Source organism: Esox lucius, chromosome 4 (genome assembly GCF_011004845.1).
Source record: "Esox lucius isolate fEsoLuc1 chromosome 4, fEsoLuc1.pri, whole genome shotgun sequence".
Taxonomy (NCBI): domain Eukaryota; kingdom Metazoa; phylum Chordata; class Actinopteri; order Esociformes; family Esocidae; genus Esox; species Esox lucius.
Genome location: NC_047572.1, coordinates 12,246,087 through 12,390,265, shown reverse-complemented (window position 1 = coordinate 12,390,265; position 144,179 = coordinate 12,246,087). Strand labels below are relative to the sequence as shown.

Here is a 144,179-nt window from a genome sequence, read left to right as displayed (position 1 = left end):
CAACGTACTCTCCACACATTTCAGGTCATATCATTTCTCCCTTGGCGGCTGCTGAAGATATGTTTTCCAGCCGAACAGATGGTGAGACAAACCAAGACCTATAAACAGCATTTAGAGAGACAGAGCCTGGCTGGGATGTCAGAAAAGATATCTGGCAAGTGAGTTCAGTAATAGTCAGAGCTCATTTCAGAAGGCTGTGAGGAGTCCAAACCTGACTCAACTGTCCCAGAGTGCTGTTCCGCATGTAGAGGACAATGCAAAAACTGTTCAGGTCATATCCTATCTCCCTTGGCGGCTGCTGAAGATAAGTTTCCCAGCCGAACAGATGGTGAGACAAACCAAGACCTATAAACAGCATTTAGAGAGACAGAGGCTGGCTGGGATGTTGGAAAAGATGTCTGGGAGCAATGAGTTCAGTGATGGTAAGAGCTCAGTTAAGAAGGCTTTGTGGAGTCCAAACCTGACTCAACTCTCCCAGAATGCTGTTCTGCATGTAGAGGACAATGCAAAAGCCGGTCAGGTGTACTATCTTCCCTGGCAGCAGCTGAAGGAATGTTTTCTTGCAGAGAAGGTGAGCCAGCCCAAGTCATCTAAAGCGGTTTCCAGGATCTGGGCTTCCAATGATCCCAGGTCAATCCCACAGAAGAAGCAGGGTAAAAGAAAGAGTCCCACAGGGGAGCTGGATGAGGCATCTGGAGTCAGTAAATGCAAAAGAGCCATGGAGAAAAACATCTCTGATGTGACCCTGCTCAAGACTGATCCATCCACTGGAAATACGACAAATACAAACAACAGGTTAAGATTATTACAACTGTACTATATTATGGCACTTGTATGATTTGTATATGTTAGTTAATGATTACATTTTATATGGAGTAATGTAATATGAAATTACTATATTGTGTGAAACATTTAGTCTTCTATTAATTTTATTTCTACAATTTACAAGTATTTTTTCTCATGATAGGCAGCTTTTTGTGAGTTCAAATGGTGATGGCGACTTTTTTGCATGGAAACACATTTTGCATGGAAATTATTTTGACAGAGTTGTAGCACCTTGTTCTCTGGAGTTTAAGAACAACAGAATTAGCGTTTGGGGCCGCTCTCTGCAATGTCAACCTCAGATGACTTCACCAGCTAAACACCTCAGTGCCCCTTTAGCTAAGTACCTAGCCTCCACCATCACACAGAGGGCCATTGACATCCAGCAGATGGGCGCTGCAGCTGACCTTATGAACTTCCTAAACACGCCTGATGAGAAGCTGTCATTGCAGCTCTGGGACTTAGGGGAGGATGCAGGAGACCAGCGCTACAAAGCCCACTGGCAGTTCTTCACCCAGCATGGCCATATTCTGATGGACAGCACATGGCTCCAGAACGATGAGAAGTGGTGATGAGACAGCCTCAAATCTCCCAAATGCTTCCTCTGTAGACTCTAATCCAGAAAGGAGGAGACACTGCTGATATTCCCTGACATTAATTAGCATTATCATCACTCATGTTTGGGGTCAAGTCCATTTAATTTCTAGAAATTCTGGAAGTTAACTGAAATTTAAATTTACTGAAAAAATAATCTCAAAGGAGGCCATGGAGATCATCAGTTTTAAATTAAGTTCAGTTGAATTGACTGAATTGGAAAGGAATTGATCCCACACATAGAACATGTACACACACACACACACACACACACACACACACACACACACACACACACTAAATGAGGACCCTTTAGAATTGCAGCATTCAAAATACACTTATCACTATTTACTGTCTATCTTGTGTCTTTATTTACCATTTTATATCCTGCTTTAACTACAAAAATCTGAGAATTCTCAAAACATGTCCTGGCTAAATTGCCAGTCTGGCCCTGACAGCAGTGTGGCCACATTATCATGAACTGGTATGATTATGTTTTCTATTGCATATCTACAGCCCTATACACCAACCCCCAGCATCAAATTTTTTAAACTAATGCTTGCAATTTTTATTGTGCTTTTTTTCACTTCTAGCACAGACTTTGATTTGAGGGCAACTGTGTTGAGTAAGGTATATCCACAGTACTGCCCCTGAGCTGTTTTTGTCCAACCTAGCGATCTGAACAGTACAGCTAATGTTGTAATGTTAAGATAACAGAACCTTTGGTGCACAAGACATTTTCCCATAAGGATTTTCTGCAGGCTTGTTTACATTGTGTTTTGGGCTTTTTCTTGTCTCTGTCAGCAATTCTTTGGATTCATACTATATAAAATGTATTGCTTGTGTGCAGTAAATAGTGTGTGCTAAAATTGTTCTTCAAATCAGCTTGTAGTTCTAATTCAGTGTTGCAAGATGCTTTGTCAACAATTCAACCCAAATTATGACATATGGTTGAGTATGTTATTGTGGCCCAATCTCTTTATTCTCAAGTTTCAAGGTTTATTTGTCAAATGCACCGACCATCACAGTGTCATCCTGCACAATAATTCTTGTGACATGGCATTTATAAGTACCTAGTGAGAGTAAAGAAAAATATATAAGCAAAAATATAGCCAGACAAAAAAAAAGCAACAATATACTATTAACTCCAGAAATAATTGGACGCTGACACACGTTTTATTTTGGCTATTTATGTTCCTTAAACCAGGTACTGGTAGCTTTGGCACTGTGTGCAGGTGCCAAGTCCTGTTGGAAAATGAAATCTGCATCTCCATAAAGTTGGTCAGCATGAAGTGCTCTAAAACTTCCTGGTAGACGGCTGCGTTGACCTTGGATCTCAGAAAACACAGTGGACCAACACAAGCAGATGACATGGCACCACAAACCAACACTGACTGTGGAAACTTTACACTGGACTTCAAGCAATGTGGATTCTGTGCCCCTCCTCTCTTCCTCCAGACTCTGAGACCTTGATTTCCAGAGGAACTGCAAAATGTACTGACGCTGTGTCTTGTTCAAGAGTAGCTTGACACAAGGAATGCAACAGCTGAAATCCATGTCTTGCATATGTCTGTGCGTGGTGGTTCTTGAAGCACTGACTCCAGCTGCAGTCCACTCTTTGTGAATCTCCCCCACATTTTTGAATGGGTTTTGTTTCATAATCCTCTCCAGGGTGCGGTTATCCCTATTGCTTGTACACTTTTTTCTACCACATCTTTTCCTTCCCTTCGCCTCTCTATTAATGAGCTTGGACACAGCTCTGTGAACAACCAGCCTCTTTAGCTATGACCTTTTTTGTTTTGCCCTCCTTGTGCAAGGTGTCAATGGTCGTCTTTTGGACAGCTGGCAAGTTTTCAGTCTTCCCCATGATTGTGTAGCCTACAGAACTAGACTGAGAGACTATTTAAAGGCCTTTGCAGGTGTTTTGGGTTAATTAGCTGATTAGAGTGTGGCACAAGGTGTCTTCAATATTGGAATATTTCAAATTTTCTGAGATACTGAATTTGGGTTTTTCATTAGTTTTCAGTTATAATCATCATTATGGAAAGGAATAAACACTTGAAATATATCAGTCTGTGTGGAATGAATGTATACATTATACAAGTTTCACTTTTTGAATGGAATTACTGAAATAAATCAACTTTTTGATAATATTCAAATTTTATGACCAGCACCTGTATAGGCGTGCTGACTTAATGTACACTCCTGCAGTTTGAACTGTTTCATTGTATTATGCGAATGGATAAAGCAATACAACCAGCCAGTGAATGTACATATGCAACATGTTACATGCAAACATTTCCTTGAGAAAACAGAACAACCATGTTGAAATCAAAAGCAGAGTGGAAGTGTTTATGGTTTTGAGTATGATACTTGACAAAACAAGTTCTTGTTGCTTACAAGTAATACACAGTGCTATCAAAAGTCAACCAATGCTTGGCACTAGGCGATATAAAAGAGGGAAGTATCCGGAGGCTCAACCACTGGAGGAACAGATATTTTTGACATAATCCACCATGCTAATTGGCCTTAAAAGCATTTAAGTCTTCAACCGCCACCAAATGAAAGAAAATGAACAGATACAGGAGGACTTGTCCATTAAGAAACACTGTTTATTGTTTTCTATTGCAAAGCCGTTTCAAATGATGTTGGACTAATGAACATGACCATGAACTGTACACTCATAGGATTGAATGGGCTGTGGAACAGAATCCAAACTGGGAATGAAAGTGGAACCGGACCGTTACTATAAGGGCATGGGAACCGGTTAACAGGTTATATGATGCTCTGTGATTTTTTTCATCCTATCCCACAAAAAATGTGGACCTTTTCAATGTACCACGTACTAACCATGTAACTTGATTTGAAAGTCAAATGAAATGTGAGTACTTATCACATAAGCCCACACAATTTGCACCGAATCTTGAGAAACTACCGGTTTGTGAAATCAAGCCTTGAATCTGTATTCCTCTTCTCAGGACCCCCACCGTGTCATGTGATTTAACAACATTTAACCTCTAGTGCCATCTTGTGCCCATACTGTCAAGTTGCAGAGGTTTACCATTATTGTGACATAATTCACTAACCAGGACACACAAGTGCAAGGTGGTTTTAAAATGAAATACAGCACAACAAAATAATGATATTTCAAATGACAGGTACTGACGAGAATTGCCCACATGCAGTACAAGCCAACAGGCGGTGAAATTCCCATTACAAGAAATGACTAAAATTATACATGTCAAAAACTGAACATTAAAAGAAACCCTTAGATTGCTACTTTTATAGCAGTGCAGTAAGCAGCCATGCATTATGATTCAACTTAAGCGATTAAACCTTAACGTCCGCCATACTTTTTAGATTGAAGGGCAAAGGACACTTTAAGGCAACCCAGCACTTTTTCCTTAGCTCTCAAGACTCCCTGTACCCTGTAGTTTCCATTGGTCAGGAAGCTAGGCAGGTTCAGGTCCGGGATGGAGACGTTAGTCTTTGACACTTTGTACTCCCCCTTGGAGAAGAAAGAACACAGAGGTTAAACCAATAAAAGTTCTTGTGTGCCACTTCCAGTGGAACCACATCCTGTGGTGTATTAATTTAGTTCCAGACCTTCCCAGGAGGGAAGAAAACCCCCATCCAACCTGTCCTGCATCCTGGCTCTACTTCTGCTGTTGTGGTCTGGTGAACGTGATCCTAAGCTTCCCTCACCTTGTGGCTGTTCCTGCTGAACAGCTGAGCCAGTCCCAAACATCATGCTCCCCTCGTTCTCCTTATAGCCTTCGGTAAGACCGATGTGGTTCATGTTCATAGTTCTAAATTACTTTTCCCTCTGACCCCATATTTGACCACTGACAACTACCCGACTGAAGATTTGTCTTACCCTAAAGCCCTACCACAGCCATTGCATTGCCTCGCTTTCAGCATTGTGCCAATGCCATGTTCTACCTGCTACTACGACACAAGCCAGGTTTCTTCCTGCTTATTTCCTGAACCTCTGTGATTCGTGAATCTTGGATGCTGCCTTTGGACTTGCAACTGTTCTTTCTTTCAAAGGAGCCATTCCTTAATGGCTGATGGCTGATTATGATTCCTGACGCTCAATTTCTCTAGTATATCTTCTAGGTTTGTCATTAGCTGTTAACTCTGCATGTGGATGCAGGAAACTGGTCGAAGGAACATTTCCTGAGGCAACCAGGGTCACCGTACTTCCTGAGCTGATATGGTTCAGTTAATTGGACCATGTGGTCCACAAACATAGGTTCAGCCTGCCCCACTACCACTACTATCTACATGTCGGCCGGAAGGTTCTCACTGAAACTCCCTCTGAGAAACTCCACTCATGAAACAACCCAGCTCCGCTCCACTCCAATCTCTAGGACTGAGCCTGAACCCAGGAAGTGTATCTCAGCTTTTAGGTGGCCATAATCATTGACCAAAATAAGCAGTCTGGGCACTTCCTGTCCCACCCCCTCAAATGTGGGCCACTGTGACCTCAACCACCATCCTCACAAACTGAAGGAGTCCGTTCATGAGCGTTCCTACTCCCTTATTCTGGTTAGGAACGGCATCATTTTGAGCTCTCATCGGGCTAGGACAGTGACCGTACATTACAGTTGATCTGTCTCCATACAGCGTAGACACGAGGCAGAACAAAGCAGTCACTTTTGATGATTCTCTGTGATTGAATAAAAAATGATTCTACAGCAGCTGGCTAATTGAATTTACATTGCAGCTAGTATGGGACGCTACAAGCTGTTGAGCTTCTATTCTGTAATGAATTGGTTGACTGAGGAATGAATGTAATGTTTACGTTATTGCAATTGTTTGATTAATAAACAAGCACTTTCACAATAAGTCAAAGCCTGTAGTTAATGAAGCATGTGTCAAGTCAGATTGTTTTCAAATGGTATCCAACTTAAGGAAAGGTAGAGCAACAGAGGGACCACATGGACCAAAAAAACAAATGCTTTCATTTTCTATGGCAAAATCATTTCAAATAATTGTGCCCTATTGAGCAAACCCATGAACACGAGACTCACAGCTTTGAAGGGGCAGTGACATATTTGGCCATTGAAGAGCTTCGGGCAGCCCTCTTCTGGTGGCATCAGCTGGTTCAACAGAGTACACACGTCTGTGTAGGTGCAGATATCACATGGGATCTTGATCCAGGTCCCAAAGGTTTTCTTCTCCACGGATATAATTGCCTAGAAAGACAAAACATTTAAACCAGATATAGAAGATTAGACTTGGGGTCCTTTGGTTAACACACATTAACCAATGTGATAAGGTTGGTCAGAATTATATCAAACTGGGAGATTCATGTTCAAGTTTAATGGATTACATCATACCTGCTCTAATTATTAGATTACTGCCTTAACTATTCTTTTTTGGTTTTGTACTGAAAAAAGTTATAACTGCAGTGTTGGAATGCAAGCTACGCCACATTTATTGACTTAACTATTGACATACATTTCTACCTTCCGATCATTCTCCCTGTTTGATCACTAGCTTAGTATAGTCAGAGCACTTAGCCTAGTTTTCTTCATTGAGTCTGTGACTGTGGCCTCATATTGAAAAAAAGAAATCCTGATTTTTATTTTCTTTAACCTCATTATTTTTTTATTGTGGTCAACATTTTATTTTGAGAATAAAATTGAAATTCTATTTTGATAATAAAAACGTTTTTTTTTTACCCTTTTTTGCATGCGCAGTTGTTGTCACGCTCAATTGAAATGACCTTTGTGCAACTTGTTTCGCCACGGTGCATTCAAGACACTAAAGTAGGATGCCTGTGCTTGATGCACGGTGGTACTTACAGCGAGGGGGCTGGCCAGGTCAACCGTTGTGGAAACAGATGCACTGCCAGTTAGGTTCCCTGGGATGGTGATGGGGTCCGGGGACACAGTCAGAGAACTCACAACTATTGGGCTGTTTCTTTCACAGTTGTCCCATGAAAACGCAGACATCTGTGGATATGAAGGAAAGGCTTGTTAGCCACTTGATGTAACCGAACAAAATATGGTTGTAAAACACATGAAACAGAGTGCTAATGTAATCGAATTTTACTTACCTTTACAGAATATCTTGTGTGTGTTTTTTCTGAATTCATTGCACAGTTTACTGGCATTAACATTGCAATGCACAGTGTTATCACAACAAGAACATACTTCATTGTGCTAAAAGAGGTTAATTCAAGATTAGCACTTTCAAATGAAATTAGTACTAGATATAATTACAAGATCCAAAAACGTTTTCAGAAAGTGCACTACAGAGTCGTCCAATTTATCCAGTCTCACTTCTGTTTTTATCCAATTAAAACAGATACAGCTCAGTGACTGAGACAGCCCACTTGAAGATACGCCTACAGAGGGTGTTCTACTGTACGGACTGATTTTACTGCCAACAGAAATTAAATGTATTAAAATCAATATATTTTTTTGATCTACAGTACCTTGCAAAACTATTGAGACCTCTGATACATTTTCTCATATTACGAATGTTACATTGAAATTTCATTCTGTTTTATTTCTAGAACACACATAAGCTCAAAATGTCAAAATTGTAATTATGGTGAAGTGACACAGTCACCTTAATATGGGCCTCTATCCATGAACCATTGAAGTAGCTGTAATTCTTTCCTTGATTGAAAAAATTTCTAAGTGCACACATTTTCATACTTTTGCAAGACAACATACTATTGATTATATTAGTATTATTCTATAATTCAATATCATTTTTAAACACTATTGATATATACAGGTGTTGGTCATGAAATTAGAATATCATCAAAAAGTTTATTTATTTCAGTAATTCCAATCAAAAAGTGAAACTTGTATAATGTATACATTCATTCCACACAGACTGATATATTTCAAGTGTTAATTTCTTTTAATTTTGATGATTATAACTGACAACTAATGAAAACCCCAAATTTAGTATCTCAGAAAATTAGAATATTGGTTCAATACTGAAGACACCTGGTGCCACACTCTAATCAGCTAATTAACCCAAAACACCTGCAAAGGCCTTTAAATGGTCTCTCAGTCTTGTTCTGTAGGCAACACAATCATGGGGAAGACTGCTGACTTGACAACTGTCCAAAAGACGTCATTGCTAAAGAGCTCTGTGTCCAAGCACATTAATAGAGAGGCGAAGGGAAGGAAAAGATGTGGTAGGAAAAAGTCTACAAGCAATAGGGATAACCGCACCCTGGAGAGGATTGTGAAACAAAACCCATTCAAAAATGTGGGGGAGATTCAAAAAGAATGGACTGCAGCTGGAGTCAGTGCTTCAAGAACCACCACGCACAGACGTATGTAAGACATGGGTTTCAGCTGTCGCATTCCTTGTGTCAAGCCACTCTTGAACAAGACACAGCGTCAGAAGCGTCTCGCCTGGGCTAAAGACAAAAAGGACTGGACTGCTGCTGATTTATGTTCTCTGATGAAAGTACATTTTGCATTTCCTTTGGAAATCAAGGTCCCAGAGTCTGGAGCAAGAGAGGAGGGGCACATAATCCACGTTGCTTGAAGTCCAGTGTAAAGTTTCCACAGTCAGTGATGGTTTGGGGTGCCATGTCATCTGCTTGTGTTGGTCCACTGTGTTTTCTGAGATCCAAGGTCAACGCAGCCGTCTACCAGGAAGTCTTAGAGTACTTCATGCTGACCAACTTTATGGAGATGCAGATTTCCTTTTCCAACAGGACTTGGCACCTGCACACAGTGCCAAAGCTACCAGTACCTGGTTTAAGGAACATGGTATCCCTGTTCTTAATTGGCTAGCAAACTTGCCTGACGATAACCCTATAGAAAATCTATGGTATTGTGAAGAGTAAGATGCGATACGCCAGACCCAACAATGCAGAAGAGCTGAAGGCCACTATCAGAGCAACCTGGGTTCTCATAACACCTGAGCAGTGCCACAGACTCCATGCCACGCCGCATTGCTGCAGTAATTCAGGCAAAAGAGCCCCAACTAAGTATTGAGTACTGTACATGCTCAAACTTTTCATGTTCATACTTTTCAGTTGGCCAACATTTCTAAAATGTCTAATCATCACAATTACAATAAATAAACATTTGAAATATATCAGTCTGTGTGTAATGAATGAATATAATATACACGTTTCATTTTTTGAATGGAATTACTGAAATAAATCAACTTTTTGATTCTATTCTAATTTTATGACCAGCACCTGTACATTCATTTTCTTGGATTAGCTCAAAAGTTAAATTAAAGTTTTAGGAATAGGGTAAGTCCTTAGATTAAAAATGTTTATCCTTTTATTAAGCAAAACCTCAGTAACCTCTTGTGGAGGAGCATTCCATGATGAAATGGCTCTACAACTTCACTGTAGAAACCTCAATGTGGTTAGTCTGGTGAGGAAAGTTTTTTCTATGCAGACATGATACATTTTACAGAATTTCCAACGTACAAGTGTTGCTCAAATTGACCACTTCACTTTTAATCTGACACCTGTTATTGATGGTGGGACTCTTAGCACTGTGTTTGAAGTTGAGGAGAAATCATGCTGGTCTGTGTTGAATAACAGCTTTTCTAGGTCTTTCTTTGCTCTATCTGACCATTTTACCGGAGTGTAACACTGGAAGACGATTCTGAACCATTAGTGCATTTGTCTTGGTGTAAAAAACACAGAATAACGTTTATATGTGATTTCATTTAGGTTTATTTTCAATTTGGTTCATTTTCATATGTGGTTCATTTTATTGGAATTATTTATGAATTAAATAATTTCATTTCTGGTTTACAAATTAAATGGAAGTAAATGACAGTGGCCATAATGAGAACTAAACCACAGTAAGTTCCTTTCCATCCATCCCCCACTTCTATTTTTCCTTTTAATTTTGCAGGATTTATGTATATATAATTGGAGGCTTGGTGTGTCTGGGTTTGTGACATACTGTACATGTACCCAAGGGGTCATGCTTTTAGGATTCCCCCCACTTTGGTAAGTAAAGAGCAGAGCATGATTTCCGAGTTGGTCTGTTCCTTATATTGTGGACACAGAGATTTCATAATTTTTCCTGCTAAGGTATCTTTAACGCAAAGAAGCAATAACTTCTGCACTTTCTGAACACCACTCACACATTGACAATATATTGTTAATTATTTCCTGTCATGTTGGACAGGAAATAATTAACAATGATTTTCCTTATCAACTCATTGCATATCCTATATAATTCTGGTATGTGGCAAGCTGTTTAGTTTGTCTGATTGTCTCCTTCCATCAACTTGTTGTTTGCACCCACCGCCCAAAGCAGAGTGCGTAAACTGATCCCGCTCAAGACAAAACCTCCTTCCAAATACTGTATGCTAGCTGCAACTCTGTGACCAAGCAATGGAACTCGCCACAGAAGTAATTTATTTTCGCTTGTACAGGTTACAGTAGTTGTTAAGGTGCTGGAGGAGAGTGGAAACATGGAACAGTCACAGGTTAGTGGTTAGGGCCCTGGAGGAGAGGGAAAACAGGGAACAGACACAGGTTAGTGGTTAGGGCCCTGGAGGTGAGGGAAAACAGGGAACAGACACAGGTTAGTGGTTAGGGCCCTGGAGGAGAGGGAAAACAGGGAACAGACACAGGTTAGTGGTTAGGGCCCTGGAGGAGAGGGAAAACAGGGAACAGACACAGGTTAGTGGTTAGGGCCCTGGAGGAGAGGGAAAACAGGGAACAGACACAGGTTAGTGGTTAGGGCCCTGGAGGAGAGGGAAAACAGGGAACAGACACAGGTTAGTGGTTAGGGCCCTGGAGGAGAGGGAAAACAGGGAACAGACACAGGTTAGTGGTTAGGGCCCTGGAGGAGAGGGAAAACAGGGAACAGACACAGGTTAGTGGTTAGGGCCCTGGAGGAGAGGGAAAACAGGGAACAGACACAGGTTAGTGGTTAGGGCCCTGGAGGAGAGGGAAAACAGGGAACAGACACAGGTTAGTGGTTAGGGCCCTGGAGGAGAGGGAAAACAGGGAACAGACACAGGTTAGTGGTTAGGGCCCTGGAGGAGAGGGAAAACAGGGAACAGACACAGGTTAGTGGTTAGGGCCCTGGAGGAGAGGGAAAACAGGGAACAGACACAGGTTAGTGGTTAGGGCCCTGGAGGAGAGGGAAAACAGGGAACAGACACAGGTTAGTGTTTAGGGCCCTGGAGGAGAGGGAAAACAGGGAACAGACACAGGTTAGTGGTTAGGGCCCTGGAGGGCATTTATTAATTTATAAACTTACACAGATGAAAGACCTTTCACTAACCAGGACACAGTTACTGTTGGCCTCCTCCTGTGAACCTGTGAAGTAGCTGTCACTTTTTCTGCATAAAAACCTCAATGTTGACAGATCGTTGATCAGTCTGTGAATCTAAAGTAAAAAATGATGATCAAAATACAAAGATTAGAAATAAAGTACTACAAATGCATGTATTAGACATAAGGTCCAAAATAAAAGTACAACCCAGTTTCCAAAAAAGTTTGGACACTGGAAAATGTAAAGAAAAATAGAATGCAATGATGTGCAAATTGTTTAAACCCGTTATTCCATAGATAATAGTGCAAAGACAACTTATCAAATGCAGAAACAGAAATCTTATTGGGTCTTGAAAATATATGCCCACTTTGATGCAAACAAAACATTTAAAAAAAGCTGGGACTGGAAAAGTTGTGTAATGCTAAAAAAAAAAACCTGGTGGAACATCTCACAATTAATTAGGTTAATTGGCAACAGGTCAGTAATATGATTGGATATAAAAAGAGAATCCCAGAGAGGATCAATCAATCAAATGTATTTATAAAGCCCTTTTTACATCAGCAGTTGTCACAAAGTGCTTTTACAAAACACCTGGGCTTAAACCCCAAGGAGCAAACAACAGTAGTGTTGAATATCAGTGGCTAGGAAAAACTCCTTAAGAATCCCAAAATTTAGGATGAAACCTAGAGAGGACCCAGGCTGGGTGAACATATTAAGAGTACAATTGTAACACTTAAGTCCAGAGTCTATTTAAACTTAGTCCAGGTCGGAAGCATGACCAGATGGACAAGGACAGCAACAACACGGTGGGGGGGAGGGTCAGCATAGTGGCAGCTGAAATTGTCAGGTATAGTCTTGATCTGCAACACAACCAGGAGGCCTTTAGACAAGGACAACAACATGTCTTTCAAGACAAGTACTCAGGTGTGGGCCAAGACCTCATGTCCACCTAAGTTGAAACCGGCAGAAGACAGGGAACATTTTTGAAAACGCAACCACCCCAAAATGAGGGCCGAGTATTGCCAGTAGAGTACAGCCCAATTGAACAAGGGTGCAACAGAGAGACAACAACAAGCCAGTGACTCCGCCCCCAAATGGCATTGGAGGGAGGGCATCCCAGTGGCGATGAGAGCCAACCTGGCAAGACAGCAAGGGTAGACAGTATCAAGCCTTTCTGGTCACCTTCACGCCCCTGGGCCAGACTACACTTAATCATAGACCATGCAATAGAGATGAGTCTTTAGTAGACACTTGAAAGTTTGCACTGAGTTTGCATTTCTAACCTTAATTGGCAAATCCTTCCACAGTAGTGGAGCTCAAAGGAGAGGTCAGGGTCAAGGGTAACGCTGAGGTTTCTTACAGTTTTTTGGGTAACGACCATGCAGCCATCGAGGTTCACAGTGAGATCTGCCAACAAAGCTCTTTGATTCTTGGGTCCTAAAATGAGCATTTCGGGTTTTTTTAGTTTAAAAGCAAGAAGTTCTCTGTGATCCACTTCCTAATATCTGAAATGCCTGCTTCCAAATTAGCTAATTTTGAAATACAGTGGGGAGAACAAGTATTTGATACACTGCCGATTTTGCAGGTTTTCCCACTTACAAAGCATGTAGAAGTCTGTCATTTTTATCATAGGTACTCTTCCACTGTGAGTGACAGATTAAAAAAAAAATTATCCAGAAAATCACATTGTATGATTTGTAAGTAATTACTTTGCATTTTATTGCATGACATGAGTATTTGATACATCAGAATAGCAGAACCTAATATTTGGTACAGAAACCTTTGTTTGCAATTACAGAGATCATATGTTTCCTGTAGTTCTTGACCAGGTTTGCACACACTGCAGCAGGGATTTTGGCACACTCCTCCATACAGACCTTCTCCAGATCCTTCAGGTTTTGGGGCTGTCGCTGGGCAATATGGACTTTCAGCTCCCTCCAAAGATTTTCTATTGGGTTCAGGTCTGGAGACTGGCTAGGCCACTCCAGGACCTTGAAATGCTTCTTATGGAGCCACTCCTTAGTTGCCCTGGCTGTGTGTTTGGGGTCGTTGTCATGCTGGAAGACCCAGCCACGACCCATCTTCAATGCTCTTACTGAGGGAAGGAGGTTGTTGGCCAAGATCCCGCGATACATGGCCCCATCCATCCTCCCCTCAATATGGTGCAGTCGTCCTGTCCCCCCCTTTGAAGAAAAGCATCCCCAAAGAAAGATGTTTCCACCTCCATGCTTCACAATTGGGATGGTGTTCTTGGGGTTGTACTCATCCTTCTTCTTCCTCCAAACACGGCGAGTGGAGTTTAGACCAAAAAGCTCTATTTTTGTCTCATCAGACCACATGACCTTCTGCCATTCCTCCTCTGGATCATCCAGATGGTCATTGGCAAACTTCAGACAGGCCTCCTCTCCTTGAACTGCCACCTTAACGTGGTGGAGGGGTTTGAGTACCCGAGTGACCCTAGGAGCTATGTTGTCTGGGGCTATATGCCCCTGGTAGGGTCTCCCAAGGCAAACAGGTCTTAGGCGACGGGTCAGACTAAGAGCGGTTCAAACCCCCCTTAATGATGAAAAAAATATTGAGTACCGTGACGTCGCCCGGTATGGCGCAGCCGGGGCCCCACCCTGGAGCCAGGCCCGGGGTTGGGGCTCGTATGCGAGCGCCTGGTGGCCGGGCCTTCCCCCATGGGGCCCGGCCGGGCTCAGCCCGAACGGGCGACGTGGGGCCGCCCTCCCGTGGGCTCACCACCCACAGGAGGGACCATAAGGGGCCGGTGCGAAGAGGATCGGGCGGCAGTCGAAGGCAGGGGCCTAGACAACCCGATCTCTGGACACGGAAACTAGCTCTAGGGACGTGGAATGTCACCTCGCTGGCGGGGAAGGAGCCTGAGATCGTGCGTGAGGTTGAGAGGTTCCGATTAGAGGTAGTCGGGATCACCTCTACGCACGGCTTGGGCTCTGGAACCACACTCCTTGAGAGAGGATGGACTCTTCACCACTCTGGAGTTGCCCATGGTGAGAGGCGGCGGGCTGGTGTGGGTTTGCTTATAGCTCCCCAGCTCTGCCGCCATGTGTTGGAGTTTACCCCGGTGAACGAGAGGGTCGTTTCCCTGCGCCTACGGGTCGGGGATAGGTCTCTCACTGTTGTTTGTGCCTACGGGCCGAACGGCAGTGCAGAGTACCCGACCTTCTTGGAGTCTCTGGGAGGGGTGCTGGAAAGTGCTCCGACTGGGGACTCTATTGTTCTACTGGGGGACTTCAACGCCCACGTGGGCAACGACAGTGACACCTGGAGGGGCGTGATTGGGAGGAACGGCCCCCCTGATCTGAACCCGAGTGGTGTTCAGTTATTGGACTTCTGTGCTAGTCACAGTTTGTCCATAACGAACACCATGTTCAAGCATAAGGGTGTCCATCAGTGCACGTGGCACCAGGACACCCTAGGCCGCAGGTCGATGATCGACTTTGTTGTCGTCTCATCTGACCTGCGGCCGTATGTCTTGGACACTCGGGTGAAGAGAGGGGCGGAGCTGTCAACTGATCACCACCTGGTGGTGAGTTGGATCCGATGGTGGGGGAGAAAGCTGGACAGACTCGGCAGGCCCAAGCGTACTGTAAGGGTCTGCTGGGAACGTCTGGCCGAGTCTCCTGTCAGAGAGATCTTTAACTCCCACCTCCGGCAGAGCTTCGACTGGATCCCGAGGGAGGTTGGAGATATTGAGTCCGAGTGGACCATGTTCTCCACCGCCATTGTCGAAGCGGCCGCTCGGAGCTGTGGCCGTAAGGTCTCCGGTGCCTGTCGAGGCGGCAATCCCCGAACCCGGTGGTGGACACCGGAAGTAAGGGATGCCGTCAAGCTGAAGAAGGAGTCCTATCAGGCCTGGTTGGCTTGTGGGACTCCTGACGCAGCTGACGGGTACCGACAGGCCAAGCGGGCTGCAGCCCGGGTGGTTGTGGAGGCAAAAACTCGGGCCTGGGAGGAGTTCGGTGAGGCCATGGAGAAGGACTATCGGCTGGCCTCGAAGAGATTCTGGCAAACCATCCGGCGCCTCAGGAGAGGGAAACAGTGCCCTACCAACGCTGTTTACAGTAGAGGTGGGCAGCTGTTGACCTCAACTGAGGATGTCGTCGGGCGGTGGAAGGAATACTTCGAGGATCTCCTCAATCCCGCCGTCACGTCTTCCATTGAGGAAGCAGAGGATGAGGGCTCAGATGTGGACTCGTCCATCACCCGGGCTGAAGTCACCGAGGTGGTTAAGAAACTCCTCGGTGGCAAGGCACCGGGGGTGGATGAGATCCGCCCTGAGTACCTCAAGTCTCTGGATGTTGTGGGGCTGTCTTGGCTGACACGCCTGTGCAACATCGCGTGGCAGTCGGGGACAGTGCCTCTGGGATGGCAGACCGGGGTGGTGGTCCCTCTTTATAAGAAGGGGGACCGGAGGGTGTGTTCCAACTATAGGGGGATCACACTTCTCAGCCTCCCCGGGAAAGTCTATGCCAGGGTTCTGGAGAGGAGAATACGGCCGATAGTAGAACCTCGGATTCAGGAGGAACAGTGTGGTTTTCGTCCAGGCCGCGGAACACTGGACCAGCTCTATACCCTCTACAGGGTGATGGAGGGTTCATGGGAGTTTGCCCAACCAGTCCACATGTGTTTTGTGGATTTGGAGAAGGCATTCGACTGTGTCCCTCGTGGCATCCTGTGGAGGGTGCTTCGGGAATATGGGGTCCTGGGTCCTTTGCTAAGGGCTGTCAGGTCCCTGTACGACCGAAGCAGGAGCTTGGTCCGCATTGCCGGCAGTAAGTCAGACTTGTTCCCTGTGCATGTTGGACTCCGGCAGGGCTGCCCTTTGTCACCGGTTCTGTTCGTAATTTTTATGGACAGAATTTCTAGGCGCAGCCAGGGGCCGGAGGGTGTCAGGTTTGGGGACCACACGATTTCGTCTCTGCTCTTTGCGGATGATGTTGTCGTGTTGGCCCCTTCAAGCCAGGACCTCCAGCATGCACTTGGACGGTTTGCAGCCGAGTGTGAAGTGGTGGGGATGAAAATCAGTACCTCCAAATCCGAGGCCATGGTCATCAGTCGGAAAAGGGTGGCTTGCCCACTTCAGGTTGGTGGAGAGTGCCTGCCTCAAGTGGAGGAGTTTAAGTATCTAGGGGTCCTGTTCACGAGTGAGGGAAGGATGGAACGGGAGATTGACAGACGGATCGGTGCAGCTTCTGCAGTAATGCGGTCGATGTATCGGTCTGTCGTGGTGAAGAAAGAGCTGAGCCGTAAGGCGAAGCTCTCGATTTACCGGTCAATCTACGTTCCTACTCTCACCTATGGTCATGAGCTTTGGGTCATGACCGAAAGGACAAGATCCCGGATACAGGCGGCCGAAATGAGCTTTCTCCGCAGGGTGGCTGGGCGATCCCTTAGAGATAGGGTGAGAAGCTCGGTCACCCGGGAGGAGCTCAGAGTAGAGCCGCTGCTCCTCCACATCGAGAGGGGTCAGCTGAGGTGGCTTGGGCATCTGTTTCGGATGCCTCCGGAACGCCTTCCTGGGAAGGTGTTCCGGTCCCGTCCCACCGGGAAGAGACCCCGGGGAAGACCTAGGACACGCTGGAGGGACTATGTCTCCCGGCTGGCCTGGGAACGCCTCGGTGTCCCCCCGGAAGAGCTGGAGGAAGTGTCTGGGGAGAGGGAAGTCTGGGCATCCCTGCTTAGACTGCTGCCCCCGCGACCCGGCCCCGGATTAAGCGGAAGATGATGCTATGCTATGCTATGCATGCAGACAGGCCTGGACAAGCTCTGGCTTGAGCAGGGGGACCTTGCGTGCGCTGAAGGATTTTAATCCATGACGGCATAGTTTGTTACTTATGGTTTTCTTTGAGACTGTGGTCCCAGCTCTCTTCAGGTCATTGACAATGCAGGTCCTGCCGTGTAGTTCTGGGCTGATACCTCACCTTCTTCATGATCATTGATGCCCCACGAGGTGAGATCTTGCATGGAGCCCCAGACCGAGGGAGATTGACCATCATCTTGAACTTCTTCCATTTTCTAATAATTGCGCCACCAGTTGTTGCCTTCTCACCAAGCTGCTTGTCTATTGGCCTGTAGCCTATCCCAGCCTTGTGCATGTCTACAATTTTATCCCTGATATCTTTACACAGCTCTCTGGTCTTGGCCATTGTAGAGAGGTTGGAGTCTGTTTGATTGAGTGTGTGGACAGGTATCTTTTATACAGGTAACGAGTTCAAACAGGTGCAGTTATACAGGTAATGAGTGGAGAACAGGAAGGCATCTTAAAGAAATACTAACAGGTCTGTGAGTGACAGAATTCTTACTGGTTGTCAATACTTATGTCATGCAATATAATGCAAATTAATTATTTAAAAATCATACAATGTGATTTTCTGGATTTTTTGATTTTGTCTCTCACAGTTGAAGTGTACCTGTGATAAAAATGACAGACCTCTACATGCTTTGTAAGTAGGAAAACATGCAAAATCGGCAGTGTATCAAATACTTGTTCTCCCCACTGTATACATTAATCTTCTTGGGGTAGATCTAAAGTTAAATTGAAACGTTGGGAATATGATAGGAATATGATAGGAAATCATTTTATTAAGCAAAACCTGCTTTCTGCCTCAGTAACCTCTTGTGGAGGAGAATTCCATGATGAAATGGCTCTACAACAGTGGTTCCCAACCAGGGGTACTAGGACCCCTGGGGGTACTTGGCCTCTCCACAGGGGGTACTTGAAAACACTCATGACACCATAGACTTACTAGTGAAATTAACATGAGGGGGTACTTCAGGGGTACTGAAAGCAGTGCAAAAATATTTTGGGGGTACAGTAACTGAAAAAGTTTGGGAGACACTGCTCTACAACTTAAAGTTCATTGGTACAGTGAAGAAACCTCAATGTGGTTAGTCTGGGGAGGAAAGTTTTTCTGAAGTCTATGCAGACATGATACATTTTACAGAATTTCCAACGTACAAGTGTTGCTCAAATTGACCACTTCACTTTTAATCTGACACTCATCAACCCTGAAAGACTGTTATTGATGGTGGGACTCTTAGCATTGTGTTTGAAGTTGAGGAGAAATCAGCCTCCTCTGTTTTGAGTAACAGCTTTTCTAGGTCTTTCTTTGCTCTATCTAACCATGTTAACAAAGAGTAATCAGCAAAGTCAGACAAGCCTGAACCACTACACTGCGTGCACAAATCGTATACCTCAAGATTTTCTTTATTGTTGAACACACACAATGCTCTCCGTCAATCCAAAATATAATTGAACCTCAAACCTGAATGTTTAGCAAAGGAAAAGTGAGTCAAGGGAATACATAAGAGTGCAGAATTATTAGACAACAATTGGTGCGCAGAATTATTAGGCAGTTAATTAAAAAGAAAAAATTCTCCCAACTCACGTGTTTATTCTAAATTTTTAAAGTAAGTGTAACAAATAAGTAACACAAAATGACAATTAAAATGTTTGTTCTTTCAAAAATATTCAGCAACCAATATAACCACCCTTATTTTCAATAACAGCCATGAGTCTTCCATCCAATGAGTCTATCAGTTTCTTTATCTGTTCATGATCAACTTTTGCTGAAGCAGCAGTGTGTGGACGGGTATCTTTTATACAGGTAACGAGTTCAAACAGGTGCAGTTAATCCATCCCTCACAGTTGAAGTGTACCTATGATAAAAATTCCACACCTCTACATGCTTTGTAAGTAGGAAAACCTGCAAAATCGGCAGTGTATGAAATACTTGTTCTCCCCACTGTAGTTGTCCTGGTGTTTAAAATACAGAACAACGTTTTATGTGATTTCATTTATCAATGCTTTATCTGTCATTAACATTAAACTTTAGCTACTGTTAATTTGACTATTTCATTTCCTTCTATGCTTATTAGTCTTCATGAGTTTACATATGAAGTATAAGTGATAAATATCAGGTGTACCAATACATTTAGTTTCTGTAACAATAAACCCTGTAGCCAACAAGGATCGATTGAATTTACTCATCCATTATCCACTATCATAATAATAGTGTAATGAGTCAATTGTAGGCAAATCCATTTTATAATTTGATACTATAAATATACTGTAATGCGTCGATAAACAAGGAACTGCGACAGGGTCTGGAGGGTTACTTTATTTAAATAAACTGAAATGGTAGAGAAAGAGATGAGGGGAAAATCAAAGGACAAACAGCTTAACATTTGAGGGATTAAGAGACAATGGTGTTAACCTTGGATCTTTTGTTTTTACTTACCATTATTTTAGTGTGACCAAATTGTTTTGGCTAGAACCAGGGGCCTCATGTGTCTTGCGTATGTTTCTAACTAAATTCTGGCGTATGTGGAAATCCTACGATTACGTGCGCACAAAATGATTGGGATTTATCAAATTGGTGACTCATCACATACGCATGCTTCGGTTGATAACTCAGACCAATACTATACTTCTGTGTACAGGAACGAGCTTACGGTCTCCGCCCAAACAACGCCTACAATTACCAATATAAGGTATCCAAATTAGCCCTATTGACTATAATTTCACTCGATACACAAAGAAAGTTGGAGACCGGTCAGAAAACTACAAGTACAAGAAACAAATACAAGAAAATACATTTCCCATGTGTACTTCAAATAATGCCCTACCAACGCTGTTTACAGTAGAGGTGGGCAGCTGTTGACCTCAACTGGGGATGTCGTCGGGCGGTGGAAGGAGTACTTCGAGGTTCTCCTCAATCCCGCCGTCACGTCTTCCATTGAGGAAGCAGAGGATGAGGGCTCAGAGGTGGACTGGTCCATCACCCGGGCTGAAGTCACAGAGGTAGTCAAGAAACTCCTCGGTGGCAAGGCACCAGGGGTGGATGAGATCCGCCCTGAGTACCTCAAGTCTCTGGATGTTGTGGGGCTGTCTTGGTTGACACGCCTGTGCAACATCGCGTGGCGGTCGAGGACAGTGCCTCTGGGATGGCAGACCGGGGTGGTGGTCCCTCTTTTTAAGAAGGAGGACCGGAGGGTGTGTTCCAACTATAGGGGGATCACACTTCTCAGCCTCCCCGGGAAAGTCTATGCCAGGGTACTGGAGAGGAGAATACAGGGGATAGTAGAACCTCGGATTCAGGAGGAACAGTGTGATTTTCGTCCGGGCCGTGGAACACTGGACCAGCTCTATACCCTCTATGGGGTGCTGTAGGGTTCATGGGAGTTTGCCCAACCAGTCCACATGTGTTTTGTGGATTTGGAGAAGGCATTCGACTGTGTCCCTTGTGGCATCCTGTGGAGGGTGCTTCGGGAATATGGGGTCCTGGGTCCTTTGCTAAGGGCTGTCAGGTCCCTGTACGACCGAAGCAGGAGCTTGGTCCGCATTGCCGGCAGTAAGTCAGACTTGTTCCCAGTGCATGTTGGACTCCGGCAGGGCTGCCCATTGTCGCCGGTTCTGTTCGTAATTTTTATGGACAGAATTTCTAGGCGCAGCCAGGGGCCGGAGGGTGTCAGGTGTGGGGACCACACAATTTCGTCTCTGCTCTATGCGGATGATGTTGTCGTGTTGGCCCCTTCAAACCAGGACCATCAGGATGCACTGGGACGGTTTGCAGCCGAGTGTGAAACGGTGGGGATGACAATCAGTACCTCCAAATCCGAGGCCATGGTCCTCAATTTGAAAAAGGTGGCTTGCCCACTTCAGGTTGGTGGAGAGTGCCTGCCTCAAGTGGAGGAGTTTAAGTATCTAGGGGTCTTGTTCACGAGTGAGGGAAGGATGGAACAGGAGATTGACAGACGGATCGGTGTCCTGGCATAGACTTTCCCGGGGAGGCTGAGAAGTGTGATCCCCCTATAGTTGGAACACACCCTCCGGTCCCCCTTCTTAAAAAGAGGGACTACCACCCCAGTCTGCCATCCCAGAGGCACTGTCCCCGACTGCCACGCGATGTTGCACAGGCGTGTCAGCCAAGACAGCCCCACAACATCCAGAGACTTGAGGTACTCAGGGCGGATCTCATCCACCCCCGGTGCCTTGCCACCGAGGAGTTTCTTAACCACCTCTGTGACTTCAGCCCGGGTGATGGACGAGTCCACCTCTGAGCCCTCCTCCTCTGCTTCCTCAATGGAAGACGTGACGGCGGGATTGAGGAGATCCTCGAAGTACTCCTTCCACCGCCCGACGACATCCCCAGTTGAGGTCAACAGCTGCCCACCTCTACTGTAAACAGCGTTGGTAGGGCGCTGTTTCCCTCTCCTGAGGCGCCGGATGGTTTGCCAGAATCTCTTCGAGGCCAGCCGATAGTCCTTTTCCATGGCCTCACCGAACTCCTCCCAGGCCCGAGTTTTTGCCTCCACAACCACCCGGGCTGCAGTCCGCTTGGCCTGTCGGTACCCGTCAGCTGCCTCAGGAGTCCCACAAGCCAACCAGGCCTGATAGGACTCCTTCTTCAGCTTGACGGCATCCCTTACTTCCGGTGTCCACCACCGGGTTCGGGGATTGCCGCCTCGACAGGCACCGGAGACCTTACGGCCACAGCTCCGAGCGGCCGCTTCGACAATGGCGGTGGAGAACATGGTCCACTCGGACTCAATATCTCCAGCCTCCCTCGGGATCCAGTCGAAGCTCTTCCGGAGGTGGGAGTTAAAGATCTCTCTGACAGGAGACTCGGCCAGACGTTCCCAGCAGACCCTTACAGTACGCTTGGGCCTGCCGAGTCTGTCCAGCTTCCTCCCCCGCCATCGGATCCAACTCACAACCAGGTGGTGATCAGTTGACAGCTCCGCCCCTCTCTTCACCCGAGTGTCCAAGACATACGGCCGCAGGTCAGATGAAACGACAACAAAGTCGATCATCGACCTGCGGCCTAGGGTGTCCTGGTGCCACGTGCACTGATGGACACCCTTATGCTTGAACATGGTGTTAGTTATGGACAAACTGTGACTAGCACAGAAGTCCAAGAACTGAACACCGCTCGGGTTCAGAACAGGGGGGCCGTTCCTCCCAATCACGCCCCTCCAGGTGTCACTGTCGTTGCCCACGTGGGCGTTGAAGTCCCCCAGTAGAACGATAGAGTCCACAGTCGGAGCACTTTCCAGCACCCCTCCCAGAGACTCCAAGAAGGTCGGGTACTCTGCACTGCCGTTCGGCCCGTAGGCACAAACAACAGTGAGAGACCTATCCCCGACCCGTAGGCGCAGGGAAACGACCCTCTCGTTCACCGGGGTAAACTCCAACACATGGCGGCAGAGCTGGGGAGCTATAAGCAAACCCACACCAGCCCGCCGCCTCTCACCATGGGCAACTCCAGAGTGGTGAAGAGTCCATCCTCTCTCAAGGAGTGTGGTTCCGGAGCCCAAGCCGTGCGTAGAGGTGATCCCGACTACCTCTAGTCGGAACCTCTCAACCTCACGCACGATCTCAGGCTCCTTCCCCGCCAGCGAGGTGACGTTCCACGTCCCTAGAGCTAGTTTCCGTGTCCAGGGATCGGGTTGTCTAGGCCCCCGCCTTCGACTGCTGCCCGATCCTCTCTGCACCGGCCCCTTATGGTCCCTCCTGTGGGTGGTGAGCCCACGGGAGGGCGGCCCCATGTTGATCGTTCGGGCTGGGCCCGGCCGGGCCCCATGGGGAAAGGCCCGGACACCAGGCGCTCGCGGACGAGCCCCAACCCCGGGCCTGGCTCCAGGGTGGGGCCCCGGCTGCGCCATGCCGGGCGACGTCACAGGGCACAAAATATTTTTCATCATTAAGGGTTTTTTGAACCGCTCTTAGTCTGACCCGTCGCCTAGGACCTGTTTGCCTTGGGAGACCCTACCAGGGGCATATAGCCCCAGACAACATAGCTCCTAGGGTCACTCGGGTACTCAAACCCCTCCACCACGTTAAGGTGGCAGTTCAAGGAGGGGACACAAAGAACCTCTTGGTGATTTAAAGATGCTGACATTTACAACCAACACAAAGAACATCTTGGTTGTAAATGTCAGCATCTTTAAATCAGTTCATATTGTAGCCTAGTAGTGTATGGAAAACATGCAATGCCGAATGTGTTTCTTTACGCACATGCGGCTATTTCGTCTTGTTTTCAAACTGTTTGGATATGCCCATTGAAAGCCCAACATTTTACAACCTATTAGTCCTAACAGTTTTTGGATCACCTACAGGCTGTAGGGTTTTGACCCTGTAGGCTATTCATATTTCTATTGATAAGATTTTTCCCATGTGTTTCAGCTGACATTCCTCTACCAGCTTTTTCAAAATAGCATGGTATTCCTCCAATCCAACCGCCAGGCTGTGCACACCCATGGGTTGAAATTTGCGTAGATACGCACACTTTCCCATCAAGTTCAACATTGATAAACGCCAACATTTGTGTCAGACCTGGCGTATTCAGGGTTTACGCACATATTTGTGTGTACGCACAATTGATACATGAGACCCCAAGTCTTAATGTGTGCCAGAGGAATTTGCTCATCAAAGGACGTATGCAGCATCAGCCCCTGGTCACTGGAAGCCCCCACTTTCTTGACGGCTGTTAGACCCCCAAACGCAACAACATCCCAGAAACCTGATAAACAAACGCAATGCAAATCTGCAACTTTTAATGTAAGAATCCCATTAACGTAATACGTTTTCCAGAAAATGTAATAGCAGTTGACTACCACAATTGTAATACGTCATACCTATTCTGTTGTTCCTTTTGTAATAAATCACTAATATAATCAAAATCTGTAGCTTATACAAGTTGCTAACTCTCAATGTCTTTAACACCCTATCATATTTTCTTCCCACATGTTCTTGTCTCAGGGAACAGACACTTGTTGGTGGTTAGGGCTCTGGCAGTGATAGCACAGGGAACAGACACAGGTATGTGGTTAGGGCTCTGGCAGTGATAGCACAGGGAACAGACACAGGTATGTGGTTAGGGCCCTGGAAGTGATAGCACAGGGCCTGGAGGTAAGGGAACACAGAGAACAAACACAGGTTAGAGGTTAGGGCCCTGGAGGTGAGAGAACACAGAGAGCAAACACAGGTTGGAGTTTAGAGCTCTGGCAGTGATAGCACAGAGAACCAACAAAGGTATGTGGTTAGGGCCCTGGAGGGCATTTAGGGCCCTGGACGGCATTTCTGAAAAACACAAAGAAAAATGAAATCAAAACTCCAAGTGAAACCGCTGGGGAACGCGAGGCAGCAACATCCTGATCTTCCAACCTTCCAGTTCTGGAGGTTCTTTTTCTCTTTTCTTTTTTATTACATTCTTTACACAGTCAGCAAATGAGGTGTGATTGACTTCAGGTGGGATTGGCCTCTTCAGGGAGTGGTAGGTGAGTTGCCTTCAAGAGCCTCTTGTTTTCGAAGTGCTGGGCCAAACCTCACAGGACGTTGTTCCGACGCTGATATGAGATGGTGCACATTTGTGTGACAACCTGTCATGTTTTTTCTGCTGCCTAAGAGAGTTACGAAGAGCAATTGTGACCAGGTACGATAATCACATGAAAGATTTTGCATGTTGGTAAATAAAAAAATGTTTGCTCTTAATATTATACAACTCATAGACTCGTAAGCAATGTAGACTCATAAGCAGACTCAAATAATACAATGGAGTTAATTGAGAATATGGACATTTTAACTCTATTTAACTCAGCCTATTTTAACAAATACTGATTGTATGTGTCCCATGTGTCCATTTCCAAGAAATACAAGGTGTGATTGAAATTGGATGTGTTGGTTGAATATTATGACTGTCTACAAAACTGTCCAAAATGGTGGGGTATTTTTTTTTCTGTAAAATTAATTTTGTGGTGGAAATGCCTTAATGTACAAAATGGAGAGATATTCTTGTTGTAAAAATAAGTAATTTGTTTAGTTGTTAAAATAACTGTATAGGTGTTTCAGGCTTTGGTTTTGTCCTGTGATGGCTACTGTCCAGTATATGGTCAAGTGGAGCAAAGAAAGACCTAGCAAGGCTACAAGTGGAACAGTGGGTCAACAATTCTTCATTGTTGCAATGCGTGGGTCAGTTATAGAGCCAAATCATTCTGGGATTGCTCTACCACCAGAGGTTACTCTGGCAGTTTAGCTTTAAATAAAAGGATTTAAAAAACATATTGTGTCTAAGATCTAAAGCTCTTCCCATTGCTCTAATTTAACTGTACCCTATGTACATTTATAAAGGAATAGTGTGCAAATAATATCACATTTATTTTATTATATCTTCTAATACTGTTCTGTCTTCTTTGCATGGAGCCCAGCTTCCTAGCTTGATTGTGTCCATAGACACCGCAACGAATAGCTACGGTGGGACAATACAAGGCAGCCACATTCATTCACACATCCACCAAACCCAGAGGGTGCTGGCCCATTGTATCACCCTCGCTGGGACCCTTGAGCTAATTTGTGAGCAGAATTGGAACGCTCCTCTCACAATGACGCTGTGACTGCAACTGCGAGCAAGTGACGTTTCCGCCGCGTCCTTTTGAGGCCCATCAAATATCACTTTTGAGGCCCATCAAATATCACTTTTGAATGTGTCTTTTTCTTCTTATTCTGTCTATGCACCGTAGTGGCTTTATAATCCTGCTGCAGCATTCATTGCTGCCGGCATGTCAAAGGAACGACTAAAATATACAAGTTTCGCTTCTTTGAAAAAGAAAGGAACTAAGACTTGAGAGTTAACTGGAAGTTCAAAAAACGATATATAATTTGCAAACTGCACTGGCCATGCCAGTTGATTTTTGGTTTGTAGAGGCGGGGAAGAGAGGCCATGAGCAGAGGACGAGGGGGCTTTGAGTAGAGAAATGATGTTTATTTGATATAAATCTTGTTATTTTAATGTATGCCCAGGTCAGGAGGCCTCTGATGTGAGGCTTGAGGCAGTTGGCTCTCCATCATGGGAAGTCCACCACTGATTAAACGAAGCAGACTTTATTTATCTGGCAGATAGATATCCTGACTATTTTCATATTTTGAAACCTCACTTGTGAAGGACATCACTGTGGCCTGATATTCTAGACCTTGATAATGTTCTCCTGATCTGGTATATTGTTGTGGACTTAACATCTAACAGTAATAATATTTGAACTGTGAATTGTGATTTTGAGAGCAAAAACCTGAAAGCATTTAAACCAATGGAAAAAAATTAAATAAAGGTAAATAACACATTGAATTTGTTTTTTATATTTTCTACTGTTTGCATGACATTGTATTACATTGCAAAAACAACACAAAAGGTAGGAGATCAGATGGGAAAATTTTAGGCCTAGTGTTGGCATACAGTATTGTTCACTTCAATATACATTTGATAGATTTTGGGCAGTCAACCACCTCTCTGATTCACATTTCCACTGTAGTGCTACAGTATGTGCCGGTATAGTAATTAGCCTTCCCCACCACAAGATGGAGATGTTGTCTTTATTTCCCTTTTCCTCACACTGGGCAGCATGAACTACTCCTGGTTATATCCGTACTGGAGCTGGGCGGAGGATCTTGAAGGTATAGGAACTATTGCTTCAGCCAGGCACAGAGGATATGCCTAATTGGTGCCTTATTTTCATGTGAACTAAATGCACTGAAAAAGCCAGGCCCCAATAAAAATTGTATTTGTATTGTAGAGTTTTGTATACCTGAGGTACATCAAGCTCTTTCTTTTGCTATTAACTGGAATAAAATTCAGTTGAATGCATTTTAAGACATACATGGGCTGCAACAAAAGCATAGGCTTTCCAATTTCTAGATTGAGGACAGAAGATGGGCAAGCACTCAGATATGGCTTGGAATGTAACGTGTCTGTAGAGTGTGCAGCCCACTCATTCTTCTCATAAATCATATTTTAGGGCACTGCTTTCTGAGGGTCACATCCACTAAAGGCAATTGCGCTTGTCTCCGAATTTGCCCCTTCCCACCTTCAGGCGATACTTAAACCCTAACTCCCATTCTCAGGCAATTTGTTCTGCTACCTCTGGTCTCTTGGCAGAACCGGCTTCCTCTTTAATCTGGGACAGCTGTCCCATTTTCATATAGACTCCACTTTTTAAAAGAGCGTCTAAAATACCACCCCGACACCCCCGACCCCACCCTCACCTCCTGTCACAGTTGCCTGGACTGTGTTCGTCCTCTCATCCAGCTGCACTGAGATGAATGTGAGTCTCTCTGTGTAAGAGCATCTGCCAAATGACTAAATTGTACAAGGAAATATGTAAATATTTAAGTTTATCGCCAGCAATGCTTTGAACTCAGTAATCCACTTGAGCGGATGTAATCCTATGAGGGAGATGTACAGCCAAGAGTTTTGTTGAACACCATGTACTACAGCTTCATATTGCCGTATGCTGGTCCCACAGCCCACTGTTGAGCTCAAATTCCAACAAACAACAGCATGTGTCCGAAATCACTCCCTACTCCCTGTTTAGTGTGCTACTTTTAACCAGTACACGGGGGCCCTTGTTACAAGCAGTGCACTGGAAAGTAGATTTGATATGTGACTAAAACTACATTAAACTATTCCAGACTGCGCCTGGTATCTTGCTGGGGGGACACATAACACAAGTTGCATCTTGCACCTACAGTTCAACTGTCTCAGCTGGGCTTTTTATCACTTGGTGTCTCTACTCACTGTCTATGTCGCTGCATCTCAGACATTAGGAAATCACTGTCTGAGGAGGCGTGAACATATTTCTCCATTATCTCTAGAAGGCGTGTGAACTGTGAGCTACGGGACTCCACCGTGTGTTGTGATACTTTACATCCCAAATGGAACCCTATTCACTAAGTAGTGCACACCTGGAACAAAACCAGTGCACCAGGCTGCCATTTTGGATTCTACACAATCTGTGTTGAGGCTTTTCTCTGCCTTTCACGTCTCCTTGTCTGTGGTGTATTGAGACTTTCTGCAAGACCTCACAGGTCTTTATGACTGTGTTATTCCCAGCCAGTCAGCCCCTAGTAAATACACACTTTCCTACCGGTCTGTGGACCACTGCTGTTCATTATTTTCATGTTGTGTTATGAACAGGTTTTAGTTCTATACTGTATCAAGACGACCCAATGAAATGGGACTCTTCTTAGCTAGTCTGTCACAATATTAGTATTGAGAAAATGTGAACATTTGTTAACTGCAGTGTCAGCATAAAGAAGAAGGCTATATGCAAAGTGGGGGACAGTAACTCTTAATTCCTTAGAATAGGCAGATTGTTTATGTTTGATACGTTTCCAATGTGGATTCTATTTCCATCCGTTTCATGTATAGTGAACCATGGGAGAAGAGAAAACAAGCCTAGTGACCCCATACGCCACTCCTATGACACATCTTTGACCATGCATACGATACCAGATTTCATATAATACCCTAACAAAAATTCAATGCGTGCGTATGTGTGTGTGACTGTGTGTATCACCGGTGAGATTTGTGGAATACTGACGTTCTGAAATCTGTGTGGACCATCAGCTAACCTCCAATAAGCCCACTCCATTTCTGTTCTGAAGATCTCCCTTTTGTCCTGTTCATCGTAGTATTTTCCCTTCTTCGTATTCCTGCGTGCTTGAAACAAACGAGTGGCATTCAGGTGCTCAGAGAATTTTTTAGTTGATGGGTTCATGGTCATTCACCATTTCACTTAGACCTCCATCAATCTTATGTAAAGGCCCTTTACACTTAAATGTACTGTTAAGAGTTTACAAAAAAGGTGTGTGTGTGAGAGTTTATGTGTGTAGGCGAGGGCCCTAATAACATTACATTTTCTTTCGGTTAACCAAAAGATAAGCCCATTTCTACTCATAGAATCTTGAAATGCTATGCAATAAAATTCAACAAATAAATAAACTGAAACGCACGCAGGCAAATAGGTATAATGGCCAACAGTGTGACTACATCCTAAATCATCTGAAACAAGAGGAAGCACATCCCTCAGCATTCCTAGTGCGCCCTGATGCCCTCTTTAGATCCCGGAATACATGGAGCTGACTCCTAGGAGCTCATGCAAGACAACTGAGACATGCAAGCACACAAACATAAATATAGGCACACACAATCATTTTTCAAACTTCTGAATTCCTTAATGATTATCTGCATGATATACAGACTGAGGTCAGTCCGCCACACTCTATCCTACTCTTAATGATACAGATTATATAGTGGCATAGTAAATCCAACGACCTGACATAGCAAAGGGGAGGGACAGGGTGGAAGAGGATTAGCCAAACCCATGACAAGTGTTGGATGTTAATTTGATCACTATGTTGCTGTCCAATTATGGGCCCAAAATTGCCTATCAAGTGACATTATGAACTAGACTAAATTAGTGTTTATTATTAGTATTATTTTTCCACAGCAATACTGTTATATTATGATCTTTATTCTGCGGGACGAAATTAAGTTACTCCAATCATAGCATTTTCCTTTAAACACTGTATACTTGAGTTTTTATTATGTATTATTTTAAATTTAAACATAGTACTACAAAAGCACAGCAAACTCTCTCGGGGGTTGAGGTGATGAGGCAGGGTCTTAATCACGAATTAGATATAATGGGGTGAAATACATTTTTTATAATAATAAAAAAGTCATAATAGAAGACTCACAATGGTCATAATAAATGTTGTAATTTTCCTTTCACTAAAAGGATAGTTTAACAAATAGATATCTTTTATTGTTTTTAAGTCATGAATGAATTGTCATAAAATGTATTAACCTATACTTAGTGAAGTGACACAGGATGTAACAAAACATTCATTACTTTATAGTACTACCATAAATCAAAGTAATAATTGAGTCCCTCAAAATTTGCTTTAATCAAAGAATCCTCCATTTGCAGCAATTAAATACTTGCAGACCTTTGGCATTCTAGTTCTCAATTTGTTGAGGTGATCTGAAGAGATTTAACCCTATGCTTCCAGAAGGATGGAATGGTTTGATGGGCAGTTCTTACATAACATATGGTCAAGCTGCTCTCACAACAGCTCATTAGGGTTGAGATTCAGTGACTGTGCTGGCCACTCCATTATAGACAGAATACCAGCTGACTACTTCTTCCCTATAAAGTTATTGCATAGTTTGGAGCTGTGCTCTGGATGATTGTCTTGTTGTAAGAGGAAATTGGCTCCAATCAAACTCTGTCCACAAGGTATGGCTTGCCATTGCAAAATGGTGTGATAGCCTTTCATCTTCAAGATCCCTTTTTCCCTGTACAAATCTCCCATTTTACGACTACCAAAGCACCCCCAGACCATCACTCTTGACAGATAGCGCCAAGCACTTCTCCAGCATATTTTCAATTGGTCTGCATCTCACAAATGTTCTTCTTTGTGATCTGAACACCTTACATTTTGATTCAATTGTCCATAACACTTTTTTCCAATATTCCTCTGTCCAGTTGTTCTGTTACCCATCTTAATCTTTTCTTTTCATTGGCCAATCTGAGATAAGGCTTTTTCTTTGCAACTCACTGTGGACGTTGAAGACTGTTGACGTTGAAGACTGGTGTTTTGTGAGTACTAATTAATGAAGGTGCCAGTTGAGGACATGTGAGGCATCTGTTTCTCAAATGAGACACTCTAATGAATTGGTCCTCTTGCTCAGTTGTGCACCAGAGTCTCCCAATCCTCAATCTATTCGGGTTAAAGAGCAGGTTTACACTGCGTTGTATGAGATTTTCATTTTCTTGGCTATTTCTCACATGGAATTTCTCAAAACAGGAATAGACTGATTCGTTTCAGAAGAAAGTTATTTGTTTCTGGCCATTTTGAGCCTGTAATCGAACACACAATTGCTAATGTTTAAAGTTTAATTGCTTCTTTAATAAGCACAACTGTTTCCAGCTGTGCTTACATAGTTGCAAAAGGGTTTTCTAATGTTCAGTTAGCCTTTTAAAATGATATACTTGGATTAGCAAACAATTGCTTCTCTTTCGAAAACAAGGAAATGTCTATTTGACCGCAAACCTTTAAATGGTAGTGTATAGTGTTCGACAACATTATGATAGGTTATGATGTGTAATATCATCTGTTAATTGTTATACTATGGTTATAATTGTTATGCCATGGTTATAACAATGGTTATAATTGTTATGCAATGGTTAAGAAGATGCTATGCTTCATATAAAGTGTTACTCTTACCATTAACTTTCTGAGAGATAAGCCCAAAAAAGCAATTTTTCCAAAGTGTTACAGTCTAATCTGTCAATGCTTCATATGAATCAACATTTTCAGTTGTGTTGTTTTACAAATCGTTTTTTGTACGTTTGTTCAAAATCAGTAAATTTCTAAAGAGCTGTCAGACAGGCTGCTATGCTATATAAACACAGGTATGTCATGCTCAACGATGTGTTGAAAGCAGTTAGTGTTATTCTAAATATTCAAATGACTTGCTGGGCTTATGGTTCTATACATAACAATGTACATATGTAACATTTAGAGTAACAGAAGGTAAAAATCATAATCATTCCTAGGATCTTATGTAACCTCACGTGTCCCTTGCTCCTTCTTTCCCTCGCCACTCCCTTCTCAACCTCCGATTCAACCTGAAGCCTACAGTCACGTTAGGAAATAAAGAGAGAACAACCTGCTGGGACAAGGCAATACTGTACAGTATACAAGATGGATGGTAAAATCTCCAGCTTAGAGGATAAATAGTTGCTATGTGGCACACGCAGTCATGTCGAACTCAGTGATGTGTTGAAAGCTGTAATTGCATTCGGCTGTTTCAAATTACTTGCTGGATTTCTTCAGTTCCAAACATAATAACATTTTCGTATAAACCCCTACTGATTGTGGTAAAATAGAGACACTAATAGAAGATACAAATAACATTATATTGCACCCTCCCCATCACATCTCCTACATTACCCCTAGTGACCTCATGAAACCTGACCTCCGATGTAACTGCAGCAACCTGCCAACACAACGAGAGCGTGTGGTGATATTGCACTGTAAGCATGATAGATGGTAAGATTTACATTTACGTAATTAAGCCGGTGCTTTTATGCAAAGCCACTTATAGTAGTGAGGTCACATACCACAACCCCGGCATTGCAAGCACCACGCTCTACCCGCTGAGCTACGCAAGACCCAGCTTGGGAGATGGCGTGGTTAAAAGGTTACCTGACCTGCAAAATGCAGAGCCTCTCTTTTTTGGTGGGGGACGCTGTGTAATGATGCCTTGTTTTTGTCCTCAGTTGGAGAACTTGGGCTTTACATCTGCACCATCCATCTGACAATTCCACTCCTTAGATTTAGCGGCCATGTCGATTTCTTTTTTTTAACCTTTAGTGTGATACCTCCCTGGTCCCCTATCTGTGCGGTCCACACCTATAACACAAGCCTCCCAAACTCCTTTTTTCCCCACATCACAAGCCGGCACCCCTGTAATCCCATTGTAATGTTTCAGTGCATAACAGCAGCAATGTTGGGGAACAATTTAAAAGAAAATGTGTGTGTGTGTGCGCTTTTCTGAGCATCCGTGTCTGTCTGTGTTCACTCCTAGGTGTTTGTGTGTAGTTCATGACCACTGAGAGTCTCCAGAGAATGCAGCCTTTCTTTCTTTCAACAATACAGTTTCTGTATTTATTCTTTTTTATCTGTTTCCCCCAAATACCTTTCTCTGTTTTATCAGTAATGGTAACATCTCTCATCCAGACACAGGCTCCTTTCTTCCAAAACATAACAAATACACATAATCTTTTTAGAGCTGTTTGCCAAGTCCCATTTTGCCCATCTGAATTCACTCAAACTCAATATGATAGTGGTTTGAACTCAGTGTGGTTTGATATAATTTCATGTTTATTGACAATAATAGTTCATTGTTTTAGAGAATTACAGTTCAGTTTCAAATTTGCTATGGATTGTTGAAAAACATAAAAAATGTTCGGGTTGTCTTTTTCACACAACATCATGTTCTCGTGCCAATATTTGTAACTCATTAAATATAAAATCGCAGTTGACTAATTTCTTAATTGTTCTTTCTCACCCAACCTGTTTTAAAGACCCCAAACAGTTGCTGAACAGAACAAGACCTGCATTCCACACAACTATACATTCCAAACGTTATACCAATGTTAACCTGCAAAACCAGTAGGGCAGTGTTTAGTAGGCCAGTTTTTAACTGAATAACAGAACATGCATACAATGTAGAACTGGGATGGATCTCCAACATCAAGACATCCAGCGGTTTTGCTTTACAACTGTTATTGATATACAAATATGTGAGAAAGTGAGAAAAGAAGAGAGGGGGAAGATGGAGAGAGAGAGTTGGAGAGAGAGGCAGAGAGAGACTGAGTGAGACTGAAAGAGAAAAAGAGTGTAAGAGAAATATTCTATTTAGTTCTATTTATTCTATGAGTAAGAAAGAGAGTGAGAGTATTACATCTACAGTAAGATCTAGATTCTAAAAGAAGGTGCTCAGTGGGTCTGCTGGGATTTTGATTATGCTTCCTGGCCCTGCTGAGCTGGGTTGACATCCCGGTTCCAACCTGCCCCTCTCCTCCATCACTCCCCCCTGCCCTCTCCATCTGGTCCTACCCCTCCTCCAACCTTATTCATTCCTCTTCCCAGCCTAAACTCCCTCCACTGGGCCCCTCCCCAAGCCTCGCACTGGCCAATCACCATCTGGCCAGGCCAAGAAACAGGTTGGGACAGGTGAATTAGGTTACAATGTTCTGGTGGTGGACGAGAAACATACACATTTAGAAATACTAGAAAGGAAATTCCTGTGGATAGATCCAATATTAGTTACGGAATGGGCACATGCATTCTAGAGATTTAATCTTTATACAGCCACCCCTGCTCTGGTCTGTATAGATTTGGTAATGAGTGCTGACGCACAGCCTTCCCAGCGTCCCCCGGAACTGTCCCACCGCCGGGGAACGGAAGCCTGACTGGCCGTGAGGTACTGCTGTTCCTCTAGGTTTGTTGAGTGAGTCACTAATACAGCATCCTGTCTCTCTGCTAGTGTTGAGTCGCTCTGACATGCTTTATTCCCTTCCATGCGCGGTTGAGATACATATGGGATGTCTTTATGGGGCGCCAGCGTGTTTCTCTCGCCGTAATTGCTCTTAAATTCGTAGAGCTAGAATCCCATCCTGTGTAACCATATATGTTCCTGTGTGAAAATGTATGAATGTGGGTCCAATGCATTTCCTCACAGTATGGAGCTTAGGTTGGGGTTGCTATACGCGTAGCTGTGCTTACATAATACCTAGTCCAAGTGCTAGAAGTATGTCTGGAAGGGCGAGTAAACAGACATGATGATGGGTTGAAAGAGTGGAGGATGAACTGTAGCTTAAATACTTGTAGATCCAGGGTTCATACTAAATGAGAACCCAGAGAGCCTGGATTATAGCGGAGCGTCTGTAATTATACCTTATCAAATATGAATGAGTACATTCATTCGGGGGGAAAGAAATATGAACAAAGTTTCATTCAAACAATGTTAAGATTTAAACAAGCCGACTTAAATGTGTTAACTTAGTTTATGTCCCAAATGGCACCCTGTGTTCAGCATATCACCCTGGTCTGTAGTAGTGCTCTGTGACGGGTGCTATTTGGGACTCAGACTCAGAGATTGTCTCCAGATATTTTGACAGTTCAGTGGGTTTGTTCAGACCTGTTCGTTATGCCTGGAGAAATAACAACACTTTCTCTCAACATGCCGCACACGTACAGTAACAGGAGAAGAGTCATGAAATTATTTGACTCACTGAATTCCTGGATTTAATTCATGTTAACAAATTAGACATGAAAGCATGTTTGATGCTATCTAGAACTGATCATTTCGATGACTTTGTTAGGTAATGTAAGCATTGTGAGCATTGTGCATTAATTCAAAGCTTGTTTGAGATGATAGTCACACCTACATTACAGAGCCAGTTTGAATCCTAGGTGTGTGGCCCCTTACTGGACTGCATTTGCAAATCACTAAACTGTCATTAGGAAACAAATGTGTGTGTCTCAAAGTGTGTGGGAGGAAAAAAACTTTCATTTTGGGAAAACAATAACCAACAGTTATAAAATAGCCTGTCAACAAAGTATGATTTTTCTTCAGTCTTTATCTTCTAACCATTCATTAGTAATAGCAAGAAAGCACCAGCCCACACTTCCTGTGCTGTTGCCTTATATTGCTTAATATGCCTGATTTCACCATCAGCAAATGTTTTGAGAAACAAATCAATCAACTCCTCATTAACCTCTCATCATGTTGACCTTCACGAGATCATGTTGGGTGCATATAATTCCTGTACCGCAAAAAGGGAGCTATATGGATTTGAACGAAAAAATAATATGTGCAACATCTTTCAGCGCTGTTTTGTTCCTTTTCTTGTAAATGTTGTTATAAAATACTGTCTCCATTGTTTTCGTAGTGTGTCCTTTCATTTTATTACAGACCAATACAAAAGCGACTAATGTTTTAATTTTCTCAGGAAATACATATTTCTTTACATCTGTCCTCTGGTCAATTCATTTCCAGTCAGTTTGAAAGATGCGTAAACATTTTTTTAAAATCTTTTGATCTTTCTAAAATATATTTCCTAATCCATGGGGACCTGTACAAAAACAACTATGGATTCCATGCTGTTAATCACAATGCATAAGAGGATCTTCTAAATGACACTAATGCTGGGTTAAAAAACCCTGTGACCCGTCTTGCCCTCTCATGGCCGAACACTATATTCTACTGCAAAAAAGACAAACGTATAAAGACAACAGTCAAACTTTGACTGGCAATGTGAATGACCCTCTCCACTTTTAGTTGAGAAGCTAATAATGGTGTATTCTGAATTTTCCTTTAGCCTCTGGTAAAGGCAGTAATGTTCTCCCAGTGTTGTCGTTCCACCAAGTAAATGCTACAGGTGACTGGAGATGCTGGTCAGTGGTTCCAGGCATTGGACACCATTAGTGTCTCTTATCTAACCATCCTACAGAGGCAAGCCTGGAGAACAGGCCCCCATCCTGATGTGTTGAGAGCACGTGTCTTGGAACATCCTGACCTTGACAGCCCAGCAGACTGACGAAAAAACCACTATCTACAAGGGAGCTTTTGGATTAGATTCAAATTTATTGTCATTGAACAGTACAAGCAGAGTGCAACGAAATGCAGTTAGCATCTAACCAAAAGCGCAAACAGAAGAACATTTCCAAGTATTAAGTGTAATGTATGTTACAACTGGGATGTATAGATATGCAATGAACGCAAATGCAAGCACAAAATGACAATTCTAAATGTGCAGTGAAGGGCAACAGATGTGCAGGGACAGCAGCAATGAGGTTCCCAAGGTAGACGTGTACATGGAGTCCTTATCAGACTTTGAGAGGTACTTGGCATTCACACAGGGTTCACAAGGGGCACTCCAGCATTCAACTGGATCCTTATCAGTTAGGCGGGTGGGTTGCATTTCAATCAAATAAGCCACAAATCAGCGTAGCTACTTTAACGTTAGATCATGACACCTTATTACGCGTGTTTTTTGTTGTTGTCGGACAACAGTAATCAACTACTGTATCAGTGAATTAATCCAAATTGCTTAAAATACATTTAAGAATATACAATGTACATATTTACGGTTATTATACATTTAGATTTTCCTCACTCTGAACATTCTTGAAAATGTTACTGCAGTTTGAAGCCCCTGTCCTATTTATGACCCATGAATCAATTTACTGGGAATGGACAAAAGGCTAAGAAGGGACAATAAGAGAACTTACAGACAAGCCCATTAAAACAAGGTTAAAGGCCCAGTACAAGGGGGGTGTCTCTACACAATTAGGGCCATTCATACAGGATGTAAATATCTTCCCAAACCCACATGATCAGACTGAGCATTTCAATTCTAAATTAATTACTCAATTAAATAAGCACAAGAGGCATTAGTGGTTTAAAAATAAAAGGGGCACACTGTGGTTTAAATTAGTTTTATCATGAGAGGCTGGTATGGAAGAGTAATCTGTCATTTACATGACAAAAGTGTTTGGTCAATAGATAGAGACACCTCACGGCCAAGTACTTGCCTGCCTGTCTGTCTACGTAGGGGAAAGTGGTCAGATGACCTGACCCAGGTTAGCTGGCTGATAACCTCTTTACCTCTTTCTTAACCTCTCACAAAAACATTCCTTACCTGAGGACACTTCTGACTGCTCGGGAAGATTATATTTTCCTGAGTGGTCAGTCGTATTTTCATGCTTAAATCCTCATGATGACTTGTCTACAGTTGTCAGAATCGTGCTCTCACATTAATAGAAGCTGAACACAAAAACGCTATACACACCGAAAATATTCTTTCTGTTTATGCACAGCATATTATAGATGCTTTGGCTTAGCTAGTCATTGAAATTCAGAGGGATTGAAAATGTTTCTCTTTCCTTCAGAGGGGTTAATACTTACAGATAAATTGTTACAGATAATGGCTGTTTGGGTCCGTGGTTCAGATCTTATAGAGCCAAAAGATTTGAATAAACAATTGTTTCTTTAATCTTTTGTGTGGAAATATTCTTTACTTTGGTCTTCCGAAATGGACAGGATGTAGGATTCCTGTGAGGTGATCACCCAATCGTTTAAATAACCAGTCTAACTGACATCACTTATGTTTGACACGTTGGACTGACAGGGGATTATGAGTGGGACATTCCACTGAAAGGGCACGGATGGAGCCTCCCACCCACACTTACTCCAGATGAACTGCACTGAAACAAACGCCCAAATTTGCCTCATCAATTAACTTTTCAGATCATGCAGAAGTAGATTGCTAACCGGTTGAAGTGCCCTGGAGTAAGGAATTTCTGGGTGCGTTTTAAGTCGGTCACCATTTTATTCCCAATTGTCTTTAAGCTGGGAAGAAGGGTTATCTTTTTTGAACCACTTTATGGGATTATATGAATTCCTTTCCAATTTATTTTATTCTCCAATTCCCTGTCGTGCAGCTAAAATAATGTTTTCTCATGTTTATTATATTGCAGATGTAGTGGCTACATCAACTACAATACATCATAATCAGTAGAACTGAAGTAACACTGTTTGGTTTAATTTTTATTCAGATGGAACTGTTTGTACATAAATAACACCACGAGGCCTGGGAGAATTCAAATTTTGCCAAAATCTGGCCCAAAAATTTAGAAATCACGACTGGAATAAAACCAAATCCTGCCTCTCTTTGCTTTAGTTGAATGCGATCATTAATTCAGAACACGCGTTTTAACGCTACTTAAATGAACAACATTGCAAAACCCACACGTATGCTCTAACGCCAAGTGCCAGTGCACTGTTTTTTTTTAACCTCATCCTGAAAGTGTTCTTCTGACAGGTGCCCATGCTGCTGCTGGCTCAGAGCCTACCTTCTGTTGTCTTTTTATCTGAGCCATAACCAACAGACTCCCTTTCTTCCCCCTGAAGTCCATGTGTTCACTGGGCTCCGGTAAATGTCAGGCCTTGGCACACTCCTTGTACAGGAGGCCTGATTACATGCACCGCCCCGGGGGAGGCCGCCCAGAGGAACGGAGCGACAAGGATTCTCTGATGACCACACCAGCTCTCGCAATAAGACATTGATTTTTTACAGCAAACCTCCACATTGTTTTACCACAAAGCTGGTTGCTGTTTGTTCCACTTTTTCGGGGCATGGTTTCAAAAGGGAGGTAGAGTGTAGTTAATTGTAAATGTGTTACTTATTTTACAAGGTGCGTTGACTGGGGATACATTCTCAATGCCCACAGCAAAGTTACAAGACCGAACCGAATCATATACAATCTATATGGTACCCCTAGTAGCACTAAATCCATAGGGAAGACAAAGGACATACTGCACCACCCCAACAGCTTCCTGATCCGTTGATAGGCCTCCCCTGGCAGTATCAGAGAATTAAATATCTCTTCTACCTCACTCAACGCCCACGGCTAATTGCTGAGAGTTGTATTCAGTATGTGCACAGAGCCACTGTTTACATAACAATTAGACCAGTGCTGTTGACTTGAGGGTGTAAGCAGCTTCGCTATAAAACCACAATAGATGAATTACCGTTTGGCTTTCTAGCAGACTCTGTAATATGGCCTCACCACGTCCCGGGCAGTTTATTAAACTGATGTTCACAATTCATAATGGTGATGTACACTTTTTTTGTGGAGTTTCATTCAGCTTCACCTTAACTTCAACATTAAGACATGGACAAAACCACAAGACTATACATGTCTGAGCAGGATTATTGCACAACAGTCAAGACAAGACTAGTAAAGAATTTTTTTAAGTTCATGTATTAATATGGTACCTGTTTTGACACATTCTACTGTAAATTGAAAGGCTCAATTCCATTAACCAAGAAAATCTGATGGTCTGCTAAAATGTAATCCTCCTATATGAATTTGATCAGCACTAAAAATAAATATATTATGAAGTCAGTGATTTCTTTTCTGTCATTGGTCTATTAACCAATCAGATCAGCTCTGAAAAAGGATCTGAAAAGACCTAATGTGAAAAGACCTAATCTGACTTGTCAAAAGACCACATTTTGGGAAGATCAGATATAAAGTCAGACTTTCCAAACAGGTCAAAAAGTATGGTTTCAACAGAGCACTGAGCTTTTCTCTGGCCCCAGCCCAGCAGGCAAACATGAAGAAAAACCATCCACAATCTGTGCTCAGGCACCCGTGTGTGTATGTGTGTGTGTGTGTGTAGGAGGAGGGACAGTGAGAGAAGTGGGAGGGGACCACAGAGTAAGGTGTCTCTTAGCAGTCTAATGTAAGTCTCCTGAGTGAAATGGAGTGGGCTGAGTAAAGTTAGCTGGCAAGCTATTGACAGAAACAGTGATAAAACTTTACTTCCTGGTCAGATCTGTTTTTTGGGATTCCCATGAGGAATTATGGAAGAAGAACAGTACTTGTCACTCTTGTTCTGCTGGATCTGTAAAAATCCCTAAGGCATAGGGACGAAAAGAAGTAGGACAATTCAAGGAATAGTTAACTCAGAGGACCTCAGGTAAGTTTCTCTAGTTTTATGTCATGAACGGCTTCACTGCTGCTGGATTAACTCATCTGCAACTTCAGTTATTGAATTAAACACTTCCAGGCATTAAGTCTTAAATACGTGTTTACAACACGTCTAATGGCACATAATGCATTTTACAAGCGTTTTCTAAGTCTAGGCAACTGTAAAGGCTTGTTCATAAAACTGTTACCCAGTTAGTCACTGTAAACACATTATGTGCAAATTTTTCTCATGATCTGCGATATTGATTAACCACAGCATGTAGATCTGCCTGAGCATAGAGCTGACCCCTGTTTAGTATGACCAGGACAATTGTCAACTAGAAGTAGCATCATCTGACCCCAATTCACCAACAATGACATGTGTAGAGTCAAGTAGTTACCTGGCAGTGTGTACGCGTGTGTGTTTTTGTGTAGATAAGTCAGTGGTCGTCCGTTTTTAGGGTGGGGTGTGTATTGTAAACTCACTACGTTAGAATGAATGACCTGGCCTTAACTGAAGGACCCCTCCCAGTAATTTTGTTAATTGGTCTGCCTGTGGCACTGGGTGTGTGTGTGTGTGTGTGTCTTGGGGGGGGGTGGGGTCCAGGTGGAGGGGGTAGCAACTGGTCAAGGCAGGGTCTTCTCATTGCTCTGGGCAGTGGTGAGCCACAGAAGCCTATGACATTGTGGGCCTAACTCAACACAGTGGTTGGTGTTAAGCATTTTATACAGCTGAGCCAACATGCAGGATGTTGATACGTATTATAATGTGAGCCATGCACACTCTGCTCTGAAAAGCCTAACCCTAATTAACAACACTTTACATATCTAATATGGCATTTTTGCCAGAATGTAGTAGAAATCTAGTCCTGTTTGGCCACAATACAAGGCAGTCCTGTTTGGCCGTTTACAACGCACGCACACACACTGGAATATTCATAGATATGTGCACACTCAGTTTCATTTATCGCCTATATAACTGTTGGTGGGAAGACATGCTGAATCATTGCTAGATTCAAACCGCAAATCTGCTAACCCTGGAGCTCTTTCTGAGAGTACAGGCGAAGATGATTGTAGAAGGCCTGATGATGACTATGATTGGGTTGATTCATATCAACTACCATGGACCACAAAGAGGACAATACAGAACCCTCAAGGATAGGTATACACATAATTTAAAGTACATTTTACACCAGTATTTTACATTGGGAAAAACTTAAGGGCTCATCCAGTAGAGCTAACACATAAATTATTCGATCATGTTATGAACTTGCCATTTAGTAGGCCATCAGTCATTTTAGGCAATATAAAAATTTACATCGCCAGCGAGATAAATTAAAAAACCAAAATGTTCAACGCTGTCAACTTTGCCCCATATATATCAGTAGAGGTGCGAGTGAGATTAAATGAGGGTGATGTTGAAATGCGATCTGATCCGAGCAGCATGGTTGAGCTGAGCATGTACCTGCAGGTCGTGACGACGGGGGTTTGAATGAGAAGAAAGACGACAGGCAGGCAGCCACCATACACACACACACACACACACACACATGCACAAATGAGAAGAACAGACAGGAACACCCAGAAACATGAATAGGAGGGACCATCCAACAGTTAACAGCAAACATCAGTGACTGCCCGAGGTTCTTACCCACCACGGCAATGCTGGCCAGCTGTTTCTGAGACTAAATATGTTCTATTCAACCTTGATTTTTACGGGCCCGGGTCAGACAAAATTCCTTTTGTAGGTGGCAGTTTTGGATTGTTTACCATGTTTATATAAAGGACATAGTTGAGCTAAAATGATCTAAAGACTAAATTGATATAGTGTAAATGAAAAGAGTACATGACAACTCATAATTCTTGTCTAACTTCAAACAAACCTCAACTATTTAGTAGGAATGTGTCATTACCACAACCTAGTTGAGATAAAACAAATTACCAGGCTGTCCGCCATCCCAATGTTGAATACTCAGGCACAAGTCTTAATCTAAGTCTGAGCTCAGGAGTTATATATACATATTTTAATTAATTAAATCATAATTTATAATAATTAGTAACGCCTTGTGTTCCTTCATCAGCATGTTGGTAAAATGTAGCATACTTAGAAATAGAAATAAGTACTTCCTAAAACTCTGTTCACACTATGAAGTTAAATGTCAGGAAGAATTCGTTTCTGCAGTAACAGAGTATTAACAGGTATCTTGTATTATTTCAAAGAGCATCTTAAGTGATTCTTACTCCAAATCTCTGGGTGATCTACTATAAACTTCAGAAATTGGAAAATATACAGTATATCTGTAACAGAGCTGGTGTGGCATGTAGATTAATCTAAAGTGCCAAGAATTGGTCAAATCTACATAAAGGGAAACTGGGGTATTTATGGTTGTCGAGGGCAGTACTGAACTTGGCCAATAACCCAGTTTCCTAGGCAATTTTAAGTTAATGATATGAATGTTTATATTTGATTTTGCATTGAGAGCTTGTTGCAATATTTTGAATAATTATTTTAATATTAATATGTGTTGACATTTTTGTTATGCATTGTGGGGAAAAATAAACACATTTTCCATCCTTTGAATCTAAGACATAAAAAATAAAGTGAAATGCATTAACATTTAGAAAAACTCTGAACTACATAATGAACAGACAGCAGCACACCTCCCAGATGAACAGTGGCAGTATTTACATTTAGAGGAAAGTTAACCCACCTCCAAATCCTGTTTAATACCTGTCATCACCCAACAAATCCTTTTTTATTAACATGTGTTGGAAAAGGCTTTAAAATAAGGATTTGATTATAAGATATGGCGCTCAAAAATAGAATTATTATTATTATTTTGGGTAAAGGCACCATCTGTCTAATGCTGTTCTTTGCCTGAGTCTTGTCTTAAAACAATGTATTGCCTGGCTTTGGTCAAGGCATGTCAGAACAGGAGACAAATACGCACCATACCACAGCCATTCACTCTAGTGTTGGGTCATTGCTTGTTTAACAATCATATTGTATTGCTAAGACAGGAGCAGGTACCAGGGAAATGACAACTGTGTTCATAATCTGGTCCAGAATCTACATTTTGTAGGGGCCTGAGTTTGAGTTTAGATGTGTGGTGGTATACAATGCATTCGTTTTTGTTAAGACATATATTCTTTCATATGAAAAATAATAAGCTGTATCTCTCTGGTTCCCCTTGTCACTCTCCTCCTTTTCTCTCTGTCCATCTTACTCTTTTCTTCTACCTGTCTCCACCCCACAGCTGAGGATCCTTGCAATGACAGTGAAGATGGTTACAACAGACCCAAGTACGTTACTCGTTGTAGTGACGGTCTTACTAAACGTTGTACCTAGCCAGGCGCAGAGCTTGGTAAAGGCATTCGGGATGGACAGCTCTAACATTAGGTTCACCTCTCATCTCTACAACGCCACCATTAACGAGAACTCAGCCCCCCGGACTGCCGTGGACAGTACCATTAAGATGGGTATCGTACTAACCAAACCCATCTGGGACATCAAGTATAGACTTGTCTCTGGAGACGATGACGGCCTATTCAAAGTAGAAGAAGTCAAAGTTGGGGATTTCTGCTTCTTGCGAATTAAAACACGCAGCAGTAACTCTGCATCGCTAAACAGGGAAGTCAGAGATAGCTACACTCTAACGATTGAAGCCACTGAAAGCACACATGACTTACAAGCCAGGACCAAGGTACTGATCCAGGTGCTGGATACCAATGACCTGAAACCACTCTTCTACCCAGCCTCGTACAGCGCGGTCATCAGGGAAGATGCTCCTTTGAAGTCGAGTGTGGTAACGGTCAGCGCAACGGACGCGGATATTGGCAGTAACGCAGAGTTCTATTACTCTTTCACGAGTAGATCCTATCCATTTGCTATCAATCCTTTTACAGGCACCATCAGCCTCATCAAGAGACTTAATCACAGCCGAGCAGACATGTACGAGCTCACCGTGTTAGCCGAGGACAGGACCAAGAAGATATCAGGGGTACAAAAGTTTGGTAACGTTGCTAGGGTTAAAGTAACCGTGGAAAAGCGATCTTGGACTGTACCAATTATCAAGCCTGTCCCGGTTATCCACACTCAGAAGAATGAAGACGAGAAAATAACTATCAATGTCCGAGTGGAGCCGGGTGTAAAGCCAGTTGATTCCGTTAGTATTGTTGCCGGGGATCTACAGAGGTGTTTTGAGATTATCCCCTCCAGTTTGCGAGGCCATGGTTTCCAAGTGGCTTCCACCAAACAGATTAACTGGTTCCAGAGTCCTTCAGGATTTAATCTTTCCCTCCAGGCCAAAGACAAGAGCAGTCCTCCTCAACTTTCTACAATAACAGAAATTCAAATACCTCCCTATAAATATAGCGAGTTCACATTTCTGGAAGACACCTATATTGCCACACTAAGTGAGTTTTCCCCACCAAAAACACATGTTGTTAGGGTATCAGTTACCTCAACACCTTTGAATGTTACATTCCATATAAAAAGTAATTCTGATAGTTCCAAATTTAAGATAAACCCCAAAACGGGCGTCATTATGAACACAGACAACTTTGACTTTGAGAAGAAGTCACGTTATCAATTTGATGTGATTGCAAATAACGGCAAAGCCAAAACACATATCATCATTGAGATAACTGATGAAAATGACAATGCCCCCATATTCACCGAATCCTCATACCAGGCAAACCTACCCGAGAATGTACCAGTTGGTACCAGTGTTTTATCAGTCTCCGCAATAGATGAGGATACGGGTCAAAACGGATTTGTGACCTACGCCATAGCAAACACAAACCCATCTCCATTTTCCATTGATCCAGTCAGTGGGGTGATCTCCACGTCTGAAGATCTGGACTATGAACTCATGAAGAGGTGGTATCATCTCAGGATCTGGGCCTCTGACAGTGGTAGTCCATTCAACCATGTTTCTGAGTGTGCCGTGACGATCACCATGAGCAACGTCAACGATAACACCCCTCTGTTTGAGCAGGTGGGATGCAACGCCACCGTACCTGTTGATTTACCAGTTGGGAAGCAAATTGCAGCGTTGTCTGCTGTTGACCCAGATGAACTACAACAGCTGAGATACGTGATAGACTCAGGCAATAACCAGCGACTGTTCGACATCGACACCGTATCTGGAATTATAAGACTTACCAAACAGATTCCCGCGGCCTTCACCGAGAACCAACTGCCTTCATACAAACTCTATATTACAGCAACAGATGGCGAACGTAACTCTGACCCTTCCATTGTTACGGTAACGGTTGTCAGCCAGGGCAGTGAAGCCACCTTCAACTGTGAGGAGACGGGTGTTTTCAAACAGCTCACAGACAAACTGATAGAATCCATAAAGCCAGTTTTGACGATCCAGGATGAAGAATCCTTTTCAGACATTCACATCATCAACCGCCATTCGCCTAAGTTCAACTCTGGCATCCCTAGTTCTATTGATATCCGAGAGGATTTTCCTTTGAATGCGACCATCCTTCACTTCAAGGCTACGGATAATGACACTGGATTCAACAGCAGGCTTTTGTACCAAATCTCCAGCGGAAATGAAGATGGGTGTTTCTCCATTGGTATTTGGTCCGGGGAGTTGCAGCTTGTGTGTCCTTTAGACCGAGAAATCAGAGAGTTCTACATCTTGAACATAACTGTCTATGACTTAGGAGTCCCACAAACCTCAGCATGGAAATTTCTCGCAGTGAATGTATTGGACGTCAATGACAACCGACCAGTATTCGATCAACTCAGGTATATTACGCACATCCCAGAAAACACAGAAGTAGACACAAAGATATTCCAGGTGCACGCAACGGATTTAGACTCTGAGGACAATGGAAACATTGTATATTCTTTTCTTACGCTAACCAGTCTGTTCAAGATAGATGAACTCACCGGAGAGGTGAGGCTAGCTGGACGGTTAGACAGAGAAGCTTTCCCCAGACACGACCTAAAGATAGAGGCTCGAGATCAATCCAAATCAGACCCATCTCTGTTCTCCATGTCTGATCTGGTTGTGGTGTTAGAGGACATCAACGACAACCCTCCCAAGTTTGTACCCAAGATGTACAGCATCAAAGTTCCTGAAGACTTGCCATTAGGAACAGTCTTATTGTGGGTTGAGAGCCATGACTTAGACCTGGGCAGTGGTGGACAGATCACCTACAATCTGAAAAACAGTGCAAGCGGGGCCTTTTCTCTCGACGCATCAACAGGTTCACTAACCCTTGAGAAGGAACTGGACTTTGAGAAGAGGCAGTCGTATAACCTCACAGTCCGAGCGGTGGACCACGGTCTTCCTCGTTCTCTCTCCTCCTCTTGCTTTATCGAGGTTGAGGTCCTTGACGTCAATGAGAACCTGAACAGGCCAGTGTTCCCCAGGTTTGTCTATGAGGCCAGTGTACTGGAAGATGCACCCGTGGGGACCTCAGTGTTGACTCTGACAGCAGCTGACAAGGACCTGGGGAGAGATGGAGTTGTCAGGTATCACATTCATGATGGCACCGGTCTGGGAGTCTTCACTATTGACGAGGAAACAGGTAGCTATATACTCTGTTGTCTGTTGTCCATACAGTCTGCATGTGATAGTATAAAAAAAAAATCCTTTATTTTATAATATTTTCAGTAGCATGAATTTTTTGTTGTTATAGTCCATTAAAATGTATATGTGTTGAATGGAAAATGGATATGAAATACCAAAACTACCTGAGTCTGCTATGTTCCTACATACTGTATGTGGTTATGAGGTTAATCCATCACCTCACAGTGTATAACATTTCATTAGCATGCACTGGAAAATAAGTACACTCTCATGAGACACATGACATTATAAAGGATCCTGTCCTTCTGTTTTGTAGGAGTCATTTGAATACAGACACATGACATTATATAGGATCCTGTCCTTCTGTTTTGTAGGAGTCATTTGAATACAGACACATGACATTATAAAGGATCCTGTCCTTCTGTTTTGTAGGAGTCATTTGAATACAGACACATGACATTATAAAGGATCCTGTCCTTCTGTTTTGTAGGAGTCATATGCACTGCTGAGACACTGGACCGTGAGGCAGTATCCCACTACTGGCTGTCGGTCTACGCCAAAGATCTGGGTACCATCCCCCTAGTGACCTGGGCAGACGTGTACCTGGAAGTCATGGACATCAATGATAACGCGCCACAGCTTTCCAAGCCTGTATATATCGGCTCTGTCATGGAAAACATGCCTAAAGACAAGTCTGTGCTGCAGGTCAGTGCTACTGATGTGGACACATCCTCTGAGGGAAAACTCACGTACCAGCTTCTGGATTCACAACGGACTTATTTCGCCATCAACCCCAAGACAGGTAATTGAAACCTCTCAGCATGAAACATTAGGTTGAAACCTGAATGGCATCCTGTTGTCTATGTAGCGCGCTACTTTGAGGGATCCGCTTAAAGGTAGTGTAGTATGTGGGGAATATGGTTGACATTAGGGACAGGCATGTGATTTATATAGTTTTAAGAATGCCCATTTTATTCCTGTATCATTAGTGACACCTTGGACTGATGATTAATGACTGGGCTTTATGACTGGCAAATCCGACAACCGATATTTCATTTTGTGCAACTTATGTTAAGTGTTTGGCACTTTTTTGATGATGTGTGTCAAACATAGATTTCAATAGTTGTTGTACAGTAAAACAGTATGTGGTTTCTCTACAGATCGATTAGAAAATGGTAGAGTAAGAAAAGTGTCACAGGCTGCAACGTGCACATGCATCATACAGGGTGTGTAACGACACGTGAGGCCGGGACAAGGTCAAACTCGACTTAGCTCTAACCATGAACGTACTCAACGCGATTAATTCCTGGGAGTCGTGTCTATACTCTGTGGGAAGAAAGTGTTACACAAAAAAATCCTCAGTCAAAAACTTGAAATTCAGTCATCACTGACAGTTTTGTTCTGCGGTTGAATGCCTGTCGCACAGACTGGGACTTTGAAGACAAGGCAGAATTGAACGGAATTAGCGGTGTGTCGCAAGCCCCAACATGTCTCTTTGTCCTTGACTTGTACTGTAATCTCCACAGCTCTCCCAAGCATCCACACCCCAGGCCAACACCAGAGGATTAAAGCACAAAATAAGCTCCATTAACTATTATACAATAGATGTGAGGTTGTATAGAAATACCCAGTGTAATCAAGTAAAGTTAGCTTCATGAAAGGGCCCTTTGTCTAGCTTATAATACCCTATTCTATTTTATGCTTTATATTTGTGTTTATCTAATTTTATTTAATGTTATAACAAATGTGAAATAGTACATTAGTACATCTCACTTCATCTAGTTACTGCGCTTCTGCACCAGAATTGCCTTGGGTTTTAGGCTGTGCATTTGAATAGCATTTGGAGAAAACTGCTAAAGTACTTTCTAAAACATTCTCGCTTGACTGATAGACAGTATCAAGGGCCATGCTTTACTGCAATCTGAAGCGTATACTGTAGTTGGATAAGGTGCTAGCAAAATATGGTTGATTTGTCTCTGTCTGAGGATATGAGCATTCTGAGGATGTGAGCCGTACTCCTCATGTCTGAGCAGGAAAGACATGACTCACTGGTACAGAGAAGTCTGACTAAGCCTCCAATTAAATCGAGTGTTGTAGTAAGCTAAGAACATACTGTACAGTGTCTGCAGAGAGGTCCCAGCAAGAAAGATCAGTTAAGACCCAATAATCCATTTGGATGTAGTCAAGCAGTATACTGTAGCAAAGTCTTACCATCTGGAATATGAAGATGACTAGAAAACTACAACAAGACAAAAGAGGTCAAGGGACTACTTTTAAAAGAGAGACCTAACTGCGATCAAGGAGCTTCTTTCCCACATATCAGCTAATGATAAAAACAGCAGCTCACTGTCTAATGTGTCTCACCTGCCTAAATAACGTCTGCCGTAAAGACCCAGCAGGGTTTGTTTTGAGTGCCATAAAAGTGAAATGAACCCCAAAAAAGCCAGTTGACCCCCCCCCCATCACAAACACAGACACACACACACCTGTTTTTAATGTTCCCTAAGCCCATTATCCAAAACCAACCCTAACCTTAACCCAACCCAAAACGCAACCACAATAACTGAAATTGTTTGCCTAAACACAAACTAGCCATAACCACAACATTAACATCTTTCTAAACCTAATCCTGGAAAACCCACTGGAAAAAGGCTTGACAAAGCTTTTTCCTAATGGTGATTTGTTAGATAAAGCTTTTGGGAAGTGATTTGTTATGACTGTCTATATTTGCGGGAACTTCTGGTTTTGTTACACCTGGTTCACATACATGCATGGTAATCAGTCACTTAGGGAAATTAATTTCTCATCCTGCATTCAGGATTTACGCAGATAACCCTATTATACTACCTGGGTGGGTACTAGTATACCAATGGGCATTTTTATTAATGAATGCATTTAAGATACCCCATCAGTAAATTCATTACCCATTAATTTAGACAAGTTACATTATGAAACAGCTTGTTCTGACAGACTAAATTTTACATAGTAAACTTAACTCTGGGAAACTCACAGTACGATACGTTACATTTGAGAAGGTTACATGAGACAGAAAGGTTACTAACTGTAAAAACAAGTCAGTGGTTGATCGTGGTGGATGAGTGGGTGTAGAACAAAAATTTCTAGATTTTAATCTATCTCAACGGACAGATTAGATTTATTTTCTTGGTGCTAGGAATCTTCTTTCAGAACTCTCCCCTATGTTTTTTATGGAGTTTATTTGGACATTTCCAAATGACTAACTGATGTTCTCAACCAACCGTAGAAATAGTCCGGATTAGCAGCCTTTGAATCACTATTCGACCCGTATCCACTAGGCACTTGCTTGGAGTGCCCTCCATGGTCACGTGTTGCAGGGGGGAAAAATACTTCCTCAAAGTGACTAATGGTTTAAAAAATGCATCCACACACTAGGGACTTAAACGATCCAATTCACGGTCAACTTTTAATTAATGAAACATGCATGACATTCCAATTCACAAATCATTAAACAGAAAAAAAATGGATCAACAATTGAACATTTAATTGAAGTCATATTTGGTTTTTTATGTGTGTTGTCTCAAAAACGTTTGGCAAGCCTATCCATTCTTTTCTGTGAAATTGCGCTGTGCCTTGAGGGATTCCACTGTGCTTGTTTGAAGGGGCCACTGGAAGGTGTATATTGCCCCTACCCCTTTAACAATGTTCGCACCCTTAGCTTAGGGACACTGGTACAAATGGTGGAAGTGTGCCTGAACAGGAAAATGGGGGTCGAGAGTGGAGCGGAGGACAAAGGGTTTCATTTGGGATTTATTGCTTGAGTTTATCAGCCAGATACATTAAAATATAAAAAGTGGTCAAATATTATATTTCAAAATATATTTTCAAATGTGTAAACATTTAATTATTTGGCAAATTATTTATGTTTCCAATGTATCTTAAAATGCATGCAGGAAATATATGTTTCGGGGTTCAGCAGCAGTGGAAATTCATAATGCAAATTCCTGTGAGATATGCTATAGAAAGGTGAATCTTGGCAGCTTTGTCAATGGCAGTGGTCTACATCATTCCATGCATCATTGAAAATTAAATATATTAATTAAATACAACAAAAATCAAGTACATTAGGGGTTAGAGAAGACGCTAATTATAGGGAAGTGACTAATATCGCTCAATGTTGCCTCAGTACTGACGACACCTGGAAATGCTGCATACAGCTTTAATTTGAAGTAGTTGTTTTTTCTTGTGAGTGAATGTTCTATACTTTGCTTGTGTGCCCAAGTTGTGAACATCTCGAGTAGACCACATACAAGCATTGGCCCAAGGGCTTCTGCTTTCACGAGTAAGTTGGTTATGAGGATAATTAAAAAGGCGTATAAAATAAAAGTGGTAGAAATTTGGTGGCAGTTGGCCGTTAAACGTATACGTTTAGAAGGCATCAGTCCTGTTTAATCTGTAGGCCAAATACCCTGATATAAACTCAGGGTGTAAATCCTAGAGGCCTCACCCGTATTTCAACACAAACCGCAGAAAAATACCAAACCAGTAATGGAAACCTGTTTCGTCAGGTTTTCTGATCTCATAGACTCTTCAATTTGGCATTAGAATTTGCCGTCAAAAAGGAACATATGCATGCGTAGCTAAGTACCTCAATTCTGATTAAGTACCTCATTCTCTTTCAAAACAACGTTCTGATCTAAAGCATGGGAACTGTAAAAGATAATGCCATACTTTTATCTGTGGATAGATTGTATTGCCTCCTTCCTGCAATGCACAATATACTAGTAGTGTCCACAGAACACCTCAAAGGTTGATTTTATTACTGTCAAAATATTGAGTGCAGTGATGTTCTTAGTTGTTTCTTCAGTGAAGACTAAACTGTAAAGACAGAAAAAACACACTTAGAAAAATGACAGAAGAGTAATGGCTGCCTGAGGCCACCAATGACAGGTGTGCTACTGCTGTCAGTGTGGGAGACTGCCCAGTTCCTTCTTCGTCATTCCCTCCCCATTTCCCCCTGCCCTGACTTATTGTTTTAGTCATTATTTCTCCTTTTCTTTCATTCTTCCTCCGCTCTTTCTCCACTCTCTTTAACACCTTTTTGTCTGTTTTGTTGTTCTCTCCTTCCCCCTTCCTTGTTTTCTCTCCCCTTTGTTTTCTTAGGTGTCATTAGTACTCTGACCTCCCTCGACCGGGAACAGAAGTCTGAGCACAGTGTCGAGGTGAGAGACTGAGACTCCTGCTTGTGATCAAACAACACGAGCGTTCTCGATTACTGTCAAAAGGCCTGTAATGAGAGCTTGTATCAAATAGTATACGATGATTATTGTGTTTAGCTAGTCTCGATGAATCATTTTATCTGCTCTCAGGTGATTGTGTCAGACAACGGCATTCCTGCACTGCGCTCAACATCCACAGTGATCATCCAAGTGCTGGATGAGAACGACAACAGGCCCCTGTTCAGCCACAAGCTCTTCCAGGTCGGCTTTTCCAGACTCACCGGGGTCTCGGTGTCGAGTTCAAAACGTCACATCACTATGAAAACAGTTTCCGAACAACTGCTCAATTTCAATAAAAGGGTTATTAAAAAAATAAAATTGACCGATTTCCTCAAATGTCCGATTCCAGGTCAAACTACCCGAGCAGCATGGTGTTGAAGGCGTCGAGCCCAAGGTGACAGTGTACCGGATGATTGCCCGGGATGACGATGAAGGACCCAATGCTGAGCTCACTTACAGCCTCCAGGACAACCAGAAGGAACAGTTTGACATCCATCCGGCCACCGGGGTAGTGACCGCCCGGGGGGACTTCACAGCCGGCAACTACAGCATCTTGACGGTAGGTTGTCCTGACGTTCAGACCAAAACACAACTTCCTAATAACAGGTTCCACACGGCGACCGCATTTGTCACCCAAACGCACCCCTTTAGGAGACCTGCTATCTCGAATTAATGTAACGTAACCATCCTCCGTGGCAGCCATTCACATGCAGGGGATGCGTGCAGACTTGAAGTTGCGTGTGAAAGCAGTGGATGCCCACGACACAGCCCTGTCATGTTCTTACATGTATTAGATGATTTGCACAGCGACCCACATGCGCTCGTGTGCTCTCTCATTGCCCGGCAGATCAAAGCCGAGGACCACGGGAGCCCGGCGTGGTCGTCGACAGTCCGCCTGGACGTTCAGTGGATCCGCAGGCCGGGGCTCAGCTCGGAGACGCTGACTTTCGAGGAGCCTCACTTCACCGTGGCCGTCATGGAGACCGACCCTGTCGCTCACATGGTGGGGATCATCCTGATGGAGACGCAGAGGCTGCTGTGGTACGACATCACAGGTGAGGGGGAAGACAGGAGGTATGATGTCACCGTGTCTCTGTGAAGTCATGTCGACCCCTTACGATGTGGACAATGTTCAGTAGTTTCACTTGGAAGACTTGCTAAATGCCTTTTTTTATGCAGAAAATTCCTTTGTATGGTATGCATTGATATTAGATATTTACTGTGTTGACACGGTATGGCTTAAAGTTACCGAAAACTCGCTGTTTCTTTAAACGGACCAAATGGTTTGAGTCAAAACGTAGGTGACCTATGAAACATTTTACATTTCGGTATGTACTTAAAGGCAAAAGCAAACAGAACCGAAAAAAAGATTGCCAATGGACTGTAAATGAAAGGAGATTAATATTGTTTGAAAATTATGAGAATCTACTGTATTTTGGAGTCCATTCCTGTGAAGCCTGATGTTGCTAGATTGAACGATCGTCACTCTGCAGTCAAACGGAGCAGGGCAGAGCAGGCCTGGTCTTGGTGTGACAGATTATATCTCAGCTAGAGGTATGGTACTGGCCCCTGTAAAGGCAGAATGGAGACTTATTTCCTCAGATGAAGGGCCAGGTACCAAAGGAACTCTTTCCTTTGCAATCTGCCTGACCATTTGCCATGCTTCACAGGTTTAAGACCTGCGGTTTGTTAATGTTTAGTTTTATGTAGTTCAAGGACCACACCCTTTTAGACATGGTAGTGTGACCTTTTTCCCAACGCCCTTGGAAAACAAAATAAGTCAATATAACCAAACTTCGACGCAGCTTACTGTTGCCGTATTGGAATCATTGTAAACTTTCAATAATACTTTACAAAAGTTCAGACAGTTGAGAAAAGTATTTCTGGAAGGAGAGCAGATCTGTACAGGGAGCTGGGAGCTCATGCCGAACTCACACTTATACATTTCAGATTTGAATTTGAACTAGGCCACATTGTCCTCACTGTTTCCCTCCCAGCCTTATTCAGCCTGTACATTTATAAATAGCTCTGCTGTAGACAGCAGTACACCAGGCAGTTGTAAGTAAAACCTCACCCCAAACGAACAGGTAACACCTGGAACTAATGACAATTGGGACATCTGGCACATAATGTAAGCGTGTTTGTGGTCCACATTTGTGTACACATTTGCTGTAAAGCAATACATTTTTCTGTCCATATTTCTGTCTCACTATCTATCTACAACCAGTTAGCCAGTTGGACATTTTAAAGTGTCTTTCTTCCAGCTAACCCCTGAAGGAAACAAGACTAGGCCAGCATGAACTTAACCATGGCAATTTAGATTATGCCAGGAGAAGCACTCAAAATGTCTCAATGCATTTCCAACATTGAAAGATATTTTGCCTTAATTTTATATGTTCTAACAATGCCAGCTGCTTTAAAAGTTATATATTGGCTAGCAATTATATACACCTGAAACAGAATCTTCAAATAATCAATTTCCTTTTATGTCACTTTTCAAACCATTCAAACGTTGTTGTAAACCCCCAACTTAGTGTTAAGATATTTGTTCAATAATGCTCCACAGATTATTTAAGAAGTTATGCTTTAAACTGTTTTATTCTTATCTAGTCCCATTGGAGATATTAAGAGAAAGCTTGTTAAAAATCAAGTCTTATGAGCCTTCAGAATATGGATAGACTTCTCAATAAACACCATCTGGCTGAACAAGTATGATATTTACCCCTGCTGTTCCCGGCGTCTGTTCAAAGTGTGTCGCTGCCAAATGTTTCCCCTTAAAATAATTGTGTTGCACTTATTCTGGTACACTTGGTCATGGGACGGGGGCCCTTTGTCAGGACCTTGTTTTCTATAATTAACAGAAAGACGGATGAGCACGCCAGGAAGACCGTGGTTTGTTTGCCCCACACTGGCAGACTGTTTGAGTTGTTCTCTCAGTGAGGTGATGGCATAGTGTGCACAAGGGGTAATTCTAATTGTTAAGGGGGAAATATGTGTGACCATTCTTAAGGAGGGGATGTATTCATAAGAGCTATTCTGTCATGCCTCCATGCAGGCTTATGGGCAACAACTAAACGAAACAGGGTACAATTGGGTATTCACCTCTCTCAGTTGATTTGTGGGTCTTCTTTTCAGTCCATCAGTTGGGAATGGGCAAGGTCTATTTCCAGTTGATTCCCCATCCAAGTCATTATGGATCTGGAGCACAACATCGTCATGAGGATACTCTCTCCTCTCCTGTGGATCTAAACTCTGTGTAGTGAATGATACTTCAAAAGCAAAACATCCTTTTCCACTGAGGCAGTGTGACAAAACATTCGAATTTCAAATTGATAAACATCCAACTTTCAGACTTGGGCGATTGATTTACTTTGTATTTACCCGCTAGCTATTCCGTTGCTCTTTCTCAGGGGGCGATGAGGATCAAGACTTTGACATTGAGAGGAACACAGGCAGCATTCTGATAGCCAGGCCTCTGGACGCTGGGAAGAAGTCCAACTACAATCTAACCGTTCAGGTTACAGATGGCCATCAGCTTGTAACCACGCAGGTCAGACATATACTGTATACTACACATATACCATAGCATATCTGACATTTTATAGTGAAAAATGTGTCACTAAAATGTTTTACAGTACATTAAATTGCTTGAACACAGTAATAGGAGCAGCCTTGTCTAAAGTCTTATCGAAGAATTATAAGTCCCTGTCTGATGAATTCTGTCTGACTGTTTTTCCTGCTGGTCTCTCTGCCTCCAGGCATATATTCGAGTGCTGGACATGAACGAATACAGGCCCATATTCAAGGAGCCCATTTATACGGTTCGAGTACCAGAAGACACCTACCCGGGAAAGGAAATCCTCCACATCTTTGCCGAGGACAGAGACAGCAACAGCAAGCTCATCTTCTCCCTTCACAGCAGTGTCCATCCAGACAGCCTGAAGAGCTTCCATCTGGACCCGAAGAGCGGCAAGCTGGTCATGACACAGCAACTGGACTATGAGAAGCTCCCAGAGCATACCCTCATCATCATGGTAATGATAGGTGTTGGTGTTCATCAACTCGTACCACAGTGTTCAGAACATACAGTTTCAAGTTGTAATGTACATGGTGCATACCCTGACAACAAAAACCAAACTAAATATCATAGTAAAGCATAACATGGAACATGGAACAAATGGCGCCTCAAATGTTATTGAGCAGTGATGTTTGTATCAAGCAATCCCTTCTAAGTAGATACATCTAAATCCAAATATAAATTAAGCTGATTCAAATGAGATTGTATTTTTCGTCAATGTTATATCAAAAACAGTCAATGTTATATCAGTGTTTGGCTTTGAAATAATGATGAGACACCCAAGTGGCTAGGACTCACCGACGTTTCTTCCCTGACAGGTTCGAGATCAGGAAATCCCTGTGAAAAGGAATTTAGTGAAGGCAGTGATTTATGTGCAGGACTGCAACGATCACTCTCCTGTCTTCATGGCTGACCGCTATGAGGGCGCTATCACCAATCTGGCTACAGCCGGAACGGAGGCATTGTGTGTCAAGGCTCTAGATAAGGATGTGGGAAGCAACGCTCAAATAATCTATTCTTTACACTCAGGTACTACGCAGATTAGAGATTATGGCATTAGATGACGTTGACTTTGAACTGTGAAGATTTCTGTATATGAGGAGTATGACCTATTTTTAAGCTAAAAAAGGGGTTTAAAAGGCTGCAGTATTTGATTCTAAGATATGAAAAGGTTTCTTAGAGCTGACTTACATGAATCTGTGCACAGCAGCATGTGTTATGTAATGACTATTGTGTCCGCTTACAGGGAATGTCGAAAACATCTTTGATATTGACAGCGAGTTGGGCTGTATCATCGTCGCCAAGCCTCTGGACAACCTACTCAAGGGCCAGATTCACCTGACAGTGGAGGCCACAGACCAGGGTTTTCCCCAGCGCAGTGACCTCTGTTCTGTTACCATCAACATCCAGTTCTCAGACAGAACCCCACCCAGGTTATTATGCATTTCAAATGTGTAGTGCATTCTTGAATTATTCTGAAATGTTATAGTTCTTAAAGGGTATAAAATAATTCCACCGCAATTATTAATCTGAAATGTTTTCCTGAATGTTAATGAAACAAAATGATTCTGTCTTTTTTCCACAGGTTCATCTCTGGTGAATACTTTACAGAAGTCAGTGAAGCCAGCCCTCCAGGTACTCCCATTGTCACAGTCATCGCAACCAGTTCCTCTGCGGTCCATTACAGTATTAAAGATGGAGATCCCAATGGAACATTCCACGTCAATGCAGACTCCGGAGTACTCTCTGTGCAAAAGACGCTCAATTTTGAGGAGTGTTACTCATACAAAGTTAAGGTGCAAGCAAGCACATCGGCAGGAGCCTCGTCTGATACAGTTGTTTACGTTTATGTCATCGATGAGAACGATAACCCTCCAGTGTTCCTCCAGCAGGAATTCCACGGCCAGATTAGCGAATCTGCCCCCATAAACAGCATGGTGATGGGGGAGAGCAACACACCTCTGGTGATACGAGCCTCGGACGCAGACAGGGACTCTAACTCTCTCCTGGTCTTTCAAATCCTCGAACCGGAAGCCTTAAAAGTGTTCAAGATAGATCCAAGCATGGGTACACTGTCTGTTATATCTGAGGTGGACTTTGAATCCACACCTGAGTTTCGTTTCACCGTTCATGTACGGGACTCAGGGGAACCGTCTCTCTACGCCGGGGCGCCGGCTACAGTTGTCATAAGTGTTCTGGATTTCAATGACTGTCCGCCCAAATTCATTAAACCGTTGTACAAGTCATCCATCATCTTCCCACCTGTCAGGGATATGGAGGTTACACAGGTCATTGCGCACGATGCCGATTCAACGGTATTATATAGAATCACGGAGGGTAACCTTCAAAATTCATTTGCAATTCATCCTTCTACTGGACATATCTCTGTCAACAATGTCTCCGAGTTTAAATCCTTTTACCACCTCCTGGTTGAAGCCTCTGACGGTCTTTACAAAGATTTTGCCACAGTTCAGATAAACGTCACCCACGTAACAGGAGACGGACATCTTGAATTTGAGCAGAGGTTCTATGCGGCCACTGTTGTAGAAAACTCAACCGCTATTAAAACGCTAGCGGTGCTGAGAGCTAAAGGTAGCTACTTGAATGAGCCTCTGATTTACACTGTACTGAACCCGATGGGCAGGTTTTCGATAGTTGAAACATCCGGGGTGCTTTTAACCACAGGCCTACCCTTCGACAGAGAGGAGAAGGATCTGTATGAGGTTACTGTGGAGGTGAAAGATATGAGGAGTCCCCCTCGTTGGGCCAGAACTCAGGTCAACATTTACATAGACGACATCAATGACAATCCACCCAGGTTTCAGAACCTACCACATTCCATGATGATCTCTGAAGACACAGACCCGGGAGATGTAATCTTTCAAGTGATGGCTGCCGACGATGATCTTGGAGAAAATGAGTCCATTATGTACCTGTTGGAAGAGGATTTTGATTTGTTCAGGATAGATCCATATGTTGGAGACGTTTCCCTTCAGCGACCTATTGATTTTGAAGCTAGAAATAAATATGTGCTCACTGTCCTGGCCACAGATGAGGGCTTGCCCAGTTGGACAACCTCAGCAGAGCTTTCTATCACTGTGAGAAATCGAACAAATCCTATTTTTCAGACCTTGCTTTACCCACTTAAAGTCCCTGAAAATATTTCTCCCTTCACCACTATATTACATGTACAGGCAAGAAATCCTGAAGGATACCATCTTATCTACAATCTGGAAGAGGATAACTCCTCAAATAACTTTCACATAGACTTCAAAACAGGAGTGTTAAGGGTCACAGATTTACTGGACTACGAAAGCCAGAAAATGCACTTACTGACTCTCAGAGCCACCGACTCTGTGACTGGGTCCTTTTCAGAGGCTGCGGTTGAAATAGAAGTGGAGGATGTAAATGATAACGCTCCTGTCTTCTCCAAGCTGACTTACACAGTGGATATCCCTGAAGGACTTCCAGTAGCCACATCAGTATTACAGTTATCTGCCACTGATAGAGACTCAGGTAGAAATAAAGACATAACCTTCCAAATATTGGAAACAGGTAAAAATGAAACAAATTACTTTGCCATAGATCCGAAGAGTGGGCTTATAGTTACGACACAGGTGTTGGACTATGAGAATACAAAGCACTTCCAGCTAAAGATTAAAGCCATAGATAATGGCAGTAACCCGTTGAGCAGTGAAACTTATGTCATTATCAATGTGACAGACGTAAACGATAACCCTCCAAATTTAAGCAGGTCACTCTATCAGGCCACTCTCGACGAAATGGCCAAATGTGGGCACATTGTGATAAAAATCCAGGCTACAGACCCTGACACCAGAGATCTGAACAATCTGCAGTACAAGATCCTCTCTGGGAATGAGGGCAGATATTTCGCCATCAACGAATCCTCAGGAATTATCTCCTTCTCTAATGTTTGTAAAAGGAATTTGGATCCCTTCTACAATCTCACTGTGGCTGTTTCAGATGGAGTTTTTCAAAACTCAGCCCCTCTAAATATCGATATGATGAACACTAATAAACACAGCCCGTATTTCAACCAAAACATCTACGAGGCCGAACTAGCTGAGAACGCTTTAGCTGGAACCCGAGTAATTCGCCTGGCTGCCATTGATCCTGATGAGGGACCTTATGGGAGTGTCGACTACACTATCATAAACAAACTGGCGGATGACAAATTCTCCATAGACAATAACGGACAGATTGTAACATCTCAACCTTTGGACAGAGAAAACCCATCCCAAAGAGTGATCGCCATCAAAGTGATGGCTAAAGACGGTGGAGGGAAAGTCGCCTTCTGTACCGTGAAGATTATTCTAACAGATGAGAATGATAATGCCCCTCAGTTCAAAGCATCAGAGTACCACGTTTCAATCCAGTCCACTGTGAACAAAGGCTCTCCGGTGATACAGATAATGGCATACGATGCAGATGAGGGGAAAAACGCTGATGTTACCTATACCGTGGATGAAGCAGAGGAGGTGACAGAAGACATCATCGAGATAAACCCTTTTACAGGTATTGTGTCTGTCAAAGAAAACCTAATCGGTCAAGAGAACAAGATCTTCAACTTTAAAGTCAAGGCCAGAGATGGCGGATTACCGTTCTACAACTCCACGGTTCCAGTGCAGGTGAAGGTAGTCCCACCTGAGGTACCCCTGCCGAAATTCTCTGAGCCGCTCTACACTTTCTCTGCTGCCGAGGACATCCCCATGGGAACAGAGATTGGAACGATCAAGGCTGACTCGGACATGCCCATCATCTACAGCCTGGTTAACGGCAACACAGTGGAGAGTAATAAAGACAGAGTGTTTGCTCTGGACCAAGAAAGTGGGACTCTACTAGTCCAGAAGAGCATGGACCACGAAAAGACCAAGTGGTATCAGATAGACGTTATGGCTCAAAGCAACCACAATGGGACAGACATAGCCTCGTTGGTGTCTATCAGCGTCCAGGTCCAGGATGTAAATGACAATGCGCCAGTGTTTGAAGCCAACCCATACAAGGCTTTCTTGGCAGAAAACATGCCACCAGGAACCACTGTCATGCAGGTAGGTTTTTGAAATGTTTCTTTGATCAATCTAGATTTTATTGTTGTGTGGTATTTTTGCCATGCTCATGATGTGATAATGAAATTCCAGTTTGGACAATACATTTGTGTTTTTATTCATAATTGTCACCCAGGTGACTGCCAATGACCCAGACCAGGACAACAATGGATGGGTGACCTACACCTTAGAATCGGAGTCCAATGATGTCAGCGAGACCTTCGACATCGACAGTGAGAGCGGATGGATAACCACTCTAAGGGAAACGGACTGTGAAATGACGCAGCACTACAGCTTTACAGTGGTGGCTACCGACCACGGGGGGGAGGTCAAGCTCTCATCATCCGTTCTGGTGGAGGTCACGGTGACGGATGAGAACGACAATCCTCCTCGGTTCCTGGAAGACCTGTACCATGGGTCTGTCATGGAGAATTCCAGGCCTGGGGAGTTAATTGTTGCCCTGGCGATGGAAGACATGGATGTGACAAAGGAGAACAGGCAGCTCATGTGTTACATCACAGGTTAGGCCGATTGTTTTATTGATTATAAATAGAGGGATTGCACTTCTCAGTTATTTTAAGAATAATTTTAACAATATTAGGCTAAGAATAACAAAATGGTTCCCCAAACAGTTTGAACTATTTCATTTACGTGTCCATAAGTGCATCATGGCATCACAACCAGAGGTGTTGCTAGGATCACAATAGATTCGGGACTCAGCCCCGATCGTATCGCTTACAATCCCAATTGTTGGCTAAATTTGAAATGTTTCTCATTAGATGGGGACCCATTGGGAGAATTTTCCATTGTACAAGAGGGAGAAGAGTGGGGGCTAATTCTTAAAGAGTCTCTAGACCGTGAAACCAAAGACAAGTACTCCCTGAAGATAACAGCCACAGATGGGCGATTCGAGGCCACAGCCAATGTAGAAATCCATGTCCTAGACCTCAATGATAACAGTCCTCTATGTGAACAGGTAAGTCCATCAAGCATGACTATTTAGACTTCACAAGTCTCCCAGACAATGACTTACTCTGCATGTTATATGCGATATCCTACATACGGTGACAGAGTTGACACTTTGAAGGCTACCTACATAAGGATTCCATAACACACTCATAATACATTCATTTCCCATCCATTCAGCTTTACATTTACATTTATTAAAAAGCCATTAATGGGACATCCATTTATAGTAACCTGCTCTACATGAATGCTTATCTTATAAACAGAAAGGTAAATTAGCTTAAGAAGCTAGCTAAATAATGTGAATTGTTTCTTTCCAGTTGCTGTACACTGAGGTTGTCATGGAGAACTCTCCATCTAGCCACTTCATACTAAAGGTTTCTGCGTCGGACCCAGATATTGGCACCAACGGACAAGTGTCATACACTCTCCACGGACCCAACGCAGACAAGTTCCACCTGGATCAAAAGACAGGTAAGTCCGTAACTTTAATCCATGATATGTTTGGGCTAAGAACGATGTGATCTACATTCTTAGAAAACTCTTTAACTCATGTTGTGCAAAATAGCCACCACTATGATTCAGTATTTTTTCTATCTTAGGCGCTTTGGCTTCTAATCAGTCATACTTCCTGTTTGTCATAGCACTAGCCTATCCTCAATCTCCCTGCATAAGGCAAATCAGCTTAGGATCTCAAGAATGTGTCCTATCATATTACCGAAAAATGCTAGGGAAAAGACGCTAAGATTTGGTCATGCTGGTATTACAGGGAATGACTATGGAAAATGTAAACATTTTGTGGTTGATTCGTGTTTCTCAATTATCATTTTTTTACATTTAATAAATACACTACCATTCAAAACTTTGGGGTCACTCATAAATGTCAAAAATGTTTGTCCATTAAAATAACGTCAGATTGATCAGAAATACAGTGTAGACATGTAAAGTTGGAAATTACTATTGTAGCTGGAAACGGCTGATATTTAATGGAATATCTACATAGGCTCATTATCAGCAGCCATCAGTGCTGTGTTCTAATGGCACGTTGTGTTTGATAATAAGTGAATTATTTTTAAAGGCTATATCATTGCAAAAATATTTTGCAATTATGTACGCAGTTGAAAACTGACCTTCTTTAGACTAGTTACTACAACTAGGGTATCTAGAGCATCAGCAAATGTGGGTTCAATTACAGGCTCGAAATGGCCAGAAACAAAAGACTTTCTTCTGAAAATCACCTGCAAGGCTGTAACTGCTGCAAATGGAGGATTCTTTGACAAAAGAAAAGTTAAAAATCATTATTTTTAACCTTGTCAGTGACTATATTTCCTATTCATTTTTCTACATTTCCTATTCAAATTAATTTCATGTATGTTTTCATGGAAAAAAAGGACATTCCTTAATGACCCCAAACTTTTGAATGGTTGTGTATATAAATGCTACATATGTGTTTATACACTCTGTTTATAATGCATGTGACCCTCAATGCTTTAATGCCATTGAGTTTCCAGATAACTTTTAATTGTGTCCATCTGTGTTAGTCTAATTCCCTTGTATTCTTTGGGACAGGCGAGTTGTTCACACTAGCCCAGTTAGACCGGGAGAAGGTGACAGAGTATGATCTAGTGGCCAAAGCCACGGATGGTGGTGGTCGCTCCTGCCAGGCGGACATCTTACTCATGATCCAGGATACAAATGACAACCCTCCCAAGTTCTCCAACGACCACTATGAAGTCACAGTTTTTGACAATACCACCATCAGGACACCCATTGCTGTTGTCTATGCCAAAGACCCGGACACTGGTAAGAACTCCAGATAATTTAAATGACTAGAACAGGGTTTCCCATTTCTGAGGACATTTCTTTAGAAATGGTCTTTATTATAATTGGAATCAGAGGGTACATTGCCATTCTGAAAGATGACCTGAAGGGGCTTTTGATGTAGATATGTTATTTCCATGGGTGAATCTAAATCTCCTCTTTACTTGGAAGAGGCTCTTTTCAAATATACTGTACTTCCTCCAGGTTTAATATAAAAAATACATTCCATTGTGGGACACAACAGAACACTGCATGTTAAGACAACTCTTAATTTCTGACTTCTCATATTATAAACTCAACTTACTGTAGGTGTGTTCGTGGAACAGAAAAGGTTGATTAAGGAAAGGCCTGTCCAAACCTATTTGTGTCCATTTTATTCTAATAAGCTAAATTACTCTGAGACAGAACAAATGTGTGGTAATGTTGTGGGGGCGTGATGTATTTTTTTTTTTTTTGAGGGCCAATTGGGGAGAGAGGAAAACACACACCGATACTGCGATTCAGAGAGAGACAGAGAAAGAAAGAAGGAGAGACAAAAGAGAGAGAAAAAAGAGAGAGAAAGGGGAATGAGGGTAAAAAAAGAGAAAAATGGAAAGAGAGAGGTACTACTTTAGGTAGGGAGTTTAAATGAGAGGGTTAGGATTAATTAAAATGGCAAAAAAACATCACCTGACGTGACTTACATATGCAAATTGTTGTTATCGTCATTTGTACATTAGTGGTATCGCTTCCAGATGTGACCACCTGTTTTCACTTTCACCTTATTCCACATTTACCTCATAAACCAAATATACTGAATTTGTGATTTCATCTATCTGTCTGAATGTAATTTCAATGTACAATTGCAGTCTTGCAAACCTTTTAGAGACCGATTTGTTAAGGCTATTATCTTCTAGCTATTCAGTTGTTACTAGTTAGTCATTCAAAAACAAAAACAAACAAACAAGAAGTGCTGAACTATCCACACTGATATTTCCTCTTCTTTGCTCTGGCTGATAGGAACTTTGAGTTGAAGTGCCTTAGAGATTATAGCAGGATATTGTCTCTCTCTGCAGAGGACAGACAGCCATTTTGGTTCATACTGTCTCCCCTCACCCTGTAGGTATAAACTCTGAGGTGAAGTACTCTCTCCTTGATGACGACAGCAGACACTTCTTATTGGATGAGTACTCTGGTATACTCCGCTTGGATCGGTCGTTGACTGAAAACACTCGGTCAACCTTTGAACTCAAGGTCAAAGCCACTGACCGGGGGCTTCCTCGACAGCTGTCCTCTACCGCCACAGTTACTGTTCATGTGGTGGACCTTAGCGACTACCAGCCAGTTTTCCTAAGTCAGGAATACTATGCCCAGATCCCAGAATCCACCCTAGTAGGATCAGAGGTCATTAGTGTCTCAGCCCTTACCAGAGATGGAACAGAGACGGAACCAATCATCTACTCCATCATCTCCGGCAACGAGGGTGGACGGTTCTACCTGCATCCCACAACTGGTAAGGTTATGTTTCATTTTGTTTTCTTATTGTGTGGCTCCAAGTATTTTTCTTAAACTAGCAGTGTTCAAATGTATAGGATTTGTTCACTTGGGTGAATAAATATATTGTATTTGAAGCACTACCATTTCAACATACAGCCTGACAAAATATTGCAAAATCAGCAAGAAACGCATGGCTGCATGTAGAGAAACTCAAGTTGCTATAAAGCTAACAAGCAGAGGTCAGGACAGTGCCTCCAACATGTTCTAACACTGACTGCAGTAATGGTATATACATTTAGTTTTTGGTAGGTTTGCTTTTTGGCGACACTCAGCCATCAGAGAGAGATTCATTCTTTTTAATTTTATTTAGCAGACTGCTAAAGCACTTTAGGTCCTGTTAAACAACAAACAGCCACTCTGGGTGGGTATATTTATATATATATATTTATTAGGGTTTCAGTTTTCCTGCTGTGATGTGACAATGAAAATGAGTCAGGGAAGGTGTGCTTGTGAGTCAGAAGGGTGTGGGTTTGACTCAAACACATGCCAGCTTGGGTAGCTGGGGTATGCATGTGCCGGGTGAAGCACACCAGTGGATGTTCTCCAGAACTTCTGTTGGTGCTCCTCATTAGAGACCCACCCTGCTTTCATCTGCAGTTGCAGGGAAGTCGAGTTTCATGCAGGTCGGACTAAGTGAAGACAATTTAAAAAGGCAATGTAATATATTTTCTGTGCCATTCCAAAATGTAATCAAACCAACACACAGTTCATTTCTTTTTTACTTTAGCCCAGATCCTTTAAAGGCTAAAGGCTTCAGATGTACTTTTTCCTTTAAGCAGTTACATCAGTATTAACTAATATTACATCAATATTAACTAGTATTATTTCACGCATTGTGTTTTTGAGCGTCAATTTGTATTACTTGGATTATTTACTTCATACATATTGTTCATTCATCTTTATCAAAGGCAGCAACAGAACTGCATTTGAATACAACCACAATGTAATCAAGTGTGCCATGTTGCTGGGAACACTGTCATTACATCTCCAGTAGATGTCACAGTTTTGTTATCCTCCAACCAATGTGTGGCTTGACAGAGCGACTTAGTTTCTGCATGTATACACTGTGAGTGTTTGAATTGTATCCCATAGTGGCCCATGTTAAGTACCAGGTTGCAAAATAATCTTATGAGCATTCATTAAATAAGACACCATTCCACAGCAATACTGAGTACCTTGACTGATTATAGGACAAGCCTTTGTTGATAGTAAGGCAAGGGTTTGCGCTACGAGATGTCATTAAGTAGCTCAACAAAGCCTGTGGTCACACAAATTGATAAAAACACGGAGAGTTTCACCAATGTGATCCTATGGCACTTGTTGAAACCTGGTGGTGTTTGGGAAGGAATGCAGATGGTGGTTTATGATTGGTTGGTATGTTGCCATCTTGTTTCAGGGTAACGAAGTGTGTTAAGCAGACTGGCAGGCAGCCCAGAAATTCTGGGGGCAGACAAAGAGACAGAGAAGCAGAGAGAGAAAGCCATGAAGGGAGAAAAAGAGAAAACTAATAAAATGACACTAAATCCCTACATGGCACAACTCTCTAATAGTTGTTTTCTAGTCTAATTCATTTCAGTCAGAAACTGACTATAGTACAAAAATACAAAGGAATCCTTCAATTCAGGCCCTGACTTTTGTAAACTAAGCTACAGAAAGTGTTTACATTTCGTAAGTAAACTAGAGACGGTGTACAATATCTCTACAGTCACGATCCATACCCTGCATTATTGAAAATATCTTGCAGCGACATAGATCATTTATCCATCCAATTTTATTGGAAGACGTGACTGTGTTTTCAATAGTCTCCTTCACAAAGTCACCTAAACTTAAACAATTGCGCTTATTTCTGCCCTTAGATGAAAGCTTTCCTTAAAACATAATAAAAAGTAAAACTCCAACCTGCTCAAGACCTGTCATTAATGTTTTACCATATCTAGGGACTCTATTCACCCTCGGCTAAAAATCTACTTTTGTTAATTTGGAACTAGGTTTGTGTGCGTTAAGTTATTCTGTTTTCTTCAGCTCATGGTTTGTAATTCATTTGGTTTGTATTGATACTCACAAGTGTACATTTAACAGGTCAGTCCAGCAACACCTCCTTAATGAAAAATAAACACAACAGAATTAACAATTTAAAAAAACACAGTTGATGCATACACTCTAACCCACATCTGTCACCTCAGGGTTAATGTGTGAGTTACTGTGTGAAAGACAAGTTAACACAGTTCAGATCCATTCACAGGTTTAATTGTAATTCCATATTTTTCAGGTGTAATGGCTGTAAATGGGTCCTTAGATTTTGAGATGTGCCATGAATACTATCTGTCCGTGGAGGGGACAAGAGGCAAGTCGTCTCTAAGCGACATCACCATGGTGATTATCAACATCACGGATGTCAACGACAATCCACCTGTGTTTGCGCAGGGAGACTACAGGGTTGACATCCCAGAGGACTTGGCCCCTGGCAGCTCAGTGATGCAGGTAGCTATGACTGCCAACTATCACCGTAGAAATCAGTAATGGAATACAACATACCAATCATTCGGTTCAATGAAAGCAAATGTCCACGAGAAGACAAATAAAGTTGTTTTTAATTTGAATTCTTCCACGTTCTTCAATCCATAGCTAACAAATGCTACAGTGAGAGGGCTGGCACTGCTATAAAACAGAGAGAGGCATCCAGCTGCTGAATAAAAATAATAGAAACAATTACATCACAAAAATGATGACACAAGAGCTTGCTAGTTACGTTTTTTTGGGGAATAACATCATTGGATATCCATTAGATTCGTTTCAGGAGCAGTCTCAGTTAGCTTGAGGAAGGATAAGGGGAGATGTGTCCGTTCTGTAATCGCAATTACTTACAGGATATTATGCGATTTATCACAATTCATTATTTTAATTGTCTGGCAGCATGTTTTTATTGGTTTCACTCACACTCTTGACCTATGGGTAGGCTAGTGGTCAGAAGCATTGGGCCAGTAAACTAAAGGTTGCTGGTTCTAAGCCAACAGGGTAAAAAAATCTTGTTGTTCTGTTGCTGAGCAAGACAGCCAACCCTAATTGCTCCCAGGTTGTTGCTATAAGTACAAATATGTTCTTTGCATACATGGATTTAATTGTGTATACATCTATATTTTTGTCTGCTCCCCCATGTCCTTGTCCAAGGTCACAGCAAATGACCGGGATGGACCACTGAACAACGTCATCCACTACTCAATCTCCAGTGGAGACCTGCTAGGCCAGTTCAGCATTGACCCTCACAGTGGGGAGATCATAATCAGGGCTGGACTGGACAGAGAGGAGGTCAGGTTTTTTCTGTTTGCATTTCATAAGTGCCCTTTCTTTCCTGTGTCAAGTTAATCTAGGGTTTACTGTGACAGTCACCATTAACATTAAGGAATTTAGCTTACGTTCATATCCAAAGAGACGTACAGTACTTAGGACATACATTTTCACTCTGGCCCTCCGTGTGAATCGTACCTACAACACGGGTGTCACAGTGTTCTGACCAAGTGAGCCATACAGGAACCTGTGTATGTAGGTTTTGCTAAAGGAATTCCATTGGTTATGTTGATGTTAGTCACATGCTGTTTTTGTTATTCACAGGTTTATCTTTTTGTTCTATATGTAAAGAACATTGACAACTAACTTGGCTCTCCTCATTACAGAAAACTCACTATTCTCTGACGGTCCGAGCAGCTGATGGAGGAGACCCTCCCCTGACCACTGCGGTCCAAGTCACCTTGACCGTGTCCGACGTCAATGACAACGCGCCTGTCTTCTCCGAGGTCAACCGCGACCTTGCCCTTCAGGTAGAAGTGCTCCATTCCAGTCTGTCTCCTTCTACACAATCTAAACAAGAACCCTGCTGACCTCTGCTGACCCAGACCCACCAGGCAGGACTGGGATTGTTCAGGGCTGAAAAACCAGCCAGGCATTTTACAGGGCTAAATTAGATCTCTTAACCCAGATCATCAGACCTGTGCAACCCAAATTGCACCGGGGTCCCAGTATGTATGTGTGATATGCGTGTGTGGTATGTGTGGTGTGTGTGGTATGTGTGCGTGTTTAACCCCATAGCCATTTGCCGGATTCATCTCAGGTGTAATTACAGGCCCGAGGCTACTGACTTGGAAAATGTTTCTACACAACATTTACCGACACAACCTGGGTCTTTTCTGGTGTCTTCCAGACTGGGTTGAAATACTATTCGGAATGATTTCAAACAGTGTCTCAACTTGACTCAATGACCCCGGTGTAAGGGACCAAAATAGTTCCTACCCGGCACACCCCACCAATCAGGCTCTACCAGCAGACTAAAGCAAAGGTCAATGTGTCTGAAAGGTTTTGAGTAGCAACTGAACCCAGGTTGCCCTCAACCAGAGTTATCCGGCTGCTTAGCGATGGGAGATTGTGGTAACTAACAATTAGCCTAATCTCTACCAGCGGTCTTCTGTTTTGATTGCCTTTTCCAGTGGTGTCAGCTGCAATGGAACAATCTGCTTGTTGTATCACGTTGCTGCACATTGGCGTAGACACAGTTACACACAGGATTCAGCCAAAGACTGAGAAACACTCCACTCCAAACTCAAGCTTTACATACTGTGAACTTCAGACATCCTTGAAAATCTAACGACTCTGTAAGGTCTGCCTCCACCTCTCGTCCTCGATTTTCCCACCAGGCTGGTGAACACACCTCATTCACCAAATCCCTTAAACGCACCCCTCAAAGCAGATCCCAATCCCCTGAACGCACCCCTCACAGCATATCCCAATCCCCTGAATGCACTCTTCAAAGCAGATCCCAATCCCCTGAACGCACCCCTCACAGCAGATCCCAATCCCCTGAACGCACCCCCTCACAGCAGATCCCAAACCCCTGAACGTACCCCCTCACAGCAGATCCCAATCCCCTGAACGCACCCCCTCACAGCAGATTCCAATCCCCTGAACGCACCCCTCAAAGCAGATCCCAATCCCCTGAACGCACCCCTCACAGCAGATCCCAATCACCTGAATACTAATCATCTAAATACCACTTACCTGTGCTCTCCCTCTTCCCCTGGCAGCCACTATATAGCCTGGTCATTCAGACCCTGTCCTTGTGAGTTATTGCTTGTGATTGACCCTACTAAGCCTGTTTGATTAGAGTTTTTCTGTGCCATAGATAGTTTGTAAGTGTTGTTCTGGTACCCTGACCTGTGCCTGCCAGTCTGACCAGGTCTTTGGATTGTCCTCTTTGGTACTTCTGCCTCCTGTCTGGATTGATACCTGAGTTACTGACCTTGAGCCAGCCCTTCCACTACAAACCAGCCTGATACTGTATTTATTATTGGATTATCAAATAGACACACTGTGCTTTGCACTTGGATCCAGCCATCTTTTTCAGTGCATTCATTACAGACTCCAGATAAGGCACTTGTGGATTTGTGGAAGTTTGCAGTGAAGAGGTTTCATGCTAGGGTTGTAGATACATGTTTTGCTTTTTGGCTAAAAAGGATGATTGTACCTGGTCAGGAGGGCGAGCCTGTCGGTAGCAGTATCCTGCAGTTGGAGGTCAGCGACAGAGACACCCCTCTGAATGGACCCCCCTTCACCTTCCACATCGTGTCCGGGAACGAAGACAGACGCTTCCAGGTAGACCAGGGAGGACTGCTGTCTATTGTGGCCCCTCTCAAGTACAAGATGAAGCCACAATACCTACTGAAAATTCAGGTAATTCCAGTTCCCTTGGTCAATTAATCAATCCTTCAGTCGATCAATTCCAAGTCGTCTGAAAATACAAGGGATATTTCCCCTGAGAAGTCTTGTTCAATAACAAACTAAATCTGCAGGCAAAACATAACCTGTTTTTTGATAATGTAGTTTATTTCTATTCCTGTTCTTGCCGTAGGTAACAGACAACGGTAACCCTCCTCTCTCCTCCATCTGTGTGGTGAAGATCAATGTCACTGAGGAGAGTAAGTACCCTCCATCTGTGATGCCCTTGGAGGTCTTCATCACCACCACAGAAGACACTTTCTCTAAACGACTCATCGGTAAGCTCCACGCTTCCGACCTGGACCTTCATGACACTCTCCACTACAAGCTGGTGTCGGAGTCTCCCAGTGAGGGCGACCAAAGGCTGAGCTTTGGCTCCTCTGGAAGTGTCTCCAGGTTCTCTGTAGACATGATGGATGGAATGATCTGGGCAGACAAGGACTTGAAACCTGGTCTTTACTCCCTTAATGTCAGCGTCTCGGATGGGAAGTTCAGTGTGTGGGCTGGGGTGAAGATCCACGTGTGGAAACCCTCCCAGCAGGCTTTGGACTTTGGGCTCACTCTTCAGCTAGCTGGGCTTTCCCCACAGGAGTTTGTTGAAGACCACTGGAGAGGCCTCCAAAGGAGCCTCAGCACAGCTCTTGGTGTAGCCAGACAGGACCTCCACCTGGTCAGCCTCCAACAGCAGCCTGACACCAAGGCCCTGGAGGTTCTGTTACTCTGGAAGCCGCATGGTGGAACTGAGGAACCGTTACCGAACAACCGGATGGCGGGTGTCATCGCTGACGTTGAAGACTCATTGGGCCTCAGTGTTCTCAGAATGCATTATAACGGGTGCCTGGGGACTTGGTGCCCTCCTAGAGGATGCAGGAGCCTGGTCCAGATGAGAGGGGAGACGTTGAGTCACTATGCCTCAGCCAGGGCCGGCTTCATCACCCCACAGCACACTTGGGAGACCGTTTGCCCCTGCAACGGTAGGTGGATGTTTTTTTGTTTTTTTTAGGCATCTACATCTCTACAATCACAGTATACGCCTGAAGCTACAGCCTTCACTCACTTCAAATTCTTGGAGGGATTAGAGGAATGGCTGCTACAGAGGCCTACAGGAGGATAATAGGATAAGTCTATTCATTATCTGCTCGGCCTTTCTTCTCACTGTCGCCTGCCTGGCAGATATATTTAGTGTAGGTGGTCTGTTGAGCAAGATTATCAGGTTAACACCTATTATTTAGACTGTTTTGACTAAACCTAAAGCCTCAACAAAATATAAATTGGAATCTGCCTATGGGGGATCTGAGGCTTCTCTTTTGAGGAATTTGACAGATTTTTAACCAAACCCAAGACTCTTTGATAGAGTTGCTAATGAAAACATTTCCGGGAATATTCCTAATTAAAGTTGGCTGATAATCAAAATGAGAGCTTGAATATTGACGATTCTGATGAAATCATACATTGTTTTTAACATTTACATTTGTTTTCAGAGTCTGCTATAAGTTTTGATGGAAATGGGTACCTCAAATACCTATACCAGACTGAGAAGCAAAACTTCCATCTCTCTCTGCGCCTCAAGACTTCCCAGCAACAAGGCATTGTCATGACTACCAATGGTACCAACTGTGGAACCTTGAAGGTAAAACTCATGCACTGCTAATTATCACAAAATTTAGAAGAAGCATGTTTTCTGGGACTGTCCCAAGAAGCTAAAATCGGCTTCATAAAGCACCTGTTACAGCAACAGTTAATTCAAATGCTTTGTCCAGAGGCAGTGAGTGTGTTCAATCCCTGGGGAAGCCAAATTGAAAAATCTAATCCATATTACAACCTCTGTAGGACATTATTTGTAGCCTCTACATATACGTGTTTGTACTGCAGAGACTAGAAGACGATTTTACATTCATAGTGTTGAATAAATTCCTTCAAATGTTTTAGTCATCATAAAACCACAAGTTTAAAAGAAAGCAGAGACTTGCCTCCAGCACCAATTTAACACAAACTACCTATTCTTCTAACCTACAGCAGTGAGAACTGAAGATAGCAAACAAAATAGCAATTTGTCCCCAGGGAACAGGATATAATTAAATCACTGGCTAAACCATCCATAGCTAGTTAAGAAATGACAACTTTTAGCTAGCTAGTCACCAAAGCAAAACATATCACTGAAGTATATTTCATCTGTTAGTGGCTCTTTCAATTTAGTGGGATTTCACTTGAGTGAACCCAGATCCAAACTGCCTTGGAGGGTTTTTTCTTGCGTGAGGCCCTACGCACAGTTGAGCTAAAAGCTGACTGGATAATTGTAAAATTTTTATTCATAGAGATGTTAAAGATGTCCATCAATGAGGTGGTATGGCAGTTAGCATGAAATTCATGGCCCAAACATAGACATTCAACCACCAGCGAAATTGAAGGAATATTATGAAAACAAAAATGGTTTCCCCTGACTTCCATGACTATACCTTACTGGCTTTGTGAAATGTTATACTGACTACAATTAAGCATTGCATTATTACCTGAGATGAGAAGGCCTACTTGTTTTTGCTTTGACTGAATTTCTGTACTTAAACAGTTTTACACACACTGCTGAGCCAAGACATTATGACCACTCACAGGCGAATGCCGTTGATCATCTCCCAATGAGGGCACATGTCATGGTCTGGGTAGATTAGATGGTAAGCAAACAGTCTCGTAGTCAATGTGTTGGATGCAGGAGAAATAGACAGGAGTAAGGAACTTAACCTTGGAGCAGTGGAAGAAGGTCGCTTAGTCAGGTTTTCTTTTACATCACGTGAACAGCTTTGTACGTGTGCGCCTCTTACCTGGGGAAGTGATGACACCAGGGTGCCCTGTGGGGGGACGACAAGCCGGTGGAGGGAGTGTGATGCTCTGGGCAATGTCCTGCTGGGAAACCCTGGGTCCGGGCATTCATGTGGACGTCAATTGGACACATGCCCCTCTACCTTTAACTTTGTTGCAGACAAGTTTCACTGCTTCATGGTAATGGTATTCCCTGATGCCAGTGGCCTCTTTCAGCAGGATAATGTGTCCTGCCACACAGCACACATGGTTCGGGAATGGTTTGAAGAACATGAAGATTTCAAGGTGTTGACCTGGCTTACAAATTCCCCAGTTCTCAATCCAATTGAGCAACTGTGGGATGTGCTGAACCAACAAGTTCGGTCCACATCGCTCCACCTCACAACTTACATGACTTGAAGGATCTGTTGCTAATGTTTTTGTTCCAGATACCACAGGACAACTTCAGGTGTCTTGTAGAGTCCATGGCCCGGCGTGTCGGCACTGTTTTGGTGGCACACAGAGGACCTAACACCGCCAATACCTAACACCGCCGCTGGATTCACTCGCCTTTCTGTGAATCCTCTCCACTTCTAACTGATCCAACCTTGTTGTTGTGAGGACTATCTCAAGATCTCCTGGCACTTAATTTTTTCTTGCCACAATTTTATTTTGTTGAGGATTGTGGATAGAAAAAACATCATAATGTAAAGACATGTTAGAGCATTTTTCTCTAAGACAGAGACAGTAGGGAAACATAAAGGTGAGAGTTGTAGCTAAAAGATCAGTGGTTCACACCGACTGCACACTGACTCTAGTCCCCTTGGCAATTTTAAAGCAGTGTAGAACTAAGGACAGAGACAGGGATCCAGATACATTGGGACCTATCGAAAGGCAACCACGGACAGGGCCAACCAGGCAAGCAGGAAGTAACTTCACCAACTTCAAACATGAGGCAACCTGCTTGTACAATTCTACTTGGAAATGTTAAGGTTTCGCTTCCTTAAAATTGTTGGCAACTCAGTTGAAGCACTTTAAATCTTGTACATGCTTCAGAAACATCTATCATTTTAAATAAGAGTTACTTTAGGTGTTGACAAGACTGGAGAATACAAGTAGCCCTATATCATGTTGTGGTGGAGTGTAGTCAGAGCTCTGTATTTTTATGGAAATAGGAACATCTATCTTGTGAAAATCTTATTTGGTGCTTTGAATAATCAGTTTTATGCGCATGTAAACTGCAACATTAAAGGGAATATGAAATGTTTGTGCATTTTGAATGAGATGTAGAATCCTCAGTGCTTGGCTCAGATGAAACTTTGACCTGCACTTGAAAAGCAAGTAAAACCACTCATAATAGATTCCTCAATTTTTGCGACATTGAATATACTTAATAGAATTTTTAAATTGTTTCACTCTTGAAACATCAAAAGCAGCATTCCTTTTACCCCTGGGTTTTGAATGGGTCAATTTTATTTAAGAAAAGGGCTTCAAAAAGAATAGTTAAACATGGTCTTTTAAGAAATGCCTTTTGGTTCATAGTGGCTTTGACAGAAGGTTATACAATTCCAGAGTTTCCCTCAAGTTTAGATGTAGTGGCATCGGTGACAGCATTAAAATGAAATGCTAAATACTTTAAAGCTGTAGTAGAAACACTTCTGACCTGAAAATGATGGCCATAGCTTACCCATATTGTATGATAATTTACACCAATAGGTCATAATCTCAAAGTATGATATATTCAGCATGTAAGTTGTAATTCTGATTGTCCCACATGGGATGTTTCTGTAAAAATGCTGTGTCTATTCCTGTGAGATGAAGTGCACACTCCTTTGAACCTCCATTTCGGTTTAGGGCTGGGTGCTTCCACTGTTATGACAGCCTGGTTGTTGCCATAGGCCCTGCCTCAAGATGAATAGTTTGGACCACTATGTGATTTTAGATAATGCATTGAAGTAAAAGAATAGGCTTGCATGTCCAAATATTAATGACATCTAGAATCCTAAACAGTGTTTGTATTAAAGTACCCTATGGCAATAAAAAAAATTCCACAGCCATGTTCTAAATTTGTATTAGCAGCCAGTCTTCAAAAGTGGAATTTTAATGAACATTTCCGGTCTAGGGTGAAATTACTTTAAAACGGCAGGCAAAAGAGGCTCTTGTGGACCCTTTTAAACCTATAAGGTGAAATTGAAATAGTTTTTCATTAAATGTCCAACATCTGCTTTTGCTGTTTAGCTCTTTCTATTTCCATACATATTCTTCTTTTAATTGAAATGTGAACACTTGGGAAATGTACATTTCTCAAGTGTGAACCAGCAGTGGGATGGAAACTTACCTCCAAAAATCCCCCGGCAAGCTTGAAACTCTGATGTTCTCTCTCCAAATTGGAACAACAATATTGATTTGATACACAAATGAACAATAGGTTTTTCAAAGAAAAAAAAAATTGAATCATATGAAGCTTTTACATGCGTTCTGTCATTAGCTATTTTTTTTTAAATATTGTTTTAGTGGTGGAAGCATTAAACTCAACCCCAGGATAGAGAGCAAGTAGGTATGTAGAGCAGGTATGGGAATATTCCAGGTCAGAGGATAAAGCAACAGTTGGTAGCTTTGAGGAGTTGTGTTTGTGTATGAAGTGGAGACGTGTGGATGCGTGTCCCGAAAGGGTACAGGGTAAAAACCCGTGGGAGTCACCCATCTACCCTCCGAGCCACGGTTTTGACAAGCCGTAGCACAGATAGTATTCCTACTAGCATAAAAAGTGGGCGATTCCATGCCAAGCAAGTGTGGCCAAGTTTGTCGCCACGGGGGCGGTCCGGTTTAACTACCCTTTCCTTGGTACATGCTACGGGGCCCTGCTTGTCCATGACCCGGAGAGGCAGTTCACTAACATGTTTAAGTAAAAAGATAAATGGAGAATTTGGGGTGGGGAAACCTTTCAATTTCACCTTAATGTTTCTTTAAAGACTCCCACAGTGATCTTTCCCCTGCTTGATGGGTGACTGTTTTTCTGGCACGGATCCTCCTTTATACGTCTAGGCTACATGGCACGGTTAAAGAATACTTACCACCTCCCAATGAACCTTCGTATTTTTAAGGAATAAGGGAGCAGCAGGCACATTCCCATACCTCTGTTTGAAATTGAATTTGAGTTCACACCGATAACCAGCAATATCTTTTTCATGTATACCAAGTACATTCTTTTTGAAATGGAAATGGATTCACCCATTTCAAACAAAAACATGTGTCAAAAGCTTGAGGCAAACGAAGACAAGGTGACTTGTCAGATAAAGACGCAGTAGGTTTTATACACAGTGACGGCTCAGATGTATTCTTACCAAGGGAAAATAAGACCCCAGACATAAGAAGCTAATGTAAAGAAGCAGGTAGTCTTTCTTACTACCAGTCACAGTGGCTACATCCCAAATGTCGCTTTATTCCCTGCAAAGTGCTCTACTTTTGCACTAAAGTATAAGGTCTGTAAGAAGTGCAGTAAAAAGGAATAGGGGGCTTTTTGGGAGGCAATCGGCAATAGACATCAAACACAGTAATTTGATTTCTCTCTAAGTTGATTCACTTCACTGCAGGCAGTCCAGGCTGTTTGAAGTTTTGTAGCTCTGCTCAAACAACAGAGAGGTTGCTGTCCAGAATGGCATCCTACGATCACTATCTAGGGCACTGTTTGACCAGGGCCCATGCGTTTCTGGTAGAAAATAGTGCACACAGTGTGCCAGTCAGGACACGGTCAATCCTTTCAATCCCATATCAGCTCAATACTGAAGCTTCAGCTGAATCAATTTACTCACTCATGGATGGAAGACATATCTTTTTCCTCTGTGTGTAACGTTTATTTGTAACTATGTAGATTTTACATAATGGTAAACATAGTTTCAATTGCTCTGCTGGTTTAAAGTAGACTTTGGTGTGTTTTAGACTGTTAGAAATTGTATTGTTCACTTTAAAGAATCTCCTGCTTAACTGCGTATATCTTCATTTAGTTTGTGGAATAGTAACACAACTAAATACAAGTTATATCAAAAACTCCTATTCTATTTTGCTCATCATTATTTGCCATAGCTGAAATTATCAAATCTGCATGGTGCGTAACTCTATATGGTTCTTTGCACTAGATAAGTGGGGCAAAACGGTTTAGTGTACACCTTTTGGGACATTCCATTTGGTCCAACTGAGGACAACCCCTGATTTTAAACGTCTCTCCAAAACAAGCAGACACGGGATCCCAGACCCCCTTCTAGCCTGAATCCTAAATGGCAACCCAATTCCTACGTAGTTCATTACTTTCATGGTCTGAAGGGCTCTGGTCAAAAGCAGTACACTGACTGGGAAATAGTGTTACTTGGGATTCAAACCTGTCCTTCGGTCAACCTTTAATGCCTCAACACTGCACGCTGCTCCAGAGAGTTGAATCAAACAGAAACCCTGGATATGAAAGCAAAGCACTAACACTCACGGAGTTGCCTGCTGAATGCTGAACAGCCTGACGCTGTGCTAGTTCATCCTGTCCCGGGAAAAAGAACCCTCAGAAGATTCTGCAGCAGCAATTAAGTGGCAAGCTTGAAGCAGATATTTAATAATGCATCGGTGCAGCAGGTCTGTGGAATGCTTGCAAATTTGAAATGTACGCATACCTCTATGCATTTATTTTTTTTTAAACATGAATGTAAGGAAAAAGGGAGGAACAAGTTCATTGTTCATCATTGCAAGAGCTGAGGCGATGACAATGTTGGATTTAGTGATGCTGATGTGGGTTTTGATGACCTTGCATTCCAACGTTAAGGGTTTTGCCTGTAAGAATTGGCTTTTCTATAACCGCATTCCGCGATCCACTTCAAATCACGTCGGCGGTAAACAAAAAGCCAAGAGATGTTCTCCTTCCACACACCATTAACCATTGGATAAATAAAATAAATAAAACCCCTCAATTCAATTGTGCCGTTCCACAGGGATCCACAATTGGACCTCCGATATTTTCAGTTTACACAAATGAACCGTCAAATGCAATCAAAACCACATTGTGGCTGATGTTTTACTGGAACCATTAACTGTCACAACATCTGATTGGTGGGAACTCTGGGGACTAAGACTGTATCTTCAGTCAGCTATGTCTTCCAATATCCTTTCTCTAGTTGCTGGATGGGGAGCTGAGGTTCATGTACTGCTGTGGGAACACCCCTCCTGGGTCCCTCCGTATCCATGCGGCCCCACAGGTGTCGGACGGGAAGTGGCACCATGTCCTCCTGGAGGTCAACGGCACCGTCCTCCGACTGACCCTGGACCATGTTCACACAGCCCAGGTTGTCGCCTCCGAATCCTGCCGTCTGACGCGGCCACACGGGGCTCTGCTTCTCGCTGGCCTCCCGGGGCCCGGTTCCTCCACCGTCAGCTCTGGTGAGATCCAGGCCCAGGGACAAGGCTTGGCGGGTTGCCTGGAGGGCGTGGAGCTGAACGGGGAGCAGATCAGCACGACGGAGGACAGAGAGCGGGCCGGCGCTGAAAAGAGGAGGGTGTTCGGGGTCTACCAGTGCTGCGCCAGCAGGATGGATGTCGAACAATGCGCAAGTAATCCGTGTCAGAACGGAGGGACTTGTGAGGTGGAATCAAATGGGGGTGAGTCACTTAACACTGGCCTACTGTATGAACCTGTACACATCATGTGTTCATGTTGAGATTAGGGAGACTGGGGACTTCTGTCGTGTCAAGGTAGAAGTGTAAAACCAAAATAACCCAGTACTTTGCTCAGTACCAGTCAAATGTTTGAAGTGTGTGTGTGTGTGTGACTGGTACTGTGTAAGGTGGTGGGAAAAGGTAGGTGTTCTGAGAAAGAGAACACTACGTTCCATCACAATTTCCACTGAATCATATACATTGGAGGTGGAAGCAAAATAGAAGAGCCAACGCTAAAATGTGTCCATGAGGACAATTCGAAGGCTCGTGTTCCCGAATCTGCATTCTAAAAACGTTCTGTTTGAATCCCCATTACATTGTACTGGTAATCACACAGTCTCTGTAATCAAACAATTAAAAGAGGATTAGAGGAGATGTTGACAAATGTTCTGAAATTCTTTAGTGAGATTTCCAGGCTCTGTTAGCCATAGTATATTGTCTCTGTTTTGTTGAGTTGGATATTCAGACAAACCACAAGACAAGGTGAGAATTATATGCTCTGTATTATGAACATGTGGCAACAAATCCTACAGGCTTAGAGAACATATTGCTGTGGTTTATTGATATTAGTTCTGAGATGTATCCAGACATTGACAAACAGTTTCCCCTTTTCTTTTTTACCCTATTTCCTCACCCCCCAACTCCTTATTTTCTCCATTTCTACTGTACATTGCAGGATTGGTACAAAACATGATGACTGATCTCGTCAAACAATGCCTTTTCTATAAGTTCTACATACACAAAAATCGTATAAGATTTGACATGGTGTCATCAATTAACATTTCTTAATGTTTATGGCTCAAAAATCGTCTCTAAACAGTGAGGTAAAATTGTATTCGGTGGAAAAGTGCACAGAACAATGTTATATTAAAGTATTGGTTTACCTTTAAAGGCGGCAGGTAGGTTATGGGTTAGAGTATCGGACCAGTAACTGGCATGTCAAAAAACATTCATTCTGTCCTTGAGCAAGGCTTTTAACACTAATTCCTTCCAGGTCATTGCTGAAATGGTTTTCTTCAACTATGATCATTTTCGAGAGTCTGACCTCTTCATGTCTTAACGGTCTGTTCACCCTACAGAGTTCCGCTGCGGCTGTTCGGAGTCTTTTCACGGCTCCTACTGTGAGCTGTCCAACAACCCCTGTTCCTCGGAGCCCTGCGCAGAGGGTGAGCAGTGCGTGCCAAGCACTCAAGGTGACATCTGTAAATGCCCGCCGAACGTGGCTGAGAGCAGGTATGTTTCCTGTCACATTGAGATATTCCTAAAATAACGGGAAAAAACGATTTACCAGACATTTAACATCTGGCATATCTCATCGCTTATCTGCTTTTAATGAAAATGGCGCCATTTTACAGTGTCTCTGTAAGTCATGGACATTTTTACACACGTGTTAGAGGATTGAGGACTGGGGAAAGCTGACCATGTCAATGCATACGAAAGCACACTAATGAATTACCGCGTTACGGTTTCCAGTCACATACTTGCTGTTCCTGATTGTTCATGCATTACTGTGCAGCTGTACGTGACACTAGAATTTCTCCCCTAATGTACTTATTCGAAGGACATTCATCTATGGCCATACCCAGAATAGACATCACACAAAGTAGAAATAAATACATTATGCATTGTTCAAAACATATTTTATAGCTTTGTATACCATGTGGTAGAATTTGTGACACATAAATCACTGTTTAGCATTTTGTACCTTTAACTGTTCTTTAACACCTCTATCTGTTTCTTCTTAAAATACTTTCCCTCCAGCTGTGAGTCTAGATTGTAAGCGAAAGCGCTAACTTTCATTCTCAGCAACCAAATGGCTAATATAGTACACTTTTTTTTTTTTTTTTTTAGCTGTCCGGGAGAGGCCTGTACCATCTCTGAGGGTGGCATTCGATGCGTTACTAAGCCGGTAATGTTTCATGCTAAACTACAGTCCCTCTGTTTTAATGCTTTGTTTAAGCTTAGCCTGGGTTGAGGAAAGATCCTAGATAGGTACAGAGAGAACCTCCCCATAGAGCGGTGTAGATAAGCCAGCTTAATGCTGTCCCATCTCATCAACGCAGGATCCTAACAGTCAGCAGCGCTTCATCGAGATCGTGGAGATCTGTGCCGGCTTCTTTGGGGTCGTCTTCCTAGTGGGTGTTTTTGTCTGTGTCCGCAAACGCTACGTCCACCAGAAGAAGAAGAAGCCGGCGTGCGTCCAGGACTCCAACGGATACTTTCAGCCCAATCTGGCCAAATCCATGATGGCCGACACTCCCGACGTCAGCTCCATCGAGATGTGTACGCTGATGTGTTCGGGGAACGACAATGTGGACAGCCCCTTCAGATCCCTGAGGCCCTGCGGCCCAATAGATCTGGGCCTGGGCTCCCAGGTAAGCCTTAAGGCCGGGAAGCCCCAGGGGCCTGTGGTTTGCAGTGTGGCCCCGAACCTCCCACCGCGACCGCCATCCAGCTCTGACAACGAGTCCATCAGGAAGAAACCCTGGGATCAGGAGTATGAAGGTACGTTCGTAGACACTGCTACACACTATGACTCGCCTTCAATATACACACAGGCCTGCTGCCCAGAGTGAGCCAATGTATTGGCCATTGAACAGGTTTTGCTAACTGTTTGAGTTTTGACTTTATTAGTAGCAGCATATACATGTCTGTTTTCACTGATAGTTGTGTCAAGATCATCTCTTTTTCCTTTGTCTCAAATTTATACGGTAGCCTAGAGTTTTTTGTTAAGAGTTAGTTACTGAAAGGTCTCTGGTTCAAATCCCCTTGGCATTATTAAATACAGCTGAAAATCAATGTGCCCTTGAGCAAGGCCCTTAACCCTAATTGCTTTTGGATGAGAGCATCTGCTAAATTACTCAAATGTAAAAAATTTAATAAGAAGAACACCGCTCATGCTACTCATGCATGTATTCATGTTCTACCACATTATAATGCTGTGGTCATTAATAGTCAGGTCAGGTAGACGAGCCATTTACTGCAGAGCTTCGCTTTCAAGGGGTTGAATTTGAACAGGTTTTTCATTCCCCAGAGGTTATAACACATGAATGAGTTTTCTGACCTTCGTAACAGACCTGGACCGTGGGGTGAGGAGACATTTTAAAGGCCAGGGGGACTGCACTGAATCACTGCTCTAAAAGAGTGTCTCCCTTTCATCTCTCTCCCTCCGCAGTGTACCCCGCCGACCCCGACTACTACGGTCGACCGATCCCCCCGGCCCATGAGTACCCCCCGACCCGGGAGTTTCCGCAGTTCGACATAGTGGAGGACACCTACGGCTCCGTGGCGGGGTCCAACGACTCCCGCAGGAACTCCCGCTTCGGGGGGTTCCCTTTTCCCCTGGAGCGCTCAGACCGCCGCGCTCCCCTTCCCCCCTGCTACAGTAATCAGAACCTGGACGACTTCCTAGGGCCTGACGGGCAACCTTTACCCAGCTCCCAGTGCCCCAACGAGTACACCGCCATAAGCTACTATCCGGCGCGACACGCCAGCAGCGCAGACAACGTGACGCCGGGATACCGCCCCCTCAGCATGCGCCTCAGTGTCGCCATGCCGTCCTACTCAGACTGCGAAGCCCCTCCCCCTCTGCCCCAGCAGGCTGGGCGCGCAGGACGGAACTCCTGCAGTTACAACGGTTCCGACAACGTGGAGAGCGACTACGGAAGCTGCGAGGAGGTCATGTTCTAGAAGGTTTCGCGGGGTTCTAGTCTAGAAGAACTAGGGGCGAATTATGAAGAACTTCTTGGCGATTAGAGGATACTCCGGGGGACTTCTCCAAAAAGACTGAGTTTCGAATGTTCTACAGAACAGTGATGTATTGGTAAAATAAAAATAAGAAAAAAGTAACATCTGATCGCCGGTCGAAAAATGTGACTTATTTTATTCTTTCACTTCTTTTGCTTTTTCCCAGAACAGTTGGTTATATGTTGGGCAACTTTGGGGTTAACTGCGCTTAGCTGTCTCCACTACACCCTGACTGAAAGTGTAAAAGGAATTATAAATTGTCATTTCTTACAAGGTCTCTATAGAATGTGATTCATCATGTGCTGAGGAAATTGTATGGGTGGAATTCTTAGAATGTCTGCATAGAATGTGATTCATCATATGTTGATGAAATTGTATGGAGTGAATTCTTAGAATGTCTGTATAGAATGTGATTCGTGGGCTTCTGTATTCAATAGTCGCAATAAGTCTTTCACATTTTGTTGTTAAGGGCTAAACAGAAATACAGGACATCTACCTGAAACAATCACATCATGCGACAAAGATGTGCTGTACGAAATGGTGCAGCAATATAAAAAAAAACTTGCTCTTCGAGACCTCGAAGGACAAGAGTCGCTTTGTTTAAAAACTATTTCTGTTAACATGAATTTGCCTAAAAACAAGTTCATGCAACACAAAGATGGCTTGTAATGTGGTCTTGGTAATGCAGCAACATCAAACCATTATTTGAGGGAAAGACACTGGCTTTTCTATAAAGAACTGGGTTTGTGTAAAAACAAGCCCTGTTACAATGTACACCTATGTGTCATAAAGAAACTACAGTTTCATAGAGTAATAACCACATAACCAAAAATAAGTTGCATTCATTGTCTAATACAGTCGCCCACCATTCAGCACATTATGTATGTACATAGTTATGATGTTAAATGGGTCCAACCTAATTCCCACCCTATCCCCTATATATAGTGCAACAAGGCCATAGGAAATAGGGTGCCATATGGGACACAGATGTATGTGGAGACATAATGAAGTGGGCTGAATCGATAAACAAAGCAGAAAGTCTCAATGAATTGATTAATGTACAGTAAAAACACAAAAATATCCTACTGTATGTGTTTGTGCTAAAACAATAGATTTTTTTTTTTTATTATGTTAGCGCAACCTCCAAACAGTTCTGGGAATTGTAATGGTTGGTGGTGTTTGGTTGTTAACAGTATTTGAAGTCTAAACACATTAATATGGTACCCAACCTGACTGCAGAGTGGTGTTATGTACCATTTATATCCATCCTGACATTCCAAATGCAAACTCTGCTTATATTTGTCTTGAATATGCAGGCATGTCATGATACTGTTGTGATACACCTGTTCTCAATAAGTAGACCTTAGCAACAACACAGTGGTGACACATTATGCAAATGTCTGCAGTGTGTATTTCGTTTCAGTTGAAATGAACAACAGGTGGTGACAGAAATTTCAGTTTACTAATTGTTTTGCAAACAGTAAAGTTGTGTATAGTTTACACACAAAATACAAAAATGTATTCTCTACAACCAACATTACTGCCATTATTTAACATTTTTATTTTTTTATTTTACAAATTCCAACCAGTGATTAGTAATGACATTGATTTTGAGAGTTTGTTGGTTCTACCAATGCATAACAGTGTCCTGGGCCAGTATATCCTATGTGGTGGTCCCAGTTAAGTATTTGAGGCTTGTGTGGAATGTCCCAGTGTCTTTATATGTGCTTCGTATGTGTGTGCTTGCCACATGAATGTATTGTGTGTGTTACATTAGTATCAATGTGTGGTGTAACAACCTCATGTTCTTAAGTTGTTTCTCTGTGAGAGATAAATGTTATGTTTCCATTTTGTTTTAAATTCTGTATAGATAACATGAATAAAATTATTTTATTGATAACAAGATTTGTTTAAGGCATCCATTTGACTCTTGTAAGGGAAATTCGCAGATGTTTTTTTAAGGATCTCAAACATTGGTTACAAAGCTCTCCATGTACTGTAGCCTACATGTAATACCAAAAGGTACCACAAGGAGACAGAGTTTGGTGATCTTTCCTGATCACACCAACATAGTAATGCTTAAGAATAAATTAGCTTATTGGTAAAATAACTATGGGGAACTTATAACTTATATTGATTCTTCATATATTTTGTATTTATTTTTTTTGCTTTTTGTCTTCTTATTTTGCAGCCCTAAATAAGAAACATGTGGTTTTGAGGAATAGGTTGAGGAGTTGTGAAAAAACAAATTCAACAACAAATCTACCAAAACATGTCACTATGACATTGGAAATAAGTTAAATTCCCTTATTTACAATTCAAATCCAGTTAGTGTTCCATGTTGATTAAACATGATGTAATTGTTGAGTTGAAATCCCATGTAAACAAAGTTGATTCAACCAGTGGATTAGTGTAATGATAATTTCAGTCTGTAGGTTAGCAGAGGAGATCCTTTAGATGTGTGACTGTGGATTCACAAGCATCTCATATGCTTAATGTGCTGTATCTCTGCACCAGAGAAGAGGCCTGAATGATGACACACTCTCACCCCACTTCAGCTAGCACACATCATCAACTAGGCTTGACTTTCAGTTTAAACCACTGTTAGATTAGGGCTCTTCAATATGCATTGCACAAGTTAAGTGCTTAGGTGTGCTTATGTTTTATCAGCCATGGGGAGAATATTGTGCCAATCTGTCCCTGAGGACGGCAGTTATCCATCTTTCATTCGGGTGAATAGGTGATGTTACTCGTCATGCAGGTCAAATCAAATTGTTGATCACACGTGTTGTTAAAAACCAGTGTAGACTAACAGTGAAATGCTTCCCTGCATGCCTGCCTTCTCCCCGGCCGGCGGGGTGGCCGATTGCCCAGGAGCAAGCTATGAAAGTAAGGCAGAGGGATAGAGAGAGAGAGAGGTGGAGGGAAAGGAAAGGAGGGAGAGAAAGAAAGAAAGATACAGGGGTGGATAGCGAACGAGACAGAGGCATATAATAAGTTGTAAGTCTGCTACAACTACAGCAAATAAAAAAGCCTGCTTTGTTGCAATTCAGCAAGTTTCTGCCAGATGTTTGCTCCCGTGACATTTCTTGGGAAGCTGCCTGATAAGGATTATGCATGTCCTAAGGGACTAAGGGATTTACTTAATCTATAGTGAGCATGCATTGCCAAGGGGGCCCCATGATTAAGGCTAGGACTGCTACAACCAACACATCACTCTACTTCACATTCTTTGTTGTGCTGCTGAAGTTCTGAAGTAAATACATCCCTCTGTGGCAGTGCCGTCTCTAGCCTTTTGGGCCCCTAAGTAACATTTTATTTTGGGCTCCCTGTCCCCTAGCCGTTGGGGTCTCTCTAGCGGTCTGAGGCCCCCTAGCGGTCAGGGGCCCTAAGCGATTGCTTATGTCACTTACGCCTAGAACCGGCCCTCCTCTGCGGCCTGTGTAGTAACCACTTCCAACCAGAAAGCCCTGGCGAAAAGAAGTGGCCTACTAAGACAACACGAAGCCATATGTGAGGAACCCTCTCAGTTGCATGCATGCAACCCTCTCAGTTCAACCCTGCCCATGTGTTTTGCAGACAGGCAGGCAGGTTTTCTTGAGCGTTAGTGGGAGGGTGTTGAGGTGGAGGGTTGGGTTACTTAAAAATCACCGTCAACCTCCTCTTTAAACCAGCTGCCTGAAACAAGATTTGACATCCAACCAGGTGTCAATCTCTCCCCTGGCCTGTCTGTCTCCATCAGGCTTCTGTGCATCTTTGCCACACACTCCACACACACACTCAACGTATTAACATGACAGAATTCAAACACAACCCTCTTTTTAATAACATGACGCTGTCTGAACTCCACACTCTCTCTTAAAATGTGACACTATTGAAACACTACCCTCCATGTAGAAATGGGTAGGTAGGAAATTGCACTGAGACACCAGGACATTGTAATTAGTTTGATAAACCTTTGCATGAACAGAGCCCATGTCTATCTGCCTTTTAGACACACACAAACACACACACTTGTTGTTTGGGCTGTGATTCTCAAAGATGAAGCCAGCTAGCCAAGGAGGCGGGTGTCACTGTTTTGCATTCATTTAAAGAAGCCCAACAAACATCAGCGCACATCTGATAAGAATACGTGACAATTTCCACAGCAATTTCAGGGTCGCCAGATGGGAAGCTCACAGCATGTCTGCGTGCATTCAAAACAGAACCAGCCACTGCAAAATTACAACACAACAGTTTACATTTATGGGTAATTGTTGGTTGATTGTTCAGTGTAATTTAGGCCCTTGGTTTAGGAAACAAGCATGCAGCTGTCATAAAGCAGACCATGTATCCCTATTCCCTACTGTCAGTAGAGGTAGAGGGAAATTATCTAATGGTGGATATCATCAGACAAATGTTGGCAAACTTATTAGTGCTGGGTTGTGTGATTGTCTCTCCTAGTTGTCTAAACGTACTGTAACTGGATGTCCCTGTGGATAAGAGAGCCTGGTAAATGACTAAAATGTAAATCCTTTGTTTATTCCGCTGCCATTTTAATTATTTTCCCATTGGATACAGCTGCACAAATTTGGCATGTGATGATGCCATGGCAACAGGAATTAGGTTAATGAGAGGGGCTATTGTTTTCATGTCTTTTTAAATTGATAATAGTTTTTCGCTCCTCCACTCTTGTCAATGGACAGTAAGGTCTCAGGATTATCCTGAATAAGGAAACAAACACAAGACTACAGCAAAAACAACCATCTTTAAGAAATGTCCCAGAAAGGCTGTTGGACTGTAATTTGTAGACTTTTACAGATACCTTGATTCCTGTTGGCTTGGAATCTAGATCACATGAGCTAACAAACAAACAAACCATTTAACATATGAAATAAACATTTTATTAAAATGTTAACACCCAAAGACTGCTTGATGATTATTCCATAGTGGATTACTTCCATCCCCATTCTAAGAGACAAACAATACTAATTTGATAGGTGTTAGTAAGCTGTGTTTATCCCACATTTTCTCCCAGACAATTCCTTTATCCATCCTTATGTTTGAGCTCAAAGTGTTTAAACTTTGACATGCTTAGAGTAGCCTAAGTGGCAACTAAGTGCCAGATTGCAATGCACACAAACTACAAATGGATGATGTGTTTTGTGGTATAACAACTTTCTCAAAGTGCTTATTTGTCTTTTCGTAGATCACGTGAACGATTCTTGGTCAATGAAATAATGAACTGTCAAATATGTCAGTGCAATAAATGTCTCTGTATTCAGGGCAGGGCCTGGGGATTGAGAGAAGCGGAAAGGGTGGAGAAAAGGTTTGGGGACCGCTGCTACATATGGCGGTACCAACCAGGTCATGAAGGTTTGAAAAGCATATCAGTCGCAGCCAATTAAGGCAATCAACCTGGAGAGAGAGGCCAGAAAAGAGCCCTCCAACTCAACTCTGGACATCGAGGCCAGTTTCATTCTTTTTTCATTTCAATTCTCTAATCAGGGACTTATTTTTGAGTCTCTTGGGACACCAGGTGGGTGATATTATTGATGAGGCAGAACAGAAAACAGCAGTCTCCGGACCTCACTGGGTTAGGGTTGAGAACATTGGTTGTAGAAGATCAAAATGATCACAGGCAACTGCCAACTGAGGGATATACAAACCACCTTGCAGAATAAATCACAACTCTTTATATTTTTGGATACCAGTCAGTCACAATTTAACCAAGATGCATCATGATTTTGCTCCTCTCCAAAAAGGCCTATGACTCTAGCTGAGGGCCTGGCTGTCAGATTATTAGGATCTCCATTTGCTACCCTTCCTGTAATCCACCTAAAACATCAAACACATGACAGATTTCAGAACTGTTATAAGACATGACAACACCCTATTGATTACATTGATTTGAAATACATAAAAAAGATCAGGTGACCTCCAAGAATAGTGACAGGAGGGTTACAATGGTGGGAACAGAGTGGTGCCATATTACCACATACTTGCAAGAAAAGTATCAAAGCGACAAAAAAAGTAAGACGGGGCCAGAGAGGGAAATTGCATGGTGCACTAGCACATTTAGGAACAGGGGGTAGTGGGGCATTATGTATTAATGAAAAATGCATGCCTTTCTGGGGCACTTAACAATTATATTATATTATAAATATATAGAAAATACAGAAACACTTTTGAACAAAATCTCAAATAACAAGAACACAAAAATATATAAAAAGTAATGCTGTCAGACGATTAAAATAATCAGTCCTGATTAATCTCATAAACGTCTGTAGGAAAACTCCATTAAATATAATTTGCTCTTAATACACACAGTGCAAATCAGCGCAATATGTTGAAGACATCCTGTTTCGTTTTAAACTATGGACAATGTTTGACTTGGAATTATATAAATACAAGTTGTCACAGCCCTTAATTGTCAGTCCATAACTTACCACAATAACTGGCAGCATCAATCAACCATAACACCTGCCAAATATTGTGTAGGTCCCCTTTTTGCCTCCAAAACAGCCCTGATCCTTCGAGGCATGGACTCCACTAGACCTCTGAAGGTGTGCTGTGGTATCTGTCACCAAGATGGCGGCAGCCAATCCTTTAAGTCTTGTAAATTGCGAGGTGGGGCCTCCATGTATCAGACCTGTTTGTCCAGCACATCCCACAGATGCTCGATTGGATTGAGATCTGGGGAATTTAGAGGCCAAGTCAACACCTTGAACTGGTTGTTGTGTTCCTCAAACCATTCCTGAACCATTTTTGCTTTTTGGCAGGGCGCATCAAGTGGAGGAGTTTAAGTATCTAGGGGTCTTGTTCACGAGTGAGGGAAGGATGGAACGGGAGATTGACAGACGGATCGGTGCAGCTTCTGCAGTAATGCAGTCGATGTATCGGTCTGTCGTGGTGAAGAAAGAGCTGAGCCGCAAGGCGAAGCTCTCGATTTACCAGTCAATCTACGTTCCTACTCTCACCTATGGTCATGAGCTTTGGGTCATGACCGAAAGGACAAGATCCCGGATACAGGCGGCCGAAATGAGCTTTCTCCGCAGGGTGGCCGGGCGATCCCTTAGAGATAGGGTGAGAAGCTCGGTCACCCGGGAGGAGCTCAGAGTAGAGCCGCTGCTCCTCCACATCGAGAGGGGTCAGCTGAGGTGGCTTGGGCATCTTTTTCGGATGCCTCCGGAACGCCTTCCTGGGAAGACCTAGGACACGCTGGAGGGACTATGTCTCCCGGCTGGCCTGGGAACGCCTCGGTGTCCCCCCGGAAGAGCTGGAGGAAGTGTCTGGGGAGAGGGAAGTCTGGGCATCCCTGCTTAGACTGCTGCCCCCGCGACCCGGCCCCGGATAAGCGGAAGAAGATGGTATGGTATGGTATGGTATGGCAGGGCGCATTATCCTGCTGAAAGAGGCCAATGCCATCAGGGAATACCGTTGCCATGAAAGGGTGCACAAGGTTTGCAACAATGCTTAGGTAGGTGGTGCATGTCAAAGTAACATCCACATGAATGGCAGGACCCAAGGTTTCCCAGCAGAACATTGCCCAAAGCATCACACTGCCTCTGCCGGCTTGCCTCCTTCCCAGTACATCCTGGTGTCATGTGTTCTCCAGGTAAGCGACACACGCACCCGGCCATCCACATGATGTAAAAGGAAAAGTGATTCATCAGACCAGGCCACCTTCTTCCATTGCTCTGTGGTCCAGTTCTGATGCTCAGGTGCCCATTGTTGGCACTTTCGGCAGTGGTACAAAGGTCAGCATGGGCACCCTGACTGGTCTGCGGCTACACAGCCCCATACGCAACAAACTGTGATGCACTATGTGTTCTGACACCTTTCTATCAGTACCAGCATGAACTTTTTCAGAAATTTGAGCTACAGTAGCTCTTCCTTGGATCCCCACATGCATCAGTGAGCCTTGGCTGCCCATGACCCTGTCACCGGTTCACCGCTTTTCCTTCCTTGGACCACTTTTGATAGGTACATACCACAGCAGACTGGGAACACCGCGCAAGGGCGATAGTTTTGGAGATGCTCTGACCCAGTCATCTAGCCATCACAATTTGGCCCTTGTCAAAGTTGCTCAAATTCTTACACTTGCCCGTTTTTCCAAGACTGAATCAGACCTAAGATTTACAGAGTATTGTACTTTGATATTTAGGCTGAAATGTGGTTAGAAAAGGGATTCAGGTGGGGGCCTGTAAACATCAGTAATCTTGATGGTTAGCTACAACCAAATACTTGTGTCTCTATTAAATAATTCTCAATAAAATAGATTACTTGAATAGGCAATGGCATAAGGTATTCAAGGTTGCTAGAGATGTTTATCTACAAACATTAATCGGGGAGTTGTGTAATTTATGCAGTGCACCAAATTGATGGTTAATTCCACTGTAAGAATATGCTTCAGTGGAAACGCCACTGGTGACGACATTAGGCTAATGTTTAGCCTAGATTAGCAAAAACAATAATGATAACTTACCTATCTGCAAGAAAGGTGTTAGCAGGTGGACTCATGCAACACAACATATCGGGACAAGTTGGTGAATAGGGTCCGACTTTTGAAAAGGCACGGCTGGCCTTTTCGTTCAATGGGTTTTTAGAAGGAAATTGAGCTGTGGGACGCAAGCAGAAATATTCCAATTACCACGCATCCATTCAACTAACGGATGTGTAGCTTACTAACACGTTGCTAGGCAGGAATCTTAGACTAGAACCGACAAAATCATTATAGCCAAGCATTCACAACACGAATAGGAAGCAAGTGTATTTATATATCACAATTCATACATAGAAGCAATTCAATGTGCTTTACAAAGAAAAGAAAAATATAAAACTGCAATAGAATTAAAATAGTCAGATTGTTACCATTCTCTAACCCGGCTGTCTCCAGGGGGACTGCATGAACTCGTCAGTCCGTTTGTGAGATAATCTTTGCTCCGATGTCTTACTCTACTCTCTCCAGGGGGACATTTACAGTTGAGCTCATAAGTTTGCATACCCTGGCAGAAATTGTGAAATTTTGGAAATGATTTTGAAAATATGACTGATCATGCCTAAAAAAATATTTTATTTAAGGATAGTGATCATATGAAGCCATTTATTATCACATAGTTGTTTGGCTCCTTTTTAAATCAGAATGATAACAGAAATCACCCAAATGGCCCTGATCAAAGGTTTACATACCCCTTGAATGTTTGGCCTTGTTACAGATACACAAGGTGACACACAGGTGAAAATGGCAATTAAAGGTGAATTACCCACACCTATGGCTTTTTAAATTGCAATTAGTGTCTGTGAATAAATAGTTAATGAGTTTGTTAGCACTCACGTGGATACACTGAGCAGGCTAGATACTGAGCCATGGGGACCAGAAAAGAACTGTCAAAAGACCTGCATTACAAGATAATGGAACTTTATAAAGATGGAAAATGATATAAAAATATATCCAAAGCCAGTTCAATCACTTATTAAGAAATGGAAAATTTGGGTTAGGGTTAGTCATTTTGGGGTTCTCTTGATACTAAACCAAGGTCAGTTAGACCAAGAAAGATTTCAGCCAAAACTGCCAGAAGAAATCTTTGGGATACAAAGAAATACAGGCTGCTCTGGAAAAAGACGCTGTGGTTGTATCAAGGACCACAATACGACAATACTTGAACAAATATGAGCTGCATGGTCGAGTTGCCAGAAAGAAACCTTTACGGTGCCAATGCCACAACAAAGCCCGGTTAAAGTATGCCCAACAACACCTTGACACGCCTCACTGTAATTTGGAGTGACAAGATCAAATTCAGCTTTATGGTCCACAACCATTATCGCTGTTTGGTAGAGTGGTCAACAAAGCCTATAGTGAACGGAATACCATCCCCACTGTGAAGCATGGTGGTGGCTCACTGTGTTTTGGGGGTGGTTGTGAGCTCTAACGTGCACGGGGAATCTTGTGGAAATTGATGGCAAGATGAATGCAGCATGTTATCAGAAAATACTGGCAGACAATTTGCATTCTTCTGCACGAAAGCTGCACATCGGACGTTCTTGGGACTTTCCAGCCTCGACACTGACCCTAAGCACGAAGGCCAAGTTGACCCTCCATTGGTTACAGCAGAAAAAGGTGAAGGTTCTGGAGTGTTTTGTTTTATGATTGTACCCTTCTGTTATGACCTGTGGTTGAATGTGAATCCCATAAGAAATAAAAGACATGTGTTTTGCCTGCTCACTCATGTTTTCTTTACAAATGGTACCTATAATTCTCCAAGGGTATGCAAACTTTTGAGCACAACTGTATGCCTCATTGAATTACAGTTCCCATAACTGTTTACTGTAGCACCCCGGTATCTCAATCCTCACGCTCCAGCTCTTGGATAAACTTGTCAGTCCTTTTGTGAGAAAATACCCTACATTCATGTCTAAACAGCAGCACAAGAACTTGTATTATCCGTCATAGGCAGATTGTTACATTTACACAGAGGTTATTCCTCTGATAGCACCAGAACCTGCATTACAGATAAACATTTGGTAAAACATAGCAGAATAGAAATAGAATAACAAAGAAATGATAAAACATTAAATGAAAGAGAGAAATATAAAATACATCATACTAATAAAACATTGAATAAGAAAATATAAATATTTCATGAGGAAGCTAATATAGCTGTAAGGCTAACGTTTAAGCGCTCAGTCATAGGTGTGTGAAAAGAGAAGTGTTTTTAACCTGGATTTAAAAATGTATATGTTTGGAGCATGCATCTTCTGGTAGTTATTATAGTTATCGCAGTTTTGCCATGTTTAGTTTGGACTCTGGGCTCTACTAGCTGACCTGAGTTAATGAATCTAAGATCCCTGCTCGGTTTGTAATTTTCAAACATATACAGTATCGCACAAAAGTGAGTACACCCCCCACATTTTTGTAAATATTTGATTATATCTTTTCATGTGACAACACTGAAGAAATGACACTTTGCTACAATGTAAAGTAGTGAGTGTACAGCTTGTATAACAGTGTAGATTTGCTGTCCCCTCAAAATAACACAACACACAGCCATTAATGTCTAAACCGCTGGCAACAAAAGTGAGTTTGTCCAAATTGGGACCAAAGTGTCAATATTTTGTGTGGCCACCATTATTTCCAGCACTGCCTTAACCCTCATGGACGTGGAGTTCACCAGAGCTTCACAGGTTGCCACTGGAATTCTCTTCCACTCCTCAATGATGACATCACAGAGCTGGTGGATGTTAGAGACCTTGCGCTCCTCCACCTTCCGTTTGAGGATGCCCAACAGATGCTCAATAGGGTTAAGGTCTGGAGACATGCTTGGCCAGTCCAACACCTTTACCTTCAGCTTCTTTAGCAAGGCAGTGGTAGTTTTAGAGGTGTGTTTGGGGTCATTATCATGTTGGAATACTGCCCTGTGGCCCAGTCTACGAAGGGAGGGGATCATGCTCTGCTTGGTTCCCTCAATGAACTGTAGCTCCCCAGTGCCGGCAGCACTCATGCAGCCCCAGACCATGACACTCCCACCACCATGCCTGATTGACACACTTGTCTTTGTACACCTCACCTGGTTGCCGCCACACACGCTTGACACCATCTGAACTAAATATGTTAATCTTGGTCTCATCAGACCACAGGACATAGTTCCATTAATCCATGTCCTTAGTCTGCTTGTCTTCAGCAAACTGTTTGCAGGCTTTCTTGTGCATCATCTTCAGAAGAGGCTTCCTTCTGGGACGACAGCCATGCAGATCAATTTGATGCAGTGTGCGGCGTATGGTCTGAGCACTGACAAGCTGACACCCCAACCCTCATGCAGCAATGCTGGCAGCACTCATACGTCTATTTCTCAAAGACAACCTCTGGATATGAGGCTGAGCACGTGCACTCAACTTCTTTGGTCGATCATGGTGAGGCCTGTTCTGAATGGAACCTGTCCTGTTAAACAGTTGTATGGTCTTGGCCACCGGGCTGCAGCTCAGTTTCAGGGTCTTGGCAATCTTCTTATAGCCTAGGCCATCTTTACGTAGAGCAACAATTCTTTTTTTCAGATCCTCAGAGTTCTTTGCCATTAGGTGCCATGTTGAACTTCCAGTAACCAGTGGAGGGAGTTTGAGAGCGATAACACCAAATATAACACACCTGCTCCCCAATCACACCTGAGACCTTGTAACACTAACGAGTCACATAACACTGGGGAGAATACATCCTTATTCTGGTTCCCAGGTTTTCCAGAAATATCAGTGGAAGCAGTTATTTCATTTTTGGAAACCTGGGGATTTCCTGAAAGTTTCTTTAAACAGGGCTTTCTGGCAACTTGTCAAAATACAGCACAGTGTATTTTGAGGATATTTAAAATGAATAGTCCATGAGCTACAGTAGGTGGGTTGCAATTCAAAATAAGGATTTATGGGATATGTTAGGTATTCACAGTTGACTATTTCATAACAAACAATAAAGTGAACTTAGAGATCATGAATGTGTTCAACAACCATGTCACTGTCATTAACAAATACATTCATGGGAGATAACTCCAAAGTTCACTTGAAAGGGCAATGCATATTAGGAAATTATTTTCTTCTATATTTCTATGTACAGTGAACTTAAAAAATCTTTATTTAGTTCTGATACATTGTAATTTTTAAGTTAGTTGACATAACTATTTTGATGTAATCAGTTTCCACAAAGATTTTGTGTATTTTGAACGTATTATGTTTTACAGTGAAAGGAGAGGAATAAATCAGAAAGCCACTGGACAGGGTAAAACTACAAACTCATCTGATGGAAATATCACATGTACATCTTTGTTGAAAAAGAAAGGTTTCTAACATGGCAAAAACTTGACACATTGTTGGTGTAATATCATTGGCCAATGATGAACTGTCCATGTGCCTGGACATCTTGAGAGAAACATATCCACATGTGCAGTCCTATCTGTAGATGGGGTGGTAGGACACAAGCCTCTTATTAGGTCTTCCAATGCTGAGTTCCTCAATTAAATTGTGTGGGATTCTGTTAGGTTCCACCCTTTAGAAGTGATTCAGGAATGGTTTTGGGCTAATACCTGATTCCTGACCCTAGACCTGCCCCATAATCTCCTTTTCATTATGGAGGTGGAAGGTCTATGACCACCATCCCCATTATGTAATCCTCCTTTAGCCTATGGATAACTTCAAAGACTCGTTTTGAAATATGTGTGTTAAATTGTTTGTGCTTGGACAAATTGATTGTTACAACGACTAAAATGTCAGCAGTGCAATATTTCATGTTTTGATGACTTATGCAATGTACTTATTATATTTCACCAAACACTTGGTGTTTGAATCAATGAACTTGTGGTGAAAGATTGTTACAAACTAAATGAGATTGACAAAAATGTTGTTTCAAATGCAAGTTTTAATTGGTTAAAAGTGTGATGAATTAGAGTACTAAGAGTTTTGAAAAACCACAACATCCTATTGATAATAGTACCAAAGGACCAAAAAAATTAAATGAAAACCACCACTTTTACAGCTGTCATTTATCATTGTATACCTGAATCACGTTTTTATTGAAGGAGCTCTATGGCACGGTAATAGGATAGAGCACCGCCCTGCACGGTGAGTTTCGTTTGCGGAGGAGACCAGCGCAACAATAGTGGTAGCATCATCTGGAAACGGAGGTGAGAAAAGGAAATACTTTCTTAAGTGTAGAATTTGAATGAAAGATGAGACAACCGCGCTGCGGAGACACAGGTTGGAAGTCACAACAATTGCGCTCCAGAAGAGTGATACGGATTTTTTTTTTAAATGTGGATTACAACCCGCTCAAGTGACACAGCAGATGCCCAGGAAAGCCGTAAAGTTCGTCGCACGCGCCATCACTATAATTTGATGAATTAAGGATTTTGTAAATGGACCTTCATGATGAAAATGTATTTTAATTAAGAGCAATTTTTTTTTAATGAGTTTTAGAGATTAACCGTTTGTCATCGCGGGTTTCTGTCACATTATCTTCTTTACACAAAATGATAACAACAAATTTGGGAATACAATCTACACGGAGGGCAAACTTAATTTCACAGAAGTGTTGATTTGCCTACCCAGAATGAATTGTTCCTGGTATAAAAACAAAACCCAATAATAATAGTAATAATTGCTAAATGCCTTATTTATTAATTCCAGCATAGTTTGCCTAATTACAGATGATCTATGATTCCATTAAAAATCTAATTTGAAGTTACAGATTATGAGCTTAATGATGAAATGTGATTGACTGGACAAACAATGCAAGTCGTAATTGAAAGGACCAGGACCCTGCCGGACATACTCTCTTTGAAAGATGAACTGAGAATGATTGAAGAAATTGTGGCTCCTAGAAACTCTTCTTCACAAGGGGACAGAGAGGGGCATCATTACCCGTGGGTGGTAACCCTCCTGGCCAGTGTCTTAATCGCAACTATTGTGATAGACATTCTGGGAAACCTGTTGGTCATCTTGTCTGTCTTCAGGAACAGAAAACTCAGAAAAGCAGGTATACCCTATTGCAAGTGTAGGCTGCAGTAGCCGAACACTAATTATTCTATGTAGTAGGTAGCTACATGTATGAGTGACTTCTCATGTTTTTAACAGTGCTTTTGCAGTTCCGAGATATCATATGTTTATTCAACATTGTAAGGCTGTGGAAAAATACTGAATTCGATTTATTCAAATATTGCTGCACAATGTTTTTTGTTTTTTCAACTGACGTGATTTTAAAGTCATGACAAATAGTGATATAAATATGGATGCAGTATCCAGTTATTTACTAAAGGGATTCATAACCTGGCTTTACCATATTTAAACTGAGAGAGATTGTGTTATGTTGTTTCGGTTTAGGCCACTAGCTATACGTCAGACAGATATACGTCGTTATGACACTTCTGCCAGTGCCGCTACTGCAGAATGCAATTTGCTTCCTGAAGTGAACAGTCCTTATTAATTACTGTCCCTGAAACGGATTAACAGCGATTTGCTGTACAGTTTATGTGTGAATGAATGTATATACAAATATAATTGGCAATATATTAATCGGGACAATGACATGTCATGGATATTATTTCTGTAGAATGCCTGCTCTACCTAGAAATGTGGAAAAAAACAACTTAACAATTTAGACTCACTCAGCTCAAAGGGCATGCCAGACTTCAGAGTACAGTGTGGCTGTCAATGATGGGGTTAATTAAGTCCGTTTTCAATTAACTTAGGCTCTCATATTAGGTGTCACGTAACTGAAAGTCACGTTTCCTCCAATTATATCTCAGGGATCAAGAATGGAATTCAGATGAAGACCATTAGGCTGGTTTTATACAGACAGGGTATTTCATGCAGGTCTCCCCCTTTGTTAGATAAACTTATAAGGTTTCCAATGAATGCACACCCTCTACATACCTTCTCACTATTTTCCTCCATATCACTTTCAATTACTTGATAATTTGTGATATTTGTGAATACTTTATCAAGGTTCAGTTTTATTGATTAAGTTTCAATGAAATACTATGTCTAAAGAGAGGAAATCAAGATCAAGAAAACTGTCACAGGTGCAAATAGATAGTTAATTGACCAACTTTAAAATTACATTTAATTCCTCCTTCGCCAGTCATGGTCTCCTTGAAAAGGTATTATTTGCCCATCAAGATTTTTTTTTGCGCTGAGTTTATAATTGAGTTACCTAAGTACATTTAAAATGTAGCCTGAAGTGCCTTCAGAAAGTATTCAGACTCCATATTTTCCACATTTTGTTATTTAACAGACTAAGTTTATAACTTATAAAAAATGTTTTGCCATCAATCTACACAAAATATATTCTACTGACAAAATGAAAAAACATGTTTTTTTAAAATACTTGCCAATTTATTGAGAATAATAAACAGAAATATCTAATGTATATACATTTTCAAACCCTTTATCCAATGCTTTGTAAAAGTACATTTGGCAGGAATCACAGTCTTCTTGGGTGTGCCTACCAGCTTTCCACACCTGGATTTTGGCAGTTTCTTGTATTCTTTTTGTAAATCCTCTCAAACCGAATGTTTATTGTTGGTGAACTGCGATCTTCAGGTCTCCCCACAAATGTTCACATCTATAAATTTAGTCTATGACTCAGCAAATATGGGTTGTAGAAAAAGTACACACGGTATATACTGTACCGTTCAAATGTTTGGGGTCACATAGAAATGTCCTTGTTTTCAATGTAAATATACATTAAATTAGTTCGAAATATAGTAAAATGAATGGGAAATATAGTCCGAAATAAATAGGTTAGGACTAATTATTTTTAAATGATATAATAATTGTGTCCTTTAAACTTTATTTTTGTCAAAGAATCCTCCATTTGCAGCAATTACAGACATGTAGACATTTCGCATTCTAGTTGTCAATTTGTTAATCTGAAGCAATTTCACTCTATGTTTCTTGAAAAGCACCTCCCACAAGTTGGATTGACTTGATGGGCACTTCTTACGTACCAAGCGTTTTGTTTGTCCGTAACACTTTTTCCAATCTTTCTCTGTCCAGTGTCTTTGTTCTTTTGCCCATCTTAATCTTTTTATTGGCCAGTCTGAGATATGGCTTTTTCTTTGGAACTCTGACTAGAAGGCCAGCACCCCGGAGTTGACTCTTCACTATTGACGTTGAGACAGTTTTTCGGGTACTGTTTAATGAAGCTGCTAGTTGCAGACCTGTGAGGCGTCTGTTTCTCAAACCACACACTGTAATATATTTGTCCTCTTGCTCAGGTAGGCATCCCGAGCCACCCACTCTTCTTTCTATTCTGGTTAGAGCCAGCTTGCGCTGTTCTGTAAAGGGAGTAGTACACAGCGTTATACAAGATTTCTCATATGGAATAGCATTCATTTTGCAGAACAAGAATAGACTGACGAGTTTCAGAAGAAAGTTATTTGTTTCTGGCCATTTTGAGTCTGTAATCCATCCCAAAATTGCTGATGCTCCAGATACTCAACTAGTCTAAAGAAGGCCAGTTTTATTGCTTCTTTAATCAGCACAACAGTTTTCAGCTGTGCTAACATAATTGCAAAACGGTTTGTAATGATCAATAAGCCTTTTAAAATAAAAAAAACACTGATTTGCATACACAACGTGCCATTGGCACAGAGGAGTGATGGTTACTGATTATGGACCACTGTATGCCTATGCAGATATTCCATAAGAAATCTGCCATTTCCAGCTACAATAATAATTTCCAACATTAACTATGTATACACTGCATTTCTGATAATTTCATTATTGTTATTTTAATGGACAAAAATGCTTTTCCTTCGAAAACATGTCTAAGTGTCCCCAAACATTTGAACGGTAGTATACAGTATGTTTTTACAGACATTAAAATAAGATTTTTAATTGACTTTTGTCGCACCAAAATATGAAAACTGACCCTTTTAACCCACCCCCTCTTAACTGATCATGAACAAAATATATTACATTACCTTGCAAATTCAGCGATTCTCTCTGGCAGCCTTTAATTAATGTTTAAATTCTTCAACTGCCAAGCCAACAGCCACCTACATATGTCAGATCTTGTTTTCAGTATTAATACACCAAAGATCTACAAAATCCAAACAAATGTTGTTAATTTCTTCCCTCATAGGAAATGCCTTTGTGGTGAGTCTGGCCCTGGCAGACCTTGTAGTGGCAATTTACCCATACCCACTGGTCCTGACGGCCATCTTCCACAACGGTTGGATCGCAGGATACATACACTGTCAGATCAGCGGTTTCCTAATGGGTCTGAGTGTTATCGGCTCCATCTTCAACATCACTGGCATTGCCATCAACCGGTATTGTTACATATGTCACAGTATGAAGTACAACAAGCTCTTTTCCAATAGGAACACCATATGCTACGTCTCCCTGGTGTGGGTGCTGACCATACTGGCCATCGTGCCCAACTGGTTTGTGGAGTCTCTGCAGTATGACCCGCGGGTCTACTCGTGTACCTTTGCTCAGTCGGTTAGCTCCTTGTACACCATCACTGTAGTAGTGGTGCACTTCATCCTCCCCATCAGTATAGTCACATACTGCTACCTGCGGATCTGGATCCTTGTCATACACGTCAGGAGACGAGTGAAGCCGGACACAAGGACCAAACTCAAGCCTCACGACCTCCGTAACTTCCTGACGATGTTTGTTGTGTTTGTGTTGTTCGCTGTCTGTTGGGCTCCTCTGAATTTCATAGGGCTAGCAGTGGCCATCAACCCCAGACTGGGTCTGAACATCCCTGAGTGGCTCTTCACTGCTAGCTACTTCATGGCTTATTTCAACAGCTGCCTCAATGCAGTAATCTATGGGCTGCTCAACCATAACTTCAGGAAGGAGTACAAAAGGATTATTGTGATAATTTTAAATTTCCACTGCAGAGGGATTCGTAGGAACGCGGAATAGCACCACAGAGGGTTATGCTAAGTTTCACCAGCTTGGAACAAGCTTCCCAAGTGTTCTAAAACCAAACGGCTGAGGATTACGGAAAAGTACTGACTAATGTTCTGGGCATTTAGAACAAGACTGACTAGTGTTCACTGACTAGACATTTGGAACAGAACTGCTGATAGTTGAGACTGAGATTCACTGTTTCATAACAGGAAATGTCAGAGCTGTTGGCGATGACACAGTAATGTGTCAGCAGCGAATATTGCATTGGTAATCCTTGAGCTTTAGATTGGATCTCACACCTTTTCCAACGGTTGTTGTCTTACATTTCCAGGGAAGGCGTTTTAGCATATATCTGAGAATTTTGAAACGTTCAATGCAAATATTTTGAAGTGCATTTGTCATTATGTTAATCAACATTGTTGCACATTTTACTGTGTTTTTTAATGCCCATCCTAAATTCAAGACAAATTGCGGACTGCCCTTTAATCATACCCCAATCCTATCTAACTCTGCAAACTACACACATTTGCTTTGTTCAAACAAAGAATTACAATCACAATGAGTATAAACAGTTAAATTACTCTTTTAAAACAAGAGCATACTACTCAGAAGGTCCATTGTCATCTGCTGTTACAGGTGGACAGGAATATCAATTGGAATTAGCTGCAGCTACCCAATCCAATCCAAATACATTTTTACTGACAGATTTATGAATGTCATTAACAAATTCTGGAAATGTGATGTTCATGATGGAATGTATTTTATTTATTATAGCTCTCCTCCCAATTATTGGCACCCTTAGTAAAGATGAGCTAGTAAGGCTATGAAAAATTGTTGTTGTTCATCAGCTTGATTTTACAGTCAAAATACAAAGTCAAAATCTAATCTTCAAAAACTTGTCATGTTTACTGGCACCACTTAATTTATTAATTTTCCATACCCCCATTACCAAGAAAACAGCGTTGAGTCATTTACTATAATTTTAGATGAGTTGGGAAAACACCTAGTACGAGATCTGAGATCATTCTTCCATGCAGAATCTCTCCAGGTTCTTTTGAGTTTGTGTTCCTCTCTTGTGGACTCTCTTTTTCAGCTCACCCCACAGGATTTCAATGGGTTTTTGAAAAGGGGACTGGGATGGCCATTGCAAAAACTCTCTGGCAAATCTGAGCCATTTTAGTTTGAATCTGGTAGAAAGCTTTGGATCAATGTCCTGGTGGAAGATTCAGTAACAACCTTGTTTCAGCCTCCTGGCACAAGCAGACAGATTTTGCTTTAACACCACATATTCACAATAGAACTTCACAGTAGGTTATTTTCTGCATGACAATCCCGATTTGTATGCCAAACCCACCACTGATGTCTGTGGCCAAAAATATATATTTTTTTCTCATCTGACTATAGAACCTGGTTCCAATTACAGTTCTGATAAGGTTAACTCCTGAAGCTGACATTTGTCTTGAAGAATGTATACATTTTCTTCTGTCAGAACATTCAAATAGCTTGTGGCCATAGAGTTGGCATCTTGTTGTTGTTTTTGTAGCCGGGTAAACATTATAGCCCAGCATTCATGACACAATGCTGCCTCCACAAGTGAATCCTATAGGCCACTGCCATATTTTGTAGCTCTTTCACACTATAAAATGATTACTGTGACTTCTTATCAGACGCATGCATTTGTATCTGATTTTAAGACTTGACACATATACAAAATGAAATAAAATATAACCTAAATTGAAATTACTAAAACATAAGTAAGGATTAATACATTTGAATGCCATATTTATTTTATTAATTAATTAAATTTTAAATTGGAGCATGAATAGCATCTGTCAAGTCACTAGTTTTATCAGAGCCACAGAGTCTTATCAGCAACACATGACATCGGAGGGCACTACAAACAAGTTCATAGGGGATAGGGATTGAATAGGGTTTGAAAGGTATGTGGTATGTGTGTGACTTTATATTCATACCCCAGTGAAACAGGAAGTCATGGATTACCATTTAAAATGTCCTAATGATTAACTTGAAAAACAATATAGAATTGGAAATAGACAGCCAACTCAAGAAGTATTGACACCGTTCATGAAATTGAGCAAAAGTAAATGCATTCATCCACAGTCAAATCTCTAGGCCTAGCCATGCAGCCTGTGTGTGTCAACAACTATCTGTGTCCTTTCTACTAACAGCTATTTGGTTTTACCCATGGTGTTAGATGATAAAGTGATTTTACCTGCACGCGACCAAATATATTAAACCCCAGGGAAACAAGAGGGCAAAATATTTCTTTATTAGCCATTCGTTTTAGTTTCAATTAGTTTCAAATTGATTTCTCTTACTGTACATTTTGTAAAACCAAGCTGATAAACGATGGTTATATTTTGTTATATGTTTTTGTATATGCTTTAGTTTTGTTTAAATTGTCAAAGATCATAATGAGAATGGAGAATGGTAAGATAAGTCTTAATAAAGAATGTTCTCTGTGGATGTGCTGTTGAGGTTTTTCATCTGTCTAATGGATAATATGATATGTACAATGACAATTGACTATCATTGGATATCTGTTAGTAATACTTCAAACGGCTACTAGGGAATTAGCAAGGATGTTGAGATGCTACACATTATTACCCACGGCGTACATGCAATGGAAATAGGCTCTGTTGAATTCTGAGGTCTCCAATGACTAAAGTCCGGTTTAGCTGGTGTACAGTATTCTCTGTCTTCAATTCCCTTGTGGTATTTCAAAATAAGGCAAAATACTGTACAGACATCCATGCTGTCCCAAGCAATTGTTGTATCAGGTAAACATTCCAAATGAAATCCTAGTGATACATTTACCGGGGGGTAGGCTTACAGTGGCAGAGGAATGCACCTATAAATCTCTCCTTCAGACTTGAACAATTTGTTTGCAAAGAGAATGGAGACCAACGGTCGACAACAAAAATCACTTTGTGTGTGCCGCTTAAATATACTGGTAGACGGAGCAATCAGACTTCTATGAACAATGACATTTAATGCAGCCTGGGGCTATACTGTCATGTAATACGATCTATTTCAGCATATTACAATGTTCACTTATCTCTTGTGTGCTGTAGTGTAACCAGATGATCACTGAACTGCTGCTGATTTTCAAATTTGGATATGTCACATTAGTGGGATTTATTTTATAACAAATTAGAGATTTGAAAAACCACTTTCTGAAAAGAGAATACAGTGGATATAAACACACCCCTGTTAAAATGCCAGGTTTTTGTGATGTAAAAGAATCAGACAAAGATAAATCATGTCAGAACTTTTTCCACTTTTAATGTGACTTATAATGTGAACAAATCAATTGAAAAACAAACTGAAATCTTTGAGGGGGAAAAATAATAACCTGGTTGAGTAAGTGTGCACACCTTCTTATAACTGGGGATGTGGCTGTGTTCAGAATTAACCAATCACATTCAAACTCATGTTAAATAGAAGTCATTACACACCTGCCATCATTTAAAGTGACTCTGATTCATCACAAATAAAGTTCAGCTGTTCTAGTAGGATTTTTCTGACATTTTCTTAGTTGCATCTCAGAGCAAAAGCCATGGTCCGCAGAGAGCTTCCAAAGCATCAGAGGGATCTCATTGTTGAAAGATATCAGTCAGGAGAAGGATACAAAATAATTTCCAAAGCATTAGATATACCATGGAACACAGTGAAGACAGTCATCATCAAGTGGAGAAAATATGTCTGGGGAGGGAGGCTTCCAAGAGGCCTACAGCAACAAAAAGGAACTGCAGGAATTTCTGGCAAGTACTGGCTGTGTGCTACATGTGACAACAATCTCCCGTATTCTTCATATGAATGGGCTATGGGGTAGGGTGGCAAGACGGAAGCCTTTTCTTACAAAGAAAAACATCCAAGCCCAGCTGAAGTCCCTCAAAAGCATGTGGGAAAATGTGTTATGGTCCCCAAAAGAGTGCTGTAATAAAATCAAAAGGTGCTTCAACAAAGTATTAGTTTAAGGGTGTGCACACTTATGCAACCAGGTTATTATGAGTTTTTTATTTTCCCCCCTGAAAGATTCCAGTTTGTTTTTCAGTTGAACTGTTCATGTTATAGGTCACATTAAAGGTGGAAAAAGTTCTGATATGATTTATCTTTGTTTCCTTCTTTTACATCAGAACCTGGCATTTTAACAGGGGTGTGTAGACTTTTTATGTCCACTGTATGTATCTTGACATGTATCACTGATTCGTACACACCACCTGTCAATGTGTGGTGGGCTGAGATAAGTTGGATTTGAAGGTGCCAATTTCAACTTATTCTACCCACAGACCTTAGATTGACAAGAGTCACATAAATCTCGCTAAATCCAGCTCTCAAAATCTATGCGCCACATCAACATTCAATACCAGTTTCATTATCATTGCTTAAATACATGTTTTTTTTCTCCCTATGTGTTTTAGCTATGAAGGCCATTGATGAATCATTTAATTACAGCAATGGTCATTAGTAGCTGAACTGCAGTGAAACATAATATCTCAACAGGGATACTTATTTACTTCAACAAAAGTTAACATATTTAGAATGAAAGGCACAGAAAAACGTGGTTTATTTTTGAGACATGACACAAACGGACGCATTCATGCACCATTCAAGGTTAAGGCAAAGTGCCTTAATGCATATTGATGTATTCCAATCCTCATTAGAGGCATTGATTCTAGTTAGCTCATGGTATGGTATATACTGCAGTCCTGACTGATTCATGCCTTGCTTGTTTGGTAGATTATCCACTGAAGCCAGTTAAATCAACATGGTCTCAACATCGTACTTTGGAACCCCAGCACATTTAAGGAACTTTCCAAAAATCATGTTATAGATATGTCTGTAATCCTGGTTCCTTGAAATAGAGGTACAACAAACATGGAGTCTGGGCTCTCACCTTCTGATTATTATTTAATCACACTTTCCAAGGGCAATTAGGGCTTGAGCCCAACTGGAAGTCCCGCCTTCCTTGTGATACAATTACAATTTGACCCTCCCCATCTTCATCTTCATTCATATCTGCTATTCATCGAGCTGTGATGGCGCCAGGCCTACGTTGGGTAAATCATCTCGTCTCACAGACTTCTTATTTCACTCTCTGATACCTGTGACAGTCAACTAACATGGTGGCATTTTACCACAACTGTCACAGCCCTGCTTATCCCAGGCACCCGGCTCGGGACATACACTGAATAAAGCCGGCCATGGCACAATTTCTTTTTAGAGGATTTCCGCACAAGGGTCAATAAAATGTAAAACCCCGGCTGAGGTCTGTGAACCTGTTTTTGGGAGTCTTTGAATCATGGTAATAGTTTAAGGGAACACAATATAGCCTTCAAAGCCAGTCGGCAGAGAAATATTGTTTGGTAGTTAGGGAGGTGTTGTCATTAGCCCCTGCTTGATACTGGCGCCAGATACCTCCCTAGCCTCGTCTACTGGAGGCATTTCAACAGCCCGGCCTCATCCATACCATTCAGCTCCGGAGAATACCCCTCCCCTGCTAGCTTAGAAGCTTATTCGGGCCTGCAGTCCAAACGCGAAGTAAACAGCCCTTGGCCTTACACCCTCAGCCCATTTAACATCCCTGCAGTCTAATCACAGTTTTTAGCCCCTAAGCCCTTGCCCTTGGCACTTCCCCTAAACTTCATCAAACCCAGATGAAGTTGGCCAGTCCAGTTCACCAAAGTCAGAAGAAATAGGCATATCCTGCCTTTTGAGACGTCTTTTAATTTGGATTACATGACAAAACATTTAGTAAAATGTACAATATTGCACTCACTTCACTTAGATCTATAAAAACCAGAGAAAAAGCTGTGACGAAAGCCATAATATTAAAATGGATACATCTGAGATTCTGGCAGTGAAGCAGTTTTTTGGCTTCATATTTCTAAGGTATGAATGGATGATACAGGCACACTATTCTTTTTACATCGTACTCGAAACATTTGAATTTTAGGGTACTCACAGAATTGACTGGAACATCCCGATCCTGGTTTGAAATAGGATTATATCAAATAAAAACATAAACCTTTTTTCTTTCTTTTTAAATAAGTATAAATGATCATGAAGTTCTGAGCAATATTTTATCATCTAAAATTCTGTTTTAATTATATTGGATCATAGTTGAGTTTGCGCTTTGCAGACCTTGTCTACAGCACCTTGATCTAGCTAAAAATATTTAGTCTTTGTGCCTATCACCAATACATTCCTGTTGCAAATATGAATAAACAAGTGTTTACTAATTCACATTTTTATTTAAAATGAGCACATAATCAGCACATAAATGATACAGTACACCTTTTTCAGCAATCTCTGGCCAAAAATCCCAGAATACCTATATGTTCTCCCAATGCCATGTGATATCGCCATATACCCCTTATTAAACCAGGACCATTAAGTCTAAATGAACACATCTGTAGACAGCCTACGTAAACATCTATGGAAGCCTACAGTGGATCTGTCACGATACAACAAGATGATTGTAATAACAAGCAGCATTTGTTCCACCATGAGTGAAGGTTCAATCTCTTCTTAACACACATGTACTCAGAACTCAATGAAGCATCTGACCAATCACACAAAACTTTGGTATGGGTTAGACGCTAGTAAAGCTAAGAATTATTTTGGAAAAAACTGTTTGGATACATTTAAGCTTTAACATTTACTATATTGGCATTATTAGATAATCTATGAACACTAAATCCAGTGCCCAACGTTTGAGGTAAATATAATAAAGCTTAAGGTGAAAGCACCAACATAAAATCCTGTCAACATGAGATAATAATATGGTATTACACTGTATAACAATAATGCACATCAGTATTTATACAGCTTTATACTAAATTATGGTGGGAGAAATGTGCCAGTTTGAAAATGACATGTGCTGCACAGAGTAATTTAAATAGCTTTATCCCCCTTTCAACCATTGTTTGAACTTTTCTTTTAGATGTTTCTACTTTTAAGTAGCCATTTCGATTTTTCCATAATGTATTTAAAGTTGCACTTACTTAAATTGTGGCATTTTATATATATATATGTATATATATGCCGATTTTTTCTATTTCAATTTAGCATCATTTTGAAACTGGCAAAGATACTCCTCCACATTAAATAGTCCTTACAACCATAGTTCCTTAGAATTACAGCAATTATTCAAGAAGAACTGTAAACATTTAAAAACTTTATCAGCAGTTCACTTTCATTTTACAAATCAACGTTTTGTCTCTCAATTGTACAAGATGTAATCAGTAAACTGCATTTTGATGTCAGTGTTGTAGCTAAAAGTCAGATACAAATAATGCTAATTTGACAACACTGAAATCAAAGAAAAATATAGAGTTAACTTAATCTGTACTGATTTTCATATTAAATACTTTCAGTAATTCCATTTTATGTAGTCTAGTCATGCCCTGGTTAAAAACATACACGTTCCTCACTTCTGATGCCTAGGACAAAATACAGTGAATTTGATTTCATTTAAAATTGCACTTAACTGTTATTTAACAAGTCACTTACCTACTATAACCAGTTATCTAACCCCATTTATTTAACCAGTTATCTAACAACTAGATCACATCCAAGATGCATTTCAAGAACACATCCATTACAGATTGTTACTGGTGCCTTTTTTTACATAGGTGCAATGCGTAATATTCAACGGATATAATAAAATATTAAATATTCAATTATTCAATATGAAATAAAGCATTTAGGTGCACTTGCAAAATGGCAATGTCAACAACAAAAAATGTAATAAATGAAGTTAGGAACACCCAACCTCAAGAAGCACAGAGAAAATGAAACTCAAGTGAGCAGAATGTGTTCCCTACTTACCTATACATTTACTAAATACATTTGGTGATATTCACTTATAATCAATAAAAAAAAATTAACAAACAAAGCAGCCAACAACTTTAACAGTAAGCACTTCACACAATATCATATCAATCTTTTTTTTTTTTATCAACTGGCAATGTATGAAGCAGGAGAGAGAATATCTGAAGCCAGGATTACTTCAGCCAATCGTTTGAGTGTTTGACAGCAGTGGAGGCTGGTGTCACTTTAAATCACAGGAGGGAGCTATCTTTTCAAATTGTACCTGTCCTCAGATTTCTCCACCACCAGTCACCCCCGGTTTGACAGACCAACCGCCGCCCCAACCGATCTCTCTCACTGGATCTGGAACAGGTTCAGATCCAGATTGTCAAGTTTGCCGTTGCGTTTGATGATCTCTGTGATGGATATGTAGGTGCCGGTGATGAACCCGATGAATCCGATCACAGAGATTAGGGAGTTCTTGATGATGACCCATGCAGAAAGGCCTTCATTGTGATAGGTCAGGATCTGGAGCATTGGAGGGAAGATCAGTGCCAGGAAGCTGCTGCTGATGGACCCCACTAAAGAGATGACCAGGTCCAGCTGAGGGATCAAAATGGCCAGGGCGCCTGGGGATGGAGAGACAGAGGGTCATAGGGTGAGAAAGGAACCGACAGAGAACATCAATGGGACAACAAAGTCACATCTCCTACTCCTCCCTACTTGCGGAGGGACACCAGAGGAGGTGGGGTGAGGAGGGACTCAAAGGGACAGTCCTCACGTCTCTCACCGCCCGTGTGGGGAGAGAGCAGAAATGAAACAAAATGGCGGCAGCATTAAAGGCACTGCCTCAATACCAAGTGTCTTTCTGATGCATCCTAATGACTGTTTTTCCTGTTTTTAACGGTGTCTTTGGGGATTGATGGTGCCCTTGCTGAGTCCCACTGGAGGGGACACATTTTCATGGGTTGCTAAGGAGATAGAGGCGATTCGAAATATTTACTGGGGAGCGCAACAAAAAACAACATCAGGGTGAATAACAATTATTTGTGTTTTAATCCTCAAACATTCGCACCGAAATAGCCTGTCCACTAACAACACACACCCCTTTGGGCAGTGAGTGGAGATGTTCTCCATGCATTATGTTGACATGCATTACGACTGATAAAAGGGTCTTTGAACAGTAATCAATCGCCAGCTGCTTGATTTTTTTTTAGAACGTCTGTCAAATTAACCTGCAAGGGGAAAGAGAAGGTCAACCTTTCATGTGATGGTCCCCCTTACACCATCAACCACCTTAAGACATCATAAGAAATGTTAGTCCCCTTACAAATACTGGTGGTTTCTTGGTGCCAAATGTAAGACTTTCTATACAATTTAAGGGGCCAGATGGTCTGTAGAGCACAGGCTTACTAGGCTGGTGTACTTCAGTGTTGATTTGGGCAGGGAAGGAGAAAGAGAGAAAGGAGAAAGATGACAGAGAAGAAAGACATGAAAGACAGAAGAAAGCATGACGCAACAAGACACTGAATGAAAGGAAATCTACACCCGCGTTTCAACAGAGGTCTACAATGAAGCCTTACCCATAGAATCATGTGTAAAGAGAACCAACAATGGCTAAAGAGACCAAGAGCAAAAGGTATTGATAAAGATCCCCCCTCCGCCCCCCACTGGACTGAGATCTTTGATTTGCAAGCACAGCAAGGTCGACTAACTTGCTATACCTGTCCAAAATCATACAAGTCATACACAAATACCCCTGAAAGAGTGTGAATGGAGATTGGTGCATCAAAAAGACATTGATCTGGAAGAAGCCCAGATGGATGGTGCATGCGGATAAATCACTAGTCTGATCAATGTGTTGAGGCTACAAAATATTCACTTTCCTAACCTACTACGCTTTCACATAGCCTCCCCCACATAGTCTTCCCCACATAGCCTCCCCTGTCTCTCTGTCTGTCTCTCTCTCAATGATTCTGTGTCTCTATGATTCTGTGTCTCTCTCTCAATGATTCTGTGTCTCTCTCTCAATGATTCTGTGTCTCTCTCTCAATGATTCTGTGTCTCTCTCTCAATGATTCTGTGTCTCTCTCTCTATGATTCTGAGTCTCTCTCTCTATGATTCTGAGTCTCTCTCTCTATGATTCTGAGTCTCTCTCTCTATGATTCTGAGTCTCTCTCTCTATGATTCTGAGTCTCTCTCTCAATGATTCTGAGTCTCTCTCTCTATGATTCTGAGTCTCTCTCTCTATGATTCTGAGTCTCTCTCTCTATGATTCTGAGTCTCTCTCTCTATGAGTCTGTTTGGCCAGTGGGGTGTACATTCATTTAAGCTCATTATCTGATAGGGGACATTTAGTTAAAGCTAGGATCAGAATGTTGGTTCTACAGGTTTGATAACATGTTGGGTCTACAGATTTAATAACATGGGCACATGGATGCTCGGTACTAAATTGGGTGCCAGTTGTTCCAGTGGTTAAGGAGGAAAATATGTTAATTGTAGTCCAAACAATGAAAAATTGTCTGAAATGAAGTACATCAAAAGCATAATGCAGGATCTCTTCAATGTTGAATTGTGATTTCGAAGGTTAAAAAACAGTGCATCTTAGGACACAGTGTTAAATTTGTCCTGTTAATCCGGGTGTGGGGCATAAATGAAACCCGGAAAATGGAGCTTGCGGCTTTAATGTCTACCTTGCGCCCGCATCTAAAGAAACTGCACAACAATATTGATTATTGGTTTAATCAAGACCGGATGTCAGTGATTGAGGGATTCAGTTCGATTATGGAAATAAATATTCTGGCACGGTCTGAACCAAAATACAAAGAGTTAAATTACAAAACCAGAACCAAAACTAAAACCTCACCAAACCATTGTGCAGTGGCCTAATCCCCAACAGATAAATCTCACTGGGCAAGATCCAGATTATCATGTTTGCAGTTGGTTTTGATTATCTATATTATTGATATACCGTGGATATAAAAAGTCTACACACCCCTGTTTAAAATGCCAGGTTCTTGTGATGTAAATGAATGAGACAAAGATAAATCATGTCAGAACTTTTTCCACTTTTAATGTGACCTATAATGTGAACAATTCAATTGAAAAACAAACTGAAATCTTCCAGGAGGAAAAATGAAAAATAAAAACCTTACAATAAATTGGTTGCATATGTGTGGATAAAAAAAATAAGTGTGTAGATTTTTTATATCCACTGTACAGGTGCCGGGGACGAATCTTGATAATGATCCTGGGGGACAGGAATTATAATTTTCTGGACAAATGGGAGTAAACTCTACACCTTGCCAATTGTAGCTCAAGTTTAATGAGGCTGCGCCTGCCACTCAGCTTTTCAGGCATATTACTTAAACAGCAGTGCTCTATGAAGCCAGAGGCCTTTGATTAGCAAGCACAGAAAGTGTGGCAACCTCGCCGCCAGCGAGAAGAGATATTGATCGAGGTGTCCAAAACGAATTGCTGAAGTCTTTGGGGGATTATATCATTATGGAAATTACTTCTGCAGATAAAATACCTTAACAGAATGAACACAAAAATGAAACTTTGAAAGTGTGTCTATAATATCCCTTGGTTTACATCCAAGAAAGTTGATGTCTAAATATTGAGATCTGGGATTAATAAAGCAAATATAAAGCTTAATGGATGTTAAATGGAAAGGACAAGTTGTTTGGGGAGACTTTGTTTTTAGTCTTTAGTGAAAACATACATGAACATAAAAGTATAGGCTTGTTTGAAACAAAACCACATTTTTCCATAATGACCTTAGAGGAATACATGCCATTAAGGATGTTACAGAGTCTGAAATATATAGTCATTTTAATTTGCCCTAATTACTTCCCAGGAGCACACCTCCACCATTGAAGCCCCCAAAAATCTTCTTAGAGCTTGCCATCCAGGCAAACTAGATAACTGTGCACGAAGGGCCTTGGTCATGGAGGTGACCAAGAACTCAACCTCCACTCTAACAGAGATTTAGAGTTTATCTGCAGAGATGGGACAACCTACCACAATGGCAACAAACTGCAGCACTCCATCAATTTGGACTTCAAGGTTGAGTGTCGAGACCAAAGTCACTCCTGAGTAAAAGGCATGACATACTGAAGGACTGAAGCACATTACAAAGATTCTCGGACCTCATGAGATCAAACTCTAACTATTAGGCTTGATTACCAAGGCAAAAACAAGGTACTACTCATCACTGGACTAATACCATCCCTACTGTGAAGCAGTAGCATCATGCTATGGGGATGCTTCTCAGCGGCAGGCACTGGGGACTGGTCAGGAGGGAAGGATAAAGCAAAATACAGGGAGGTCCTTGAGGAAAAGCTGTTCCATAGCGCACATGATCTCAGACTGGGGTGAAGACTCATCTTTCAGCACAACAACCACCTGAATCTCACAACCTAGAAAATGCTGAATGTCATTGAGATCCCAGCCAAAGCCTACATCTGTGTGGAGACCTGAAAATTGGATTTCATCTACAGTGCCCATCCAATCTGAAAGAGCATGAGAGTATCTACTAGGAATCACAGATTTCTATTTAAATTAACTTGAATAATTCACCCCCAAAATGTGTCTTCTGCTTTGTATCTATGTAGTATTGTGTGTAGATTGATGGTAGAAAATATTTATATAATCATTCATAAATTAAGTCGATAACACCATAAAATGTGGAGAAGGTGAAGAGGTCTGAACAAAAAAACTTCCAGTACTATTCCCAGATTGCTGATATATGCTCTTATCTCACTGTCCGCATACACGCCTGCATATTAAAATTTTTCAGAAGTGAGCCACATCAGGCTGCGACAACCTCCTCACTCCCTCCTGGGATATTGGTAACAGGAATAGTGGTCTCATTAAAAACTATTATTTAACAAAAAGAATATTGAAATGAGGAAGAGAAGCAAAATGTACGTACCAATTATTGTGTTTACTGGATTAGTATAAAGGAGGATTCTGGGCTTTTGTTTTAATTTAATAATGTGGCTAATTTCATGCAATTGGGGATGTAGTGTAATATAAAGAGGATAAATAGTTGGTTTAACTTTCATTCAGGGAGACTTGTTTAACCTGCTCCAGAATGTTTACAGACAAGCATGCACCCCTCTCTATGGATATACTGACATTTACTCTGTAACGTTCTGTAATTTCCAAAGTAGTCATATTTTCCCATTGCGACCAATTAGGGATACCGCATTCTGCTTTTGTGTAAATGCTTATCTAATTGTCTTTTGAATTGTGTATACATAGATAAAACTGTTTACACAAACATAGCATATACTTTGGTTCCATACTCGATAGTCATATGCCCTAAAGCATTGGCTACCTTTCACTTCTTACAAATAATACCGCATTTCTTGTAGAAAACAGTTGAAGATGAACAAAGTCGAGCAGTAGAACAAAACCAAAATATCTGATAATTAACAAAAATTCTACTCGCACCATGCGTTGCAAACTCAGGTGGAACCCGAATGCTGAGAGAGAAGAAAACCTGCCCCAAATCAAACATGGAGGGGGTTTAGTGATATATTCAGGGTTGAATGACTGCCTTTGGCACGTGCTTTGAACATGTGCAGGTCACCACGAAATCAGGAGCACTCCAGGCCTTGTTGAAGCGCAATGTCAAAACCAATGTTAGAGAACTTGTTCTCCATCAGAGGGGATGGGTCTTCCTGCTGGACAGTGACCCAAAAATAAATACATCAAAAAGCACCCAGGAATTGTTCGAAACAAGGGGCCAGGAATTATTCCAGATCAAAGACTTGGAAAACAGATCTGGAAACAGCAGTTGGGTGGCACCCGCAATCTGAAAGGACTAGAGCAGTCTGGCCCAAATAAGGTAATCATGCGCCTCCTGCAAATCTGTATTAGCAGTCTGAATCACTCGTTTTACAAAAGCTATTTTACGAAAAACATGATGTTATCAATGCCATTGTTGTTTATATAAAATTACATTTTAGGATTTGAACAAAAAACTAAGGTTTGTGCAAGGTTGGCAAAAATTTGGGCCATGACTATATTGAAGGCTTGGCTAAATACTGCAAGCATCAGATGCATGCATAGCATTTCATAATTGCACTAGATTTGAACTTTAGAAGTGAAGTCACTGGGACTTGCTTTAATGCTACATTGGTGCAGCAACATTTGAACAATCATACGTTTGTGAGGTATGAAAAGGCTTGGAAGGCGGTTATCCATTTCATGGGATCTATTTATTTAATTAAAAGTAGAAAAACATCCGGTTGCTATGGTTACACCAGTCGAGTTTGGGAAAAAAATAATATATAAATACCTGAGAACTATGCAACCTTTAAGTAAATCCATGTGTTTATATGGTTCAGAATGTAAATTCCATTGGAGTTCTTTATTAAAAGTAAGAAGGAAAAATAAAACTGTTGCTATGGTTCCTCCGGTTACATTATCTCCAATTTGGTAAGAGGTATTTTGCATTGTGATGTGGGCGTAGCTAACTCACTAGACCTACAGAAGCTGGATATTTTTTACCTTATAGCTGGTACTGTAAATGTAATATTTCTGAAGGGAATGTATTATGATGCTCTAATCAGAAGTGACTTACAAAAGTGAGCGGATAGCTAGTCGTACTTTTTTGGACTGGACCCACTTGGAAATCAAGCCCACGATTCTGGTGTTGCTCGTGCCGTGTTCTGCAAACTGAGCTACGTCTTTAAAAAGACTACACCCCTACAAAAACAAAATCACTGAGCGTCAGTGTAGATGTGTCAAACAGTATGTATAAATACCCTGAGAAGGTAAAGACTGACATTTCCCAATGCAGTCAGACTGACCAATGTGTTTGAACACAAACTTCTCTCATAAATAAACAATTACTGTCTATTTCTTAGAAAACCAGCTATAACGGCTATTGAAAATGTATAATCCTGACTTGATATTACACAAAGCGGAACTTTATTTGCAAACTTCATAATCACTTTCCTGGTATAACAATTGGCTGAAATACAGCAACAGAAATCAGGTAAATGAAAAAGGGCTCAAAGACATCAATGCAAGAGCATCTGACAGCTGAATATACTCTGGTTTGTTTCTGTGAAACATTCATGAGGAAGGGAGCAGAGGTGTGTTGATGGGCATGTCATTACAATTGGGAATAGACAGCCTTCTTATTTGAAACCAAAATCAGATATTCAGCTAGTCTGACTGAAGGCATTAGATTAATACCTTTAAATCGTGCATCTTTGTTAATATGAAAGTAGTATTTGCTCGATATCATCATGAATGTCACAAATATCATCAGGTTTTGAAAATAATTAAGAACTCATTGAAATCACAGGTAAAGTATCTGTTTTACAGGTGCATAATATATAAAAACACTGAGTGAAACAAAACACTGAAACTAGGAATAGTCCGAATTCAACTGTGTAGGATAATAAGCGGTCATCATGTTGTCTCCAAATGGAAACCTACAGAACAGGATAAATGCTATGACTAAGAGAAGCAGATGAGCTGCCACAGAGAGCTGAAATCACAGAAGGCCTGAATGTACAGGGTTGTTTACATTTGATTGTATAACAAATAGAGCTATTTTCCCTGTTTCAAGCAATCTCTCTTGACCAGGGCCCATAAAGTTGGATAAAAATTGGTTCAATATAATACTGTGCCATTTAGGACGTGGCCTTCGTGTTCTGCCGGGTAACAAAAGCACAACAGGATTGCTCTAAATTAGAACCCCTAAGGAAGGGACGAATACATTAAATGTTCACTGCCCACTTATTGCTTGGTTTCATGAATAAATCCATACAAATTGCTTGTGAAACCATGATTTTAAAACGGTTGGCATGCATACTTCTTGAGCACTATGGGTGGAATGTAAATATGCCAGGTGAGAGCGGAGCCGTTTGCGAATGGGATTCAGCGCTTGGTAGGAGCATCTAATCATATTTTCTCCTACCCGACGGCTCTAACAAGACTGATGAATTCTACAGAGAACTGCCTTTTCTGCATCCTAACTTCCAGACCCAATCTTGGGCTGGCTGTAGTGCAGTATTTTTGAGTGGGTGTTCTAAATATTTTAGCTACATTAATTCCAACAATTTCGAAGATTTTACTGTGTTACAGGTTATATGAGGAAGGCAGTGAACTGAAGTAAAATCATTAGGCCCCAACTAGGGGTGTGGATGAGAAAACTGGCCCGGATCTGGTGTGAGCACCATTTGCCTCAAGCAGCCAGTTGCATCTTCACACATATTTGCTCAGATGGCTGATTTTGGCCTGTGGAATGTTGTCCCACTGTTCTTCAATGACGATGTGAACTTGGCTGGATATTTTGCGGATCTGAAACACACTTGTACATATCAATCCAGAGCATCCAAACGTGCTCAATGGGTGATGAGAGGTGAGCATGCAGGCCATGAAAGAATTGGGACACATTCAGCTTCTAAGAATTAGAGGTGGTTAGGAGATAGAAGTGGATGAAGAGAGAAATTAAACATTATACTCTCTGGTAAAAGCTCATGTGTGTATTGCCATGGTCAGCATGCCAACTGCACATTCGCGCAGGACTCAAGACATTCTTCATGAGGAAATGGAGTTCATCCTTTCAGTTAAAGACACTATTAAAATCAGAATTTAGGCGAGTAGTAACCCTATGCAATCAAATGGCCAGTAATAAAGATGTTGGCATATCCTGCTTTTTTTATTTATTTAAGAAGTAATTGGCTGCTACATGGAAATGTAATTTTACATTGGATTTGCATTTAGAAATGGCACTGCATCCGCAAGCCATAAACATGCCTAAAAATTTTTTACAGGATTTGCTTACCTCCAACGTTGATACGGCCTCTAGTGACTTTACCGCATGAAAGATTGCAGGGACAAATCAATAGTCGAGTGGATTTAGCACCATGGGCTGGAATTGGACTTTGACATTTACATCCAAAGAGCAAAGTGGGAGTTAAAGATTAGTGATCTTTTTTTAAAACGAGATGCTTCTTAACATGCTTCCTAGTAACAAGCTCTTTTGTTTAATGGACAACAGTATCTTAAGGGCCTTGTACGGCATAGCAAAGAAAGTCATCGTCCTAATGGGTCCGGATCAAATTAAAACAAGAGGCAATTTTGTGGTAGACAACAACATTTCAAATATTTCAAATGTTTTTCTATAAAGGGTGGTTAGAATGACATCAAAAACCTATATACACATTTTACATATCAGCCTTCATTATACGGTAGGATAAAAAAATACTGAGTAAATACAAGGGTCCAGTATCATTATACCACTATGGATGGCAACCAAAAATAAAGCAGTCAATCTACCATGGCTGAGGAAGAATAACAGAAAACGAGAAGGAGAAAGACGAAGAGGAAAAACAGAGAGCAAAGAAACCAAGCAGGAGTGGAAATTCAGTCCGCTTGTTAAACTAAGTATTTCAAAAGCTGTAGCGTCATAGACGGACGGCTCACGCTTCTGAGAGGTTTCCAAAAACTTGCACTGCTAGGTAAACTCAAAACAAAAATCAACACAGGAGTGCCAATACACGACATATACTGGACCACACACGATTTAACAAGGTCAACCTGAGGACCGCTGACCCTTTTCCTGGCCGGCATTCCAAACCAAGATGCCATGGAGTCTCTCAGGGACGCCGGGAAGCCTCTGTCAAACAGGAAGAGTGGAGAAATAAGAAAGGATTGGGTTTGAGACTAGAGTGCCTGTCACTGTGCGTGACTACCCACCAAGCCACCCCCCCGCAGATCAGGCCCCGGGGATAGTAAATCCCTCTGGTGCTGGGTCGTGGGTCTCTGCCTGATCTCGCTCAGATAAGGAGGAGCAAAGGTGGCTCATACAATGTCCTCTCCTGTTTCCATCAAGAGCCCGCCACCTAACACACTGGTATCTCAGTCTCCAAAAAAACCATAGCACAGAAGGATTTATGGGAGTCATCACTTTCAGCATCAGCGGTTTTAGGACTGATACATTTGTTCAATCTTTAGATGTGATAGCCAAACCTACATTAATCTCAAAGATCCCTTACAGTGTCTGGCATCAGCACTAGAATTCAGCACAATCGAATTGCTCAGATAAAAGCTTTAAGACATTCAGCATTAGACAAACATTGACCACGGTGTGCCAGAAAGTATTCATTATACATTTATCCAGACTATCAGCTGGATGCATTATTAAAGACATACAATGGATACAATAGCAAACTGCTGTGGCTATGAGATGCTGCCACGTTACCCAAACGTGGAGTCGAATTGCAGCTTGCAACGTCTACTCGCTAAAACACCAACAGAGGAATGTTCACGTGGCCTATATAACACGGCTATAGTGCACTGGAGCAATATTTCCTTGAAGCGAGATCTCAAACCAATGCTACTGACCTTTAAAGCTCCATGAAAGAAAAACATTTTAATATTGAATTAGAACAGGTGGGACATTTCAGCTGCCTGTCTTTCAACCCTTATCTGGATTTCCATTAAGTTAACACGGGTGACACAGGAACAGAAAGCCAGGCATGTGGACCATAGTGGCCAGGCCCAGTGGCCTTCAGGAACCTACAGGGCTTATTTCACACCTTTAATCAAAATAAAGGTGATGTAAAATGGCCATGGTTCTGAAAGAATAAAAGCTTTGCTTCTTGACATTTTCCATCACCCCACTGCGTTGACATCGCATCTGGTCAGTCAGATTGAGACATCGAAAGATTCTTCATCAAAAAGGTTAAGTGAACAGTGCCATAGAGTTAAGTGCCATTCTGAATGAAATACCACAGCCTTAAGTGGTGAGCGTTAAGATAACAGGACTGTATAGTTCACATCCATCACTGCATAGAAAATATGAAAGGTCTTGTTAAACTGTTACCTATGGATAATAATACAGCTCTGCTATTTGGAACTGGACTGTAGTCATGAGCAGTATGAAGCTGTATGAAGGTTAAAGTCATGTTAAGAACAGTGTTAACTAGACTTCTGACAGAGGTCAAGGAAAGTTCAAACATGGATTTCTTAGAGTATGTACATTTCCATGCAGGATGAGCTCAAACTTTTCCCATGTTTTTCTTGTTGTCAAGTTTTCAACTATTGTACCAGTGGGAAACAAAAACTGAAGAAAAAGAGCTAGACTATAGCAAAGAAATATAACACAACAGCACTTCCTAGACACACATTTCTACTGACAGACACACTTCTGGTTTGACACAAAAGGAGACGCACTTTGCAATGAACAAAGCCAATCTCCAGAGAATTCAACTTTCCTGTCTTTGGTTTTTCAGCATGAAAGCATACACCAAGACCTAATTTCCCTTTCCCTGTACACTGGCATGTAAAGTAGGCCTATAATGGAGTATCAATCTTTTGATTATGCCTGTAGATTAAAAATACTGTACACTCGGCTAATTCACTCGGTTAACTAGGGTACCCTACACATGTAAGTGTATGCATGAACTGTTTTATTGGCTTATTAATCTTCATTTGGAAAGTAAAAGGCAGTGCTCATCTGTATACCATGACTCATACAACAATCATTGCACATTAAACAGTGAATCAGAGAAGATGAGAAAAGAAAAAAAGAAATGGTGTTTCAGATATATGGAGAGATCTAATCTCATTATCTGAATAAAAGTACACTCTTCCTGTACCTCAAACCAATAGAACAATCCTTCTGGGATGTCAAAAATGAAATAAAAAAAATTATAGGCTGGTTATCTGCTATCCACACAGCATATCGCAGCATGCATACGCATCACATCCAACTTAAAGCTACCTCCAACCGTAGCGAACAACAACAACAACATGGGGACTGGACGAGTAATGTACCTAAATAGGATACAATATGGCGCTAAAGATTCATGCAGCCCATTATTAATAGCAACTCACAATGAATGAAGTAGCACTGCCTGAAGTTTAGGTCACAGACTAAAAATACAATTAGTAAAGATACCCAATAACAGTATAAAGGAGGAAGCTGTTGTGGCAGGACTCCCAACCATACACAGTTGTAAAGGTAATTTCAAAGACGACCTGGTGTTAGGATACGGGGAGAAAGTTGGAGGACGTACTGACACTCTAACATGACGAGCTACCACATCGCAGGTGCCGAGCCAAGCCGCCATTTGCACAGATGCTGCTAACGAGGGGATCATTAGTCAATGTAACAGCTGGCATGGTCGTTAGTCTGACGGTTTTATTCACTGGCCAGGAGGCCTAGTGTTTGCTCGAGTCTTTGGGCATGGTTTTTGTGTGATTTCTTCCTGTACAGTAGATACAGTGCTGTCCATAAGTGGTTCGGTACTCCAGCCGTTCAGATTTGAAATGATACAAGGACGTTGGAGTAACAAGAACAGACTTAATCTGTAATATGAGCAAATTTACATCCATAATGGATAAACCATTTAAAATGTTGTAAAGGTATTTGAGCAATTGGATTCACCGCTGTCACTTATTAGACAAGTGCGTCGGTTTGCATAATTTGTCCATGCACAAGAGAGCAGTCAATGGCAGGTCTTGATGATATATTTTGCATTTGGAATTGGTTGCTGGTGTCTGATAACAGGAGTACCCAAACTAGTGTTAATTAATGTCAAACTGGCGACCATCATGCACAATTTGAATAAAAGACCCTACAGTGGAGAATGATAACCAACAAAAAACAACAACAAAGGCCTGTCTGACAGATCAGGAGCACTCCATGAGTTAGACATGGATGTGTCAACCATTACCATTTGCAGAAGACCACCAACTACAGAGGCAGTACTGCAAGGAGCAACAACACAAGTTAGTTTCAAAACACAATGGCCTCAAAAATACCAAAAATATCCTGCAGACTTATCTGGAATTTATACACTCACCTAAAGGATTATTAGGAACACCTGTTCAATTTCTCATTAATGCAATTATCTAATCAACCAATCACATGGCAGTTGCTTCAATGCATTTAGGGGTGTGGTCCTGGTCAAGACAATCTCCTGAACTCCAAGCTGAATGTCAGAATGGGAAAGAAAGGTGATTTAAGCAATTTTGAGCGTGGCATGGTTGTTGGTGCCAGACGGGCCGGTCTGAGTATTTCACAATCTGCTCAGTTACTAGGATTTTCACGCACAACCATTTCTAGGGTTTACAAAAGGGAAAAACATTCAGTATGCGGCAGTCCTGTGGGCGAAAATGCCTTGTTGATGCTAGAGGTCAGAGGAGAATGGGCCGACTGATTCAAGCTGATAGAAGAGCAACTTTGACTGAAATAACCGAGGTATGCAGCAAAGCATTTGTGAAGCCACAACACGCACAACCTTGAGGCGGATGGGCTACAACAGCAGAAGACCCCACCGGGTACCACTCATCTCCACAACAAATAGGAAAAAAAGAGGCTACAATTTGCACAAGCTCACCAAAATTGGACAGTTGAAGACTGGAAGAATGTTGCCTGGTCTGATGAGTCTCGATTTCTGTTGAGACATTCAGATGGTAGAATTTGGCGTAAACAGATCCATCATGCCTTGTTACCACTGTGCAGGCTGGTGGTGGTGATGTAATGGTGTGGGGGATGTTTTCTTGGCACACTTTAGGCCCCTTAGTGCCAATTGGGCATCTTTTAAATGCCACGGCCTACCTGAGCATTGTTTCTGACCATGTCCATCCCTTTATGACCACCATGTACCCATCCTCTGATGGCTACTTCCAGCAGGATAATGCACCATGTCACAAAGCTCGAATCATTTCAAATTGGTTTCTTGAACATGACAATGAGTTCACTGTACTGAAATGGCCCCCACAGTCACCAGATCTCAACCCAAAAGAGCATCTTTGGGATGTGGTGGAATGGGAGCTTCGTGCCCTGGATGTGCATCCCACAAATCTCCATCAACTGCAAGATGCTATCATATCAATATGGGCCAACATTTCTAAAGAATGCTTTCAGCACCTTGTTGAATCAATGCCACGTAGAATTAAGGCAGTTCTGAAGGCGAAAGGGGGTCAAACACAGTATTAGTATGGTGTTCCTAATAATCCTTTAGGTGAGTGTATAAGTCTGCATGATATAGTATATTATATATACATTTTATATGTCTTGGTAATAGTAGGCTGCCACTGAAACTGGCTCATTTGTCTTAATTGATGATGTAATGGCTGAGAGCAGAAGTAGGATGAATTGGGTGGCACTTCACCCACCACTTCACAGCAGGACAATGACCCACAACATACTGCTAAAGCAACCAAGGAGCTTTTCTGGGTCCAAAAGTGGAATTTTCTGACTGACCAAATAAATCACCCAAACTTAATCCAAACGAGCGAGCATTTCACCATTTCACAAACAAAATCTAACATGTCCAAAATAATTAACAGGATGAACTTGTGGAATGTCTAATCAATCATAGCCAATAAGTACAGCCCCAATAGATTTAGCACTCAATAGCCTTTGGCTCAATTAGGAAATGTGTTGGCTCAATCCCCCACAACACCCTTACCTGTCGCTGTTCTGTCACCAGTGTTAGAAGTACATGCAGTAACAGCAATAAAGCATGAACAGAAACTTTTGTTTGAGAACTCAAATTCAGTGGGGACTCCAGCAGTCTTAGCTAGATAGCATTATGCTGCATCTCAAATGAATTAGGCCAAATTACATTGATAACAAATGGTATAGCTTTTACTGATTTTCCTTACACAGAAATGACATTGTGTGTTCAAGCCTCAGTAATGAACTTCACTTCAAATCATCAGCACTCATTGAGGATGCACTGAGTAGTATCTTCAGCTGGACAACAACCCAACAGTGCAAGACGCAACCCATGAAGAGACATGTTTGCATGCTTGCCAGTGGTTTTTATTTCAAAATGTGCTTACAGTGGATACAAGAAGTCTACACACCCCTGTTAAAATGCCAGGTTCTTGTGATGTAAAAGAATGAGACAAAGATAAATCATGTCAGAACCTTTTACACCTTTAATGTGACCTATAACATGAACAATTCAATTGAAAAACAAACTGAAATCTTTGAGGGGGAAAAAGAAAAAACTCACAATAACCTGGTTGAATAAGTGTGCACACCCTCTTATAACTGGGGATGTGGCTGTGTTCAGAATTAACCAATCAAATTCAAAATCATGTTAAATAGAAGTAAAAAAACTGGCATTTTAACAAGGGTGTGTAAATTTTTTATATCCACTGTAAGTACAGAGGCAAAACAACAAACTTGTGTTAGTGTCCAAATAATTATTCACTACACTGTATTAAGTTGTCATAAAAGCCTCGGTTGTCAAATGGACACAAAATCCATAGGGCCAACATCACTGACTAAGATTAGCCTAGTCTTGATTATCTAGTCCAGGACTCCTTGTTTTAGGTTGTTACAAATTTTCAGAGATATTGTAGGTCAGCTACAAATCCCAGATCTTACACTAAGCAACTGATCCTCAATCTCACCAGCGTTGAATTAAGACAGAGTTTTGACTAACAATTTCAATTATATATTTCTCTTAATGGCTTTTTTTAATCAGAAAAATACTCATATAAAATAAACAAACACCTCAGTCTCCATTCCAAAAAGGACGATCCTTTTCCTAATCATTTACTTATACCACCGATTCTCCTCACATAGCTTCTGCTGTTCCTCCACAGCGATTTACCACAGGAATCTGAATGTCAAGGCTCTTTTACATTCAATGACACAGACAAAAACATACTGCAGACTTTGCCAGGGATAATTCATCTGTATCACAGGAAAATTGCAGACAACACAGAATAACAAGGAGACATCATAATAGCGACCTGCATCACTGAAGGGCATTGTAGGAGTCCGCTACAGTCACAATGATAATATCAGATTGTCCATCCAAAGAGTAAACTTTGATCCAAACATAGAGATGGAAAGAGGTCTCATCGGTGTATTGTGCCTGTTCTAGTAGGGGCAGAGCCTATCTGGGATTTCTATATTAAAGTTGTAAATTCATGTGTATTGAATCCTTCCTGATGATGGTTGGAGTTGTGATCACATGGCCAACCTGTTAATCGGTAGGGAGCAGACAATGAAGTTTGACAACAAATGCAACATGCTACATACAGACAGCAAATCCCACTAATGCTGATATCCATGCTAGAATGTGTTTTCTCAATGTCTTCTAAGCATCTCTCTGGATCCAATCTAACACAGATTGGATCTGGGCAGCACATCCTTATGTGGAACTATGATGAGGCTGAGTTATTGTGTTATGTGGAGCCTGACCATTTTGAACACACAGCTAGAGGGTCCACAGTTTTTTCACTGGCCCCCGCTCATTCGCTCTACAGAGGAACCTTCTATCCCCTGCTAATTTTAATAGCTGTGTATCCATCCATGTAAACAGTTCCTCAAAGACAGCCCCTTTCCTCAACGCCTAGAGATCAGTACTTATGTTCTGCTAAATTCAGCTGTATCAACATGAATCATTCCACTCATCAAGCGTCTGATTCTCAGTCTCAGGTCAACAGGCTCGCAGAGTGGCGGGGAGAGTTGGCCAAATACGTTTCAGTCTGGTGATCAACACCTAGGGTAGACTTTGGATGGACGTGTCAGACAGTGCTCTCCACCACCTTTATCAAAACACCAAATATCTTTTGGAAGAATGATGTTCCACCCCTCAGGTAGAGGTCCAGATGCTCGTATAATCTATGACAAGGGGCACTGAATCTGTTCTGGTGGTGGCCCAACCAAATGAAAGTTTTTTTATTTTCATTTGTCACTGGCGTGCAGTTGTTTCTCTTTGTGTTCGGTTCACAACGCAACAGTTGGAAAGCACATTTTTTTAAAAATGTATTTATTTGGCTTCATTGGCGAACCATAAAGAGCCCCCCCTGTTCCGTATGGATATGAATAGGTGAGTTGTTACAGTTCTACGGATTCAATTAGTTACGTGCAGTGTTAGCTAGTAAAACTCTAATCTGGGGAATGGTGACTTAACATTGCGCCACGCTTTGCACAGAATTTGAGACTGTTGAGAAGTAGAGCATGCATGTACACAACATAACACAAGGAGTTGCAAGGACACTTTGAGTCAAGCTAGGAAGCCTAGGATTAGAGTATCTGACCAATGCTAGATTGAATCTCTGAGCTGACAGATGTAGTGTGCCTTTCTGGTACTGCCAAGAAAAAGAATAGTAATGTTTCCCACAACATGTCTCACCAAGCCGTTCTGACCCTTATTGTATAACTCACTGAACCAGGAAGTGTTGAGCTGGTTCCCTTTTGCTTAAGGGTCACACATTCCCCGGCTTTCAAGCCATGACTGAGATTGCAGCTGACTGACCTAACCACAAGCAGTGACTATGGCGCAGTGTGATAAGGCAGCCCTGTCTGACATCAGCCCGTCCACCAGGGTAGTAATGAGGCAAATTGGCCAATGAAACAGCTGTACTAGGGCACTCTGGAGGCCTTTGGTGGAAAAGTTACAATGGAGAGTCGATAGCTCCGTCTTGAAATTCAGTAAAAGGACACCTCCTGTTAAGCATAAACTGTAATTTTATGTGGCATCTGGATGAACTGCCATACATATGCACTGCATGGGACATAATCCAATTTCTTGCAGTGCACTACAGGAGAGCAAACTTGAGACAAACTCTGAGTGAAATCAATCCACATCAATCAACAACCAGCAAGCACTATCAATAAAATTGTGTGCAATTCCTGAAAATACATTTAAAAGTAAATGAATGCCAAGCAAGAAGGCAGACATGTGTTGGTTTAATCAAAGGAGGGAGGTCTGAGTGAAATCTGTTTTTGTTGATGATCAGGTAACGATTGCCTCTCATTTTGTCTGGCAGGCAAAAAAGAATGTGGTTGTCCCAAACCACCAGTTCCTGGGATCAGTCGGATGGAAAACATTTGTTTCCAGCACCCATCAGATATAGTTTTTTTGTGAGTTAGAAGTTCTTGGGAGGTGTTCAACTCCACTCATTAAGGAGCGTAGTATTTACTTTCTTCAAAAATAGTTTTTTAATATTTCTATTGGTTCCATCTCAATCAAGCACGGCTAAACTATCTTAAAGAAAACAGATAAGATGATGAGTTCAAATAGTATGTCCCACAACACATTAATGGGAAGGCATGTCACATAGAAACGACGCCACCTGTTGGAAGACAATGCCCAAGACAGGAGTGGGGTGAGTTTATGCCATAATGGCTTATGACCCAAGGGAACTCAGACTGTCACTGAATCACTGGTGAAAACAGATATCATCTGAACCATGGTCTGCTACATACACAGTGTTGTTTTCAGAGCAGACCCGAGGCTTACGGAACACAGTACTAGAGCGAAGCTTTGGGATTGCAGACTGCCCCCGAGGGATTCAGACGGGAAGGCAGAAGTCAGACTCACAGGTGAAGAGGACGAGTGCAGTTCGGATGAGAAGATCCACAGCCAGCCCCCATCGCTCAGAGACACGGGCCACCGCCGGAGGGATAAGGATCTCAGCTGGCACATAGAACTGAAGGGCAAAGGTGATGTAGATGCCGAAACAGTAAAGCAACTTCACTATCTGATACATCCTGTGTGAGATAGAAAGACAGAGAAGAAAGAGTTAATAGAAAGGTTAAAAGAAATAATGCCTGAAACCCCCAAGCACAGCGGTTAAAGTTCAATCGAAGGCTGTACTTTAGGTTACTGAAAAAAAAGACAAAGTGTGTTTTCTGTTAACATTTGTCTTTTATTAGGTTGTATTAACAAATTTCAATTCAATCTTTTGTTTCAATATAATAATAAATTCAATCATTTATTTTTCATTTGGCAAAAACATTTTCTAAGCTATTATTTATAAATACACTCACCTAAAGGATTATTAGGAACACCAGGTGAGTGTACTAATACTGTGTTTGACCCCCTTTCGCCTTCAGAACTGCCTTAATTCTACATGGCATTGATTCAACAAGGTCCTGAAAGCATTCTTTAGAAATGTTAGCCCATATTGATAGGATAGCATCTTGCAGTTGATGGAGATTTGTGGGATGCACATCCAGGGCACAAAGCTCCCGTTCCACCACATCCCGAAGATGCTCTATTGGGTTGAGATCTGGTGACTGTGGGGGCCATTTCAGTACAGTGAACTCATTGTCATGTTCAAGAAACCAATTTGAAATGATTTGAGCTTTGTGACATGGTGCATTATCCTGCTGGAAGTAGCCATCAGAGGATGGGTACATGGTGGTCATAAAGGGATGGACATGGTCAGAAACCATGCTCAGGTAGGCCATGGCATTTAAACGATGCCCAATTGGCACTAAGGGGCCTAAAGTGTGCCAAGAAAACATCCCCCACACCATTACACCACCACCACCAGCCTGCACAGTGGTAACAAGGCATGATGGATCCATGTTCTCATTCTGTTTATGCCAAATTCTGACTCTACCATCTGAATGTCTCAACAGAAATCGAGACTCATCAGACCAGGCAACATTCTTCCAGTCTTCAACTGTCCAATTTTGGTGAGCTCGTGCAAATTGTAGCCTCTTTTTCCTATTTGTAGTGGAGATGAGTGGTACCCGGTGGGGTCTTCTGCTGTTGTAGCCCATCCACCTCAAGGTTGTGCGTGTTGTGGTTTCACACATACCTCGGTTGTAACGAGTGGTTATTTCAGTCAAAGTTGCTCTTCTATCAGCTTGAATCAGTCAGCCCATTCTCCTCTGACCTCTAGCATCAACAAGGCATTTTCGCCCACAGGACTGCCGCATACTGGATGTTTTTCCCTTTTCACACCATTCTTTGTAAACCCTAGAAATGGTTGTGCAAGAAAATCCCAGTAACTGAGCAGATTGTGAAATACTCAGACCGGCCCGTCTGGCACCAACAACCATGCCACGCTCAAAAATCACCTTTCTTTCCCATTCTGACATTCAGTTTGGAGTTCAGGAGATTGTCTTGACCAGGACCACACCCCTAAATACACTGAAGCAACTGCCATGTGATTGGTTGATTAGATAATTGCATTAATGAGAAATTGAACAGGTGTTCCTAATAATCCTTTAGGTGAGTGTACATCAATTAGGTTTTAGACCACAGCACTGTAACTGTCACCACACTGACTGTAGACAATGTTACCGGAGCCATCGACGAAATACTGAAATGTGCCGCCTTGTTTATAGACCCATCAAAGGCCTTAGACGCAGTAGATCATTCACTTTAGTTAGCTAGTTTAGATCATTAGGCCTAAGTGCTGATGCTTGCTTATGGTTTCAGTACTAAATGATTAAACTCAGGCTATTACGCCTGTAGAGGTAAAATCTGAAAGGGAGAAATCTAAATTGTGTCCTCCATAATACTCTCTATACATAAATGACAGAGATACTGTGAAAAATGTTAACATAGATTTTTCTGCTGATGATACAGGACTATATTCCAATACACAATTCAAAAAAATCGTCCATTTACATTCTGAATTCCAAACATTACAGAAGACATTACATTAAAGAATACACTATTATATACTCTAGATTTCAGGACTCAGATGCAAATGATTTTCGAATTACTAAAGGCAACCTATTTCTGTTACGAAAAATCGGGAAGTAATCAATAGCAGCTGCTTTGTGTATTGGAATATAGTCCTGTATCAACAAGGCGGCACACTTAAACCACTAGATGAGTCTTCTTTCACTGTGACCTTTGATTTATATCTGTGGACAGCTATACAGTACTGGGTAAAATCAGAGGCACCTAAAATCAAACAAATTACAATAATTCGGGTAGTAACTGTTTATTTATAAAATAAAAAATTAAATCGATGATAATATATTAATAATATTTTTAATATTTCAAAATCCATCCATAGAGGTTACTCATATCCCCTTTTTTTTAACCTGAAGTTTCGATGATTGGTTTCCATATTGATATAAAGACAGGCAGCATACACAGCTCCGAAAAAAAATTAAGAAACCACTGCACCTTTTACTTTGCTTTCCAAAAAATTTTAAAGAAAGGTTTTGAGTGAGGAACAGAAGGGTACAAATTAAGAGACCACTGCAAAATGAAAGCTTCAGTTCCTCACTCAAAACTTTCCTTTTCAACTTTTTTGGAATGGAAAGAAAAAGGTGCAGCGGTCCCTTAATATTTTACAGAGATGTATACAGTGGGGCAAAAAAGTATTTAGTCAGCCACCAATTGTGCAAGTTGTCCAACTTAAAAAGATGAGAGAGGCCTGTAATGTTCATCATAGGTACACTTCAACTATGAGAGACAAAATGAGGAAAAATTATCCAAAAAATAACATTGTAGGATTTTTTATGGATTTATTGGAAAATTATGGTGGAAAATAAGTATTTGGTAAATAATCTCAATACTTTGTTATATACCCTTTGTTGGTAATGAAAGAGGTCAAACGTTTTCTGTAAGTCTTCACAAGTTTTTCACACACTGTTGCTGGTATTTTGGCCCATTCCTCCATGCAGATCTCCTCTAGAGCTGTGATGTTTTGGGGTTGTCGATGGGCAACACAGACTTTCAACTCCCTCCAAAGCTTTTCTATGGGGTTGAGATCTGGTGACAGGCTAGGCCACTCCAGGACCTTGAAATGCTTCTTACGAAGCCACTACTTCATTGCCTGGGCGGTGTGTTTGGGATCATTGTCATGCTGAAAGACAAAGCCACGTTTCATCTTCAATGCCCTTGCTGATGGAAGGAGGTTTTCACTCAAAATCTCACGATACATGGCCCCATTCATTCTTTCCTTTACACAGATCAGTTATCCTGGTTCCTTTGCAGAAAAACAGCCCCAAAGCATGATGTTTCCACCCCCATGATTCACAGTAGGTATGGTGTTCTTTGGATGCAACTCAACATTCTTTCTCCTCCAAACACGACGAGTTGAGTTTTTACCAAAAAGTTTTATTTTGGTTTCATATGACATTCTCCCAATCCTCTTCTGGATCATCCAAATGCTCTCTAGCAAACCTCAGATGGGCCTGGACATGTACTGGCTTAAGCAGGGGGACACGTCTGGCACTGCAGGATTTGAGTCCCTGGCGGCGTAGTGTGTTACTGATGGTAGCCTTTGTTACTTTGGTCCCAGCTCTCTGCAGGTCATTCACTAGGTCACCCCGTGTGGTTCTGGGATTTTTGTTCACCGTTCTTGTGATCATTTTGACCCCACGGGGTGAGATCTTGCGTGGAGCCCTGGATGGAGGGAGATTATCAGTGGTCTTGTATGTCTTCCATTTTCTTATAATTGCTCCCACAGTTGATTTCTTCACACCAAGCTGTTTCCCTATTGCGGATTCAGTCTTCCCAGCCTGGTGCAGGTCTACAACTTTGTTTCTGGTCTCCTTTGACAGCTCTTTGGTCTTGGCCATAGTGGAGTTTGGAGTGTGACTGTTTGAGGTTGTGGACAGGTGTCTTTTATACCGATAAGTTCAAACAGGTGCCCTTAATACAGGTAACAAGTGGAGGACAGAGGAGCCTCTTAAAGAAGAAGTTACAGGTCTGTGAGAGTCAGAAGTCTTGCTTGTTTGTAGGTGACCAAATACTTATTTTACAGAGGAATTTACCAATGAATTCATAAAAAAAAAATCCTCATTTTGTCTCTCATAGTTGAAGTGTACCCATGATGAAAATGACAGGCCTCTCTCATCTTTTTAAGTGGGAGAAATTGCACAATTGGTGGCTGACTAAATACTTTTTTGCCCCACTGTATAGTCAGAACAGAAGGTCAGGTCTAAATGCCCAGGTGAAGGAAGCAGAACCTGTTTGCACCCCTTCATGTCAGGCGTTCTGTTTGTGTGTGTGTGTGTGTGCACGTGCGTGTATGTGCACACATTGTCCTCTCCCTGCCATGTCCCATGCCGTGCACATCTGTCCCTGGTGACAGCACACTCAGAGAGCCCTGTGGATTGATCGTGTGGCCAGCTGCCACACAGCTTAACCAAATTTCATGCTGCCTACCTGTGATCTAGTAAATCTGTTCCTTCCATATAAACAGTATGTCTGACTGCTATCTGTTGCACATGGGGAGAGAGAGAGAGAACAACCTCCTACTGTCTGGATGTGACTAAGAGATACCTCTGTGTTCGTAGAGATGGTGTTTCATCTCTGTGGTGTCTTCAGAGGAAACATAACAAAGAGCCATTGCTGCCCACCTGCTTCAATACAACAGAGGGAATTGGACTTCATCCACTATAAGACTATGCCATGACAACACTGTCAACAGAGAACAATGTGAACCTACCGAAAATGACAATTACAAACATTCCTAATATTAGTATTTCCAATACTGCATCAAAATAAAAGAGGTATGAGGTCGTTTTTTAATGGCTGTGAGTTGTTTCTTTTTAAAGGGCAAAAGAAGCAAATCACACAATCAACGTTAACAGTCACAAGATCATTATAAACGTAGAGGCCACAGTAAGAGACATTTTTGTGTAAAACACAAATCCTAAGTAAGTCCCCCTTTCTAACTCTGTTAGCTGCTGTGCAGTAATGCAAAAACAGAATGCCAATGAAGGTCTTGTTGGTTCCTAATCGACTGACCGTTGAGCCAATCAGAGCTTTCAATGCCAAAAAGGAACTCACCAACAGTTGGGAAGGTTAAGGGTGATGCTTCCCCCTATTGCCTCTCCAAAAGTGATGTATCCAGTGGTTCCCAGGCTGATGTAAAGGAAGGTGACGATGCCCATGCCAAGATACAGAACCAGGTTGAAACGTTCAGGATTCTGCATCTTATTCTCCAGGGGCAGAACCTAAGGCAGAGAGGGAAAAGATCCCTGTTAGGTAACACTCCAAGTTGCCATTACGCTTATACAGCTACACTGTCATTCATGTGATGACAGCATTGTATTGTATTAATAGGGAATTGTGTCATTACATGGACAATTCACTTTAGTGGGATTTGTGTAAAAGAAAAGTGTATTATTACCACTCCTATTCCCTCAAAAGCAAAGATGGCCGTTCCAAAGAAGAGAGGATAGTTGCTGGCGCTTCCCACCTTTGGCAGGTTGATAGGATATCGGATGTTCTGCAAATTAAGTTTTACAACTCATTGAAATCAATCAAGCAGCCTACTGTAAGGTCACTGTATAATACCTAAAGGCCCAGTGCACTTAAAAAAAAAGATTTTCCTGTGTTTTAGAAAATTTCACAATGAGGTCGGAATAACACCGTGATGTAATACAGTCAGTAAGTGAAAGGTCGCTATATCACACAATCTTCAGTAGATACCAAATGTATTTAAAATATTTTTGCATTCAGCTATGTCTCTTATCCCTGATCCCAATTTCCATGGGAAAGTATTCAGACCCCTTTACTTTTCCCCACATTTTGTGTTATAGACTTAAATTATAATTCTTTAAACATACATTTTTGTTTAGTGAATTCATTAAACATACAGCTACGGAAAAAATTAAGAGACCATTGCACCTTTTTCTTTCCAAAAATGTTTTGAATGGGGAACAGAAGGGTTCAAATTAAGAGACCACTTCAAACTGAACACTTCTGTTCCTCACTCAAAACTTTCCTTTTCAACTGTTTTGGAAAGGAAAGAAAAAGGTGCAGTGTTCTCTTAATTTTTTCCGGATCTGTATTTAGACAAAGGCAAACATCTGTCTATGTAAGGTCCCATGCTTCACATTGCCTGTCAGACCAAAAAAATAATATACATATACATATATATATACATTATTATTATTATTATTATTATTATTATTATTATTATTTATATATATATATATATATATATATAATAATGGTAGAGTGGCTGGATGGAATATATATATATTATATAAATATATATATATATATTATATTATATTTATATATTTTATTTTTTGAAACAATGAATTCACACAAAATCTCTCAAGACTTCTGAGACAGAATTGGGTGGAGGCAGAGATTAGGGGAAGGTTATTTAAAAAAATAAAGCTACAACACTGAAAGCTCCCAGGAGCACAGAGTGCTTCATCACTGTGAAATGGATGAGGTTTGGAACCAAGTCTTCTGGATCCTGTCCAGCCAAATTAAGTAACCTGGCAAGAAGGGCTCTGGTCATGGGAACTACAAGCAGGCAGTGAAATGGAGGAACCTACCGGAAGGACAACCATCTCTGCACCACTCCATCAATGAGGCTTTTATGGTAGAGTGGCTGGATGGAATCCAGCCCTGAGTAAAAGACATGACATGCAGCCTAAAGGACTGCAGGAGCATGAGATTTTGTTGGACTGAGCTTGAAAGGATCTACAAGAAAGAATGGAGAAACTGTCCAAATCCAGGTGAGTATTTTGATCAGAAATGATGCAGAGAGAGTGAAGAATACTTTCCAAAGGCATTGTATATATCATATGAATATCTAATTCATTTTTGGTTGCATTTTCAGCCAAGAAAATTGCTTTTTCCCAGGTCTACCTTTCTCGAAGAATGCAGCTGCGATGTATATTTATCAAACAGCACGATTATGTGATTGCTTATGATGAGAAAGGGCAAACAAAGGAGTCCTGTCACTGGTCATTGACTCTTCATCCATAACAACCACAACCAATCAGAGAAGAGAGGTCTGAAAGGGCAGGGCTGGTTGCTAATAACATTGTAATGTTGAGACAAATATATAAGTAGTTCAGTGAATCTAGTTGCCAATTCCCGGACTATCCTTTTGAATTCAAATGTTCTTTTTATAAGTTCTAGATCCATTAGGTTATGCACTACTTGTGCACCGAGATTCATATTTTAGCTGCATACAACCTGAATAAACCGGGGATTAAACAGTTTGAGCGGCCCGTTGCTGTTTCGTTCCTAGTGAAAACACTCTTGCGTTACCTACCGTGAAGCAGAAGTAGTAGATGAAGACCAAGCTACCACACATGGTCAGGTTGGCCACCAGAGACAGGGGAGCCAGGTACTTCAGGTTGGGGGTGAACACCAGGAGTATAATGGCTGGGAGGAAACACAGCATGTAGAGACGCGAGTCGAAGCTGGGAACGATCACAGCCGTCTGGTTGTTGTGGCAGTTCATGGTCGTCCCGTTAGAAGCCTCCACCACCTGACGGAGGAATTCCACAGAACAATTAACGTGTCTTCAAGACCTCAAAAGGTTGTCGTTTTCACACTGTAAGGTATTGGATTGGATGGGTTTTGTTAGAGTATCCTCTCAACAGTTCTAGCCACTGATCAGTAGTGTAAAAAATGTTTATATACTATGAGAAGAAAAATACAGATGGGTAAGTGATATGTACGGACGGCATCTTAAATGGTATCACTGATCTGGAGACATCAATACTGCCATCTAGTGGTATAATACAGTACTGTCCAAAAACTAATTCTAGACACCTAGAATTAACAGATAATCCCAAAAAAATTCCACTTGGCCCTGAATGTAGTGTTACCTGTTTGACGTTGTCACTGAGGAAGACAAAGTAAACACAGCAAAAACCCAGCTGGGTGATGATCAAAAACAAGTTCACTATCCGCCTGAAAGAAAGCAAGGACACACATAAAAAAAAAATTCTACATAGAAAAGCAACAGGGGACTGAAAACACACATTAGGCCAAATGCTTTGGTGCTATATTATGGGAATAAGAAAAAAAAACGTCATAAGACCAAGACTGACTTGAGTCGAGCATGCATTTCGCAACTCATGACCTTCATGTAGGTTTTATAAGCAATAAGGAATGAGACATTGCATTATATGGCCACTTTATCATAGGAACAGGCTGTGGTGCACTGGCCGCAAACTAGAAACCCAGAAGAGCCTTAATGTTGTTATAAACCATTACCAACATGATTTAAACAGTAACAAGTCCTTTTACCAAGCCAGAATGTAGATTTGGTGAAAGTCGTGGTATGTGAATACCACAAGCACAAAAAATAATTTTTACTCTTTCAAGTGGTTTAGTAACTGGTTTATGATGGCAATAGGCACCTCTGGGGTTTGTGGTCTATGGCCAATATACCACAGCTAACGGCAGTATCCAGACACAAAGTGTTGCATAAAAACAGCCCTTTGCCGTGGTATATTGGCCACATAGCACAGAGCCTCGTTCGTTATTGTTTAATAATACTGGACATATTCTTTTCAAATGTATTTACCTTCCCCATATGGAGTGACGTCGTAGCCATGAGACATTCTCCATACCATACTGCACTGCCTCCCCATAGTCCAGAAAGGGCTTATTCATCCTAGAACAGAGGGAGAATTACTTGGGGCCCGGATCCACAGAGAGACATAGGGTAAGAACTGGACTAGAATCAAGCAAACTCTCCAAACTGTCCATGTAATCATATTCACAATTATCTGAAGCTAAAATTACCATATTTAGTTTTTACTTCCCTGTTTTTAACAAGGGAACTTCGAAGAGAACCACAAAACACATTTCAGTTTTGATATTGCAAATTAGAATGCATTTTACTTATTACCAAATAGTGAAACAAACTGCACTCAGTACACAAATAACCATGTGGTCCGGACACACCTAAAGGGTGTTACCAGAACACTGTGCTGATGATGGGTTTGGTTTGTTTCAGTCAGGTCTAGGCTTGAATGGCACCCAGAGACAGTCGTTTAGATTTAGACTAATCTACAAACTGCAAACAAAACCGAACCGGTTCCCAGGAAAACATGAAAGATTTCCTCATAGACCTCAAATTCTGATACTGCATCATGTGAAAGCACAGTACTTCTCTTCTTGAGGCTTGCTCATGTAGCTGAATCCACAGAAATAGGATCTGTTTATGTAGCAGCCGTGCGTTGAGACAAACAACAGTGCTTGTTGCTAACAGTAAAACGCCAACCTAGCAGCTGTTGATGTAACAACAGAGCTGGTTCAAACTATTATTTGTGGTGAGGCGTGACAAGGCTCCACTTACTTTACACTGAGGTGGTGGGAACATCTGACAAGCAAGTTCATACAGTGGACTGCAATTACACCCATGGCAAACAGACTGAGAGGTCCTAACTGGACAGGAAGAGAATAGAAGGGATTTGATACAAGTCATGCATTGATAACTTGCTAAATAAACGCACTGGACACTGACACAGGTTTGTGATGAACTTTGGTGACTGCTTACCACGAGGCCTGCGTTCCTGACAGCCAGGGGCAGGCCAAGCAACCCCGTACCGATGTTACCCTTCAACAAGTGGATCAGGGTCTGGAAAAACCTGCAAAAATATAGTGCCCAATCACAGAAAGATCAACCTTTTCCACACGGGTTGATTTTCATTACTGTCCTTTCCTTTCGTATGACTGAGTGAAAAAGAGAGACGTGCGTGTAACGCGACCACACTCACGTAGTTCCTGTTCGGCCTCCGATCCTCTGGTACTGAGAGTCAGGGCTCTGGGGGAGAACTGGAGGAGGAAATAAAGCCTCCACTTCAGAAGGGGTTGCTGATAACCTGGAGGTGACTAGACCCGGGCCTGCAACAGCAAAACACACTGTTAACAAAGATTTACTGTGGTTTGGTAACAAAGAGGTTATTCTTGTTGCATTTGCATGCTAATGCTCTCGTGATCATCCACGAAACAAGACACAGAGTATTTATCCATCCAAATATCCATTATCAAATGTGAAGAAAACAGCATCTTTGAGGGACAATTTATGGGCAAAGATATGTGGTCGTTCCAACTGGCAATGTCTCTGGATTATCTCTGGAGTCGGCTAAATGATTATATCATTAATTGATATTTGTATATATGTATGGGTTTCCAGAATATGTTCACCAGACAAACATTGAGGAAGGCTGCCAACAGAAATAGACTATATTAGGTAAAATAAGGAAAAGTAGGTGTGTTCATGGCATTTCTAAATGAACTTTCCACAACATTGCGCATTGCTGAATGCATCCCAAGGTCTCTATTAAGAGCCTCCGACGAGTTGGAGGGGTGATTAAGAATCTGGCCCCCGCTTGTCCTGACATATTTCATGATTCAAATCTGACACTGTAGATGGGCAGTTATATTCTAAAATGAATTGAATATAGGGGAATGGGTAAAATTCATACTGGGTCTTAAGGTATCAAATGTAACACCACTATGGCGGTTGTCAGTGTCGGAGGCCATGGTTAGCCCAGCGATGCTTGGAGGATGTCCCTGTGCTTCAAGGATCCTTCCTCGTATTCCACTGGAAAGAGAGGACAAAGGAACTTTTATTGTTAATTTACTCCAAGATGTCATTTACAGCTATCACTCATAGAGGGTAAAAATATAATTAAAAAGATAATAAAATAAAAAAACACAATGTATCGAAATTGAGTACTAGAGACTTTTGCTGTGTATTGCATTTAATTCAAATAAAGGGTATCTTAGACCCCAGTTTACCTTCCTGGTATGATGACTATGTGGTTTTGTTTATGTACTTCAATTGATTGCACTGACAGTAAGTAGCCCAGAATAGGATATATCCTTAAGTTCAAATTAAATACTTGCAAAGCATGCTGGTGTATTATTATTTTAATAAGCCCCACCCTTAAATAAGAGCACAGTTCTTTCAGGATTGTTGAAATATATTTTGTAGAAAAAGGAAATATTGTTGAAAGATATTTTGTACAAAAGGAAGAATACACCTCTCGGAGGTGCATTCAAATCAGACTGAAGTTTACTCTGGGAGAAAAGAAAAACAGAAAAAAAAAAAAAACAGCATACTGAATGGTACTTCAAAAACATGTGACAAAAATACTGCCTCTCTCGGCAATTAGTATCTGCACAGTCAGATAATAGTATCTGACTGTGCAGATACAGTTACTGCAAAGTCAGTGATGCTGACAATGACTACTGAACAACCTTGATATGAGTATGAAAAGATGAAGCAAAGGAGAGACTGTCGTTCTCCAATGCAAAAGTTTAACTTAAAACAATGACTGAGGCACATTTAACAAACAATGTAATGCAGAGGGAATTGTTACTTGAAATGAATAACATTTACAAAAACATATAGTTGAAGACAGGCTTACATGTTCTTTTATGTCCATGTTTTCCATTAACTCATAAATATCTACATTGAATTAAGATTCAAAGATCTATGCCTTTATCGTTTTACATTTTTTTTACAGACTGTTAGTTTTCATTTCAGTTGATGTGCTTCCAGGAACTAAGCATGTTTGTGCTCATCCCTGGGCTTGGTTTGTGTTTAATTTAATGCACAAGTTCATTTGATATGGTCCAAAGCCCAGGGATTTTCTATAGGTCCAATGGAATAGCAGAACATTTGCTTAACCCTGACCAAAGGGCTCTGCAAAACGAATGTGTCTACCAGAGGGTATTCAACTCTGGCCCTTGATGCCAGCTCCACTCCATTTTTTCCACTGCATCAAGGGCTTATTTAGAACTGGCACACCAGGTGGGTGCCATTAATGATGACAAAGAAGAGGAAACCAGCAGGCTATGGCTCTCATAGGGTAAAAGTTCAATTCCTCTGGCCTACTATCAACATATGTAGGGCCATCTACACCATTGGACATTACAATCCTTTGGTTCCATCTTTCAGCAGAGTTAAGGACAATGTTATTAGGCATAGGCTACAACTTGCTATGTGCTGAGGAACATTGACATACATTAAAAAAAATAAACCATGCAAGTGAGTTTTATGATCTAGGCTGTTATATGTATGAATAAATATTGAACCTTTATAATAGACCAAGTAGAGTTCATAGAAAATGTTTTTATTTGTTTTGTCTTCCTTATCGCTCTGAATTTGATGGAATCTATTTTATTGAGTACGGTGTAGATATCTTTAAAAGGGATGAGTAACTTGCTCTGGATTAGAGGGGTTACTAAATGACTAAGAAAATGCCTATAGAAGATAATACAATCTTGAAATGTAACGTTGGATGAATATTCAGTAGAGAAACATCAACCTAAATTGCAGATCTCCAACTTCTTGCGTATTGAAGCTATTCATTGATGCATGTTGGGTAGGCTTGGCTCGAAAGTGTTTTCTTTATACAATGTCAAAGAACTGACAGTAGCTAGTGTGAAAACTGCATGGACTAACTACAAGCCCATGCTTAGCATCGATATTTTACGTGCCTTGATTAGCCTAAGATGCTACGAAAGCAAGCATTTTATGATAATAGCAATAAGGACCAATTAATCAACCGTATTTCCAAGCATCTGTCAGTTTGCTTAATTTCTGTAGCGTTTCCAACCCTCTCATTAGGCAACCTCATACATGTTATCCATACACTAGGATGCAGTACCTAATTCAAAAAGGTAAACTAATTGAACCTTGGTGTGCCAGTTCACACTTAAAGGAAAACAATTGAGATGTCTGCAGCATTAACGTCTATACACTGATAGCTACTACTGTTGATAGCTACTACTACAACAACAGTATGCACTTGACTAGCAGGCAGTGACAATATATATATTTGGTAGTTATATATTTGTTAGTGTCAGAAAAAAGTAAGGAAAAAAACGCTTGCTTGTTATCTAGCTATACAGGACTGTATCTATTAGAAAACGTTTGTTTCGCACGTTCATGGCTAGCATTCACGACCTACCTGAAATGCGGTAATTCCTGGCTGTTTGCCGTTACATTAAATTAGTTCGATGAAGCCTCATCTCTTGGTAGGCTAATATTTTCCTACCATGCACATCAACATATTAACACAAGTCAACTGCAGTCCCAAGAAGAACACTTCCGATTGACAGAGATCACATGATCTAAGGAATAGCGCTTGTCAGCTGATTAAATGTTGGTTGGGGTGGATCAACAATAATATAAAATACAATACATTTTTTGACCTAGATTTATACTTTGTAGCAAATGAGCATTTGGTTTAATATGGCAAACGTGTAATGTTCATCAATGTCAGTGTGAAGCTTAATGCCGGTGTGAAACCAAACTATTATTGTGAATTCAACAATAATTGCCTTCCTGTGTTCGCTGTATTAGCGGTTTTATTCATATTTATTCATCACAAAATTAAGTTAGAATCGAACGTTGTTGCTTTTGTGACACCAAATCTTCTGATGTCGCTTACAGTAGTTGTTGCAATTAAGCAAAAATACTATTTGAGTCCAAAACCGCACTTCCTTATTTCGGTGTACAAAATAAGGGCTCTGGAGAAAGATGCATCACTTTTACAATTTAGAAAATATATTCATTGAAAATATTTTGCAATAATAATAATAATATTGGTTATAACCATGTACAATTACATATTACAGATGAATGGTAACTTTTTACATAGGAAAACTACAAAGTCACTTTACACCAAGTATAAGAACTCGTTGTTGGTCCCTATAGCTTTGCAGTCATTTTGGTCAGTAACACAACCAGCCATTCACGCGCCAGGCAGGACGTATACAAGCTTTTAAAGAGCCGAAAGTCCTTCGTTCATAGGCAGCATGACGACTGTGAGTAATTACAAATGTTTGCACATTGTTATTGTTAAATTGCTAGTTATTTGGAAGGGAATGTTGCACTGCGGTGATGTGATTCATAGACATAGCTAGCAAGCAATGTACTAGCTAACATAGCTAGGTGGCTAGTGAGTCAGTCTTGCTCGCATTTTAGTTAATGGTTAGCTGTCCCATGCTAACAACTTAAATTGCTCAAAACCGCTATATTATGAAACCGTTTGAATTATTCCGACAGAAGCACGAATTCTTTGTGGATATGACATGTGAAGGATGCTCTGGTGCAGTCACCCGAGTTCTCAATAAACTGGGTGAGTGTCTTAAACGTCCAATTTATTTCTGCATTCTTGAGTGTTAAGCGACACATTTGATTGGTAAAGAATATAGTGGATTGATTGGTTAGGATAGTATAGGATTCTCCTACAGTGTTCTCAAATGTGTTTGCTAAATTGTTTTATTTTCTTTCCACATTTTGTGGGAATAAGGTGGTGTCCAGTTCGAGATTGATCTCCCCAACAAGAAGGTTTTCATTGAATCTGACAAGGACACAGATGTGCTTCTTGAAACACTAAAGAAGACTGGAAAGGCAGCTAACTACATTGGCCCCAAGTGAAGAATTGACCTCTTTCCTTATAAAAAGTAAATTTGCTTGGAAAATGTGTAATAGCAAACAATTATGTTTTGATCGAAAGTTCAAACCAAACCTTTGGTGTTTTCCTCTGAACAATTTCAACCGATTAATCCTAATTTTCTATTCTTGTTTTTTATGGATCGGTTGGAAGTGATTTGAAGGATGACCATGAGGAGAAAAGACTGACAACAGTCTTGCTGTCATGTCTTCATGGACCACTGGAATGAACTCACTCTACCAAGCTGTTTACTTTTAGTTATTTTAACACTATGTCTTGTATAACAAACACACATTTAATTGATCTACTTGTATACATTCATGTTTTAAATTAGCTCAATTTATTTGAAATATAACATTTCATAATGAAAGCACCTATTGTAACACATGTGGGTTGAGAGAGGTGATCATCCAATATTAGTTGTTTTTCTGTCACTGTCTCAATAATAATGAACTCCTGTTGTCCATGTAAACTCAATCCTACATTTTACATTGGGTTGACTAGCATGGGGGCTGGTTAAGCTGAGCTATTCATGAGTTCTTAAAGATGCAATCTACAATATTTGGCCACTAGTTGTAAATGTGGTGCTGTTGAGCCCAAAACTGAAAATTGCATATGTGCTCATTAAAACCACTTGGTTTTAAACTTGAAATTTCATGGGTGATATGATAGTGATTCTATTTATAGATTATGGACATAAACACAACATATTTTGCACCTGTCCTTTTATTCTCTATAATTGCAAAGCCTTTCTTAAAGGGTTTAGTTAATGTTTGTAATTCCTCTGAAAAAGTAAAACATTTAAATTAAAGCAGCATGTAAGTCTACTTCCTGCACATTCTTATTGTGTTATTTACTGGATTATATTTTATTACATTATTTTTTAAATGCCTCCAATCTACACAATACCTATTTTATTTATTTGTGCTAAGTAATTGAAAAAAAACTGAAATATCAGTTTATTCCGACTCTGTGTCATCGGTGTGCCTTTACCATCTTTACACGCCTAGACTTGTGCAGTTTCTCCCATTATTCCTTTCAGATCTTGTCTAGCTTTGTCAGATTGGATGGGGAGCATTGGTGAACTGCAATCTTCAGGTCTCCCCAAAGAGGTTCAATGGGGTACAAGTCGAAACTTGAATGTCCTTAGGTGCGCCAGCTTACAGACATGGCCCGAAGCTACCCCAGTGTTGTCTTGGGTATTTTCTTCTGGTCATTATTGATTCATCTGTCTGACCCAGTCTAAGGTCTCATTCTCTGGATAATTTTTCCCTCTAGGCCTTCTCTGGATTTTGCACTGACCAGTCACCCAGTCCCTTCCGCTGAGAAGCATCTCCATAGTTTGATGCTCCCGTCGTTAGTCTCCATCACATGGATGGTATTAGCCAATATAATGAGCAGTAATTTGTTTTCCGTAAGCAATTGGTTGTTTCGAGAAACCTTTTTCTTTTGTTTTCAGTGTCCTCTACCATAAAGATCAATGCCTCGAAGCAATTGTACCTTGGAGGTTTAGGGAGAAAACCTTGGACTTCATGGCTTGGTTTTTGCTCACACATGCAATTTGAAGTCTAGCCCTGTGTAGCTCAGTTGGTAGAGCATGTTGCTTACTACGCCAAAAGTCAGAAATTAATGCACTCAGTACTGGAAGTGGCTTTGGATTAGACCATCAGCTAAATGACTTAAACGTTACATAG

At 41.7% G+C, this 144,179-nt stretch overlaps 5 protein-coding genes and 1 long non-coding RNA gene across 6 annotated transcripts; 3 read left to right on the top strand and 3 right to left on the bottom strand.

Moving 5' to 3' along the window:
* Nucleotides 1–4,005: 4,005 nt before the first annotated feature.
* On the bottom strand, nucleotides 4,006–7,668 carry LOC105010263 (ganglioside GM2 activator). The gene is made up of 4 exons (XM_029119480.2): nucleotides 7,484–7,668; nucleotides 7,230–7,379; nucleotides 6,453–6,617; nucleotides 4,006–4,924 (listed from the first exon to the last, which is right to left on the bottom strand). The coding sequence occupies exons 1-4, from the start codon at nucleotides 7,583–7,585 to the stop codon at nucleotides 4,754–4,756; spliced, it is 588 nt and encodes a 195-aa protein (XP_028975313.2). The 5' UTR covers nucleotides 7,586–7,668; the 3' UTR covers nucleotides 4,006–4,753.
* Nucleotides 7,669–40,370: 32,702 nt separating this feature from the next.
* Nucleotides 40,371–85,255, top strand: fat2 (FAT atypical cadherin 2). Its single transcript, XM_010903665.4, has 28 exons — nucleotides 40,371–40,588; nucleotides 43,836–47,133; nucleotides 47,626–47,937; nucleotides 52,275–52,333; nucleotides 52,481–52,591; nucleotides 52,740–52,949; nucleotides 53,238–53,445; nucleotides 55,801–55,940; nucleotides 56,149–56,424; nucleotides 56,786–56,996; nucleotides 57,214–57,400; nucleotides 57,553–61,036; nucleotides 61,170–61,554; nucleotides 61,813–62,009; nucleotides 62,320–62,473; nucleotides 63,569–63,802; nucleotides 64,923–65,312; nucleotides 67,626–67,837; nucleotides 68,525–68,662; nucleotides 69,028–69,171; nucleotides 70,877–71,074; nucleotides 71,253–72,093; nucleotides 72,601–72,749; nucleotides 79,066–79,546; nucleotides 80,683–80,836; nucleotides 81,455–81,512; nucleotides 81,667–82,108; nucleotides 82,779–85,255. The coding sequence occupies exons 2-28, from the start codon at nucleotides 43,851–43,853 to the stop codon at nucleotides 83,291–83,293; spliced, it is 13,173 nt and encodes a 4,390-aa protein (XP_010901967.2). The 5' UTR covers nucleotides 40,371–40,588; nucleotides 43,836–43,850; the 3' UTR covers nucleotides 83,294–85,255.
* Nucleotides 80,786–92,292, bottom strand: LOC117594397. The gene is made up of 3 exons (XR_004575693.1): nucleotides 92,204–92,292; nucleotides 91,818–91,950; nucleotides 80,786–80,864 (listed from the first exon to the last, which is right to left on the bottom strand). It is a non-coding gene; the product is annotated as an uncharacterized LOC117594397 (long non-coding RNA).
* Nucleotides 92,293–97,660: 5,368 nt separating this feature from the next.
* Nucleotides 97,661–101,746, top strand: mtnr1al (melatonin receptor type 1A like). The gene is made up of 2 exons (XM_010903666.2): nucleotides 97,661–97,841; nucleotides 100,953–101,746. The coding sequence occupies exons 1-2, from the start codon at nucleotides 97,661–97,663 to the stop codon at nucleotides 101,744–101,746; spliced, it is 975 nt and encodes a 324-aa protein (XP_010901968.2).
* Nucleotides 101,747–107,465: 5,719 nt separating this feature from the next.
* slc36a1 (solute carrier family 36 member 1) lies at nucleotides 107,466–141,160 on the bottom strand. Its single transcript, XM_010903664.3, has 12 exons — nucleotides 140,995–141,160; nucleotides 138,499–138,617; nucleotides 137,788–137,914; nucleotides 137,568–137,658; nucleotides 137,367–137,455; nucleotides 136,590–136,679; nucleotides 135,886–135,970; nucleotides 135,324–135,542; nucleotides 133,431–133,529; nucleotides 133,088–133,254; nucleotides 127,913–128,082; nucleotides 107,466–110,202 (listed from the first exon to the last, which is right to left on the bottom strand). Exons 2-12 carry the CDS (start codon nucleotides 138,554–138,556, stop codon nucleotides 109,928–109,930), a joined length of 1,470 nt encoding a protein of 489 aa, XP_010901966.2. The 5' UTR covers nucleotides 138,557–138,617; nucleotides 140,995–141,160; the 3' UTR covers nucleotides 107,466–109,927.
* Nucleotides 141,161–141,725: 565 nt separating this feature from the next.
* atox1 (antioxidant 1 copper chaperone) lies at nucleotides 141,726–143,312 on the top strand. Its single transcript, XM_010903662.4, has 4 exons — nucleotides 141,726–141,853; nucleotides 142,095–142,167; nucleotides 142,342–142,495; nucleotides 142,639–143,312. The coding sequence occupies exons 1-3, from the start codon at nucleotides 141,845–141,847 to the stop codon at nucleotides 142,467–142,469; spliced, it is 210 nt and encodes a 69-aa protein (XP_010901964.1). The 5' UTR covers nucleotides 141,726–141,844; the 3' UTR covers nucleotides 142,470–142,495; nucleotides 142,639–143,312.
* The last annotated feature ends 867 nt before the right edge of the window (nucleotides 143,313–144,179 follow it).

Excerpts from the sequence above, each read along its gene's own strand:
- LOC105010263 (XM_029119480.2), bottom strand. The coding sequence starts at position 7,585 with ATGAAGTATGTTCTTGTTGTGATAACACTGTGCATTGCAATGTTAATG. Across the intron at positions 7,380-7,483 it reads ACACAAGATATTCTGTAAAG|ATGTCTGCGTTTTCATGGGA; the intron begins GTAAGTAAAATT and ends TCATATCCACAG. Across the intron at positions 6,618-7,229 it reads ACCTGGCCAGCCCCCTCGCT|GCAATTATATCCGTGGAGAA; the intron begins GTAAGTACCACC and ends TTGTCTTTCTAG.
- fat2 (XM_010903665.4), top strand. The coding sequence starts at position 43,851 with ATGACAGTGAAGATGGTTACAACAGACCCAAGTACGTTACTCGTTGTA. Across the intron at positions 55,941-56,148 it reads ATCAGCTTGTAACCACGCAG|GCATATATTCGAGTGCTGGA; the intron begins GTCAGACATATA and ends CTCTGCCTCCAG. Across the intron at positions 57,401-57,552 it reads TCAGACAGAACCCCACCCAG|GTTCATCTCTGGTGAATACT; the intron begins GTTATTATGCAT and ends TTTTTTCCACAG.
- mtnr1al (XM_010903666.2), top strand. The coding sequence starts at position 97,661 with ATGATTGAAGAAATTGTGGCTCCTAGAAACTCTTCTTCACAAGGGGAC. Across the intron at positions 97,842-100,952 it reads CAGAAAACTCAGAAAAGCAG|GAAATGCCTTTGTGGTGAGT; the intron begins GTATACCCTATT and ends CTTCCCTCATAG.
- slc36a1 (XM_010903664.3), bottom strand. The coding sequence starts at position 138,556 with ATGGCCTCCGACACTGACAACCGCCATAGTGGTGTTACATTTGATACC. Across the intron at positions 137,659-137,787 it reads GGAGGCCGAACAGGAACTAC|GTTTTTCCAGACCCTGATCC; the intron begins GTGAGTGTGGTC and ends ATATTTTTGCAG. Across the intron at positions 128,083-133,087 it reads CTTAACCTTCCCAACTGTTG|GATGTATCAGATAGTGAAGT; the intron begins GTGAGTTCCTTT and ends TATCTCACACAG.
- atox1 (XM_010903662.4), top strand. Across the intron at positions 142,168-142,341 it reads CCGAGTTCTCAATAAACTGG|GTGGTGTCCAGTTCGAGATT; the intron begins GTGAGTGTCTTA and ends TGTGGGAATAAG.